The 144,179-nt window shown below is 35.9% G+C and overlaps 1 protein-coding gene across 2 annotated transcripts; it reads left to right on the top strand.

Moving 5' to 3' along the window:
* Positions 1-23,630: 23,630 nt before the first annotated feature.
* On the top strand, positions 23,631-92,092 carry prel (preli-like). 2 transcript variants are annotated; one of them, XM_089087398.1, is made up of 5 exons: positions 23,631-23,675; positions 50,918-51,023; positions 55,064-55,277; positions 66,462-66,673; positions 91,202-92,092. In XM_089087398.1, exons 2-5 carry the CDS (start codon positions 50,932-50,934, stop codon positions 91,359-91,361), a joined length of 678 nt encoding a protein of 225 aa, XP_088943524.1. In that variant the 5' UTR covers positions 23,631-23,675; positions 50,918-50,931; the 3' UTR covers positions 91,362-92,092. The 2 variants fall into 2 exon arrangements, with proteins under 2 accessions (XP_088943524.1, XP_088943517.1); XM_089087391.1 differs by lacking the exon at positions 91,202-92,092 and adding an exon at positions 81,502-82,389.
* The last annotated feature ends 52,087 nt before the right edge of the window (positions 92,093-144,179 follow it).

Consider the following 144,179-nt stretch of genomic DNA (forward strand, 5'->3'; position numbering starts at 1 on the left):
CAACTACGCTGAACAAAATAGCTATCTCAAAATGTTGATTGGATTTGTTTGGGGAAATGATGGGAGTGGGGGGGGCTAGTTGCCCTCCAATAATTTTCGACTATTAAAAAGGGCAGTAACCTTTTGAATTTTCAGTCGAATGAGCCTTTTTTGAAGTTTCTACGACAACGCCTTCTATAAAAACCTTATATGCCCCCAGGGCATAACTTAACACCCTTGCCTTGAGGGTTGTGGGGGAGTGTCCTCCTCGAAAACATATTTTCTATGTGGAAATCGACTACGCTGAACAAAATGGCTATCTCAAAATTTTGAGTGTAGGTGTTTGGGGGAATGATGGGCGTGGGGGGGCTAGTTGCCCTCAAGTCACTTTCGACAACTAAAAAGGATACTAGCCCTTCAAATTTCCAATCGAATGAGCCTGTTTTGAAGTTTCTACGACGTCTTCTATAAAAACTTTATATGGCCCCAGGGAATAACTTAAAACCCTTGCCCTGAGGGTTTTGGGAGAGTTTCCTCCTCAAAAACATATTTTCTATCTGGAAGTCAACTACGCTTAACAAAATGGCTATCTCAAAATTTTGATTGGATGTGATTCGGGGAATGATGGGCGGGGGGGCGGCGGGGGGGTAGTAGCCCTCTAATCACTTTTGACTGTTAAAAAGGGCACTAGAACTCTCAATTTCCAATCGAATGAGCCCCTTTTGAAGTTTCTTAGAAAACCCCTTCCCTATGAAGTGCCCTGCTCTAAAGGAAAAAAATAATTCATAGTACAGTGTGCCAACATCGTTCTTATATGTCCTCAGGGCATAACTTAAGACCCTTGCCCCGAGGGTAGTTGGGGAGTGTCCTCCTCAAAACAAATTTTCTATCTGGAAATAAACTACGCTGAACAAAATGGCTATCTCAAAATTTTGATTGGATGTGTTTGGGGGAATGATGGACCTGGGGGGGGGCTAGTTGCCCTCCAATCACTTTCGACTATCTTAAAAAGGGCACTAGCCACTCCAATTTCCAATCGAATGAGCTCTTTTCGAAGATTTTACGGCAACTCCTTCGATACGAAGTGCCTGACTGAAGAAGAAAAAAAACACATTGTGCCCACATCGTTGTTTACTTAGGCAGCGCTAGCGTGCTGCCTATAATATCAGATTGAAATTCTTTCTCATTAGGCAGCTGTTTTCAAAACACATTTTTTAAGTGTTGGTTACTGTGGGTAGCAGTTCACCTTTAAATAGGATGCAGCTACAGTTGCAACCATGATGAATTTGATGAGCTATATCTTCTTCCATTGTCACGCTCCTTTTTTCTTAGATGGACTTTTATGTTTATTAATTAAAAAAAAATTTCCACAAAATAAGTTTTTCAAAGAAAAGTAAAGAACTCCAATAAACAACAAATTAGCAAAAATAAAACCAAATAATCTACCAAACGTGAAACTACCACAAATCAGCATCGATTCATAGATAAAACCCAAAACGAGGAGAAATCAGAGGCAACGCTGTGGCGTTACCTATAATTTGATTTATTAAAGTTATAAAATTAAAAACATTTATATTTTTTTCACTAAAGTGCAAATTTTGTTCTGGCCTTGGGAAGGCATTTGGGTTTTGCGCCCAACTTATGTTAATTTCTGCTTGTTTTGAGTTTTATCGGTTATTTATTGTAATTTCAGTTCGTTTTGGGTTTCATTTATTTATCGATACTGATTTGTGGTAGTTTCGAGCTTGGTAGATTATTTGATTTTATTTTTGCTCATTTTTTATTTAATGGAGTTCTTTACTTTTCTTTGAAAAACTTATTTTGTGGAAAAAGTTTTTTTAATTAATTCCTGTTAGTTTTATATTGACATAGTCTTTTCAGGGAAAAAGAAAATAACACTTTAAATATTTTCCTTTTTAAGACTTTATAGTTTGGCCTGGTATTTGTATGCTGGAGAAAAATTTTCAACAATTTTTAAGAACATAAACCCTCTTAAATATCTGGACACAAATAGTACTGTTTGATTTAGTTTCATACCTCCTCTAGTTGACCTGAAATGGAAAACTTGATTCCATTTGCAAAAAAATCTGTTTACTTTCTTTGATAGCTTTGATGCACTTACACTATTTTGATTTGGTTAAATTTTAAGAGCAGAAGTAGCCTTGAAAGTTTGAACATAATACCCTCAATCGTTCTTGGGATACTGCTGAGATGCCTTATTCGGATTTAGCATTATCACAGTATATTTTGATTTAATCTTAAGGCAACATTCAGTTTTTAAACATAATGGGCAAATGGGAGGGTGGGAGTGGAAGGGTGATTATTTTCCCTCCAACCACTGTCGACTATTAAAAAGGGCATCAGCCCTTTCTGTTTTTAATCGAATGAGCCCCTTTCGAAGTTCCCATGACAACTTCTTTGATACGAAGTGCCTTGGTCTAAACAACAACAACAACAACAAATATTACTAATCACTTTCGACTATCAAAAAGGGCGCTAGCCCTTTGAATTTCAAATTAAATGAGCCCCTTTCTGAAGTTTCTGCGACAACGCCTTCTATAAAATCTTATATGCCCTGGGGCATAACTTAAAACCCTTGCCCTGAGGGCTGTGGCGGAGTATCCTCTTGAAAAACATATTTTCTATCCGTAAATCAACTACGCTTAACAAAATTGCTATCTCAAAATTTTGATTGGATTTGTTTTGGGGAATAATGGACGTGGGGGGGGGGGCTAGTTGCCCTCCAGTCACTTTCGACTATTAAAAAAGGCACTAGCCCTTTGAATTTCCAATCGAATTAGCCTTTTTTGAAGTTTATATGACAACACCTTCTATAAAAACCTTATATATCCCCAGGGCATAACTTAAAACCCTTATCCTGAGGGTTGTGGGGGAGTGTCCTTCTCAAAAACATGTTTTCTATCTGGAAGTTAACTAGCCTACGCTAAACAAAATGGCTATCTCAAAATTTTCATTGGATGCGTTTGGTTGAATGACGTACGTGGGGGGGGGGGCTGGTTGCCCTTTAATCACTTTCGACTATTAAAAAGGGCACTAGCCCTTTGAATTTCCAATCAAATGAACCCATTTTGAAGTTTCTTTGACAAAGCCTTCTATAAAACTTTATATACCCCAGGACATAACTTAAAACCCTTACCCTGAGGGTTGTTGGGGAGTGTCCTCCTCAAAAATACATTTTCTATCTGGAAATCAACTATGATGAACAAAATGGCTATCTAAAATTTTTTATTGGATGTGTTTGAGGAATGATGGGTGTGGGGGAGGGGCTAGTTCCCCTCCAATCACTTTCGACTATTAAGAAGGGAACTAGCCCTTTGGATTTCCAATTGAATGAGCCTGTTCTGAGGTTTCTACGACAACACCTTCTTATAAAAACCTAATATGCCCCCAGGGCATAACTTAAAACCCTTCCCTTGAGGGTTGTGGGGGAGTGTCATCCTAAAAAACATATTTTCTATCTGAAAATCAACAAGCCTACGCTGAACAAAATGGCTATCTCAAAATTCTTATTCGATGTGTTTGGGGGAATGATGAGAGTGGGGGGCTAGTTTCCCTCCAATCGCTTTAAACTATTAAAAAGGGCACTAACCCTTTGACTTCCAAATCGAATGAGCCTGTTTTGAAGTTTCTACAACAACTTCTTCTATAAAAACCTTATATGCCCCCAGAGCATAACTTAAAATTTTAGCCCTGAGGGTTGTGGAAGAGTGCCCTCCTCAAAAACATATTTTCTGTCTGAAAATCAACTATCCTTAACAAAATGGCTATCTCAAAATTTCGATTGGATGTGTTTGGGGGAATGATAGGCGTGGGAGGAGGGCTAGTTGCCCTACAATCACTTTCGACTATTAAAAGAGCACTAGCCCTTTGAATTTCCAATCGAATGAGCCTGTTTTGAAGTTTCTACGATAACGCCTTCTATAAAAACTTTATATGGCCCCAGGGCGTAACTTATAAACCCTTGCCCTGAGGGTTGTGGAGGAGTGTCCTCCTCAAAAAGATATATTCTATCTGGAAATCAGCTACGCTGACAAAATGCCTATCTCAAAATTTTGATAAGATTTGATTTGGGGGAATTATGGGCGTGGGGGGCTAGTTGCCCTCCAATCACTTTTGACTATTAAAAAAAGGGCACTAGCCCTTTGAAATTCCCTTTGAAATAACCTGTTTTGAAGTTTCTGCGACAACGCTTTCAATAAAAACCTTATAAGCCCCCAGGGTATAACTTAAAATCCTTACCCTGAGGCTTATGGGGGAGTGTCTTCCTCAAAAACATATTTTCTATCTGTAAATCAACTACGCTGAACAAAATGGCTATCTCACAATTTTGATTGGATGTATTTGGGGGAATGATGGGCGTGGGGGCCCTTCTATAAAAGCCTTATATGCCCCCAGGGCATAACTTAAAACCCTTGCCCTGAGGGTTGTGGAGGAGTGTCTTCCTTAAAAACCTATTTTCCATCTGGAAATCAAATACGTTGAACAAAATGGCTATCTCACAATTTTGATTGGATGTGTTTGGGGGAAAGATGCGCGTGGGTTGGGGGGATAGTTGCTCTCCAATCACTTTCAACTATTAAAAATGGCACTAGCCCTTTGAATTTCCAATCGAATGAGCCTGTTTTGAAGTTTCTGCGACAACGCTTTCAATAAAAACCTTATAAGCCCCCAGGGTATAACTTAAAATCCTTACCCTGAGGCTTATGGGGGAGTGTCTTCCTAAAAAAAATATTTTCTATTTGGAAATCAACTACGCTGAACAAAATGGCTATCTCAAAATTTTGATTGGATGTGTTTGGGGGAATGTTGGGCGTGGGGGCTAGCTGCCCTACAATAACTGTCGACTATTAAAACGGGCACTAGCCCTTTGAATTTCCAATTTAATGAGCCTGTTTTGAGTTTCTAAGACAACACTTTCTATAAAAACCTTATCTACCCCCAGGGCATAACTTAGAACCTTTGCCCTGAGGGTTGGGGGGGAGTATCCTCCTCAAAAACACATTTTCTATCTGGAAATCAACTACGCTGAACAAAATGGCTATCTCAAAATTTTGATTGGATTTGTTATTTGAAATGATGGGAGTGGGGGAGCTAGTTGCCCTCCAATAACTTCCGACTATTAAAAAGGGCACTAGTCTTTTGAATTTTCATTCGAATGAGCCTTTTTTGAAGTTTCTACGACAACACCTTCTATAAAAACCTCATATGCCCCCAGGGCATAACTTAAAACCCTTGCCCTGAGGGTTGTGGGGGACTGTCCTCCTCAAAAACATATTTTCTATCTGGAAATCAACTACGCTGAACAAAATGGCTATCTCAAAATTTTGACTGGATGTGTTTGGGGGAATAACGGGCGTGGGAGGGGGGCTAGTTGCCCTCCAATCACTTTCGACTATTAAAAAAAATACTAGCCCTTCGAATTTCCATTCGAATGAGCCTGTTTTGAAGTTTCTACGGCAACGCCTTCTTATAAAAATCTTATATGACCCCAGGGCATAACTTAAAACCCTTGCCCTGAGGGTTGTGGGGGAGTGTCCTCCTCAAACATATATTTTCTATCTGGAAATTGACTACGCTGAACAAAATGGCTATCTCAAAATGTTGATTGGATGAGTTTGGGGGAATGATGGGCGTGGGGGGAGGGGGGGTAGTAGCCCTCCAATCACTTTCGACTATTAAAAAGGGCACTAGAACTCTCAATTTCCAATCGAATGAGCCCCTTTTGAAGTTTCTACGACTACACCTTCCATATGAAGTGCCCTGCTCATTTGCCAAGTACATTTTGCCAACATCGTTCTTATATGCCCTCAGGGCATAAGTTAAAACCCTTGCCCCAAGGGTTGTGGGGGAGTGTCCTTCTTAAAAACATATTTTCTATCTGGAAATCAATTACGCTGAACAAAATGGCTATCTCAAAATTTTGATTGTATGTGTTTGGGGGAATGATGGACGTAGGGGAGGGCTAGTTGCCCTCCAATCACTGTCGGCTATCTTAAAAAGGGCACTAGCCACTCCAATTTCCAATCGAATTAGCTCTTTTCGAAGATTCTATGGCAACTCCTTCGATACGAAGTGCCTGACTGAAGAAGAAAAAAAACACATTGTGCCCACATCGTTCTTTACTTAGGCAGCGCTAGCGCGCTGCCTATGATGTCAGATTGAAATTTTTTTTCATTAGGCAGCTGTTTTCAAAACACATTATTTAAGTTTTGGTTACTGTGGGCAGCAGTTCACCTTTTAATAGGATGCAGCGACAGTTGCAACCATGATGAATTTGATGAACTATATCTTCTTCCATTGTCACGCTCCTTTTTCCTGAAATGGACTTTTATGTTTATTAATTAAAAATTTTTTTCACGAAACAAGTTTTTCAAAGAAAAGTAAAGAACTCCAATAAACAAAAAATTAGCAAAAATTAAATCAAATAATCTACCAAGCGTGAAACTACCACAAATCAGCATCGATACATAAATAAAACCCAAAACGAACAGAAATTACAATAAATACCCGAGTCAAACTCGAAACGAGCAGAAAACAACATAGGTTGGGCGCAAAATTCCTATGCCTTCCCAAGGCCAGAACAAAATTTACACTTTACTGAAAAAGATATAAATGTTTTAACTTTTATAATTTTAATAAATCAAATAATAACAACATTTCGATTACTAAATTTCAGTATATGTATGTTAAACTGACAATGCACATTCAATTGTTTTTTTTCAGTAAAGTGCAAATTTTGTTCTGGCCTTGGGAAGGCATAGGGGTTAATTTCTGCTCGTTTTGAGTTTGACTCGGTAATTTATTGTAATTTGTAGTAATCAAAATGTTAAAATTATTTGATATATTAAAGTTATAAAAGTAAAAACATTTATATTTTTTTCAGGAAAGTGCAAATTTTGTTCTGGCCTTGGGAAGGCATAGGGGTTTTGCGCCCAACCTGTGTTAATTTCTGTTCGTTTTGAGTTTGACTCGGTTATTTATTGTAATTTCTGTTCGTTTTGGGTTTCATTTATTTATCGATGCTGATTTGTGGTAGTTTTGAGGTGGGTGGATTGTTTGTTTATATTTTTGATTATTTTTTGTTTAATGGATTTGTTTACTTTTCTTTGAAAAACTTATTTTGTGGAAAAAGTTTTTTTAATTAATTTCTGTTCGTTTTATATTGACATAGTCTTTTATGGGAAAAAGAAAATAGTACTTTAAAACTTTTCGTTTTTAAGACTTTATAGTTTGGCCTGCTATTTGTGTGCTGGAGAAAAAATTTCAGCAATTTTTAACAACATACACCCTCTTAAAAATCTGGACACAAATAGTACTGTTTAACTTAGTTTCATGCCTCCTCTAGTTGACCTGAAATGGAAAACTTGATACCATTCGCGAAATCTGTTTACTTTCTTTGATAGCTTGGATGCACTTACACTATTTTGATTTGGTGAAATTTTAAGAGCAGATTTAGCCTCGAAAGTTTGAACATAATACCCTCAATCATTCTTGGGATACTGCTGAGATGCCTTATTCGGAATTAGCATTATCACAGTACATTTTGATTTGATCTTAAGTCAACATTTAGTTTTTAAACATAATGGGCAAATGAGAGGGGGGAGTGGAAGGGGGATTAGTTGCCCTCCAATCACTTTCTACTATTTAAAAGGGCATCAGCCCTTTCTGTTTTCAATCGAATGAACCCCTTTCGAAGTTCCAACGACAACTCCTTCGATACGAAGTGCCCTGGTCTAAACAACAACAACAACAAAAAATATCACTAATCACTTTCGACTATTAAAAAGGGCTCGAGCCCTTTGAATTTCAAATCGAATGAGCCCTTTTCTGAAGTTTTTACGCCAGCGCCTTGAATAAAATCTTATATACCCTGGGGTATAACTTAAAACCCTTGCCCTGAGGGCTGTGGCGGAGTATCCTCCTCAAAAACATATTTTCTATCTGTAGATCAACTACGCTGAACAAAATTGGTTTCTCAAAATTTTGATTGGATGTGCTTGGGGAAATGATGTGCGTGGGGGGGGGGGGGGCTAGTTGCCCTCCAGTCACTTTCGACTATTAAAAAGGGCACTAGCCCTTTTGTATTTCCAATCGAATTAGCCTTCTTTGAAGTTTCTACGACAACAACTTCTATAAAAACCTTATATGCCCCCAGGGCATAACTTAAAACCCTTACCCTGAGGATGTTTGGGGATTGTCCTTCTCAAAAATCTATTTTCTATTTGAAAATTAACTAGCCTACACTAAACAAAATGGTTATCCCAGAATTTAGATTGTATATGTTTGGGTCAATGATGGACGTGGGCGGGGGGGGCTGGTTGCCCTCCAATTACTTTCGACTATTAAAAAGGGCACTAGCCCTTTGAATTTCCAATTAAATGAGCCCCTTTTGAAGTTTCTATGACAATACCTTCTATAATAGCTTTATATACCCCAGGACATAATTTAAAACATTTGCCCTGAGGGTTGTTGGGGAGTGTCCTCCTAAAAAATTCATATTCTATCTGGAAATCAACTACGCTGAACAAAATGGGTATCTCAAAATTTTTATTGGATGTGTTTGGGGAATGATGGATGTGGGGGAGGGGCTAAATCCCCTCCAATCACTTTCGATTATTATAAAGGGAACTAGCCCTTTGGATTTCCAATCGAATGAGCCTGTTCTGAGGTTTTTACGACAACGCCTTCTTATAAAAACCTAATATGCCCCCAGGGCATAACTTAAAACCCTTGCCCTGAGGGTTGTGGGAAAGTATCCTCCTAAAAAACATATTTTCTATCAGAAAATCAACTAGCCTAAGCTGACCCAATAAATATCTCAAAATTCTGATTGGATGTGTTTGGGGAATGATGGGCGGGGGGCTAGTTACCCTCCAATCACTTTCGACTATTAAAAAGGGCACTAGCCCTTTAAATTTCAAATTGAATGTGCCTGTTTTGAAGTTTCTACGAAAACACCTTCTATAAAAACCTTATATGCCCCCAGGGCATAACTTAAAACCTTTGCCCTGAAGGTTCTGGGGGATTGTCGTCCTCAAAAACATAATTTCTATGTGAAAATCAACTACACTTAACAAAATGGCTATCTCAAAATTTCGATTGGATGTGTTTGGGGGAATGATGGGCGTGGGGGAGGGCTAGTTGCACTCCAATCACTTTTGACTATTTAGAAGGGCACAAGCCCTTTGAATTTCCAATCGAATAAGCCTGTTTTGAAGTTTCTACGACAACGCCTTCAATAAAAATTTACAAGCCCCCAAGGCATAACTTAAAATCCTTACCCTGAGGGTTGTGGGGGAGTGTCCTCCTCAAAAACATATTTTCTATCTGGAAATAAACTACGCTGAACAAATGGCTATCTAACAATTTTGATTGGATGTATTTGGGGGAATGATGGGCGTGGGTGAGCTAGTTGCCCTCCAATCACTGTCGACTATTAAAAAGGGCACTAGCCCTTTGAATTTCCAATCTATTGAGCCTGTTTTGAGTTTCTATGACAATACCTTCTATAAAAACCTTATCTGCCCCCAGGGCATAACTTAAAACCCTTGCCCTGAGGGTTGTAGGGGAGTGTCCTCCTCGAAAACACATTTTCTATCTGGAAATAACCTACGATGAACAAAATGTCTATCTCAAAATTTCGACTGAATGTGTTTGGGGGAATAATTGGCGTGAGTTGGGGCTAGTTGCCCTCAAATCACTTTCGACTATTATTAAGGGCACTAGAACTCTCGATTTCCAATCTTTCCCCTGAGGGTTGTGGGGGAGTGCCCTCCACCAAAAGACATTTTCCATCTGGAAATCAACTACGCTGAACCAAATGGCTATCTCAAAATTTCGATTGGATGTGTTTTGGGGAATGATGGGCGTGGGGGGGCTAGTTGTGCTCCAATCACTTTCCACTATTAAAAAGGGCACTAGCCGCTTCGACTTCCATTCGAATGAGCCCTTTTCGAAGTTTCTCCGACATCTTCTTCGATACGAAGCGCCCGGGTATGAAGAAAAAAAAAACACACTGTGCCCACATCGTTCTTTCCTTAGGCAGCGCTAGCGCGCTCCCTATGAAAATGTCAAGCCTTCCAATCACTTTCGATCATTTTTTACTATTAAAAAGTGCACTAGGCCTTTCGATATCCAATTGAATGAGCCGTTTTTGAAACGAAAACGCTTTCTATAAACACCTTATTTGCCCCCAGGGCATAAAATACAACTCTTGCCCTAAGGTCCTTTAGGGTGGTTGTCATCCTCTAAGACCAAATTTCCTGGACTTTCGGATACATTAAACAAAATGGCTATCTCAAAATTTTGATTGGGTGTGTTTGGGGAAATGGTGGGCATGAAAGGGGTGGTAGTAACTCTCCAATCACTTTCAACTATCAAAAATGGCCCTAACCCTTTCAATTACCAATCAAATGAGACCTTTTGAAGTTTCTACGACAGAACTTTCAATAAAAAGTATTATATACCCCAGACATAACTTACAACCCTTGCCCTGAGTGCTGGGAGGGGGGTGTCATTCTCAAAGACCTAATTTCCAGAACTTTCTACTACGTTGAACAAAATTACTATCTGAAAAATTTGGTTTGATGTGTTTGGAAGAATGGTGGGCGTGAGAGGGGAGTTATTTAACCTCCAATTACTCTTGACTATTAAAAAGGGCACTAGCCCTCTCAATTTCCAATTGAATGAGCCCCTTTTGAAGTTTTACGACAACTCTATCTATAAAAACCTTATATGGCGCCAGGGCACAACTTACAACCTTTGCCCTTGGGGCTCTGGGGGGTTTGTCATCCTTAAATACATAATTTCCAGAACTTTTAACTATGCAGAACGAAATGTCTATCTCTAAACTTTGATTGAATGTTTTTGAGGAAATGGTGGCCGCAAGAGGGGTGTTAATTACTCTCCTCTCCCTTTCGACTTATAAAAAAGGGTAATTTCAATTTCCAATTAAATGAGCCCTTTTTGAAATTTCTATAGCAACTTTCTATATAAACTTTATATGCCCCCAGGGCATAACTTACAACCCTTGCTCTGAGGACTCTGAGGGGGGTTATCATCCTAAAAGACCTAATTTCAAGAACTTTCAACTACGTTCAACAAAATGGATATCTCAAAATTTTGATTGGATGTGTTTGGGAAAATGGTGGACGTGAGAGGGGCGTTAGTCGCTATCCAATCACTTTCAACTATTAAAAAAGGCACTAGCCCTTTAAATTTCCAATTGAATGAGCCTTTTTGAAGTTTCAACAACACTTTCTATAAAAACTTTATATGCCCCCAGGGCAAAACTTACAACCCTTGCCTCGCAGGCTGTGGGGGAGGGTTTTTCATCCTTAAAGACCTAATTTAAAAAACTTTCAACTACGTTGAATATAATGGCTATCTAAAAATTTTGATTGGATGTGTTTGGGGGAATGATGGGCGGTTGGGGGGGGGCTAGTTGCCCTCCAATCACTTTTGACTATTAAAAAGGGCACTAGCCCTTTGAATTTCCAATCGAATAAGCCTGTTTTGAAGTTTTTACAACAACGCCTTCAATAAAAACCTTTCAAGCTCCCAAGGCATAACTTAAAATCCTTACCCTGAGGGTTGTGGGGGAGTGTCCTCCTCAAAAACATATTTTCTATCTGGAAATAAACTACGCTTAATAAATGGCAATCTCACAATTTTTATAGGATGTATTTGGGGGAATGATGGGCGTGGAGTGGGCTAGTTGCCCTCCAATCACTGTCGACTATTAAAAAGGGCACTAGCCCTTTGAATTTCCAATCGATCTAGCCTGTTTTGAGTTTCTATGACAATGCCTTCTATAAAAACCTTATCTACCCCCAGGGCATAACTTAGAACCTTTGCCCTGAGGGTTGTGGGGGAGTGTCCTCCTCAAAAACACATTTTCTATCTGGAAATAACCTACGCTGAACAAAATGTCTATCTCAAAATTTCGACTGAATGTGTTTGGGGGAATAATTGGCGTGAGGGGGGGGGGGTTAGTTGCCCTCAAATCACTTTCGACTATTAAAAAGGGCACTAGAACTCTCGATTTCCAATCTTTCCCCTGAGGGTTGTGGGGGAGTGTCCTCCTCCAAAAGACATTTTCTATCTGAAAATCAACTAAGCTGAACAAAATGGCTATCTCAAAATTTCAATTGGATGTGTTTTGGGGAATGATGGGCGTAGGGGGGGCTAGTCGTGCTCCAATCACTTTCCACTATTAAAAAGGGCACTAGCCGCTTCGACTTCCAATCGAATGAGCCCTTTTCGAAGTTTCTACGACATCCTCTTCGATACGAAGCGCCCGGGTATGGAGCCCATATCATTCTTTGCTTAGGCAGCGCTAGCGCGCTCCCTATGAAAATGTCAAGCCTTCCAATCACTTTTGATCACTTTTGACTATTAAAAAGTGCACTAGGCCTTTCGATTTCAAATTGAATGAGCCCTTTTTGAAACGAAAACGCTTTCTATAAACACCTTATATGCCCCCAGGGCATAAAATACAACTCTTACCCTAAGCTCTTTTAGGGTGGTTGTCATCCTCTAAGACCGAATTTCCTGGACTTTCAAATACATTAAACAAAATGGCTATCTCAAAATTTTGATTGGGTGTGTTTGGGGCAATGGTGGGCGTGAAAGGGGTGGTAGTAACTCTCCAATCACTTTCAACTATCAAAAATGGCCCTAACCCTTTCAATTACCAATCAAATGAGCCCTTTGAAGTTTCTGAAAATTTTGGTTTGATGTGTTTGGAGGAATGGTGGGCGTGAGAGTGGAGTTAGTTACCCTCCAATTACTCTTGACTATAACAAAGGGCACTAGCCGTCTCAATTTCCAATTGAATGAGCCCCTTTTGAAGTTTTACGACAACTCTATCTATAAAAACCTTATATGCCCCTGGGCAGAAATTACAACCTTTGCCCTTGGGGCTCTTGGGGGTTCGTCATCCTTAAATACATAATTTCTAGAACTTTTAACTACGTTGAACAAAATGGCTATCTCTAAACTTTGATTGAATGTTTTGCGGAAATGGTGGCCGTAAGAGGGGCGTTAATTACTCTCCTCTCACTTTCGACTTATAAAAAAGGGTAATTTCAATTTCCAATCAAATGAGCCCTTTTTGAAATTTTTATAGCAACTTTCTATAAAAACTTTATATGCCCCCAGGGCATAACTTGCAATCCTTACCCCGAGGGCTCTGAGGGGGGTTATCATCCTAAAAGACCCAGTTTCAAGAACTTTCAACTATGTTGAACAAAATGGATATCTCAAAATTTTGATTGCATTTGTTTGGGAAATGGTGGGCGTGAGAGGGGCGTTAGTCGCTCTTCAATCACTCTCAACTACTAAAAAAGGCACTAGCCCTTTCAATTTCCAATTGAATGAGCCTTTTTGAAGTTTCTACAACACTTTCTATAAAAACGTTATATGCCCCCAGGGCAAAACTTACAACCCTTGCCTTGCAGGCTGTGGGGGAGGGGTTGTCATCCTTAAAGACCTAATTTCCAAAACTTTCAACTACGTTGAATATAATGGATTTATAAAAATTTTGATTGGAAGTCTTTGGGGGACTGATGGGCGTGGGGGGGCTAGTTGCCCTCCAATCTTTTTCTACTATTAAAAAGGGCATTAGCCCTTTGAATTTCCCATCGAATGAGCCCCTTTTGAAGTTTCTACGACAACGCCTTCTATAAAAACCTTATATGTCCCCAGGGCATAAATTAAAATCCTTGCACTGAGGGCTCTGAGGGGGTTTATCATCCTAAAAGACCTAATTTCAAGAACTCAACTACGTTGAACAAAATGGATATCTCAAAAATTTTGATTGGATGTGTTTGGGAAAATGGTGGGCGTGAGAGGGGCGTTAGTCGCTCTCCAATCACTTTCGACTATTAAAAAGGGCACTAGCCCTATGAATTTCCAATCGAATGAGCCCATTTTGAAGTTTCTATGACAACGCCTTCTATGAAAACCTTATATGCCCCCAGGGTATAACTTGAAACCCTTGCCTTGAGGGTTTTGGGGGAGTGTCCTCCTCAAAAACATTTTTTTTCTATATGGAAATCAACTACACTGAACAAAATGGCTATATCAAAATTGCTATTGGATTGGTTTGGAGGAATGATGGGTGTCGGAGGGGGGGGGGGGGTAATTGCCCTTCAATCACTTTCAAATATTAAAAAGGGCACTAGCCCTTTGAATTTCCAATCGAATGAGCCTGTTTTGAAGTTTCTACGACAATGTATTCTATAAAAACCTTATATGCCCCCAGGGCATAACTTATAACCCTTGCCCTGAGGGCTCTGGGGGAGTGTCCTCCTCAAAAACACATTTTCTATCTGGAAATCAACTACGCTGAATAAAATGGCTATCTAAAACTTGGATTTGATGTGTCTGGGGAAAGGATGGGCGTTGAGGGGGGGGGTGTCAGTTGCCCTCCAATCACTTTCGAATATTAAAAAGGGCACTAGCCCTTTGAATTTCCATTCGAATGAGCCTTTTTTGAAGTTTGTACGACAACGCATTCTATAAAAACCTTATATGCCCCCAGGGTATAACATAAAAACCCTTGCCCTGAGGGGTGTGGGGGAGTTTCCTACTCAAAAACATATTTTCTATCTGGAAATCAACTACGCTGAACAAAATGGCTATCTCCTCTAAATCCTTAGAAGGCTTACGAAAAAGGGCACCAGCCCTTTGAATTTCCAATCGAAGGAGCTTTTTTTGAAGTTTCTACGAAAACGCCTTCTTTAAAAACCTTATATTTCCCCAGGGTATAACTTAAAACTCTTGCCCTGAGGAATGTGGGGGAGTGTCCTCCTCAAAAAAATATTTTCTTTTTTGAAAATTTTTGGGGGGGGGGGTCTAGTTGCCCTCCGATCACTTTCCACTATTAAAAAGGGCATAAGCCCTTTGAATTTTCAATCGATTGAGCCCTTTTTGGAGTTTCTAAGACAACTCCTTTTGTAAAAACTATATATGCCCCCAGGGCATAACATATCACACTTGCCCTGAGTGCTGTGGGGGAATGTCCATCTCAAAATCGTATTTTGTATCTGGAAATCAACTACGCTGAAAAAAATGGCTATCTCAAAATGTTGATTAGATGTATTTGGGGAAATGATGGGCGTGGGGGGGGGCTAGTTGCCCTCCAATCACTTTCGACTATTAAAAAGGGTACTAGCCCTTTGAATTTCCAATCGAATGAGCCTGTTTTGAAGTTTCTACGACAACGCCTTCTATAAAAACCTTATAGGGCCCCAGGGCATAACTTAAAACCTTTGTCTTGAGGGTTATGGGGGAGTGTCCTCCTCAAAAATATGTTTTCGATTTGGAAATCAACTACACTGAATAAAATGGCTATCTCAAAATTTTGATTGGATGCGTTTTTGAGAATGATGGGTGTAGGGGGAGGGGGAGTAATTGCCCTCCAATCACTTTCGACTGTTAAAAAGGGCACTAGAACTCTCAATTTCCAATCGAATGAGCCCCTTTTAAAGTTTTTACGACGATCCCTTCCATGTGAAGTGCCCTACTCTAAAGGAAAAAAATTCATAGTATATATTGCCAACATCGTTTTTATATGCCCTCAGGGCATAAGTTAAAACCCTTGCCCCGAGGGTTGTGGGGGAGTATCCTCCTCAAAAACATATTTTCTATATGAAAATCAACTACGCTGAGCAAAATGGCTATATCAAAATTTTGATTGGATGTGTTTGGAGGAATGATGGGTGCGGGGGGGGAGGAGGGCTAGTTGCCTTCCAATCACTTTTGACTATTAAAAAGGGCACTAGCCACTCCAATTTCCAATGGAATGAGCCCTTTTTGAAGTTTCAACGACAACTCCTTCGATACGAAGTGCCTGACTGAAGAAGAAAAAAAAACACATTGTGCCCACATCGTTCTTTACTTGATGATAGAATAATTTTCGTCATCAATTTATTCAGTCAGCTCAAAGTCATTAGTGTTTCAGCAGAGCCCATAGTTTCTTTTGAAGGGGGTTGTCTTACACTTGCAGAACATGCTTTACTCCTTTCTCCATCCTGATGTTCGGAAGTCCCTTTAAACGGAAGTATTAAAGAAGAAAAATGGGCTGCAAAACAACAATTCTTAATGCCAATTCAAAAATTATCGTCGCCTCGCGGCATAAAATAGTCTTTTAAGATGAGTTATTTCCCAGCAGATGCGTGTGAGAGAGAAACCAAAAGAAAAATTCATGGTTTGATGGTGCTTCACATATTTTTATAAGAATTCGCGTTAGATAATACTCTTCCACTGAATTTACTAGGCCTTCCACTGAATTCATTCTTAAGCTAAATGAAATTTCTCAAAATGTGAATTTCAAAGAAACTTTTACCGCATAATACTTTCATTAATTATTCTCTTCTCTTAAATAGGTTTTGAAAGGGATGCAAACATAAGGACAATTGGTCTTTCTGATAACTTATTTCAAAATTTATGTCGCTTTGCAGCAGAAAATACTTTCTCCCACCAACACGCTTGCTCTATTAGAGAAATTATTACCACTTCAAAGTTTAGTTTCAAGAATATGACAGAAATTTTTACAACTTCAAGGTTTTGTTTTAAGAATACGAGTGGGTATGCCACTGATTATGTAGGCACGTTTTCGTGGTCCATTTCCAAGGGAAAAGGGGTAATAATCAAACCAAGAACACTAATTTCATTTCTAAGCCAATCTCATTCCCTTTCAAAAACCCGGATGTGCAAATATTTCAAAAGTGTAAATATAACTAAAAATGCACTCCCCCCCCCCCCAGGGATGTTTATAAGTTTGTGCTACTGTATTTATGCCAATTAATGAAAAAGAAAAAACGCTTACGGAAAAAGCCTACTAAAAGTGCTACGTTGCTCTGAAAGACAGACAAAGAGTTTCTCCTCAAGCGATTTTAAGGCAGTCACGGCAGAGTTGCTGACTCTGAAGCAGTTTCTCATAGTTTTGATACCTAATGTGCCCAGAAAAGAGTGGAACAAGCTTTAATCATTGGACTCTCCCATAGACTCAAGGACTTCAGCTGTACTAGGGCGAGTTGGAAGCTCTTGCAGTTTCTGAAGCATTACTTAATGTGTCCAACAGTAATGACGTCAAAGATTGAGGGGCCAGAGCACGGTCCACAAGTAACAACCATTCAAATGTTGAAGGATCTACGGAAGCTGCCTTTAGGAAAAGATTAATTTCAATATGCTGGCTTGTAATAAGATGCTTTTTAGCCCCACAACTACTAGTTCTTTAAGAGGTGCAGTAATGGAATCATTACCGGCTCTAGAATTACAAGAGAACTCAAGCCCTTCTAAGACTATATTTGCTCGACTTCCATTTGGATATGAAGAAGCGCCTATCAGTGCTGTAACATTGCGCATAGGAGCAAGTAGGTAATAGCAGCTTCTAGTACAGTCCAACCATTATACATATACTAGAGACTTTTAATGGAATCGTTGATTTCGCCGAACTAAAAAAAAAGATTTCTATGCTTTCTACATTTTGTAGACTTAATCCTCTTCAATTTCCTATTCCAATGCACTTACATGTCAAGAGGGATATGTAAACGAAGGCCACTCTCTTTGCAATATCTTTTAAAGGTACCATGCTTGACAGTGGAAACCTATAGTTTTCTAAGTAATTTTGCAGTTTTTACAGTGTTTTAGCAAGTGTAACGTGTCTTCAGATAGTCTGTGCTACAACCTCGTTTGGTGTTTGACACCCAGCTCCCTCATCATTTTCATCAGTTGGTTCGACATCTTTGACTTCGTCAGAGAATTTCAAGCAGCCTTCTTCATGGATGTAATTGGCAAGGTTTTGAGGTGACCGAAATCTAAGAGTGCGTGTAACAGAAAATTGAAAACAATTTGCAAAACATAAAGTTGAGGAAAGTAATCACAGCCTACAGGCTTAGGTGACATTGTTCCTAAGATCATCCACGAAGGGGAAAATCTTATATGTCTGAGAAACCTTCCTGATTACAAATTTGATTGCTGAAAGGAAGTTAGTAGCTGTATGAGAATGCTTGAGCCTCTTGGAATGTGAAACGCGGTGGTGCAAATTCTACCGATTGTTCATCTTCCTGAGGTAGTATGCAGTAATACCTGTAAAGCCAGATTCTTTTATAGACCAGCAGTCAAAAGTTTAGTTAGCCTGAGGGGTAGACCATAAGGCAGTGTTCTGTTTAACTTATTTTTTCCTGGCAGCAACATTTACGTGACGATGTATGGCTCACAGGGATGGTATTTTCGAGCCCCTTGTAGTCTTTTTAAATAGGCTGTTTCATATCTCGCTTATCTTGTCAAATACAGAAAGCGGCGATTTATCCTTAAACGGTGTTATGCAGCAGAACTTCCGCAGAATAACTCATTTTGATCGACTGGAAATAAAGAATGATTTTTTGTCTGCTCTTTTTGTTTCAGATTTCATTAATCCATTCCCATTTGGAGCTTTCTTTAAAGAAGCAGGCTTGCTTGATATATTATTTTGGAGTTGCTTTGTGTTTATTACTTGTCGCCCTCGCACAGCGGTACATACTTTATCTTTATGCATATCAAACATTAACCTTTAGAGATGTTTTGCAGAAGTTGAACCTGATACTTTTTTTTGCTTCCTTTTTCCTATAGGGTACCTAGAGAAATAGCTTCGAAGATTTTCTTAGAACACCCAAGTCGTCATCAGAAGATGGCGTCATGATTTTCTTGAAATGAAAGTTTATTCTAAGATTTTTCACAGAATTAGAACCACCGTCCAGTAGCCTACCACTTTGAAAATTGTACCTCCACCCAAGTATCTGACGTCCTTCACTTCAGTTGTGTAACTAGGGAAATCTGTCGGCAAATAAAAGCAAAATGACAGTTCCCGAATACGATTTCTTAAGAACTTAGACCCTTTATAGCACAATATTATCTTTTATGGGAATCCGCTTGTCTATAATAAGCATTTAACAGACACATACAAGGAATAATATATAATAATAATCATAATATGAAGATGATTGGTTGTATTCCTTCATTTTATGAAGATTGGTATCCTGTGAATGAGAAAAGAGAATCAGTATTTATAGAACTTTTGCCGTGTTTGGCCACTGTTTCAGCTCTAGGATTTTCCCTTAAATGGTTACCATTTATTTTGTTCAGAGATGGTTTTATTAACATGACAAAACGTACTTAGCTATCTTGTAATTTTGATGCAGTAACGAATTGGCAGCAAAAACATACACTTACATATCTCTCTGACGAATGAATTCACAATTAACGAAAAGTATTATCATGTATTGGTTACTATGGTAATCATAGCCAATCACCGTTATTTAGTAACGGATATTCCATAGAAGTAGTTCGATTAAAGTTTTCCCGGTTGAAGGTGCATAATAATTCCCTGTGTCATGTAGGACGCAGGGACTAATGGGTATCTGTCAACTTTGCTGCCCAATTGACTAATTATACAGCAAGAAATAAGTTGTTTTAATGGAACTAATCTCCGCCTTTACTGTTCTCATGTGTACACCCACAACCACTTCCATCTGACTCCTAGGCTCTGATTTTGCCTAGCAGAAAAATCTATCAGCATTATTTGATATGTTAGACACACTGAGGGCTATTACATTAATTACTTTTACTTTATATTGGCATTCCAACCCAAAAGTTTTATAGAGCGTAACCACGTTTCTCTGCCGTTTCAAATTATAAATTAAATTACTATTTGTAAGTTTGAAATTCTCGAATATTTCATTCTCGTATCACTAAAATAAATCAGGAACAGTAGAAAAACAGGTAGAAAAAAAAATAGAAACAAGAGAAAAAAGCTAAAATAAAAACAGAAACAACACAGGTAAATAAAAACAGATCTTCTGTTTCAATTCTGTTTCTGTATCTTTTATGTATGACCAGAACATAAACAGGTATTTCGAAAACCGGACAAAATAGAAAACAGAAACAGTGCCCATGCTTAGCTATGGTGTCAGTTACCATCAGGTGCACAAACATATTGTTTCTCGTAAAAGGAAAACTTCCTTTTATCTTAAATATTCTTTTAAGGTAACTAAAAAAAAACGTGTCAATGCAGCAAATTCTTTTAAAATGAGCCATTAAACAGCTCTCTATGATATTCCAGTGTCCCATTAGCTGCCAAGAAAAAAGGAAAAAAAAATAGTTTCGATGCAGAATATCAAGTTTCCGGTTGATTTCCTTGCTTTCCAAGTGAATAGATTGTCCTCGTTGTTCAAGCCAATGGAATCTAAGTTTCCAGTATGCTATATCAGTGTATACCGTTGCTGAGCTGCAGGGGAAGCATATCCAAAGGCTTTTACTCCTCAAAATATAATCAGTGGATTCAAAGCAAGTGGGGTCTTCCCGTCTACCCCACCTACAGAGATGTCTTCAAGAAATATGAATTCCTCTCTTCATATGTCTCAGACAGAATGCCTACCACATCTAGTGAAGCCTTTACCAAGGATGTTTCTATGCTCAGCGCAAGTTCTGTGTGAAATAAAAAAATCTCTCTTTAACAGAGACTCCAAATCGGACAAAACACAGGTTCTGGATCTAAATCAGAGGCGAAGGTCAGCAGATGATTCGTCATAAGATATCGCCCCTGCAAGCCCCTTTGCAAAAGGCTGAACAAGAAAAATGAACAGTATTTTTTTTTTTAAAAAGTCAGAAGTGCTCACTGCCACCCTTGTGAAAGAACGTTTTACTGCTGGGATAAAATTTGTATCTGTCAATAAATCCCTAGTCCTGGAAAGGAAGAAATTCAGAGAAATGTAAAGGCTAAAAAGCAAAAGACAAGTTTCTCGTAGCAAGAGTTGTAGTTGGAGTGACGATTCTAACGTAGATGAGCCTGTATAGAACAATTCTTCAAACTCCAGTATGGACGTTGAAGACGAGCCCTTGTCATTTACTTCCAATTTGACACTGAGAAAGTCATGGCTGGTAATTATATTCTGGTTTATCTGAAAAGCAAGAAAAGAAGACCTGTTCACAATATTATCATTATCAAAAAAGTAACAACTGAAAAACTTAAGGTCAACTTTTTGAAGAGACTGAAGTAAGACACTTTGTGCCAACTGACGAGACGAATAGTTTCTTAAAGATAAAATTTAAAAGGAAACTGTAACTGCTGACAGTTGGAAAATCAAGATTAGTAGAATAACTTGCTTTTGGTGTTGATCAGTTAATTTATGATTTGAAATTAATGCTCTTTAGTTGTTTTTAAACCTTACTGAAATTAATTTGGTAGGTTTTTATACTGACCATATTCGTTCATAAGTTTATAGCAAAAAACAGTTTTAATGTTTCTCTGTCTACTTTTCTGTGTTCTATTGACAGGGGCCCTGAAGTAAGCCAGAGCCAAATCAATACCGGAGTGACCCAGGTTCGGCACTCTTAATCACTTGGATACAAAAGCATCAAGGTGAAAGAGCGATGGAGCATTTCTAATTGTTTATTTCAAGAATGGTATTGAATGACGTACCTTTGCTTTGGCTTACTCAGCAACTCCTTATCGCTTGAATCAATTCCTTAAGAATTAAAAGAGTCAAAACCTGCCGATTGTGGGCCAGTCTCTTATCTAGCTCATATGTCAGACCAAAAATCAATAGTCACTGTCGAAACATAAATATCGATATCAGAAACAACATTTGGAAATTTATGTTTATTTCTAACTTTTTCAACCATCTACGAGTGAATATCCAACAATAAAATTCCAACATGCGAAAAGTTATTTTTAATATCTAGTGTAAATTTGGAGTTCTAGGGGGGGGCAGCTTCCTCTCCTGTTTTGCGTCTGTGCTGTCCAAGGATCCAAGTACAATTTCATAACCTTATAAATTCGCACGTTTTATTACATTTTCCTAAAAATTACCTTTTCTTTACCAAAAAGAATTATTTTATGTTTTGCACCTGCACATACCAATGAGTATCAAACAGTTCGTGGTAACGAACTGTAAGTAAGGAGTGACCCGGCTCAATGGTAACCGAAACTCTAAAAAACGAAATTTTGACACCAATAGATACATCAAAAGAATCAGATTTCAATGCTGATTTCAAATATATAAGTTTCATCAAGTTTAATCTTACCAATCAAAAGTTACGCGCCTGAGAAAATTTGGCCGATTTTCGAAAAAAGGGGGAAAGACCCCTAAAAGCTATAGAACCATAATGGAAATCACACCATCATATTCAGCGTATCAGAGAACCCTACTGTAGAGGTTTCAAGCACCTATCTACAAAAATGTGGAATTTTGCATTTTTTGCCGGAAGAAAGATCACGGATGCGTGTTTATTTGTTTTTTTGTTTTTTTTTTTGTTTTTTTTTCCCAGGGATGATCGGATCGACCCAGTGGTCCTAGAATATCGTGGGAGGGCTCATTGGAACGGAAATTAAAAGTTCTAGTGCCATTTTTAAGTGTCCAAAAAATTGAGGCAACTAGGCCCCCTCTCACGCTCATTTTTTCCCAAAGTCACCCGATCAAAATTTTGAGATAGCCATTTTGTTCAGCATGGTCGAAAATATGATAACTATGTCTTTTAGAATGACTTAACCCGGTGAAGCCCCCGGGGGAGGGTTGAAAGTTATGAACTTTACCCAATGTTAACATATAGTATTGGTTATTGGGAAGCATATACACAGACGTGTTCAGGAGGGATTTTTTCTGGTAGGTGGTGGGGGTGGGTGGGTCGAGGGTTATATGGGAGGATCTTTCCATGTAGAAAGTTTTCATGGGATAAGGGACATTGCTATGAATGGGGCGCTAGATTTCATATCCCCAATCAAGATAAAGATTAGAAATTAAATTAAAAAAAATTTTTTCAACCGAAATGAAGGAGAGACATCAAAACTTAATACAAACAGAAAATATATTTTATATGATTTGGTTCACCCCCTATTCACAACCTAGCTTTTTAAGACAAATATGTTTTTTAGCACTTTCATAAGAGTTATTTCTTCTAATTAACGGCCTTTGTCCTTAGCTTAAAGAGCAAGGTATTAACTAGGGGGCGAACCCCCTTGTATACGTAATAAAAATCTATGAATATAGAAGTTCGTTACGTAAGTTAATTCGTAAGTTACGCATATCTATTACTACTAAAAACGTTCGTAAATAAATTAAAAAAGTTGCGAGAAAGCCATTTAAGCAAATAAAAGTAGAATTAATATACGAATTTGATTTTAATTATTCATGTACAGTGAGCCAAAATCAAAATCTGCAGTTATTCAAAAACATTCAAAAATTAAAATAAATAAAACAAGTTTTTTTAACTGAAAGTAAGGAACGACGTTAAAACTTAAAACGAACAGAAATTATTCGTATATGAAAGGGTCTGTCCCCTCTTCAACGCCTCGCTCTTTACGCTAAAGTTTGACTTTCTCACAACTCTATTTTTTTAAACAATAAGAAACTTTAGCGTAAAGAGCGAGGCGTTGAGGAGGGGACAGCCCCTTTCATATACGGAATAATTTCTGTTCGTTTTAAGTTTTAACGTCGTTCCTTACTTTCAGTTAAAAAAAATTGTTTTTTTGTTTTTTTTTTAATTGTGACAAGGAACAGAGTGCGGACAGGGTGATATTTGGCTACTGTTGCTGTAGATGGCATAACTATCATAAAGTCCTATTAAGAAAGAAGAGTTCTGAAAATACTGGCAAAGGTGCAAAGGAAAATTTTTAAAGACAGAATGGAATGGTAAATAGGCTTACAACTTAAAGAGATCTACCAAAATTGATTTGATCAGGGATTAACCAGTGTTTATTCTAGGGGTTAGTCAAAACTGTCTTTCATCAATTGATATAGAGTGGTAAAGCTTTGTGATGTTGGAGAGTTATCCTAGGCTACATTTGGGGACAAAATTTTAAATAGGCTAATGGGCATATTCCTGTCTAGGAAACTAGCTGAGGGTAAAGTTCTACGAAATCATATTATTGAGTTAGGAATAAAGTGGGTACACCATTTGATGCCTTTTTTTATGCTGATTACAAATATAATAATCATTTCTATTGGAAATGAATTTCACCCCCCCCCCAGCCTATATATGCCAATTCAGGGTTAGGTTAGGTTAGTTATATATAGGTTAGGTTGGGTTAGGTATATATAGGGGGGGCTGAAATTCATTTCCAATAGAAATGATTATTATATTTGTAATCAGCATAAAAAAAAGGCATTGAATGGTGTATTCACTTTATTCCTAACTCAATAATATGATTTTATAGAACTTTACCTAGCTGAGTTAGGGGAATGAAATGCTAATTTTGACCAAAGACCAGCTAGGTAATGTTTATTTTAACAGACTATTCAGGTAGGCTAGCTAAGAAACAAACTTACCTCTATTGTCAAAGATGCATCCTGAATCATTTAACATTAATTTGCATTGGAATTGAAATTTATCCCCAGTAAGTTTTTTGTATTCATTTTTTTGACTTACAAATAAAGTAATCGTACCACTTGAAGCCTTTTTTATGCTAAATTACTGTAATTATGTAAATTACTTCATCACCTGATGCTTTTTCTTATGCTCTTTCATATTCATTAATTACTTGTGGCAGAAATTCCATTTTGAGCCCTTATTAAGGCCCCAAAAGGTAAAATAGTCCATAGTAACTAATAGTTAAAAACATATTTCGGAAAAAAAAGGCTACTGAAAAAGGAATGTCATTTGTAGCTGATTCAGGAATGATGAGCACTATTTGTCTTACCCTTAATAGTACAATGTGATTTTGAAAACAAATTTATAGGAAGGTTTAAGAAGAGCCTAAAACCCCTTGAAAATGAGCCCCCTCTAAAGTTTGGGCAACCATCCCTTCCATTTGACTTGCTTCTGGAGAAACAATAATAAATAAATAACAATACTTTGAAGCCTTAAGGCTCTTTACTATAGGCAACACTGTAGCATAGCCTCTGATTATTATATATTCTTATTTGAAATGTTAGTGTTTCTCAATTCTGTAATACTAAACACTTGAAAGGTTCTCAAGTCTTTCAAATGCTTTGGCAGGGACATCCACCACATGGCTAATATGGGAGTAAATGTCATTTGTGATGCAAATGGATGTTAAATTTAGATTGAGCATGCAATTCTAGGTTTATATTTGCACATTAGAGGGTTGGGGGTATATATGTCTACTGTGAATATATAGGTTCTAGAAAATCCATGAATTTCTTAGAAAAACTGGAAAAACAAGGAAAGAAGTGAAGATACAGGCCCCCCCTCCCTGCAAAATGTGTCAGCTAGGATTATTCTGTATATCATGGAGTAGGAATTGTTTTCTTAATAGGTTTCCTTATGTCCAGCTTGACTCCTAGGCTTAAAATACTGGTTGGTTGGTTGGCTAATTCAAAGATTTGTATATATATATATATACATATATATATATATATACATATATATATATATATATACATATATATATATATACACTGTCAAATTAGCCATCTGGTGGTATCCCCTTTGGCAATCTGAAAAGAATCAGAAAGATGCAATCACTTCAAGTATAGAAATACACAGTGGGTACTGGACATATTTTATCTGGATACATCTAAAAAAAGTTGAAAAATATGAAATGAAAGGGAATGAACTCTATAAATATAGCAGCTAGTTTAAGAATAAAACTAGAGACTAAAGTTTTAGTAAGACTAAAATAGTCTTATAATTTTTGTCTTGCAATGTAATTTACCCAAATGAGGTCCAAAGAAAGTGTTTTGAGCCTCATAACTTTATTAAATCCTTTTCTTTAGGGTTTAATAAAATTTTGAAGAAATATGTTGTTAGTTAATATTAGAAATGGCTGAGAATTCTACCCAAATCATCAGAATTGTGTTTTCTAAACCCAGAGTCAGTGAAAAGTAGACTCTGACCAAAATAAAAGCTAAAGTTGTTTTTCCAAAGTAAAGACAGATCTTCCATGCAGTTTTTTTTAAACTGCATGGACTTTTAAAACTTAGGCTTAGAAAACTGTGTAGAAGACAGCTTAAGAAATAAATAATTTTCCCTAATTTTGGTATGAATTTACTTGTGTTGGACTCTCCTTCAAAACCTATTCCAAAAGATTTTTGTAGATTTAATACATCTTGCTTTTTATTTGAGGAGAAAATTATTTCAGTAGCCATTAAGTAAGTCAAACATTCAAAAATCAAATTGTTAGGCATGGACAAGCTAAAGCCTCTCTACCAATTCAACTTTTGCACATACCATGTAATCTACTAGCCCCCCCCCCTTGCTATTGTTTCCAAGTAGGCTACTATATGGCTTTGGTATCTAAGATATATTTTGTCAAGTGGTCCATCCCCTTTACCTTTTTTCAGGTAAAATGTCTGTATGAACCTATTGGTTTAAATTCAATTAAGGCTGACCTCTTAGCCCATTGTAGTTAAATACAATGTAGGAGCCTTAGCCAATTATCTTTGCTTACTATTATTGCAAGACAATTGTTTAATTTGCAAATTTATAGCAATTACTGTTTCTTTCAATTAGAATTTGATTCTGCAATATCAATGATCTTGATATTTAATCTTCAGTCTATAATAAATTATAATAAATTGATACATAAGAATATTAAATATAATAAATTATATTTATATATACATTATATATAATAAATTATATACAATACATATATACATTATATATAATGTATATATAATAAATTGATACATCTATAGGCAAGCACGCCTAAAAGATGATGCACCATCCAATAGCTCCTGAAAGCATATTTTAGCTTTGATTAAAGATAGTTTGATAGGTTTACTGCTAAAATTGATGGTGTAGTGTTAAGGGCCCACACTTAAGATGTTGACAATTTTTAACTTCTATATAAACTGTATTCTGTCTATTTTTCAAATCCCCAAAGTAGCTGTTATCAGTGAACTACCTGTCAGTGCTCCAAAAATCTAACTTAGCATCTTGGTGTGAAAACTTTATTCTTGGGATACAAGGTTTGGGAGGCCAACACAGTAGCATTTGTTAAAAGCTTGTGTGCATGTAACAAATACTTGGCCTTGAATATGTTTTTCTTAAACTAGTAAGAACTGAATATGTAGAAATTGAGATAATTTGAGGGTAGGCTATTATTCTGTAGAAACTACATTAAAGTACCTATTAATGGCATTCTCCCTTTTCTCTGGCATTGTCTTATTAGCATACTACCAGAAGGTTTTTTTTAATTCTAATTGGAATTTAAATTGTCATTTTTACTTTTTCTGCCTAGGAATGTTTCCATTGATTTGTGTTTTTGTAGCCTTTCTCTAAAGTGTTGTTGGGTTCTCCCTATATACAATACAAACATAGGACCCAATCATCCAGATTGCAATTCCTTAATATTTTTCAAAGTTTATTGTGAAGTATTGGAGCTTATGTGAGTGTAAATCTTCTGTTCTGTCTCATTATTCATTGGGACAAGCCTGATTTTTACTCTTTTTGCTTTTTTAGTCACTTTAATCTTGCTTTATTTTGAAAATGCATAACAACGCCCTATAAAAGGGAGTTGATGTTGATAAAAAGTCATGCAATCAGGTTCAGCATATCAGAGAACTCTGTTTTCGGTGTTTGAGTCTCTAGGGAAAGAAATGTGAATTTTTGGGCTTTTCCAAGAAGGGTGATTATGGATGAACTTTTGTTTATAATTTTTTTTTTAAATGGGGGATAGTATTGAATCAGTAGTCCTAGAGTATCAGGATTGTGCTCCAGCAAAGTGGCTTTTTCTGCCATTTTATGGAACACACCAACAGTTTTTGCCAAAAGGGGGCTTAAAAGGTTTTTAGTGAAAATTTCAAGATAGCCAATCATTTTCAAATTATTGAAAAACTCTACATTGAATCTCCCTGCTCATTTGTAGTCTATTTGTCCCTAAAGATGTAGGTAGTCCATACAAAATAGGCTAATCAGTTAAATTTTGAAATTTTTTCACCTTCATTTGTTTTTGTTGATTTATTTGAGGTTTGATTGAACTGTGCACTGTGCTGTACTATTGCAAATGAGCTATAATGAAAGGCTGGTTGATCTTTGATTATTTGAGGAGGGAGGAGGAGAGCCAGGTGCAAATCTCCAGCATTTTTAGTGGGGGGGGGGGCAAGAGGGGTCCATGTCCAGATAGTCAAGGGGCATGGGATATATAATAATTTTTTCTCTATATTATTTGGGGGGGGGCAGCCTCCCTCCCAAACAACACCCCTGGGGATAGCATGGCTGAACCCTCAAAAAGTGTGTTTTATACCCATTTTTCTAATCTCTGCAAGTCTTCAGATAAATTTAGAGGGAGGTTTGGGTGGTGTAATGTTCTCTCCTTTGTTTCTTTATTTTATGCATTTAATGACTCAAGTACCTGCAAAAATAAAATAAAACACAAGAATTTAGAATATTAGAATATCTGCATCTTCTCTCTTCCAAAACCAGATAGTGTTATATCTTCATATTGCCAACATAACTTTCCCAATTGAGGCTGAGGTTCATACATATCACAGGCTACGCTGTCCTTCTGGAACAGGTAGTTGTACATCATCCAGTATTTGATGTAACTGGGTTGGTCTGGTTGTTGGGGTTAAAGTCTCTGCAGTTGTTATCAGGTAAGGAACTGGTTGGTTCAGTGTCACTGATGTTGTCACCAGGTAAGTTTGGGCAAGAGAAAGCTCCAAATGGATATTTGTAGGTTGTTTCTTTATGGGTTTCATTGGCCTATATGTTTTTCTCAAGCAGATAAATTGGCAATTGCACCTAATCTTACCACCACTATCTTGAAGTACAGTATAAAATCTAGGAGGGTATAGGAGCTGTTCAGTTTCTTGCAGTTTCATCCAGACCTTTTCTCCTGCTCTAATAAGACTGAGATCTCTGGCTGATCGGTCGTAATACATTTACTGGATTTTCTGGGCATTTCTCCTTTTTTGGTCTATCTCTACCAGATTTGTGTATTTTGGCATTAACACTTGTGGTACAACTGGCAATATGGACTGAAGTTGTCGATTCATGCTCAACTGCACTGAAGACTGGAATCCATCAATGGGTGTGTTCCTATACTCCAATAATGCAAGAAATGGATTGCTTCTGCTGTCCAAAGCATTAGCCATAAGTCGCTTTACTGTTTGTACTGCTTTTTCACTTATTCCATTTGCTTGTAGATATTGTGGACTTGAGGTTATATGTTCAATGTCCAAGGTTTCAGTGAATTTCTAGAACTCTTCCAAGGAAAACCAGGGGCCATTGTCAGAAGCTGGTATAACTTGATGTGGGCTGGTATAACTCAACTTATCCACTTCAAACATATGGCTGTAGTAGTCAACAGTGATGAGATATTCCTACCTTGAAAAGTGAATAAATCAGCACTGACATGCTGGAATGGGTATTTGTGTAGTTATCATTGTTCCTTTTAGTTGTCCTGGTACATATTTATCACAGACTTCGCACCTGGTGACCATTTCTTCTATATCTCTTTTGATATTTGGCCAGAAAACTGTTATTCTTGCCCTTTCCTTTGTTTTGGCTGTTCTTAGATGTGAGGTATGTAGTTGCTCCAAAGTACGTTTTCTCAGCAAGCTTGGAATGATGATCCTTTCTCCTTTCAAAATTATGTCTTCATTGACAGTCAGTTGGTCATGTTAATTCCAAAATGGCATAGCAGCTGAAGGTGTCATCTTTTGGTGGTTGGGCCATCCCTTTTTTATAAAAAGTTTCAAAACTTTCAGTATGGAGGAGTTGTTTTGAGCCTCTATTCCGATTTGATTCATTATTTTACTCAATATTGGTAGATCTCTAAAGAATGTGTGTAGAGCATATCTATTTTATGATTCTGAGTCAGTATCTACATTGGGTAGATGCATTCTAGACAGGGTGTCAGCAAATGTAATCTCTTTTCCAGACCAGTAGTGAAATGTCAAGTTGTATGGCTGTATACTCAAAACTGTTCTTTGTAGTCATGGTGGCGCTCTGTTGATTGGTTTGCTCAGTATTAACTCCAACGGTTTGTGTTCAGTAGTCACACATGCTTTCCAGCCATACAAGTAATGATGAAAATGCTTACACACAAATGCTATTCCCAGCATTTCTTTTTCTATTTGTGAATAACGTTTCTTTGTCTCTGATAAGGAGTGTGAAGCAAATGCTACTGTGCCTCTATCTGCTATCAACTGTGATCCAAGGCCATGCTGTGATGCATCTGTAATAACCTATACGTTGGTAGCACTTTGATCAAAGCATGAGAGGCTGTTACTAATTGCTTTGTGGGTGACTTTCCTAGCAGGATGGTGTTCTTTTTTCCACTAGAACTCCTTGGCCTTGGCTAGTTCTCTCAGTGGCTGATTCAGAGTTGACAAATTCGGAATGTATCTAGATAGCTGTACATACCCATCAGTGGTTGGAGCTCTTCTTTGTTTGATTATAATGACATTTCAGTGATAGCATGTGTTTTGTCTGGATTGGGTTTGACTCCCATGGTTGTCAACAGGTGCCCAAAATAAGGTACACTTTCTTGATCAAAAGTACATTTGTCCTTATTAAATCTCACTGCTTGTTCTCTTGCTCTCTGTAGCACTGACCATAATACCCGATCATGCTTGATGTAATTTTTTGCAACTCCAGCAATATTGTCAACTATCAGTCCTATCGCTAAGCCTTCGAATGCTGAATCCATGCGTTTTTGCTATTTGTCTTGTGTGGATATGAGTCCAAACGGGTATCTTTTAAATCTATACCTTGCAAATGTGCTGTTAAAAGTGGTGAGATTTGCTGATTCTTCATCTAATATCATTGACCAATATCCACTCCTATTATCCAGCTTGAAAATTTTTTTTAGCTCCATGACACTTGGCAGCCACGTCTTCAAAGCAAGGTATTGGGTGATAAGGTCTTTTTATCCACTTGTTTAAATCAACAGGATCTAAACATATTCTCAAATCTCCCTTTGGTTGTGAACCAAGACAATGGAGTTAACCCATTCTGTGGGTTTTTCCATTTTTTCTATCACGCCAAGCAACTCTAATCTGTCTAGCTCTGCTTTCAGTTTTGGCTGGATAGCAAATGGTACGCGTTTAGGCGGCTGTACTGTTGGAATTATTCCATCTTTTAGATGTATGTGGCAGGTCCCTGGGAGCATGCCAATGCCTTCAAAGACGTCTTTGTATTCTGATAAGGTTTGTTGCACCTCTTTCCACATCTTAGTTGATGAAATTTGTGTATTCCTAATGCCAACATTTAGTATGAACTGGATCAAGTTCATCTTTTCACTGGTTTGTTGACTCAGATTTGGTCCCTTGTCTGTATCATTGGCAGCGCAATCGCGCTGCCTAGCGCAATTATGCTGCCTAAGTAAAGGACAATGCTGGCATAACGTATTATTTATTATTATTTTTCCTTTAGACCAGGGCACTTCCTGTCAGAGGAGTTATCGTAGAAACTTCGAAAAGGGCTCATTCAATTGGAAATGGGAGTGGCTAGTGCCCTTTTCAATTGTCAAAAGTGATTGAAAGGCAAATAAAACCCCTTCCACGCCCACCATTTCCCCAAACACATCCAATCAAAATTTTGAGATAGCCATTTTGTTCAGCGTAGTTGATTTCCAGATAGAAATTATGTTTTTGAGGAGGAACCACTCCCCCATAGACCTCAGGGCAAGGGTTGTAAGTTATGCCCGGGGGCCATATAAGATTTTTATAGAAAGTGTTGTTGTAGAAAAAAGGCTCATTTGATTGGAAATTCAAAGAGCTAGTGCCCTTTTTAATAGTCAAAAGTGATTGAAGGGCAACTAACACCCCTCTCACGCCCACCTTTTCCATAAACACATCCAATCAAAATTTTGAGATAGCCATTTTGTTTCACGTAGTTAAAAGTTCTGGAAATTCGGTCTTGGTGGATGATAACCCCCTCAGAGTCCTAAGGGCAAGGGTTATAAGTTATACCCTGGGCGCATAAAAGGTTTTTATTGAAAGCTTTGTAGTAGAAACTAACTTAAAAAGGGCGCATTCGATTGGAAAATCAAAGGGCTAGTGCCCTCTTTAATAGTCGAAAGTGATTGGAGGGAAACTAACCCCCCTCTCACGCCCACCTTTTTCCCAAACACATACAATCAAAATTTTTAGATAGCCGTTTTCTTCAACGTAGTTGAAAGTTCTGGAAATTATGTCTTTGAGGATGACAACCCCCACCGCCCTAAGGGCAAAGGTTTTAAGTTATGCCCTTGGGGCATATGGAGTTTTTATAGAAAACGTTGTCGTAGAACTTCAAACAGGGCTCATTCGATTGAAAATTCAAAGGGCTAGTGCCGTTTTTAATAGTTGAAAGTAATTTGAGAGCAACTAACCCCCCTCACACGCCCACCATTTCCCAAAACACATTCAATCAAAATTTTGAGATATTCATTTTGCTGAATGTAGTTAAAAGTTCTGGAAATTAGATCTTTCAGGATGACAATTCCCTCAGAGCCCTCAGGGCAAGGGTTGTAAGTTATACCCTGAGGGAATGTAAAGTTTTTTATAGAAAGTATTGTCGTAGAAACTTCAAAAAGGGCTCATTTGATTGGAAATTGAAAGGGCTAGTGCCCTTTTTAATAGTTGAAAGTGAATAGAGAGCAGCTAACCCCCCTCTCACGCCCACCATTTCCCCAAACACATACAATTAAAAATTTGAGATAGCCATTTTATTCAACGTAGTTGAAAGTTCTTGAAATAGTGATTTTGAGTATGACAAACCCCCCAGGGCAAGGGTTGTAATTTATGCCCTGGGGGCATATAAGGTTTTTATAGAAAGTGTTTTTGTAGAGACTTCAAAAAGGGATTATTCGGTTGGAAATTGAAAGGGCTTGTGCCCTTTTTAATAGTCGAAAGTAATTGGAGGGCAACTAGCCCCCCTCTCAAGCTCACCATTTCCCCAAACACATCCAATAAATTTTTTTAGATAGCCATTTGTTCAACGTAGATGAAGGTTTTGGAAATTAGGCCTTTGAGGATGACACTCCCCCCAAAGCCCTCGGGGCTAATGTTGTAAGTTATGCCCTGGGGTCATGTAAGGTTTTTTTTTTATAGAAAATGTTGTTGTAGAATTTTCAAAAAAGCCTCATTCGTTTGGAAATCGAAAGGGCTAGTGCCCTTTTTAATAGGCTAGTCGAAACTGATTGGAGGGCAACTAACCTCCCTCTCATGCCCACCATTTCCCCAAACACATCCACTCAAAGTTTTGAGATAGCCATTTTTTTCAGTGTAGTTGAAAGTTCTGGATATTATGTCTTTGAGGATGATCAATCCCACACCCCTCAGGGCAAGGGTTGTAAGTTATGCCCTGGGGGCATATAAGATTTTTATAGAAAGTGTTGTTGTAGAAATTTCAAAAAAGGCTCATTAGATTGGAAATTCAAACAGCTAGTGCCCGTATTATTAGTCAAAAGTGATTGAAGGGCAACTAACACCCCTCTCACGCCCACCTTTTCCACAAACACATCCAATCAAAATTTTGCGATAACCATTTTGCTTAACGTAGTTAAAAGTTCTGGAAATTAGGTCTTTGTGGATGATAACCCCCTCAGTGTCCTCAGGGCAAGGGTTATAAGTTATACCCTGGGCGCATAAAAGGGTTTTATTGAAAGCTTTGTAGTAGAAACTAACTTGAAAAAGGGCGCATTCGATTGGAAATTCAAAGGGCTAGTGCCCTCTTTAATAGTCGAAAGTGATCGGAGGGAAAATAACCCCTCTCTCACGCCCACCATTTACCCAAACACATACAATCAAAATTTTTAGATAGCCGTTTTCTTCAACGTTTTTGAAAGTTCTGGAAATTATGTCTTTGAGGATGATAACCCCCTCAGAGCCCTAAGGGCAAGGGCTGTAAGTTATGCCCTTAGGGCATTTGGAGTTTTTATAGAAAACATTCTCGTAAAACTTAAAAAATGGCTCATTTGATTGAAAATTGACAGAGCCAGCATCCTTCGGTACTTTTGAAAGTACCGGGTGGTCGACTAACCCCCCTCTCGCTCTATCCATTTCCCCATACACTCTCAAATAAAATTCTGACAAAGACATATTACTCAACTTATTTAAAAGCTCTGGAAATTAGATCTTTTAGGATGACAATTCCCTTAGAGCCCTCAGGGCAAGGGTTGTAAGTTATACCCTGGGGGAATGTAAAGTTTTTTATAGAGAGTATTGTTGTAGAAACTTCAAAAGGGACTCATTTAATTGGAAATTGAAAGGGCTAGTGCCCTTTTTAATAGTCGAAAGTGGATAGAGAGCAAATAACCCCCCTCTCACACCCACCCTTTCCCCACACACATCCAATTAAAATTTTGAGAAAGACATTTTTTTCAACGTAGTTGAATGTTCTTGAAATTATGATTTTGAGGATGACAAACCCCTCAGGGCAAGGGTTGTAAGTTATGCCCTGGGGGCATATAAGGTTTTTATAGAAAGCGTTTTTGTAGAGACTTTAAAAAGGGATCATTCGGTTGGAAATTGAAAGGGCTTGTGCCCTTTTTAATAGTCGAAAGTAATTGGAGGGCAACTAGCCCCCCTCTCAAGCTCACCATTTCCCCAAACACATCCAATCAATTTTTTTAGATAGCCATTTGTTCAACGTAGATGAAAGTTTTAGACATTAGGTGTTTGAGGATGACACTCCCCCCAAAGCCCTCGGGGCTAATGTTGTAAGTTATGCCCTGGGGGCATATAAGGTTTTTTTTTTATAGAAAATATTGTTGTATAAACTTAAATAAGGGCTCTTTAGATTGTAAATCAAAAGGGCTAGTATACTTTTTAATTGGCTAGTAGAAACTGATTGGAGGGCAACTAACCTCCCTTTCAAGCCCACCATTTCCCCCCACACATCCCATCCAAATTTTGAGATAGCCATTTTTTCAGTGTAGTTGAAAGTTCTGGATATTATGTCTTTGAGGATGATCAATCCCACACCCCTCAGGGTCAAGGTTGTTAGTTATGTCGTGGGGACATATAAGGTTTTTAGAGAAAGTGTTGTCATAAAAATTTCAAAAAAGGCTCATTCGATTAGAAACTGAAAGGGCTATTGCCCTTTTTGATAGTCGAAAGTTATCGGTGGGCAACTAAACCCCCTCTCACGCCCACCTTTTCCCCAAACACATCCAATCAAAATTTTGCGATAACCATTTTGCTTAACGTAGTTAAAAGTTCTGGAAATTAGGTCTTTGTGGATGATAACCCCCTCAGTGTCCTCAGGGCAAGGGTTATAAGTTATACCCTGGGGGCATAAAAGGGTTTTATTGAAAGCTTTGTAGTAGAAACTAACTTGAAAAAGGGCGCATTCGATTGGAAATTCAAAGGGCTAGTGCCCTCTTTAATAGTCGAAAGTGATCGGAGGGAAAATAACCCCTCTCTCACGCCCACCTTTTCCCCAACCACATACAATCAAAATTTTGAGATTGCTATTCTTTCAACCTATTTGAAAGTTCTGGAAATTATGTCTTTGAGGATGACAACCCCCTCAGGGCCCTAAGGGCAAGGGTTATAAGTTATGCCCTGGGGGCACATGTAGTTTTTATAGAAAGCGTTGTCGTAAAACTTCAAAAAGGGCTCATTCGATTGAAAATTGAAATGGCTAGTGCCGGTTTTAATAGTTGAAAGTGATTTGAGGGCAACTAACCCCCGTCTCACGCCCACCATTTCCCCAAACACATCCAATCAAAATTTTTAGATATTCATTTTGCTGAATGTAGTTAAAAGTTCTGGAAATTAGGTGTTTCAGGATGACAATTCCCTCAGAGCCCTCAGGGCAAGGGTTGTAAGTTATACCCTGGGGGAATGTAAAGTTTTTTATAGAGAGTATTGTTGTAGAAACTTCAAAAGGGACTCATTTAATTGGAAATTGAAAGGGCTAGTTCTCTTTTTAATAGTTGAAAGTGAATGGAGAACAATTAACCCCCCTCTCACGCCCGCCATTTCCCCAAATACATTTAATTAAAGTTTTGATATAACCATTTTGTTCAACGTAGTTGAAAGTTCTGGAATTTATGATATTGAGGATGACACACCCCTCAGGGCAAGGGTTGTAAGTTATGCCCTGGAGGCATATAAGGTTTTTAGAAAGCGTTTTTGTAGAGACTTTAAAAAGGGATCATTCGGTTGGAAATTGAAAGGGCTTGTGCCCTTTTTAATAGTCGAAAGTAATTGGAGGGCAACTAGCCCCCCTCTCAAGCTCACCATTTCCCCAAACACATCCAATCAATTTTTTTAGATAGCCATTTGTTCAACGTAGATGAAGGTTTTGGAAATTAGGTTTTTGAGGATGACACTCCCCCCAAAGCCCTCGGGGCTAATGTTGTAAGTTATGCCCTGGGGGCATATAAGGTTTTTTTTTTATAGAAAATATTTTTGTAGAAATTTCAAAAAAGTCGCAGTCGTTTGGAAATCGAAAGGGCTAGTGCCCTTTTTAATAGGCTAGTCGACACTGATTGGAGGGCAACTAACCTCCCTATAATGCCCACCATTTCCCCAAACCCATCCAATCAAAATTTTGAGATATCCATTTTTTCAATGTAGTTGACAGGTCTGGATATTATGAATTTGTGGCTGATAAATCCCTCCTATACCCCTCATGGCAAGGATTGTAAGTTGTGCCCTGGGGGCATATAAGATTTTTATAGAGCGTTGTAATAGAGCGAGAAAACTACCCTTCTCACACCCACCATTTCCCCAAAAACATCCAATAAAAATTTTTAGCTAGCCATTTTGTTCAACTTAGTTGAAAAGTCCGGAAATTATGTCTTTGAGGATGACATTCCCCCACAGCTGTCAGCGCAACTGTTGGAAGTTATGCCCTGGGGGCATAGCCTATAAGGTTTTATAGAAAGTGGTGTCGTAGAAACTTCAAAAAGGGCTCATTCGATTGGAAATTGAAAGTGCTAGTGCCCTATTTAATAGTCGAAAGATGATTGGAGGGGAACTAACGCTCCTCTCAAGCCTACCATTTCCCCAAACACATCGAATCAAAATTTTTAGATAGACATTTTGTTCAACATATTTGAAAGTTCATGAAAAAAGCCTGACTAAAAAGCTCATGTGAACTAGGTTGGCTTTAAAAAGTCTGGATGGTCCTGATGGTTCGGGAGGTGTGCCCCCCCCCCACCAGGTTAGTCTAGTCTTCCGTCCCTTGTAAAATATAGGAGAAATCCTACTGCGGTTTCCTCATCGTGGTAGTTAGGTGGAAACGGCCGGAATTGCCTATCCCAATTCTTGCTAGGCCAATTCTTGCTGGGCCAAACCGCAGAGGGTGCCATCAGGGAATGGAGACCTGCTTGGTTAAATATATTTCCACGAAATCTCCAAATGCAAGTCAATATAAAGAGTCCAGCCCATACTACGGCATCCCCAGCAAGCATTGCGTTGAAGGTTTCATTGGTGCCTTCTCCAAAAAATTGGCAAGCCCATACTACGGCATCCCTGGCAAGCGATGCGTTGAAGGTTTCATCAGCACCTTCTCCAAAAAATTGGCAAGCTGAGGTACTACTTCGGAAACATAGACAACTCCTCACTGTAGGGTGCTGGGACGTTTGCTTGATGAAATGCATAACGACCCAGTCGCTTGTCGCTGGGGAATTGTTGCGTTACAAAGCTACGACTTGCAGCATGCCCCAAGAGGAAACCTTCACAAAGATTTGATACTAATCGCTTCGATGATCCTAATATACAACAGGCATTCTGCTTAGAGTTGTCTAACCGCTTTGAAGCTCTCCAAGTGCAAGCGAACGACGAGCAAACTCGAAGTTTGGATTAAGAGTGGCTGACCATACGCAATGCAATCCACGAGGCTGCAAAAGCTACGATAGGATACCGCAAAAGACTATCCAAAAAGAGGATGTCAACATGCACAATTCAGTTGGCTGAACACAAGCAAGAGAAATCAGACAGAAAATCGGAGTTGTCCAAACGCCTGAGAAGAGAATGCCACCAGTCTGCTAAGAATCATAAAAACCAGTACTGGCAGAAAATCACTGAAGACATGGAAGCCGCTGCTTCTAGATTGGATACCAGGAAGATGTATCAGATCCCAAAATCAATCAGGAATAAATCCCATAAGTCTACCAGTGCGTCCGTCGAAGATGAAAACAGCAAGTTACTCTCGAATAATTCAGAAATAGTAAATCTCTGGAAGGAGGACTTTGAGAAAGTACTTAACCATCACCAGCTCTCCACGGCAATGGATGATAATCAGCATTGCCTTAATCCAAGTCGTAGCCTTGGTGACCTGCAGGAACCAAGCTCTCCCAGCAGTATTTACAATGACATGAATGTAGCTCCCCCCACGTTAAAAGAAGTCCAACAAGCAATCCATTACCATAAAAGCAATAAAGCCCCTGGTCCTGATGCCATTCCGGCTGAACTTTACAAGTATGAAGGGACAGCACTTGTCAGCAGGATCCATAAACTAACTTGTCGTATATGGGAAGAAGAGATGGATCCTCAGAATTGGGGAGATTCTATCATCCTTCTAGTCTTCAAAATAGGACTGAAGACAAAATGCAGCAATTAATTTTGGGATTTCTCTCATCTGCATTGCTGCAAAAATATTTGCCATAGTGCTACACAATCGTTTTTGGATCCAGCGCAACGCAAAGACAAGGCCCAATCAAGCGGGATTCCGCCCAGGCATGGGAACAATTGACCAACTATTTGTCTTAAGACAAACCCTTGAAGACAGGGCAAAACACCAGAAACCAACAGTGTCTTTATTCATAGATTTTATTACAGTCAGAGGATGGAGTACCAGGCAAGATAGTCACACTCATCCAAGCATACTACCAGAACACGCAAGCCCAAATTCAGATCGGTGGGGAGATCTCCTCGACGTTCCAAATTGATTTAGGTGTTTTCTGACAGAGATATATAATCTCTCCCGTCTTATTTAATTTCGTGATCGACTGGATTATGACCAGAGCAATGACGAATTTTTCAGGCGTTGAAGTAAGTCCCAATTTTGTGATCACCCATCTGGACTACGCCGACGATATTTGCTTGTTAGCTGAATTTCGTTCAGAAGCCCAATTTATGCTATCGAAGGTAGCGGAAGAATTCTCTCTGGTCGGCCTGAAAATAAGCTCCCCGAAGACAAAAGTCATAGTACTACTACTACTACTAACAACTCATCGCATGGCGTCCGGTATATCATCTCAAGACCCCCCAATTTTACTAGAACAGTCGCCCATAGACGAGATACATGAATTTAAGTACCTAGGTTCTCTGGTAGACCCAATAGGAGGATGCACATCAGAAATACAGTCAAGAATTGCTTCAGCAACTGGAGTCTTTACCCAGCTAAATCACTCTATGGAACCAGAAAAATGTTCGTCTGAAGACAAGAAAAAGGATTTACCAGGCCCTTGTTTGGTTGTCCAAACCAAAAAAGGACAACTTTTTGAAAATGTGTTCAAAAAGGACAACCAAATATGGCTTTGACTTATATGGCTGTGAGACATGGACTATGAAAGCATCCGACATTCAAGCCTTCAACATATTTCACCATTCATGTTTAAGGAGAATCATTGGCACTAAACTCCGTGATCGTGTCAGCAATGTCGAACTCCGCAAAATCTGCTATCAGCGTTCTGATTTGGCCACTATAATTAAACAAAGAAGACTCCGATGGTTTGACCATACACATCGCCGCCCACACCACATCTTTGTCAGTAAAGCCCTCAGATGCACACCTCTTTCGGGACGGAAAAAGTGACATGGGGGACAAAAGAAATCGTGGCTCGCCTGTATCAAGGCTGACCTAGACCCAATCAGTGGATTCAAGAAGTATGGACGAAGACGGGAAAAGTCCTGGTTCGATTTGATTGAGCCACTCGCAAACGACCGAGACTCTTGGTTTACTACAATGACAAAGCTACTGGACGCCAGGGAGAGTGGAGATGCTCGAGTCCTGCTACAAGTACAAGTAAGTAAAGTTCTGGAAATTAGGTCTTTGTATGCGTTGTCGCAAACGCTTCAAACAGGACTCATTCAATAGGGAAACGCAATAGCTAACTCCTTTGTTAACAGTCAAAAGCGATTAGAGGGTGAATGCCCCCTCCCCATACCCATCATTTCCCCAAAAACTCCTTTAAATGTTTTCACTTATAACTTTAAGAAAACAAAAATTAATTAAGATTTAAGGAATAAATATCAGCATATGTATATTAAACTGACAATGCACATTTTTGTTGGTAAATTAATTTTAATTGTTTTTAGTAAAGTACTAACTATATTGTGAATTTTAGAGATCATAGGGTTTAAAACCCTACTCAGATTAATTTCTGCTCACTTTAAGTTTGAATTATTTAATTATCTGTTTGTGTGTTTCATTAATTTATTTATACTGATTTGTCGTATTTCCATGCTTACTTAATTATTTGATTCTATTTTTGTTCATTTTTGGTTTAATGGAGTTCATTACTTTTTTTTTGAAAACTTGTTTGGTGCAAAACGTTTTTTTGATTAAATAACAATATTGAACAAGTGTTGTTGTTTGGTTTGCGTGCACTGTATTCTATTTTTCGTTGTTCCTAGCACCGGCAAGCTATATCCCGAGTAACTGGTAAGTATATCTCTGGTTGCCAGCATCACTGGTTTTGGGATTAACTTTTCATATTCACTTGCAGGTATAACATTGACTTCTGCGCCTCTGTCAATTTTGAATATGATCTTCGTGTTCTAGTCAGGTAAGTCTAGTTGAACAAACGATTTCTTTTGTTCCGCATACGTTTGACCTTTATAAATTGCTTTAATGCGGAATTCTTCTGGGTTTTCAGTTTCTTCATTGGGTTCCTGCTCCAGTTGGTGAACAGATTTGCTGCAACAGACTTTGGCAAAATGATTCATCTTGTGGCATTTTGAGCAGCTCTTTCCTTTAGCTGGGCATTTATGTCCTTTTAAGTATGGGTTTCCACAATTGTAAAAGTTATTTGTTCTCAAGTTTGAATTCTGCTGTTTCTTCACGGCTTGAATTTCTTGTTTTATGTGTCCTTTATCTGCTCTTCTGTTCATTTGTGCTTGGGTCTCCTGTATTGTCTCAATGGCTCTACTGATCTGGATGGCTCTATTCAAGGTAAGTTCGCCTCCTTCACTTAGTAGTTTTTCATGTATACGGTCACTTTATACACCAAAAACAAGCTTATCTTTGATCATTGTGTTTTTGCTGTCACCAAAGTCCCAATCTATTGTAAGGACTTTTAACTCAGTGACGTAAGCTTGTATAGTCTCACCATCTCTTTGATTCCTCTTGTGAAAAATGAATCTTCCGACTATAGGATTAGCTGTAGGCTCAACATGTTCATTGAACTTATGAAGATACACTTTTATCTTGCTTGTTTGTACATCTGTAATGGCCGATGTACTGTAAATGTCCCGGCCTTTTTCACCAACCCAAATCAGAAGGTATGAACACTTTGCAGCTTCACTTTTCTCCGCCAGCTGTCTGGAAAACATAAGTTCGCAGTGTTGCCTGAACCTTTTCCAGGCTTATTTCAGATTGTGTGATGACCAGTCCATTGTTGGAACTGGTGTGCCTTCCATCTCACTTCTGACACCATGTAAAGTTCTCTCCTTTTGTTTCTTATTTTATACGTTTAATGACCCAAGCACCTGCAAAAATAAAATAAAACACAAGAATTTAGAATATTAGAATATATGCAGGTGGGGGTAGAATTAATATCTAATCTAATTTAACTCCTTGGACCATTTTGGGACTAAGCTTCTAATATAAATGTTGTGGTGTGATAGTCCCTGCTTATTGGAAATACAATTTATAATATAAAAAACTTACATACATTCATATACTTACCAGCACAAAAGGTGCGGAGGTTTAAATAAAATAGAAACATCAGTCTTTTTCTTATTTATATGCATTTTCAGTGTCTTCTTGTTTATCATTGGACATTGTTTATTAGGGTGTTGGTAAACAAATTCTGTTGGGGTGAGGATGGGTGTGGGGTACATAAGCCCAAAAAAAGTTTGTCTGGTCCTTTTTAATAAACTTCATGTTTGAGGTGCTTCAAATGAATTGAATTATCATTATTCTGATTATAGAGAAAATCTCACGTTAATTCTGTTCATCAGAGTGGGAGGGGATCAATGATTTATGATGCTTACAGGGACTCTGCTTTGTCCTACTCACACGTTTCAAGGTGGTTAAAGGTCTTTAAGGAGTACTGGGAAGATGTTTATGACAAACAACGCTCTAGGTGGCCGTCAACCAGCAAAAGTGAAAACAATGTGGGTTGTGTTTGATATTTGTTTGACTCTGGCCATTCATTGAACATCAGGATGTACTAATGAACTAAACTTGCCATCTATGGTCGTGTTTTTGATTGCTACTAAAGATTTAGTAATTAGGAAATTGTGTGCCAAGCTTATGTGCAAGTTGTTGGCAGATGGCCAAAAGACCAACCAAACAGAAATTTCCTCTGAATTTTGCAACGTTTTGAAAATGAATCTGAGTCTTTGAAGTGCGTCTACACTGATTTTGAATTCTAGATTTTTGAATACGAACCAGAAAAGAACCGTCAAAGCTCTGAGTGGCACGCCGACCAGGCCCCCAAGGCCAAAAAGACAAGAATGAGCAAATCAAAACTGAAAAAAATCTTTATTGGGGGAATTATTTCATCAGGGACCGATAGTTACCACTGTCTACTATGTAGATGCGCTGGAAACACTTTGAAAAAGGGTCGTAAGGACAAGGGAAGAAACTCCACTACCTGGTAACTCCATAACGACAATCTGCCATGAGTATGTGGTTTCCTGGCCAAGCACCTAGGGCCAACACGATCCCAATAGTCCTGACTTCTCCCCTTAAGACTTCTTTTGTTTTCTGGGATCAAGGGAGCCCTTAAAGGAGCCAAGTTTTTGTCTATAGAAGAGATCCAATCAGCCATGACAAAGACCTTGTGATATGCCCCCAAAGGTGCCTCCAGGGACGTGTACAGTTCATGGCAGAGTTGGTGAAAAAATTTGTAGAGGTCTATAAACAGTACTTTGAAGAATGTCAAATGTTTCTGCAATTCTGTTGAATAAATTAATGTCAAAGCTAATACTGGCATTAATTTCTGAATGCAGCTATGTTGAATGTACAAAGATGGATTTAATATGATTTTTGAGGGGGGGGAAGCCAACCTCTCCTTATTCGGATGATATTTTATTTTGGGTAATTGCTCTTTATTTTGAAAAACAAATACATCAAATGGGAACTTTTATTCAAAACATTATTCCATCAAAGTTAGAATTTTAGTTAAAGAGTTTAGATCAAGGGGATGGCAGTCTTTACATTTAGTTTAACTGGGTATAGTGTTGAGAAAAATCAAATAAAAAAGGTTTTCAAATGAAAGTAAAGAGCAATATTAAAACTTAAAACGAACAGAAATTACTCTGTAATTCGGGGAGCCCTCCTTTAGCCCCATGCTTTTTTATTCTAGAGTTTACCTTTTTGTCTCCAGTGCTATAAAAATAAATAATCAAGCACTCGGGCAATTAGAACGGGATGAACACATACATTTCAAGAATGAAAGAGCATATTGATGTTTTATCAGGCAATCAGTAAGTTAACATTTGTAATCACCCACTAATTATATTTGTTTCACTCATAAATGCTTTCAGCATATCACTGTGACACAAAATGTTTTCAGAATATCAATATAAAAGGGGTTAATAAGGAGTCAGCATCCTCCCCCCTATTCTATGGGATGATTTCTGCTCTTTATTAAGTTTTAGTGTAACTCTTAAATTTCATCGAAAGATAAAACTTTTTTTGCTTTTTAGTTTAGTCTCTTAGTATCCCCTTTCGGAGTTCAATAGGATAACCATTACAAAATCATTTCTTTTTAATATTGCAATTATTGGCCTATGTGATTTTGTAAACAAATTCTCCAAACTATGTCAACCAAAGAAATAAAAACATAATGTTTTACAGAAAGTAGTTGGCTTGAATTAAAAATGTAAATAGGGATCATTGTAGGTTTTTGTCCTACCGATAAATAAAAAAGGTTAAGGTTGAAAAACTTTGCCAGAATGAGAAAAACCAAAAACAGTTCGCTTTTTATCTTTTACCTTAGACTTGAGCTAAATTTTCTTCAAAGGTATTCAGATGTAACCAACAGTCTCCCAATGCTTCCAAATGGACAGAATGTTATCATCAAACACCTTCAAAAATTTATTATCTTTAGCATTAAAGAAAAAAGAAAGGAAAACTGATCAAAGAAGAATTTTGAAACAACCCATAGAAAAATTTTCCACCTAGAACATTATTCGTTTGGTCAAAGACACTATCATAGGCAACGCTATTGCGTATAAACTTCAGGTGGTCGTATAAACTTCAGAGTGGGCTCATTTGATTGGAAAATGAAAGTTCTTGTTACTTTTTTAAGAGTCATCAAGAGTGATCCGACTACCCCCACCTCCCACGCCTTTTTTGCACAAATACATCCGATAGAAATTTTGAGATAGCCATTTTGTTCAAATAAGTCCAAAATTCAAATTACTATAAATTAGGGCTTGAGAAATCCTCCGTAGCACCCGGGACAAGAATTGTAAGTTTTGTCAGTTATAAGCTCTTAAGAATCGAAAGTGATCAGAAAGTAACACCCCCCCCCCTGTGCCTTTTTTCCCAAATACATCTTAACAAAATTTTGAAATAGAAATTTTTGTTCAAAATAGTCCAAAGTTCAAATTACTATAACTTAGGGGTTAAGAAATCCTCCCTAGCCCCCAGGGCAAGAAATCCTCCCATCCCTTCATATGGAAGGGATGGTCGTATAAACTTCAGAGTGGGCTCATTCGATTAGGAATCGAAAGTTCTAATGCCCTTTTTAAGAGTCAAAAGTGATGAGAGGGCAACTAGCCCGGGGGCAGAAGTTACAAGTTTTGCCCTGGGGGCATAGATGGTTGTTATGGAAGGAATACTCGTATAAACTTCAGAGGAGGCTCATTTGATTGGAAATTGAAAGTTCTAGATCACTTTTTCAGAGTCAAAAGAGAACCAAAGGCAACTAGCCCCCCCCCCCTCATGTCCTTTTTTCCCCAAACTCATCTGATAAAATTTTTAGATAGCCATTTTGATAAAAATAGTTCCAAGATCAGATAACAATAGCTCCGGTGTCGACACAATCACCCAGAGCCTGGGGGCAGACGTTGTAAGTTATGCCCTGGGGGCATACCCCCCCCCCCTCACCCACTCACAGCCTCGTTTCCCCAAAGTTATCAGATGAAAATTTTGAGATGGTCGGTTTGTTTGGAATAGTCCAACAATCAGATAACAAAAAAAGTTGTAAACATACCCCCCCCCCCTAGAGCCTGGGGCAGGGCTGTAACATACTGCGGAGGCATATAAGGTTTTTATGTAAGAGATAATCATATAAACTTTTGGAGGGGACTCAAATGATTAGAAATTGAAAGTTCTAATTCCCCTTTTAAGAGTAAAAACTGATCTGATGGCAATAAGCCCTACCCTCCTTCCAACCTTGTTTTCCCCAAATGTGTCCAATCGAATTTTTATATAGCTATTTTGTTCAAAATAGACCAAAGATAATATAACAGAAACTCCAGATATAAAACAGGTCCCCAGAATCCGTGAACAAGAAGTGTTGTAAAATATGCTCTGGGGACATATAAAGCTTTTATGGAAGGGATGGTCGTATAAACTTTGGAGTGCGCTCATTTGATTGTAAATCACAATTTCTAGTGCCCTTTCTAAAAACCAAAAGTGATCGGAGGGCACCTACCCCCCCCCCCCCCCCCCCAAAAAAAAAAAAAACTTTGTTTCTCAAAGGCACCCAATCAAAATTTTGAGAGAGCTATTTTGTTCAAAATAGTTTAAAGATAAAAAAACAAATCTCCGGGGTCAACACAACCCCCCAGTGCCTGGGGCAAGTGTTGTAAGCTATGCTCCAGCGGCATATAAGGTTTTGTGTAAGGGTTGTTCGTATAAACTTCAGACATGGATCATTTGATTGGAAATTGAAAGTTCTAGTTACCTTTTTAAGAGTCATCAAGAGTGATCTGACTGTCCTCACCTCCCACGCCTTTTTCCACAAATGTATCCGATAAAAATTTTGAGATAGCCATTTTGTTCAAATAAGTCCAAAATTCAAATTACTACCACCCGGGACAAGAATTGTAACTTATGTAAGTTGTAAGTTTTTAAGAATCGAAAGTGATCAGAAAGTAACAAGCCCCCCCCCCCCACCCTTGTGCCTTTTTCCAACTGCATCTTAACAAAACTTTTAAATAACAATTTTGTTAAAAGTAGTTCATATTACTATATTTTAGGGGTTGAGAAATCCTTCCTAGCCCCCAGGGCAAGGATTGGAACTTATATAAGTTGCCCATTAGTAGAATATAATGTTTTTGTGGAAGGGGTGGTCGTATTAACTTAGGAGGGGGCTTATTCGATCGGAAATTGAAACTTCTAGCGATTTAAGAGTCAAAAGTGATCAATAGGCAACTAACCCATGCCCCATTTTCCCTAAGGGCATCCGGTCAAAATTTGAGATATCCATTTTGTTAAAAATAGTTCAAAGGCCAAATAACTATGCTTCCGGGGTTGACACTTATATTTGTTTGTCACTACTAAAACAAATATGATAGTGAAAGGGGTGTGAAAGAATTGATGCATATGCCACAGGCTAAAATTTAGATAAACCATTTAAGGCAAAAGATGGATTACTGTAGATCTAAGGATTACATTAACTAAATTATGTTCATAACTAAGGTAAAAAGAAAAAATAGAAACTATTTAATATATTAGTGATTGGCAATAAGTGGTTCAACCACTCTGAAGTTGAGAGGGGCTATTTCTTCATTTACTGAAAAGCATATCAGGGACGCTGGCATAGCTGTATTGCCTACATCGTTTGAAGTCAAAACGATATGGATGTTTCATAGATCATAGATTATCATTCTCTTACTTAAATGGCTAGAAAGTTCTGCAAAATTAGTTTACTTTTTTTATTATTATATTTGGAAGAACAGAATTCAAAGACAATTGTTCTCCCCTCCCTACACAAAGATCTACCACCTCAATTATAGACCACAACATTATGAAGCAAATTACTTCAGTTAAATAAAAATTAAACTAAACACTAGAAACATTTTTTTGCAATAAGAAGGGAAGTGTCACCTTGCAACACACTTGTGGACATTATCCACATTATTCCACAGAAAGTACTTGCCAGACAATTTGATCCCCGCTGAAAGGAAATTATTCAAAATAATTTTCTCCCCTCGGAAAATTTCCCCAGAATATCCCCCCTTGCAGAAAACTTCCCCTCGGAAAATTTCAGTAGATTTTCGAATAACCAATACTGTCTGTATAGGTAATGGACAAATTACAAAACTTAAAAAGACACTTGAACTTCTACAATGGGGTTCTCTGATTGTTTTGTAGTTAGGGAGGGAGGGAGTTACCTCGAAGGGTGCATTTAATGCCAAAACATCCCACCTCTCATTGAGCAATCAGATAAACACAGAATTAGTTCTATGGGAGGGTAATGGGGAGGGTGGGGTAGAATTTAGTGTATAATCCCTAGGCCCGTAACCAGTATTTTCATTTGGGGGAGGGGGTATTTTTCAGGGGGGGGGGGGTACAAAAAAAACTTTAAAACACATCAAAAATTTGAAGTTGAATCTACTCCCTAATGATTTGTGGAAGTATTTCTGGTCTATATATTCCTAATATTTCTGGTATTTCTGGTCTTGTCTATTAAAGTAAAGAGTAACATTAAACACCAAAATGAGCAGAATGTATTCCGTATAGGAGGGGGACTTCCCTTTCCTCATCCACACCTCCACCTCATCGTCGGAGAAACTTTGGAATGTGCTCCTTAGATCAGAAATTGAGAGTTCTAGTCATTATTTTTTTTTTAAGTCCAAAGTGATTAGAGACCAACCAGCCGCGTTTCTGAAGGGGTATTTTCCGCATGGGCTATTTTCCGGGGGGGGGGGGTAAACGCCAGCCATCATATTCAACAGTTCGTGATATGAAGTAACGAGCGACTCGGCTCTATAGTAACTGAGACTCTAATTAAAGAGAATTTTGATATCAGTGACAAATCAAAAGAATTGGCTTATTATGCTAAATTCAAATATATAACGCTCATTAAGTTTAGTGTTACATATCAAAGTTTAGGGCCTGAGAAATGTTGACTGATTTCTGAAAGGGGGGAGCGGGTGCGCCACCGATAAGCCACAAAATCCTAATGAACACCACATAATCAAATTCAGCATATCAAAAAACTCTATCGTAGAGGTTTCACGATCCCATCTGTAAAAATGTGGAGTTTAGGATTTTTTACCAGAAGAAGGATCATGGATTCGTGTTTATTTGTTGCTTTTTCCCCCCTAGGGTTGATCGTAGAGCCATATCGTTTGGATACCCATTTTGTTTAGTATAGTTGAGAGGTCCAATAACTATGCCTCTGGGGATAACGTGACCCACCTTACAGCCCTTAGGTAAATCTTTGTAACCTATATACTTTTATTTTCAACCGGAAGAAGTTTCCAGACGGTGAACTTTCCTGGGAAACTTTTACAGTAGGGGAATTTGTCAGAATTTCTCTACGAAATTTCTTTTATTTGTTTCACTTTCTCTTTGTCGACTCAATTTTACCTTTGAATATGTTGGAAAATTGTTCGCAGGAAGCTTTCACCGGGGTGGAGTTGTCTAGAGAATCTTACTTGGGACAGGGGGGAATTTTCCATCGGAGAAATTATCCTGCAGAATTTTCTGCGGGAGTAACTTCACTGTGGGTGGAGGAGGGTTCGGGGGAAGATTTCCCATTGGGGGGGGGCTGGTTTGATTTGAAAAATCATGAGAAAATAGTCTTTTCGAAGTGAAAGTGTGCTAAGAAGAACTTTTCAGGCGGAATAGCAAGCAAGAAATTTTCTGGGGAATTTTTAGCGAGAGTCGAATTGTCTGGGGAATTTTCCTGGTGGGGGTGGGGTAGTACAACTGGGAGAAACTTTCCATGTAGGCATATTCGTTGAGGGGAGGGAATAGAGGAGGAGCCAGATCCCCCGTTATTATTAAAAAAGATCGGAAAATAAATTTTTAAGAACAAGTTTTTTCAACTGGATATAAGAAGCAACGTAAAAACTTTAAACGAAAAGAAAGTTATTGTGTATATGATGGTGGTTGTTCCCTCCTCAATACTCACTTTTAATGTTAAAGTTTGACCTTTTTTTCCAATTCTTTAAGAGTGGCTCCTGAAACACAAGGGTCGTTTAATCACAGATTATTGATGCTTACACAGATTTTTCACTTCAATATTTTAAAAACCTCTAAAGCCATCTGATCAAATAACTAGGTTTCCTAAAGGTTGACGGGTACTCTTCTATTAACCGGACTCTTTTATATAATGCTAGTTTGGTTAATGCTAATGAAATAAAATAGGATGACTATATAATAGTTTAGAAACAAATTTTGGCTATATATTCGCACATTAGGAGGGAGGGGTGGGGGGCAAAGCACAGCATATATTAAATACGTAACCTAACCTAGGTACCTCCCGCCCCCCCAAAAAAAAAAATAACCAAAAAAACACTTTAAATGTCGTATACGCAATTAAAACCACGCTATACATTGTATTTCTCTACAGCGGTGTCTTGTATCATCCCATATAAACGGGTTTGTTCAACACGTCTCGAGTTTGAGATATAAAAAGAGTCCGGTTAATAGAACAGTACCGGTTGACAATATCCCACGTCAATGAGCAGGTGGCGGAGACTTATCCAAGCAAGGAGGGAGCGTTGTCCAATCCAACGACATTGCGCAAGTGAGCTAGTTTGGTTAGGTAGCCAATGTTATTGAGGAACACGTTGGCACATGTATTTTATAAGAATGAGATTTCTGGTGAAACCTAATAGATAATCTGTGGTTTAATTAGAACAATCTGAATTTTATTAAGTACTTAAAAAAAATTAGCGCAAAGATTGAGGCATTGAGGAGGGGACAACCCCCACATATAATTAATGGTTTCTGTCCGTTTTAAGTTTTAATGTAGCTCCTTACTTTCAGGTGAAAAATTCGTTTTTTTATGTTTAATTAAGTAAAATACAAGTTGAAACTCTACCCAAATAAAAATTGCGAATTGCCTCCATCAGCCGAAAAAATTGTATCATTGCACTTATGATTTTATTGTTGTTCTAAAAATGTACGTAAATGTTAGAAATGTGTCTTCAACAATTGACACAGAAATGGTTCAGGCCATGGATTGAAAAATAGGGAAGGCCTTAGAATCCGACCCTGACCTCCCCCCCTGGCCCATCTGAAATAACCTAATTTTTTTTAGCTCTTTCTTGTTTTCATTGTTTTTTGTGTAATTAGTCGGGTTTTGTTTTCGTTTTACCTACCGTTTTCCAAATATGAGCTGTTTAAATTAGACTCCTTCAGACATGCCTGACATGAAAAACAGTTTAGCCCACATATTTATTCACAGTAGCACAAAAAAGAACTTGCTGTAACATTTTTTGAAGGTATTCTATCTTCGTGGGGTCCATGACTTGAGGCTAAAGAGTCATTAGGTTTAGATATTTTGTACTCACTAATATTATTTTTTATTTATTTATTTATTTTTTTTTTTGTTAAATAGAATTATCCCTACAAAAACCGCTTAAAATTTATAAGTGAAAGCAGGAGCGAATCTACAGCATTTTCATTGGGGGGGGGGGGGCAAGAGGGGTCAAGATCTGGATATTCAAGTAGCATGGTCTATATAATAGATTTTTCTCCACATTATTGGAGGGGGAAATGCCCCCCCCCCTTGCCCCTCCCAAAGGACGCCCGTGAGTGAAAGGAAAGTGATAAATCTCTCTCATTTTGGAGATGGCTTCTGCTCATTTCAATTTATAATTTAGCTTTTTGCTAATTGGTTGCTAATATGTATGAATATAGCCTTCTTCTTTTATTTAATGCATTCTTATCTTTTTTTTGTTGATAAGAAGGCTAAGTTGTTATTTATTTTCAGTTATTATTGATACTATGGTGAAGTATTATGAGTCAAGTTCAGTCTTTCACTATCCATGGGAAAACGTAGCAACAGCATTCTGGTGGCGATACCCAAATCCATACAGGTTTATCCTTTTTTAGATAATTTTTATTTACGTTATTTAAATTAGCTTAATTTGTGCGAGACTAAAATTGTAATTTTAAGATTTTCAGTGTGATGTGGTGGGATTGGGGGCGTGATTTCATTCAAGGGCTTGTCTACATTAACAGTAAAATGGCAGAAACTAAAACAAAGTTCACAAATTATACGAAGTTAAAGAAAATAGCTCTTGCAAAAACTCGAAATTAAATATTAAATAGTTCTCACTGCACATACGAGATGCTACCCAAAAATCTGGGGAATTTCTTTCATTTTGAGAGATTTGTACTGAAACCTGCTGCTGCTAGAAATGATAATTCTTTTTTATCAATTACTCTGCCATCAGCTATTGCAGATGAAGGGTTTGTTCATGATTTTTGTCTGTTACATGTGTCGTTTCGTTTCAGTCTATTGGTGATTCTCTAACCTGTGTCAACGGTTGATTTTGAAGAATAAGAACCTTAGATTTTTCTTTGCATACAGAGGTGCCTAGGGCATCAAAAAGAAGTCTCTATTCTTCGTAATATATTGATGCCACTTGCACATCTTCCCACTTGGACTGCGGAAACGTGCTACAAGAAAGGAGATGTGATTGATATGTCTTTTGCAGGTTGTTATTAGACCATCTGTTCCTCTTGATCCTAAGGACTGCCACTGGAAGGTAGCCTTAGGAGTTCTAAAGTCTTCCTTTCTGAAGACCTGGCTTAGAAATTGCCATTGACGCTGGCGAGCGAAATTTGTTTGACTGGATGATTTGGGTTGTCATTTTTGGATTTCAACATTTTTGACCCGATCTGGTCAGTGTACTTTCAGGATTCTTTCGAGAATCCTGAAATTTCCAGGCATGTTTAAAGCTCAGGATGTAACACTCTTGTTCTCCATTAATATTCTATGAATCAAATTCGTACTTCAGAAGTGGCAGAACAGCGGTAATTGAGTCTAAGTTTGGCACGGAGTAAAAAGAAGTTCGATGCCAAGATTCTCTTCATTCTGTTGAAAGCTCCACTTCCTTGATACATACAGGACGCTACTTCTTTCTGTAATGAGCTTCCAATTGTTCCTTCTAGGCACTTAACCTACAGTTTTCTTTGTATTGATTTTAAGCTCAACGCGTTTCGCTTTCGTTATGATTTGGTCAAGGAGCTGTTGCAGGTGTTTCTTGCAGTTCTCGAGGATAGTTATGTCTTTGGCAAAGCATAAATCACATTGATTTTTTTTCTGCATTCAGGCTGATACCTTATGTGGTTGCGTTTCTCAATATACAGTTTATTACTATGTTGATAAGCAACGATGATAAGGCGAAGCCATGCTTTACTCTAAGAAGATCTTGAAGTATCATATTAGGCCTTAAGATGTATAAACAAAGAATATGATAGAATTCTGCTTCAAGCTTCAAAACCTCCTGAAATAATTCATTGCATCCCTGTGGAAGCATTCGATGGCAATGTTGGAAGTCAAAGGGAGACTTTTTGTTTTAGAAATGCATAAAGGATAGGCCAACGACTGTTGAAGACTGTGAGATTTCAGGATGATGATTAACAAGCACAGCACTGGAAAACGTCACAAAGGTGCGAGAAAGTATTACGGAGTATTATATCACATAATGTGTTGTTAATTACAACGTATTAATACAAAACTAGTCTGCAAATGTGATGTTCAATTTCTTCCCTTAAAACTGGTTCCTTCATTTCCATTAGAAGGATTGCAAAGTATTCACATATCTCATTCATTGCTTCAATCCCTTGTGTACAGACCGTCCGCATTGGCGTATTCCAAAGTAATGGAAGCCTTTTCCTCGACTTTTCTCAAGAGATGGAAATTTTTCAACGATTCAATTATCCTAGAAACCTGCTTTAGAAAGCTATTGAGGAGAAATATGAGCGTCATTAATAAGAATCACCCAATCCAAATCTTAAATAAATCAGATGAGTATCCTAAAATGACCGCCCTTTTTGCTTTATCCCATCCCTTGTAGTGTTTATGATGTCTTCTTGAAACTGATGGTGTCACGATTTCCTCCTAATTTAACTCGGGACAACCATTAAAAACAGTCCTCCTCAAAACAAATGCTTTGGTGTCATTCTTAAAGCTCCTTCACAAGCTTCGTTTATTCTTCCTCTACTTGAATATGTTTGTCCCATTTGGCATCTTGGCATCTCAAGTGAGGATTCAGAGAAAGTGAAACCATCCAAAATAGAATTTTATTCAAATCGTGCCGCAGCCATTTCAGCCTTTCTTTCATTAAAAGCTGGATGGGCCCAGAGATCTGTAAAACTGGAACGTAAAACTATCCTTTCAAAAATTTTCCTCTGCCTTTCTAAGCGCTCATGTTTCAGAACTTTGCTGGTCAACAGTCATTACTGTAGCTTCCAATATTCTAATATTGATTCGTAAACTTATCTTGAAAACTTTTTTCAACTGGGGAAAAAAGACTGTGGACCTTGGCTATCCTACTTTTTAGATCTTCACTGTATCCAACATCTCTACTATTATTACTACCCAAGTAAGTGAAGCTATCGCCTTGATTGATGTTCTCATTATCCTACTTTACATCTTCACAAACATTTATTCGTATTCTAAGCGACTTAGTCTTCTTAACATTAATTTATGAACGTATTTTTGTTCCCTTAACTCTCAAAACTTCCAAAAATTCCTTCAATTGATTAATATATGTTATCTAGGACCCTCAAATTATCTGCAAAGTCAAAATCTTCGAGATTCTTCCTGTTTGATCCCATGTTGACCCATTGCCTTTCATATGCTTCTTAGGAGAAAGTACATAAAAATCTATTTAAATGGCCAGAGGACACAACCTTTCTTAACTCCTGATTCAACGCCATACCAGCCACTTACTTCACTTTCTACCAATATTGCCGCAATGTTACTCTTGTACATTCCACTCATCGCTAAAATTGTACTCACCTGTATGCAACAATGAGACCTTCGCGAAAGCTCTTCAGTTGGCTTAATCGAATGTCTGTTCATAATCTATGAAACTGGAGACTCAAGGGATCTGATCGATCAGATGTTTCTCAAGTATCCTTCTTAAACACACACTGTTCTTCTCTTTGCTTCCTGCAGAAATTAAGCTGATGCCTCTATTTATGACACTCGGTATTATCGTCTGTCTCATAAAGGGGTTTAATTAAAGTTTGTCTAAAATCACTTGATTTTCCCCTCTGTTTCATATAACCTTTAGTAATTCGCCTGAAACTTTGTCGCCGTCGTATTGCGAATAATCATTTCCCTCGCCATCAGTATCTGAGGACATTTCATTTAAATCCTTTTAGTACTCTCTCTAATTCCTCGCAAAATGCTTCTTCCTTCACTTCGAAATCGTAAAAAAAAACGTATTTCTTTTCCTTGTCATTTGCTACAGCTTCAATCTTCTACTCCGTCAATTCGTCTTTACACATTCCATGTGACTAATTAGGATCTTTCAATGAGACAAGCCCAGACTGACTACTTTCTCTCAGCTTCTCAACAACCCTTCTTCCCATACTGACTTCTCATCTTACTATTACGCTGTCTGGCTGCATTATCCAGATTCTCGTCAATTTCATCTATGGCATACAATATCACAAATTTTGGATTTTTTTAGTATTGAATGGCAAAAATATTCAAATACTTCTTTGCTAAAGTGGAAAAAAGTGCAGAGTTGATTTATTTAGCCTTTTACGAGCTCAATTATTACTTTCAATATCTATATTTATAGTAACCTTTGTTCTTTGTGAAGATGGTTTATTCCGAGGTTAGGGTCAATCTAATAAGTATTATAAATAAGAGGCTGTCACTGTAAAATATCTCTAAAGGGACAAGCTATTAATGTTGATTGCATGTACATTAGTCCGTGATTTCGTTTCATTTATAGTTACTGCTATTTGTACATTTTCATCGGGCCTTTTTTTTACACTATTTTGGTCTTGAGATAGTTCATCTTGGTTGACTTTTTTCATTCACAATTTGGTGTTAAATTTTGCTTTTGATTTGGATTTTATCCTAACCTATTAATATTTACATTTATAGTAAGCATGTTCTATCCGAGGATGTTATGTGGCGAGAACAGAGCGGGAATATTCTTTTGACTAAGAGGATTTTCACCAAGACAAATTCATTACCCAAATGGGGTGAAAGATTTATTCCAGCCAAGCTGGTTCATATCCTAGAAGAATCTCTTGTTGATAGAGAGAAAAAAGTACTGACGACATTAACGAAAAATATTGGATTCAGTAAAGTGATGGTATGTAGAATTAAGCCCTAAGTAAAATACTATAGGGTAAACAATCGCTTTTCTACAAAAATTCTCTTTTATGTTTATATGATAAGTAATTGAGCTAGGTGAATGCGGAATTCAGGGTTTGCACCTGCCTATGTAATTCCCTATGCCGCTAACTCCCAGGCAATCATTAAGCATTTGCTCTAAAAGCTATTTTGTGATGTTACATAATGAGTACCTTATTTGTCTCACCGATGGGAATATATTTGGAATTTTTGGGAATTCGATTTTTTTGTGGAGGTAAGGGCGTAAAATAGTTTTTTTGTGTTTTCAAAAAAGAGTATGTGCTGTGTTTTTCTTTTTTTTGTAGTTTTCATCTGAAAAGGTCTGCTGCTGATTGTGATTGGATGTTTAATCTTATTTCTAAAAATTTCATTAAACTAGCTATACTTTCTAAGAAGCGTCAAGGACAGTTTGTTCGGAAAGCGATTGTTCTTTTTGTTGTTGTTTTTTCTCTCTTTTTTATGTTCTGAGTGGTGTACTGATTTTTCTGAACAGAAAATAATAAGTTAAAGCATATAGGTTATGCTTAAAAAGACTCTGAAGCAAAGCTTGACTGTGGAAAGTCTAGATTAATCAATAAACAAAAATTTTTAAAATAGAAAAGTAGACCAAAAAATACAACGAAGGACCAAAAAATAGAAAAACTAAATTGGTGGGGTAGAATATTACAATATGAGAATCTTGTTCCAATTTTCGCCATCTTAAGGCAGAAAATGTAATATGATAGTAAAATTATAAAGCCTAAAATTTAAAGCCCCTAATTTCTTATTCTAAACTTTGTAATGCATCACCTCCAAAAAGTCTTCAACGTGTATTTGATTTCTTGCTTCGTTTTGTTTAAAACCAATCTAGGCAGTGCATTCCGTATACAGTAGGGTAAATTATTGTTGTCTTTTTTTACTTTTGATTGTTGTGCAGAATAGGTGCTTTCTGAGGATACATATAAAAGCCCTTCAACTAAAATCAGATATTATTCTGTATAATTAATGTGACAGACCCACAGAAGATTAAAGGCAAATATTGCAACTTGGTTTCAGTTATAGCTTAATAAATAAGTCAAATTACTAATTTGAAATCTGTATGAAGTATTGAAATACTTCTGTGACGAAGAAACATATAAAACTATGAAAGCCAAGTAAGAAAAGTGGTAACTATTCTGTTGCGTAGCTATTTTTTTTTTTGTATTTAAGACTGGCAGTATGCGGTTAAGTTGAAGCTTCCTTCTAATTCAAGCAAAATTGCTGACAGCTTGATTCCTTCGTATATCTGTCTTGGTCCACGAATACAAAAATTCCTTGTCTTTATTATAAACTACATTTCAAATACAGATCTTCCCCTCGTTTCTTGTTCCAGACTGTACTCACAATTTTTCTGCTTCGAATCCCTGAACAGACATTTTAGTTGTTCTGCTTAGAATCCCTGAATAGACACTGGTGGTTCTGCTTCGAATCCCTGAATAGACATTTTGGTTGTTCTGCTTCGAATCCTTGAACAGACGTTTTGGTTGTTTTGCTTCGAATACCTGAATAGACATTTTGGTTGTTCTGCTTTGAATCCCCGAATAGAATCCCTGCTTCGAATCCCTGAATAGACATTTTGGTCGTTTTGCTTCGAATCCCTGAACAGATACAATTTTTTCATCAATTCTTGCGCATACCTAACAAGCGTAACTGCTGTGTATCGAATGAATATAAGTTTTCAGCGAGTATGGCTAGATACGATGGTGAAAAATACCACTATGGAACAATACTGGCAGTTTTCTTGATATTTTACTTACAGGCCACCGAAGCTCTTAGGACTAGGTGTCGCTTTATCAAGGTGCTGAAAAAGTTATCAAGGTGCTGCTGAAAGGCGAGAATTGTTATTTTCTTTGTCATTCCATCCCTTTGCTCGGGTCTCTGGCAAGTCTTATTTCATACTTAGTGCAATTACGTTTGATGAGGTTGAAAGCTGTATAAATTTCGCTGCTATTATTTGACTCGACGTGACTCAGTGATATTTAAAAATAAAAGCACTATATACATATACATATATATATATATATATATATATATATATATATATATATATATATATATATATATATATATATAAAAATATATATATATATATATATATATATATATATATATATATATATATATATATATATATATATATATATATATATATATATATATATATAAATATATATATATATAGTACCGGCACGCGGCAGGCTTTATATGTATATAGATTCTCACTGTCGCTTGTCTTTTAAACGCAGACAATTTGAGCCTTTTCTTTATGTCATGACGCCCAAATGGACCTTAAATTAGAAGCCGTGCCTTTGTATAATTACATTTTTTTATTGGACTTTTAACTTTTTCCTCGGCTTGTGTTTTGTCATTATGAAACACATATCGCTGAACCTTTGTTTCTTTCAATTGTTCAGGTGGTGGGACAAAAACTTCTTTTTCTCCCGACGATTTATGTAGTCCAGGTTTTTGATTTTACAATGTATGGAAGGCAATGACGACCACCTTTGTTTTTTTTAATTGTTCAGGTGGTGGGACAAAATCTTCTTCTTTTGTCTTAGCTTGTCTTTTGTCATTATGTCTTTATACCTTTGTTCCTTTGAATTGTTCAGGTGGTGGGACAAAGACTTCATCATTTGCCTTGGCTTATCTTTTGTCATTATGAAAGACATATCGCCGAACCTTTGTTTGTTTTAATTGTTCAGGTGGTGGGACAAAAACATTTTTTTTCTTCCAACGATTTATCCAGTACATATTTTTAGGTTTTCAAAGGTATGGTAGGCATTGATGACGTTTTCCATGTCAAAATCCAAAACCCAATCATCATCGCTATCATTATCAATTTTTTTGCTTCGTTACACCTCGGCTCATCTATCGTCATTATGAAATACATATAGCCGAACCTTTGTTTTTTGTTTTTTTTTACAAAGGTATGTTAGGCATTGATGACCTTATCTATGTCAAAATCCCAAACCCAATCATCGTCGCTATCATTTTCAATTTGGCACGTTTTGATTCTAGCTGTCCAGGATGATTTTCATCAACTCGCTGCTCTTCATTTTCATTTTTGACTCCCTCACTTGTTCATTGTCGTTGGTCTTCTAACTGCGTGTGTATTTGCTCTTCATTTTCATTAACATGCTCTAATTGTCGTTTTTGCATATATTCTAACTGCCAGTGTCTTCTCTTTATTTTCATTTTTGACACGTTAGTCAAGGTGTTGGTTTCAAAGAATCATCATTTATATTGTAACTGCAACTACAAATTTTCGTTTGTTGGGCCTTCCAACAGACACTATATATATATATATATATATATATATATATATATATATATATATATATATATATATATATATATATATATATATATATATATATATATATATACACGTATATATATATATATGTGTGTGTGTGTGTGTGTATATATATATATATATATATATATATATATATATATATATATATATATATATATATATATATATATATATATATATATATATATATATATATATATATATATATATATATATATATATACCGTATATATAGACAGGCTTCTTAATGGCGAAACGAAACTGTCTACAATCTGTATAATATTTTTCTAAAACATTGCTTATAGTTGACGAAGATGATGCTTTGACTCCTAATGTTCTAGTTGTTGAGTTAAGGATAGACGGTGATCTTGGCTAATCTCATTCCTGGCAAAACGATCCCAGTCAAAGGGATTATTAATGAATGACCTTTTTATCGCTGCTTTATACGCCTTTTTTTCTCGCTTTTAAATGTCCGAGAAACAGTAAACATTAAGAATGAAACAGATTAGCCCTATAACAGTATTACATTAACACTAATCGTCCAGATCAGTTTTCTATAGGGCGTAGATCCACAATTATTGTCAACTATAGTGGCCAGAATGAAAACCTAAAAGAAGTATTTACAGTGCTTATGTTGTTTTGTATCTGATTCGTGGATTAGCAAGATTAGAGCTCTTCAATCTGGTTAATTTAACTCAATATTTTATCTTTTATTAGTTGCAAAGTAACAAATAAGCTCAAAATTGGACTATATTAGCAATACACTTAATTGCTGGTAAGTTTCTAGACTTCCGGTAGCTTTTAGACGTGAATTCATATGAAGAAGGGAAGATTAAAAAAAACTAGATTGTTTGGAAAATACTGGCAAAGTTGATTTGCAGGCTTTGAGTATTCGTAAAACCGGAAAAAAAAATTCCACTTTTCACAATATTAGTAGAATCCAAGGAATGGCTTATAATGATGCAGCATAAGGACAGCAGTGTCTTCACAATAATATATGAAATACCGATACCCCTCTTCCAACAGTCCAATTTGTGCTACACGACTCTACTATCCATCTTTTCCTGGGTACAACACAGATGCTGTTCAAAGTCTGTATCAATACTTCTACTCCTGTTGAGCATCCCTATTGTCGTTCGGCCTTGAAAGCATCTAGAGAGGTTGACAGTTAGACCTGCTTGAAGCACTTGGACTAAGTTTTGAAATTTGTCAGATAAAAGTTCTATCAGTTTTGCCTTTGACTTGGAAATTGATAATTCCAATCATCTAGCTTTCAGTGTTTACCTATAGTTGCTTTGAATTTGTACGAGCATCCTTGCTGATTGTGGCAACTACTACAGTCCCCTGGCAGATCATATTGCATCCATTGTCACCGTACCGAAATATTCCATCATATCTATCTCCAAGGGTACATAGTTTTGAATGTCACCATTAAAAGATACAAGATTACAAGATATCTGTTTTCAATAGCTTTCAATCATTTCTGCTTCAGTTGACGGGGGGCTTCTGAGGTACGAAATCTCAACCCCCCCCCATGTATGAACCATCTCATTCCTAATGTTGGTGTTACAGGCCAGTCATTCAAACTTCTTTTTGTTTCCAAATACTCCAGAACAACTGACTTGGTTCCTGGCCAAAATACAACCTTCCCATTAATGACACTTGTCTCGAATATAGAAGGTGTATGTAGAAGAAATTCACGAGAAAGCCAATTCTTCAGATGGGGGAGTCCTGTGTCGCCGGGAATGTCAACACTTACCAATAATCATTCGAATCTTCGAAGTTCAACCTTGATGAGACTATTTACTGTACTAAAAAGTCTGGGTTTTCTTTTTCTGTTTTGCCTGCTCATTATTCATGACTTACATTTTGCTAAAAGCAGCTTCATTGAAAAGGATTGAGCATGGATTCCAGAAAAGAGTTTATTTTATCAACAGCTGTGTACTGCTGCAGGATAAAGGAATGCTGATTTTTGAGCGGTGTTAAACTCACTTTGAAGTGCAATGCATAGCGTGTCACTGATGTAGCTGAAACTAAGGCGCTAAACAGGAGAATTAAAATCCACTTCAGAAGTGCCAACTCATAAATTGTAATCTCTGTCATTCCACCTTCTTTTTATTTGACCCCAAATCAATAGTGGATTCCATCGCGGTATCAGGGGATTTACAATTGAATTATGCATTTTGCTTTTTCACATTGAACAGCCCATTGTAGAATGCCTGATATACCCTTGGGGGTAAGTCCTGTATCTCTGCCAGGTACTCAATCACGCAAGTCAGACTCCATTCAAGTAGCAGCAGCATGCTCCTCCATAGATTATATTCCTTTGATGAAGTTTTTCGGTTTTACTAAGTCACAAAGATGTGCCAGAACAGGCCTAACTAAAAATTAGATCCCTCCGTTTCTTTGCTAATAATTCAATAACAAAAAGGGTTGGTGCATTCTAGACTACTCACTTCTAAAATGATAGATTTCCTACGAAATCCATTGAAAAAATACACCTTATATAGGCAAATTGACAAGGTGGATCATTACTATTCCCTGATTGTTATAAATTATCTTATCTTTTGTCAATTTTTAAGTATTACAGTTGAATGGCAAAGGATAAAAAAAAATTGAAAAAAGAATTAAGGTTTATTCAATTCTCATTTGGTTTGAGCATTAATCGGTCAATTTTGGAGTATTGTCAAATTTTATTGATTTTAAGGAAACTTTTTTCAGTCAAGATTGATTTTCAGTGAATTTAGAAACGTGGATACTTTTCGACTATATAACTAGACCCCGGCGCCGCGCCGGCGGATCGACCAAACGCCGCCGACGAGAGGCCCGGTCGAACGCCGCCGTAGTGTCGTAACGCCGCAGACGTGCCGCCGCCGACAGAGGCGAATTTTTGGGTATCCCCGAATTTTCGGGTATTTCCACGAAAAAAAAATTGGTTCCCCAAATCCCCGAAAATCACGCAATCACGGTGCCACCCCTAGCGATTTATCACCAGCGACTTTCCCTGCCTAATATTACCTTGCATACCATAATTCTTCACAACTCTCTTGTTCTTTGATTTTCGTCTCTTTTGTTACTTGGCATAAAAACCAGAGAAATGCAATATGCAATTGCAAATATTGCAATATACACAGTTCTTCATATGTTGACAAAAAAAAGTATCTTCTTTATGAAATGAATTTAAATCATTTCGAATGCAGTTTCCCAATCGCTATTTGTTACATCATTCGTAGTCAAGAATTTTATTTTCAAGTTGAATAGAATTATAGAACGCATTCACTACTATACAGATTCAGCCTTCAGTTGGATTTTGAAATTGACAGCTGACAGATTGTTTCTACAACTGTATTATAAGTTTGCAGATTATTTTTTTTTCCTGTTTTTATATAATATTTTCTTAATGTTTAATAATTAATTGTTGAACGCCTGACAGAAAATACAATCTTCTTTCTGAAACATTTTTACCCCCCCCCCCCCCCAAAAAAACCTTCTTTTGAGACATAATTTAGCTATAGACTAAGCTATGTACAAGATTGGGGAATTTAAGATCGAAACGGAAGATACATCAAAAATACGATTCATAAAAAAATTGTAAATTATGGCCTATTGGGGGGTGATATGGGGTTATCATTTTCAAATGATAATACCTCATTTTTTTCATTGAAAGCAGGGATGCCAAAAAGATAATTATTTTTTTCATTTGAAGTGGAGACAGAAGAAAATGATATCAAAGACCCTGGGAAACCATTCAAATATTTTGATAGACCCAGGGCCCCCTATTAGGACTTGTTCATTGTCTTGGGCATTTTGCGAAGTCTCATAGGCTACTGGCCTAATTTGGCTTTTGTTTGTGCTCCCATTTAATTAGATTGTTTGGATCTTATTGAATGCCAAGGCAAATCTATAACCCAGTTTTCCAATAGTTTGAGGTATATCTGAATAATTTCAACATTTTTGTTGTTGTCTTTGTACTCCTTTACTCATACCCTCAATTTTTTTTTCAAGGAACACTAAGCTGTTTAACGTTATTTTGCGTGTTGGTTTGAACCATATAGTGACCTAGTTAATTATTAAGTAAATTATTTTTCTAATGAAGGCTGAGACGGTATCCTATCAAGGTGGTATCCAGAGGGGGGGGGGGTATTACATTTAAATTATAATAGCTTGAAATTTTTTTTTATTGAAAGCAGGGATCCCAAAAAGTTGATTTTTTTAATTTAAAGCAGAGACGGCATCCTATCAAGGTGGTATCCAGAGGGGGAGGGGGTAGTGAGCTATCATATTTAAATGATAATACCTCGATTTTTGTTTTGAAAGCAGTGGTGCCAATAAGTTAATTATTTTTTTTATTTAAAGCAGAGACGGTATCCTATCAAGATGGTATCCAGAGGGGGGAGGGGTATAGGGAGTTATTATATTTAAGTGATAGTACCTTGATTTTTTTCATTGAAAGCAGGGATTCCAAAAAGTTGAAAAGTTGAAAAAAATTAACAAGATTTTCGTGAGTTATACTTGATACTGAACTTGCATGGTTTTATTGTCCAAAGGGAAAGGTACATATGCGTCCAACCCGTTTTTTTTTATTATTGATGAAACGGGTTTACTTTTAAAACATTCATTCATAAGTACCAGACAGATTCACACTAAAACGAATTGGTGTGACGAAAGCGATATCGGCATACCCACCTAACGTTGTGCTCGAGTGACAATGGTGCCCTTGGTCCAGTGCCCAAGTTACATTAAAAGACCAGGTCATTATAAAAGCTTTCAATTTGGGAGGTTCAAGGAGGAGTCTTTGGCAGTCTTATGACCTCAGGGTACTAGATGTTGTAACGTTCTTACGTATCTACAGTGGTTTAAAAAATTCTATCACCCCACAAATGATTACCAAAAATATGAACAAATGTAACATTTGGAATATTATAACACTTTTTTCAAAGCTTTGAAGAAAAGTAAAAAAGGCTAACTACCCCTAACTACGCTTGGAAGCTATTTTAAAAAGAAACTCTTTGGAGATTTCCATGGAAATGACCGTAGCAGAAGCTTTGAGCCTGCATGGGTGGGGATCAAAGAGGAGTCTCTTGAGTATTTTGCCCACAGTTGACTCATTGTTGCGAATTTCTTAAATTTGGTAATTTTTGTGAGCATTTGGAAATTAAAGCCTAAACTCAATAACTGATACTAAGTGTCCTAACATTTTGCTTGAATTAAAAGTGACGAATTAGGATGAAAATCTCAACATCTTTCTGGAGCTACTTCAGTCTGCATATTATTTCATTTAATTACATTTAAAACGGAGGAGCTTATCATTACCGAGGAAAATAGCTGGCACTTCATTTTTCTTCATACCGAATAAACCATTAAGTGTTTTTTGTTTCATTGTAATTGAAGTGTTTTCATGTGAAGTGTTCATCATCTGTTTTTCAATTTGATAATTTTACTCCTTTTAGATGCAGTTTATAATTTGACTGATATTAGGTATTTATCAGTTTATAATTTGGAATGAATCCCCAAAAGGAAAAACGAATAAAATACAAAAGAGCAGCCAAAAGCGATAAAAAACCAGCAGTTCAGCCTTAACCCACATGACATATATTCTATAAAGAAGCCAAAAAAAAAAAAAAAACTTTAAAATGTATTTTTTTTAAATTGTTATTAAAAACCAGTTTTTAGCACAAGAAGGCTTTTTAGGAATCCAAAAGAGCAAAAAAAAAAAAACAATCAATATCAAAGTCGCCCGTTTCAAGTCTTTTAAAGGTGACAAAACAGATATAGGCAAAGGGCATTATAAAAAAATTAAGCTTCTAAGTTCAAAATTATATTCTAAGTTTTTACCCAGATAACTGACGAATTTTGTGATACGGTATTTGAAGTTTTGTATGCAGTAATGCTCGATGAAAAAAACTATTAATTTTGATAATTATTTATGTTAAGAATACATAGCTAATAGATACTTCAACTACTTGTATTATGCAATGGTTCTGAAACGCCACAGCCATTTCGTTTCTACTAGATTTCTACTTCTCTTGATGAATAACGAAGAAGAGCAGTTTCCAGCCAGCGATTTGTGAATTTTTAAACTCATGAATTGGCTCGAATGTGTTGTAGATATAAGCTGTGATGAGAGAAAGACTGATGAAAACATTAATGTTTGCGGTCAACATTGATCGCACCGGTGGCGCGCCGCCGACATCTTACCTGCGGCGCAGCGTGCTGTTTTTGACCCCGCCGCCGCCGGTCTTCCCTCATCGGCGCGGTTGATTTATATAACGTTGATTTTTGTGCTCAGCATGATTCATCGGATTGTATTTTCAACCTTCTCGTGTATAGAGAAGGTTGACTATACATCTTCTCAAGTCTATACAAAACACTTAAGCCGTCTTAGAACCGGACATAAAGAAGTCCCCGTAGACCTCCAATTTAATGAATGGGGGCTTTGTACAATCCTAGTCCCGTCCTGGTCACTACATGGTTGTAAAAACCCTGTTCTAAACTCTGTATGAAAATTCTTTATTCTGTTCAAAATCAACTTGTTACGAACTTATTCTTAATTATGGACTTACTACTTATATTGTGGTAAACTGCAAGGACCAACAAGCTTTTAGGAAATAGGGCATCCTTAGTTTTTGACAATAATAATAATATTGACAATACGACAATAATTTTTGACAAGAATAGTAATAACAGTTTATTTAGAACCCTCTATAAAACAAAAAAAAACTGTAGAGTAACATAGAAAACAAAGATATGTCAGAAAGAAAAATAAACTCACAAATTATGAACAATTTTGAACCAACTTTTCTGATGTTTAAACGGGGAACTTTTATCAACGACTGAATATAGTATACCATGTTCAATAATAATAGTCATTTGTTTGTGACACTGTATGCCCAAAGAAAACACTATAGAGGGGTTCAGGAAAGAAAGAAAAACAGAATAAGAAACACGCCAAAAAAAAAGAAGAAACTCACACCCTATATAGAATTACGAACTTGCTTTTATAAAAGAGAATTACGAGCAGCGCTGAATACCAACCTTTCAGAATCTAGTAAAGTCCTCTTTTAAAGTCAGAGAGTTTGGTCGACCCTGAAATTTTACACACTCGCAGTAATTTCCACTAAAAATAGAGCACCAAAAAAAGGACAAAAAACCTCTTTGTTACCTAAAATAATATAATTTCTTTTAGAAGCGGATTTGACCAAAAAAGAGAAGAGATTCAAATAAACCAAGCTCGATGGAACGCTGTTTTCTTTTTTAGCCATTAAAATTTTCACCCCAGTGGTTTTTTAGTTGAGATTTTGTATTCTTTTTTCCTGTTAGTTTGTTGAAATGAATTGTAATTTCTAATCTAGCTCATTAACTGTATCAGGTACGACACAAACGACATTGTCTTTTGATTTCGTATTATAAACCTAAAAAAACTTTTTCCAATAAAGCGAAATTCTTGTCAGAAGACAATTTATTTTTCGCTTTACTTAATGCAGGTTATTTGCATTGTATAGTTTGTTTGCAGGGAAATTTTTCATTTGTTTCTTTAGCCCTTGTTGCTACCGAAATTTGTATAACTCTAATTTTTTTTCTTACTTATTTTTGTTTTGTACTGTGTTGTTAAACTAGAGTCTTTTTCCCCTCACATTTTGTTACTCTGTTAAAATTGATTTTTGGACTCGAAATAGCTTTATTTGGGTTACGTTTGTATTTGGTTTTACTGTTCGATTTATATAATATTTTACCTTTTTTTGTCGCGTCAATGTAACAAAATTCGGCACTTGTCGATCGACTCGTGTAATTTTGTTTCTTTTCTAGTCTGTTGTGGAAAAGGTGACATACCGACCTTGCGCAGAAGACCCTGGCTGTACTAATGTTTCGAGAGAAGCGTGGATTGAATCGGAAATGTTTGGGTTCAGGAAGGCGATTGAGGCATTTGGATATGAAAGATTTAAGCTAAACTCTAAAAAAGCCAGTGCTGGTTTTAAAATTGTACTCGCTGCTGCGTTCCCACAACTTGCTAGCCAACAGTTAGTATCTATCTAATATTTTAAAGTTTGTACTAAGATTTTCAGTATATTAAGCAGAACCTAAGGACCGTAATAAACTAAACTTCAAGAGCGGAAACCCAAATTTGTTCACTAGTGCAAGATCTTTACTACCTTTTCGGGTATGAACTTTTTGAGGTTTTGCGGATTCAGGGTGCAAGAATAGGTTTAAAAATTAATGTTAAGAAGACCAAGTCGCTAAGGCTAGGAATTAGTGAGGATGAAAAGGTAAAATTTGGTAACGAAAATATCAATAAAGTGTACAGCTTCACTTAACTGGGTAGTACTATTAGTAAAGATGGTTGGTGCAGTGAGCATGTTAAAGGTAGAATAGCCAAGGCCCGCAGTTGAAATTTTTTTGGAAAAATAGGAAGATGCGTCGGTGAACCAAGATCAGAATATTGGAAGCTACAGTGATGACAGAGGTCAAGAATGGTTCTGAAGCATGGGCGCTCCGAAAAGCGGATGAAGATTTGCTAAATGTTTTCGATAGCAACTGCCTATGGATTATTTTCGGTACCCGACTGACTGACCGTATCTCTAACAGTAGGTTTTATGAAAAGTGTGGTTCAATCCCGCTTTCTAGGGTTATACTGAGAGAAAGGTTGAGACGGCTAGGGCACGTTCTGCGGATGAAGGATGACAGATTGCCAAAGATTGTGTATTTTGGCCAACCGTCTAGGGCTCAACGAAAAGTGAGTCGTCCTTGGTTGGGGTGGGAGGATGTAATGAAAGATTTAATAGAAATAGGAACTTAATGGGAAGGTCTAAAGAGGGAGGCTTTGAATAGATTGGGACGGAGGAGTGTGCTTAGCTCTGATGCCTCGGGCGGCTTGGTGCTGCGGTGTGTTGACTGTAGTAGTAGTAGTATCTAGCATATGAAGTAGAATTGTAACGACTTTTTAATTCAGCTCTGCAGTGGTATTCGGAAGATTCAAGCTAAAGTCTAACAAAGTCAATATTGTATTTCGACAACTTGCTAGCAGAGAGTGATAATAAGTTTGCTGTTTTTTACTCTAAAATTTCTTTCTATAAAGAGTCATTTTAAGACTATAGGAAACTAAATCATAAAACTACCAAACCACGTTCCTCTAGCTAGAGAATAATACTAATGCCTTCTGGTGTTTTCAAGTTTGGTTGTCATGATTTTTAATCCAGCTCTGCATCGGTATTCGGAAGCTCAAGGCTAAACTAGAAAAGTAAGTGCTGTATTTTTACAACTTGCCATTTACCAGTGAATGTCAATTTAATATTTTGTCCTAGGAGATATTTTTAAACCAAGAATAATCCAACTTTAGGAATTTTGAGTGTAAGAATGGAAACCCAAATTGTCCTCCAAAAAAGAAAGTTCTATATGTCATTGCTTTGGGCTGTAAATCTGCATTTTTAATTCAACTCTGCAGTGGTACTCTGGTTTTGGTTTTATAAGCTCCACTATCCCCATTTATCAATTCAGTTTTATGTCTACTGGCCGCTTTTAATATTACATAAGAGCTATGTAATTTGCAATATGATTTTAAAAATTGCAATACTGTATAGTTTACAGAGCCACATGAAAGCTCTAAACATGCTTTTATTCTCAATTTTGTATGTTCTTTGGGACCCTGCAAAATTCTTATTTGGTCTTAGCGCAGTTGGCTGAAGTTGCTTTACAGCTACTGCCGTTCTCATAAAAAGATTAAGTGGAATCAGATGGCATACCTGCATACAGGTGGATTGGGAGATTCATCTCAAATTAAGACGTGGCGCCAAGGGTCCGCGACAAAAAATTGGAAAATATACCTAGAATTTCTTCAAATGCATAAAAAAAAATTTTTTGTCCCAATTTAGACAGGGTTTCGGATGCTACTGGCTGGCAGATCGTTCTTAAAAGGCAGTATTTCTTCAGTAAATTTGCGTTAAAATTATACAGTAGTTATATCTTATTTGTCTTCTGTGTTCTCCAGATATGAGCTGGATGATAAGTAGAATTTTTATTAATTTCTTACAAATTCGCGATAGGTGAGTGACAGCAATACTACATTTATTATAGGTAAAAATCTGTTGACAAAAAATTTTCCTAACAATTATTTAGGCTTGTTACCTTGGACAAATAACTATTCGTCTGAAAAACTTAAGAACCTTAATATCACTCCTGTGAAATCACGAAAATATATATCACATTTTCAATATTTTATAAAAATCGTTATTGCAACTTATAAATTGAGCCATTGAACCATGAAGAATGAAAAGTTCCTTATTTTTTCTGTCGAAAGAAAGCTACTACATGAGAAAATCAATTTTTCAGGGTTTTTTTTAGAGTCCAGCAGGGTAAAATACTTGGTTTAAAAACACTAGAAGGTACGATATTGACTGTAGTCATATATGACTCTTGTTTGGATGCTTTGGAAGGATGCGGAATATAAGGTGGATAATTTCCAGAGATGTCCTTACGACACACCACTTGGCCCCCCCCCCCATTTTGTAGAGTTTCTGGACGTGGGTTTATTCACTTTCTTAGAACACAAATAACCTATAATCAGCCTTAAGATTTAGGATAATGTTGTTTGATCTCACTTTCTTGGGCCAAAATAATGATTTTGCCTGTTTTTTCTTTGTTTTAAGTTTATTTCTTTTAAAAGTTTAAAAAAATAAAAAAATTGAATAACACTCTCAATCAAACACTTTGGGAGGTCTGGCAGATAGCGACACTGCCCTTGCAGTTTATGATTGTTTTGAGTTTGGCTCCATTGTCGGATCTTCAGGTCTTCCAGCGGGTCTTTATTCACTTATATCGTTTACGTTGCGTATGTATTTTACGAGATATGCGGAAGAACAACCGTGATTAAAAAAACAAATCCTACAGATTTCATTTTTTTAACAATTCTTTACCCCCTCGCAAAAAATTGTTCTAGAAGCTGCTCGTCTGTGAAACTGCAGAATATTGGGTAAACTTTCTCTGTTTGCCTTTGTTTTTACCACTTGTTCATTTTCTTTGAAAAATGGGTTTTATGAATTTGTCAAACCCCAAAACATTATTATGTTTTTGCCAAATATAGTCTAAATAGGCTGGATCGAGGGTACCTTAACAAAAAGGATAAATTTCAGGAAAAAATTGTGGTTACATCGACAGTTAACGAGAATTTATTTATTGATTTTTCTTTTTTTTACGCTGATCTGTTTTAAAACTTCTGGATACATAGACACCTCAAGAAAAAAAATCAGAACCAAGGGAAACTCAGTCAAGGTGTTTTTTTTTCTTTTATAGCCAAACAGAATTCTTGAATTGATGGTCATAATGTGTATTTTCTAATTGCACTGAACTACTGCTTATCAAAAAATTTTAAAGTAAAATTTTAAATAATTTCAATTTTTAAGTAGAAGAACTGAGAAAACTTCCCAAAGTTCATAATATTAACCAATCATAAAATTATGCCAATTTAAAAAGAACAGAAATTTATTTTTTAAATGTTTTCTAAACGAGGAAATTTTAATGGAAAAATAAAGAGCCATATTAAAGCTTAAGACGAGCACAAAAAAGTCGTATAATAAATCAAACTTAAGACAAACATGAATTACTATCATTGTATGAGTAAGACCCAGAACGGGTACACTTCAAAATGAATAGTTAATTCAAACGCAAAATTAGATTAAACAAGGCTAGGACTGCGGTTCCCTGAACCAAAAACTATCCAGAACGACATTTGTGCTTTTTCGAAAACGAAATGGATTTTAGACATTTTTGTTTTTTATAGATTAATACATTGAAGGATCAAAAATCTCCGAAACTTGGAATCCAAGATTAAATATCCTAGCGTGGCTTAATGCACAAATCATATATATAAAGTAATCATTCCACTTTCATTGGTTCTTTCAAGTAATCTTGATTACTATGGTGATCTTCTTTCCTTTTTTGTCGGAATATTGACATATAAAAGCTACTATGCTAAAAAAATGCACTTTGTTTTCAGTAAAAGGCAAATGATACTCAAGTCCTTTAGAGGTACAGAGGGGAAGCAGCCCCACTCTTGTTTGTAAACATTGGTTAACCTTGTGATATAACTCTTGTTTTGCTGTTATGAAGATAAGAAACACATCGTTTAAAATACGAATCGTTGTCAGTAAAATGCAAATGAGGTTTTGACCATTAGATGGTGTTGGGGGCAATAGCCTAACTACTGTTTGTGGTAATTTCTGTTTGTTCTCGTTTGAATTATTATCAATTTTCGTTTCTTTTATAAGTCCTAATTCATCTATAGGAATATATATCATCTTTATATTTGATGTGATTATATATTCTAATTTCTGCCTTTTTTCAAATTTGAAATATTAAATGACTCTAATTCTGATGGTCTTGAATGTTAATATGATTCTTTAATTTTCTTTGACAAACTTCTTTTTTTATATTTTTTGTTCAATTAATGACTTTACATGCTTCGTGCTGCGGACCAGAGATGGACAGGGAAACCTTCGATTGATCACCTATCGCAAAATATCTATCCATGCTGCAAACATAAATAGATGAAAATACAGTATTCTGGGATCTTTTTGAAATGCTTTATGAAAAGGTGCAAAGGGCCTGTTTGAAGAATTTCACAGAAAATTTTTACAAAAATTAACTGAGATGCTGTTATTTTTCAAGGTGGAACTAATGTTAAATTTCAGGTTTGCCAAGTTAGTGGAGCAAGACAATCGTAAAACTAGCAAAAATCTGTTATTCAGTTGCGTAAAAAAAAGGCTGTCATGTGCAGATATGTAGTGTTTGGTATTATTGGGCGTTAAGTTTGAAAAATTGAAGCATGGGTGAAAAACAGCAAACATAAGTTTAAAACACATGGCATCAAACAACTGAAGAAGGGGAAGCAACCTTTTGAAGCTGTCTTTGAAGCTGGACAAAATTTTTTATGAAATTAACTAATTCGTTTTCGCAATTCGACCTGGTAATCTTGACGAAAAATGGGTACAGCCCTAAAACCTCCATAATTTTAAAACAAAAAAAAATGAAAATTATAGTTTTCAAGTATGAACAGACCTAAGATGGGGTGGGGGACTAAAAGGTTTATTATTTAAATAACCTTGGTACTTTCAATATTGGCGACATATCCACTGCAAGGGAGGCGGGGCTGATGATGCTAAATTCATACGTAATAATATACAAATACTAAACGCATAGTTGAGAATAACATTGTTGATTTACTAAATCATATGAAATACATCAAATCATTTTGATGTATTTTCCAATACATCAAGTCATTAAGGCAGGAGTCTTGACATCAGTTTTATGAATTATTCCATGATTTTGAAGATGTAGATCATCATTTTCGGTGATGTAGATCATCATTGACAGTCAAATTGTCATAGTCTATAGTGCCAGTGTCATGGAATAATGGGCATTAAGAATAATGCTGGGTCATGCTGGGTATTTTTGTATCTTGTTTGGTTATTTTGTGTGATGACAAAATAATCACTTGGTTCGGAATTTCTACACAAAAAAGCTACTTCTCAATTGTGGCTGAACAATTAGTGAAAATTCAATTTATTGCACTTACAGTGGTTTCATATTGGCTAAGCAGGCCTATCATCTGGTTTACTGAAAGTCCGTAAGAATGTAACTATAAACTTTCATCTGATCGGTGAACTTTTTATAGCTGACCAGAAATAGACTATTTTAGATCCTCACGAATAGTGATCGTCACGACACGTTAAGAAATGGCAATGTGAAACGATTATTGTGATTCCAGTTTCTTGACACCGCAATCGGAAAGGATAAGTTTTCAGCAATACTGTTGACTATTGATAAAGGACAGTTTGTGCTTTCAAAACATAAGCGTTAGGCTTAAGTGCCGTTTGAGTGAAAGTAACGCTAACGCTTTGTTTTTGTCCAAATATTCCATTATAATCAGCAACCATTCATCCACGTATTGGCCTACTTGTTTTGTTAGTTTGACTAGTTGTTCCCTTATTCTAGATTTTTCACTCATTGATGAAATTTTGTATTTTTTGCCGAGAATTATTTGATTATATTTTAAGTCAGCTGTCTTTTGTATTTTTATTCTGTGTATTTGACGACTTTAGAGACGGGAAAAGTATTTATGTCGAAGCAAAAATAACTCGTTAAAGGAATTTTATTGATAGAATCTGAGGATAAAAGTGAATTTAGAAAGCGGCATGGTTTAGTCTTTGCTTTGTTACTATGCATAGTCATTGTCATTAAGGATCAATCATGGCGGAAAGATAAATGACTTACGTGTACAACAATTTCAACCTCAAATATGCCCACCGATCTCTAATTTTAGGTTATATTTTGCAGAGAACTATTTGACAATATTTTAAGTCAGTTATCTTTTCTTTTTTTTTTTTTTTTTTTGATAGAAAATTTTACAACTGCAAGATCTTTAATATTTTTATGGGCTCACTTCGATTGAATCCATGTATTTTGACATTCTTATTAAAGTAATAGCTCTAAATTCCCAATGCTTTGTTTTACTTTATGGGCTTTTGCAAGAAAATCTTATAATATAATGCGTTGTCTTCTAAGCCGAAAAATTTGTTTAAAAAAATTATTATTTTGAAATTACGAAAATAGAAATCCAACTTTATTGCTAAAAAAAATCATTTTAACTTTTTTTATTTGTAAACATAACAAAAAAATATTTGCCTGGAAGAAGCTTCCTTTCGGAAGATCAATTTTACTAGGGAATTCAGGAAAAAAGAATTGGAGAATGGAAAGGTCCTTAATTTAATAATAATAAAAATAACTTCATGTATAATATCAAATTTTGTTATATCGACGGAAGATTTCAAGGACATGGAGCTGTACCCCTCTAAGAACAATATTTATCCCAAGTTAGCATTAGACATTAAATTCTATTCTTGGCTTTAAAGACCAAAATAAAATCTGGAAAGGCCAAAGGAAACGTTTACCAGCCAATTATGCCCCTGTCAAATTCTTTTAAATCCATTGGTCATTTGCCTGTATAAAACATGAATCTGATAGCAGCCCATGTCTAAGCGAAAGAGGATGTGAAAGTTCAGCCTTAGAGTGTTCAAGGAAAGATTTTGTGCAAGTTTTTACTCCTCCGTTGATGCCAAATGCAAAATGTTTTAAGAAAAGCTCATCACAGGGCAACCACAAACACAATACCTTTTGATTTAGTTTAAATCAACATTTATTTTTAAAGAATAATGAGCAAATTTTATAATTGTTGGGGGTTGCCATGCCTAATATCCTCAAGGATATAGTTTCAATACTGTTCAATTCAATTATACTGAATAAAATGGCTGTCTTTAAATTTTGACTGGATGCGTTTGGAAAATGAATGTGCTTGAGAGAAACGCTGCTTACCCTCCAATCTCTTTTTACTCTTAAAAATAGCACCAGAACTTTTAATTATAGATTGAATTAGCTCCTATAAAAATTTCGATGATATTCTTAGCTATTATGGAGGGATATTGCTATATGCCCTTTTGAAAACCTGCATGCATACAGTTTTCTTCGTTTTATTAAAACTCGTCCTAAACGTTCCCTAAAAGTTTCACCTTAATACGCTTTGTTATACTGGTAGGCCACCGCTGGCACCAGTGTTACACTGGTTGGTTACAATGCCACCAGTATTGGCGTGGTAATGTACGGGTGTCACCACTTATTGGAGGGAAAAGCCCCGGCGGCACCAAATTATAATGGGATGTCCACGTCTACCACACCGGTTCTGCAAATATTGGGTTTGGTACTACGCTATTTACAGTACACCCTGCCCCAGGGTATGATAACGTGATCGAGTGGTCAAATGGCCAAATTCTAAGGCCAAGGGTACCCGCCCTGGGTTACCACTATAAATCTCTAACTCTCTCCTTGGAGGTAACGAACCCCCCTGTGAATATAATAATGACAGTATCTCGTAGCTCTGTTCCTACCCTGCCTGGGCTCTACGAAAACTAGTACACAGCTTGTAGAAAATATCTTACTTGTATTCTTCCAAACGATCACAAAAACACATCTATAAATTCCCATTACAGACTCCCTATAGGGGGTCTCAAAGTAGACTACTCAAAAATGATATTCTGTACAACAGCTTTTCATAGGGGTGGAACTTCGCTTGGCCCAGCCAATCCTCTCAATCTCCATTCAAAACCCATTCTACTTGTTTTTACCTTTACCTTTCAATGATTCAAACCAGGAAGTCCAAAATAGAATTTAGTTCAAAGCTTAGTTATTGCAAAAGGATCCAGCTTAGCAACCAGAATTCAACTTAGGATTGAAATTATCTTATAGGCAAATGTAATTACAGAAAAGAAAATGGGTCATTTATCTGAAAAGAAAAGAAACAGTTCCCCCCGTAAGATAAATGACCACCCACGTGCCACGCTGGTCCACCCTTACAAATATAACACTTAACTTCAACTTTACAAAATCCCTTTGTATTCTTTCTTTCACCAGTGCCTGTACTTCCACCGCTTGCCTCAGGATCTGCCGTTATCCAAACGTCTCTACCGTAGAACCACCATGGTCCTTATCGTATAGCATCCGCATTAGGTTTTGAAAGTTGAAGTCCCCAAGATTCGTAGAAAGATTCATAATCAAAACACAAATTTTCTTGTTTTCACGAATTTACATTTGAGAGGAGCAGAGAAACAGTTTTAGCACATTTGATGAAGCCAGCCATCATGAAAAATTGGCTGCCCTAGCCTCTTAATTTCCATATGTGGAAACAACCCCACATCTCAATAAAAAAGTAAATTGCCCTTGGCATAATTTCAAATAATCTAAGGCCGAACATGCAAAGGCCTGTGAAAACGATAAGGGTACTGGGAATGAAGTAAAATTTTGAGCGAACCATGAATCGCCTTTTTTCTGGGTTCCCTCCCCCGGGATAATCAGATGCAAAATATGCGTTGATGCTAATTGAAAATGAAACTTAGATACTGAATATGGTTTGACGGAAATAATTGTCGATTCCCATGAAGAATAAGGCCTATGAATAGGGTTACTGGACAAAGATTTGGGTGAAATGTGGTGACTGGGAGAGAGTATCCCCCAAGGACTCCAGATCAGAGAGGCAAAACCTCGGTAAAGGAACCACAACTTGTCCGCCAGTTGTGCATTGAGGAAAAGGGCTATCTTTCGTGACTTCCCGCACGGGATCGTCCCCGAGGGATTCATCCGTCTCGTAAAGGATCGACATATCTTTCGAGTTGATAATGCTAATCTCAGATTCCTTCCCAAGTTTTTCCAATCCGACTCGACATTCAATATTCCCCAACTTTCCCCCAACCCATTGTAGGTCATTCATCTCTATTTTGTAATCATCTTGTTTTATTCCCCATGGTTCTTTGACCTCTTTTCCGCCATATTATTTATGTTATTAAGGCACAGCCCATCCAATATTTTATTTTTCTCCCTATTATTTATGTTATCAAGGCACAGCCCATCCAACATTTTCTATTTTTTTGCCACTTCAGGCTGAATCTCCAAATTTTGTCTCTTTTTTGCATTTATTTGTTCTTTTTCACTTTTCTCAATTTTGTCATTCGCGCAAAATAATAAATCTTCATTAAATCTGATTTGGACTCCAGTGTTTACCATCTTTGATTGCATTACTTCATTGTAGCTCCGTTTAATATCTCTTTTCTCTCTTTTAGTTCTCTTTACTTTTACCGCAGAAACAAGTATTTCGTTATCAAATGGGAACTCAATTCCGACATTTGGGTTTTTCATATTCTACTAAAATTTCTCGAACTTTGCGAGGAAAAGCGTGTTCAATAAATTTCGTCTCCTTTTTCTCTGGTACAATCAGTGTTTCATTTTGGCAAATTTGTTTCGGCGTCTCGCACTCGTTAAAGGTGTTCCTAGTTCGATCTACAATTAAAAGTTCTGGTGCTCTTTTTAAGAGTAAAAAGAGATTGGAGGGTAAGCAGCCTTTCTGTCAAGCACATTCATTTTCCAAACGCATCCAATCAAAATTTAAAGACAGCCATTTTGTTCAGTATAATTGAATTGAACAGTATTGAAACTATGTCCTTGAGGATATTAGGCATGTCAACCCCCACAATTATAAAATTTGCTCATTAATCTTTAAAACTAAATGTTGCTTTAAACTAAATCAAAAGGTATTGTGTTTGTGGTTGCCAATAAGAAACTTCAGCAATATATCGACAACAATTGAGGGTATTAAGTTGAAACCTTATAATCAGGAAATGGGAGGCGTTGATCTAGTCGATAATTCTTTGTCGGCATACAGACTAATTTTTCGAGGAAAAAAGTGGTATTGGATCAAAGACCGAAATCTTCTTTGCACGCTCATGGTCGCAGCTTGGCGGTTCTACCGTCGCTTGCATGATGGTGACGTGGCTGGAAAGACCCCACAGCTTGAATTCCTCCATAAAAAAAGTTCAGGGTCCTTTCAACAACAAAACCTACCATCCAGGTCATGGTGGGAGCAAGATCTCTACGGATCTACCCTAAAAAATCAACCGCTCATGTGCTGGTGACAGCAGAGAATCAGGGTTCATACCAAGTATGCAAAGAAAATGTGCACGGCTAGAGTGCAAAGAGAGCTGCGTCAAACTTCACTTGCAACGTTGCCACGAGTAAGTCCATGCCTAACTTGTTCAATACCCTTCATGGCTATGAATGGTTTCATCTCTTCCGTGAGTATTCCCCCCCCCCCCGGGGAGGTGGACCGGCCCACAAAACAAATTGGGAGGCTGTGCCGCCCTGTCGGAAAAAAGAAATACTTGGTACTCGTGTTCAAAATGTTGATAATCCACAAAAATGGGATGCAGAAGTAAAAAGACAACATAATAGGGAAAATAAGACGCGCGAGAATTATTTTTCCGGAAAATTTCCAGAAAGGGCCTGTATGAAGAATTTCACAGAAAATTTTTACAAAAATTAACTGAGATGCTGTTATTTTTCAAGGCGGAACTAATGTTAAATTTCAGGTTTGCCAAGTTAGTGGAGCAAGACAATTGTAAAACTAGCAAAAATCTGTTATTCAGTTGCGTAAAAAAAGGCTGTCATGTGCAGATATGTAGTGTTTGGTATTATTGGGCGTTAAGTTTGAAAAATGGAAGCATGGGTGAAAAACAGCAAACATAAGTTTAAAACACATGGCATCAACCAACTGAAGAAGGGGAAGCAACCTTTTGAAGCTGTCTTTGAAGCTGGACAAAATTTTTTATGAAATTAACTAATTCGTTTTCGCAATTCGACCTGGTAACCTTATAATCAGGAAATGGGAGGCGTTGATCTAGTCAATAATTCTTTATCGGCATACAGACCAATTTTGCGAGGAAAAAAGTGGTATTGGATCATAGGCCAAAATCTTCTTTGCACGCTCATGGTCGCAGCATGGCGGTTCTACCGTCACTTGCATAATGGTGACGTGGCTGGAAAGATCCCACAGCTTGAATTCCTCCATAAAAAAGTTCAGGGTCCTTTCAACAACAAAACCTACCATCCAGGTCATGGTGGGAGCAAGATCTCTGCAGATCTACCCTAAAAAATCAACCGCTCATGTGCTGGTGACAGCAGAGAATCAGGGTTCATACCAAGTATGCAAAGAAAATTTGCACGGCTAGAGTGCAAAGAGAGCTGCGTCAAACTTCACTTGCAACGTTGCCACGAGTAATTCCATGCCTAACTTGTTCAATACCCTTCATGGCTATGAATGGTTTCATCTCTTCCGGGAGTTTTTGCCCCCCCCCCCCCCTGGGAGGTGGCCCGGCCCACAAAACAAATTGGGAGGCTGTGCCGCCCTGTCGGAAAAAAGAAATACTTGGTACTCGTGTTCAAAATGTTGATAATCCACAAAAATGGGATGCAGAAGTAAAAAGACAACATAATAGGGAAAATAAGACGCGCGAGAATTATTTTTCCGGAAAATTTCCAGAAAATTGAAAACTTCAGCCCTTTGAATTTCCAATCGAATGAGCCTTTTTTGAAGTTTCTACGACAATGCCTTCTATAAAAACTTTATATGCCCCCAGGGCATAACTTAAAACCCTTGCCCTAAGGGTTGTGGGGGAGTGTCCTCCTCAAAAACATATTTTCTATTTGAAAATCAACTACGCTGAACAAAATGGCTGTCTCAAAAATTTGATTGGATGTGTTTGAGGGAATGATGGGCGTCGGGGGGGGGGGGGGGGGGGCTATTTGCCCTTCAATCATATTCGAATATAAAAAAGGGCACTAGTCCTTTGAATTATCAATCAAATGAGGCTTTTTTGAAGTTTCTACGACAACACCTTCTACAAAAACCTTATATGCCCCCAGGGCATAACTTAAAACCCTTGCCCTGAGGGATGTGGGGGATTGTCCTTCTCAGAAACATATTTTCTATCAGGAAATCAACTACGCTGAACAAAATGGCTATCTCAAAATTTTGATTGGATCTGTTTGGGGGAATGATGGGCGTGGGGGGGCTAGTTGCCCTCCAATCTTTTTCGACTATTAAAAAGGGCACTATCCCTTTGAGTTTCCAATCGAATGAGCCTTTTTTGAAGTTTCTACGACAACGCCTTCTATAAAAACCTTATATGCCCCCAGGGCATAACTTAAAACCCTAGCTGCGAGGATTGTGGGGGAGTTTCCTCCTCAAAATTATACTTTCAATCTGGAAATAAACTACGCTGAACAAAATGGGCTATCTCAAAATTTTGATTGGATGTGTTTGGGGGAATGATGGGCGTATGGGGGGCCTAGTTGCCCTCCAATCACTTTCGACTATTAAAAAGGGCACTAGCCCTATGCATTTCCAATCGAGTCAGCTTTTTTGAAGTTTCTACGACAACGCCTTATATAAAAACCTTATATGCCCTCAGGGCATAACTTAAAACCCTTGCCCTGAGGGTTTTGGGGGATGGTCCTCCTCAAAAACATATTTTCTATCTGAAAATCGACTACGCTGAACAAAGTGGATATCTCAAAATTTTGATTGGATGTGTTTGGGGGAAGGATCGGCGTGGGGGGGGGGGCTAGTTGCCCTCCAATCACTTTCGACTATTAAAAAGGGCACTATCACTTTGAACTTCCAATCGAATGAGCCTTTTTTGACGTTTCTACTACAACGCCTTCTATTAAAACCTTATATGCCCCCAGGGCAGTACTTAAAACCCTCTCCCTGAGGGTTGTGGGGGAGTGTCCTCCTCAAATATATATTTTCTATCTGGAAATCAACTACGCTGAACAAAATGGCTATCTCAAAATTTTGATTGGATGTGTTTGGGGAAATGATGGGGGGGGGGGGCTAGTTGCACTCCAATCACTTTTGACTATTAAAGAGGGCACTAGCCCTTTAATTTCCAATTGAATGGGCCTGTTTTGAAGTTTCTACGAGAACGCCTTCTATAAAAACCTTATATGCCCCCAGGACCTAACTTAATACCCTTGCCCCGAGGGTTGTGGGGGAGTATCCTCCTCCAAAACATATTTTATGTTATGAAACCAATTAAGCTTAACAAAATTGCTGTATCAAAATTTTTATTGGGTGTGTTTGAGGGACTGATGGGCGTGGGGGGGGGGCGATTTGCCCTACAGTCATTTTGACTATTAAAAAGTGCACTAGAATTCTCTATGTACAATCGAATTAGCCCCCTTTGAAGTTTCTACGACGCCCCCTTCCATATGAAGTGCCTCTGGAAAAAAAATAATATTAATAAAACATTGAAGCCGCGTGGCCTTTACTATAGGCAACGCTATAGCGTTGTTTCTTATGTGATTATATATTCTAATTTCTGCTTTTTTTCAAATTTGAAATATTAAATAACTCTAATTCTGATGGTCTTGTGTGTTTATATGATTCATTACTTTTCTTTGACAAACTTCTTTTTTTAGATTTTTGTTCAATTAATGACATTACATGCTTCGTGTTGCGGACCAGAGATGGGCAGGGAAACCTTTGATTGATCACCTAGCGCAAAATATCTATCCATGCTGCAGATATAGATAGATGAAAATACAGTATTCTGGGCTCTTTTAGAAATGCTTTATGAAAATGTGCAAAAGGCCTGTATGAAGAATTTCACAGAAAAAATTTTACAAAAATTAACTGAAATGCTGTTATTTTTCAAGGCGGAAGGAATGTTAAATTTCAGGTTTGCCAAACTAGTGGAGCAAAACAATCGTAAACCTAACACAAATTTGTTATTCAGTTACGTAAAAAAGGCTTTCAGATGCAGGTAGGTAGTGTCTGGTATTAGTGGGCGTTAAGTTTAAAAATGGAAACATGGGTAAAAAACAGCAAACATAAGTTATGGCATCAAACAACTAAAGAAGGTGAAGCAACCTTTTGAAGCTGTCTTTGAAGCTGGACAAAAAGTCTTATGAAATTAACTAATTAGTTTTGGTTATTAGTTTTTGCAATTTGACCTGGTATTCTTGACGAAAAATGGTTACAGCCCTAAAAACTCGATAATTTTGAAACCAAAAAAAATGAAAATTGTGGTTTCAAGTATGAACAGACCTAAGATGGGGTCGGGGGCTAAAAGGGTTATTACTTAAATAGCCTTGGCACTTTCAATATTGTCCACTGCAAGGGATGTGGGGCTGATGGTGTTTAATTCATGCGTAATAAGATACAAATACTAAACGCATAGTTAAGAATAACATTGTTTATTTACTAAATCATATGAAATACATCAAATCATTTTGATGTATTTCAAATACATGAAGTCATTAATGCAATATTTTTGACATAGTTTTAAAGAATTATTCCTTGATTTTGAAGATGTAGATCATCATTTTCGGAATCCCAAAGGTTTGATAGAACCCATATTGGGCCATATTAGGGTCATGGTTTATTGGAATCAATAATGGTCCTTTTTTATTCCAGAGATGGGATTCCCAAACCACCATCGTCAGAACGTCTGAAAGAAGCAGCCAGAGAAACAGCCAAACGGGCATCGGATATTGCCAAGGAAACTGCATCCCCTCTTTTTGCTGCCTGCAACTTTGAAAAAATGGAGAAACTTGTAATGGACGATGATGCATAGGAAGGTGTTCATGTTTAAAGTGACAGTCAAAATGATTAGTTTTGTCATAGTCTATAGTGCCAGTGTTATGGAATAATGGGCATTAAGAATAATGCTGGGTCATGCTGGGTATTTTTGTATCTTGTTTGGGCATTTTGTGTGATGACAAAATAATCACTTGGTTCGGAATTTCGACACAAAAAAGCTACTTCTCAATTGTGGCTGAACAATTAGTGAAAATTCAATTTATTGCACTTACAGTGGTTTCATATTGGCTAAGCAAGCCTATCATCTGGTTTACTGAAAGTCCGTAAGAATGTAACTATAAACTTTCATCTGATCGGTGAACTTTTTATAGCTGACCAGAAATAGACTATTTTAGATCCTCACGAATAGTGATCGTCACGACACGTTAAGAAATGGCAATGTGAAACGATTATTGTGATTCCAGTTTCTTGACACCGCAATCGGAAAGGATGAGTTTTCAGCAATACTGTTGACTATTGATAAAGGACAGTTTGTGCTTTCAAAAAATAAGCGTTAGGCTTAAGTGCCTTTTGAGTGAAAGTAACGCTAACGTTTTGTTTTTGTCCAAATATTCCATTAGAATCAGCAACCATTCATCCACGTATTGGCCTACTTGTTTTGTTAGTTTGACTAGTTGTTCCCTTATTCTAGATTTTTCACTCATTGATGAAATTTTGTATTTTTTGCCGAGAATTATTTGATTATATTTTAAGTCAGCTGTCTTTTGTATTTTTATTCTGTGTATTTGACGACTTTAGAGACGGGAAAAGTATTTATGTCGAAGCAAAAATAACTCGTTAAAGGAATTTTATTGATAGGATCTGAGGATAAAAGTGAATTTAGAAAGCTGCATGGTTTAGTCTTTGCTTTGTTACTATGCATAGTCATTGTCATTAAGGATCAATCATGGCGGAAAGATAAATGACTTACGTGTACAACAATTTCAACCTCAAATATGCCCACCGATCTCTAATTTTAGGTTATATTTTGCAGAGAACTATTTGACAATATTTTAAGTCAGTTATCTTTTTTTTTTTTTTTTTTATAGAAAAGTTTACAACTGCAAGATCTTTAATATTTTTATGGGCTCACTTCGATTGAATCCATGTATTTTGACATTCTTAGTAAAGTAATAGCTCTAAATTCCCAATGTTTTTGTTTTACTTTATGGGCTTTTGCAAGAAAATCTTATAATATAATGCGTTGTCTTCTGAGCCGAAAAATTTGTTTAAAAAAATTATTATTTTGAAATTACGAAAATAGAAATCCAACTTTATTGCTAAAAAAAATCCTTTTAACTTTTTTTATTTGTAAACATAACAAAAAAATATTTGCCTGGAAGAAGCTTCCTTTCGAAAAATGAATTTTACTAGGGAATTCAAGAAAAAAGAATTGGAGAAGGGAAAGGTCCTTAATATAATAATAATAAAAATAACTTCATGTATAATATCAAATTTTGTTATATCGAGGGAAGATTTCAAGGACATGGAGCTGTACCCCTCTAAGAACAATATTTATCCCAAGTTAGCATTAGACATTGAATTCTATTCTTGGCTTTAGAGACCAAAATAAAATCTGGAAAGGCCGAAGGGAACGTTTACCAGCCAATTATGCCCCTGTCAAATTCTTTTAAATCCATTGGTCATTTGCCTGTATAAAACATGAATCTGATAGCAGCCCATGTCTAAGCGAAAGAGGATGTGAAAGTTCAGCCTTAGAGTGTTCAAGGAAAGATTTTGTGCAAGTTTTTACTCCTCCGTTGATGCCAAATGCAAAATGTTTTAAGAAAAGCTCATCACAGGGCAACCACAAACACAATAGCTTTTGATTTAGTTTAAAGCAACATTTAGTTTTAAAGAATAATGAGCAAATTTTATAATTGTGGGGGGTTGACATGCCTAATATCCTCAAGGACATAGTTTCAATACTGTTCAATTCAATTATACTGAACAAAATGGCTGTCTTTAAATTTTGATTGGACGCGTTTGGAAAATGAATGTGCTTGACAGAAAGGCTGCTTACCCTCCAATCTCTTTTTACTCTTAAAAAGAGCACCAGAACTTTTAATTGTAGATTGAATTAGCTCCTATAAAAGTTTCGATGATATTCTTAGCTATTATGGAGGGGTGCTGCCTATGGTATTGCTATATGCCCTTTTGAAAACCTGCATGCATACAGTTTTCTTCGTTTTATTAAAACTCGTCCTAAACGTTCCCTAAAAGTTTCACCTTAATACGCTTTGTTATACTGGTAGGCCACCGCTGGCACCAGTGTTACACTGGTTGGTTACAATGCCAGCAGTATTGGCGTGGTAATGTACGGGTGTCACCACTTATTGGAGGGAAAAGCCCCGGCGGCACCAAATTATAATGGGATGTCCACGTCTACCACACCGGTTCTGCAAATATCGGGTTTGGTACTACGCTATTTACAGTACACCCTGCCCCAGGGTATGATAACGTGATCGAGTGGTCAAATGGCCAAATTCTAAGGCCAAGGGTACCCGCCCTGGGTTACCACTATAAATCTCTAACTCTCTCCTTGGAGGTAACGAACCCCCCTGTGAATATAATAATGACAGTATCTCGTAGCTCTGTTCCTACCCTGCCTGGGCTCCACGAAAACTAGTACACAGCTTGTAGGAAATATCTTACTTGTATTCTTCCAAACGATCACAAAAACACATCTATAAATTCCCATTACAGACTCCCTATAGGGGGTCTCAAAGTAGACTACTCAAAAATGATATTCTGTACAACAGCTTTTCATAGGGGTAGAACTTCGCTTGGCCCAGCCAATCCTCTCAATCTCCATAAAAAACCCATTCTACTTGTTCTTACCTTTACCTTTCAATGATTCAAACCAGGAAGTCCAAAATAGAATTTAGTTCAAAGCTTAGTTATTGCAAAAGGATCCAGCTTAGCAACCAGAATTCAACTTAGGATTGAAATTATCTTATAGGCAAATGTAATTAAAGCAAGGAAAACGGGTCATTTATCTGAAAAGAAAAGAAACAAGGGGTGGAACACCAACACCTACCCTCGTAAGATAAATGACCACCCATGTGCCACGCTCGTCCAGCCTTGCAAATATAAACACTGAACTTCAACTTTACAAAATCCCTTTGTCTTCTTTCTTCCACCAGTGCCTGTACTTCCACCGCTTGGCTCAGGATCTGTCGTTATCCACACGTCTCTATCGTAGAACCACCATGGTCTCTATCGTATAGCATCCGCATTTGGTTTTGAAAGTTGAAGTCCCCAAGATTTGTAGAAAGATTCATAATCAAAACACAAATTTTCTTGTTTTCACGAATTTACATTTGAGAGGAGCAGAGAAACAGTTTTGGCACATTTGATTATGCCAGCCATCATGAAAAATTGGCTGCCCTAGCCTCTTAATTTCCATATGTGGAAACAACCCCACATCTCAATAAAAAAGTAAATTACCCTTAGCATAATTTCAAATAATCTAAGGCCGAACATGCAAAGGCCTGTGAAAACGATAAGGGTATTGGGAATGAAGTAAAATTTTGATCGAACCATGAATCGCCTTTTTTCTGGGTTCCCTCCCCCGGGATAATCAAATGCAAAATATGCGTTGATGCTAATTGAAAATGAAACTTAGATACTGAATATGGTTTGCCGGAAATAATTGTCGATTCCCATGAAGAATAAGGCCTATGAATAGGGTTACTGGACAAAGATTTGGGTGAAATGTGGTGACTGGGAGAGAGTATCCCCCAAGGACTCCAGATCAGAGAGGCAAAACCTCGGTAAAGGAACCACAACTTGTCCGCCAGTTGTGCATTGAGGAAAAGGGCTATCTTTCGTGACTTCCCTCACGGGATTGTCCCCGAGGGATTCATCCCTCTCGTAAAGGATCGACATATCTTTCGAGTTGATAATACTAATCTCAGATTCCTTTCCAAGTTTTTCCAATCCAACTCAACAATGAATATCCCCCAACTTTCCCCCAACCCATTGTAGGTCATTCGTCTCTATTTTGTAATCATCTTCTTTTATTCCTCATGGGTCTTTGACCACTGTTTCCCCCCTCTTATTTATGTTATCAAGGCACATCCCATCCAATATTTTATTTTTCTCCCTATTATTTATGTTATCAAGGCACAGCCCATCCAACATTTTTTATTTTTTTGCCACTTCAGGATGAATCTCCAAATTTTGTCTCCTTTTTGCATTTATTTGTTCTTTTTCACTTTTCTCAATTTTGTCATTCGCGCAAAATAATAAATCATCGTTAAATCTGATTTGGACTCCAGTGTTTACCATCTTTGATTGCATTACTTCATTGTAGCTCCATTTAATATCTCTTTTCTCTCTTTTAGTTCACTTTACTTTTACCGCAGAAACAAATATTTCGTTATCAAATGGGAACTGAATTCTGACATTTGGTTTTTCATATTGTACTAAAATTTCCCAAACTTTACAAGGAAAAGTGTTTACAATAAACTTCGTCTCCTTTTTCTCTAGTACAATCAGTGTTTAATTTTGGCAAATTTTTTTCGGCGTCTCGCACTCGTCAAAGGTGTTCCTAATTCGATCTACAATTAAAAGTTCTGGTGCTCTTTTTAAGAGTAAAAAGAGATTGGAGGGTAAGCAGCCTTTCTGTCAAGCACATTCATTTTCCAAACGCATCCAATCAAAATTTAAAGACAGCCATTTTGTTCAGTATAATTGAATTGAACAGTATTGAAACTATGTCCTTGAGGGTATTAGGCATGTCAACCCCCACAATTATAAAATTTGCTCATTATTCTTTAAAAATAAATGTTGATTTAAACTAAATCAAAAGGTATTGTGTTTGTGGTTGACAATAAGAAACTTCAGCAATATATCGACAACAATTGAGGGTATTAAGTTGAAACCTTATAATCAGGAAATGGGAGGCGTTGATCTAGTCGATAATTCTTTATCGGCATACAGACCAATTTTGCGAGGAAAAAAGTGGTATTGGATCATAGGCCAAAATCTTCTTTGCACGCTCATGGTCTTAGCATGGCGGTTCTACCGTCACTTGCATGATGGTGACGTGGCTGGAAAGATACCACAGCTTGAATTCCTCCATAAAAAAAGTTCAGGGTCCTTTCAACAACAAAACCTACCATCCAGGTCATGGTGCGAGCAAGATCTCTACGGATCTACCGAAAAAAATCAACCGCTCATGTGCTGGTGACAGCAGAGAATCAGGGTTCATACCAAGTATGCAAAGAAAATTTGCACGGCTAGAGTGCAAAGAGAGCTGCGTCAAACTTCACTTGCAACGTTGCCACGAGTAATTCCATGCCTAACTTGTTCAATACCCTTCATGGCTATGAATGGTTTCATCTCTTCCGTGTGTATTTGCCCCCCCCTCCCCTGGGAGGTGGACCGGCCCACAAAACAAATTGGGAGGCTGTGCCGCCCTGTCGGAAAAAAGAAATACTTGGACTCGTGTTCAAAATGTTGATAATCCACAAAAATGGGATGCAGAAGTAAAAAGACAACATAATAGGGAAAATAAGACGCGCGAGAATTATTTTTCCGGAAAATTTCCAGAAAGGGCCTGTATGAAGAATTTCACAGAAAATTTTTACAAAAATTAACTGAGATGCTGTTATTTTTCAAGGCGGAACTAATGTTAAATTTCAGGTTTGCCAAGTTAGTGGAGCAAGACAATCGTAAAACTAGCAAAAATCTGTTATTCAGTTGCGTAAAAAAAGGCTGTCATGTGCAGATATGTTGTGTTTGGTATTATTGGGCGTTAAGTTTGAAAAATTGAAGCATGGGTGAAAAACAGCAAACATAAGTTTAAAACACATGGCATCAAACAACTGAAGAAGGGGAAGCAACCTTTTGAAGCTGTCTTTGAAGCTGGACAAAATTTTTTATGAAATTAACTAATTCGTTTTCGCAATTCGACCTGGTAACCTTATAATCAGGAAATGGGAGGCGTTGATCTAGTCGATATTTCCTTATCGGCATACAGACCAATTTTGCGAGGAAAAAAGTGGTATTGGATCATAGGCCAAAATCTTCTTTGCACACTCATGGTCGCAGCTTGGCGGTTCTACCGTCACTTGCATAATGGTGACGTGGCTGGAAAGATCCCACAGCTTGAATTCCTCCATAAAAAAGTTCAGGGTCCTTTCAACAACAAAACCTACCATCCAGGTCATGGTGGGAGCAAGATCCCTACAGATCTACCCTAAAAAATCAACCGCTCATGTGCTGGTGACAGCAGAGAATCAGGGTTCATACCAAGTATGCAAAGAAAATTTGCACGGCTAGAGTGCAAAGAGAGCTGCGTCAAACTTCACTTGTAACGTTGCCACGAGTAATTCCATGCCTATCTTGTTCAATAACCTTCATGGCTATGAATGGTTTCATCTCTTCCGTGAGTATTCCCCCCCCCCCCGGGGAGGTGGGCCGGCCCACCAAACAAATTGGGGGGCTGTGGCGCCCGGGCGGGAAAAAGAAATACTTGGTACTCGTGTTCAAAATGTTGATAATCCACAAAAATGGGATGCAGAAGTAAAAAGACAACATAATAGGGAAAATAAGACGCGCGAGAATTATTTTTCCGGAAAATTTCCAGAAAATTGAAAACTTCAGCCCTTTGAATTTCCAATCGAATGAGCCTTTTTTTGAAGTTTCTAAGACAACGCCTTCTATAAAAACTTTATATGCACCCAGGGCATAACTTAAAACCCTTGCCCTAAGGGTTGTGGGGGAGTGTTCTCCTCAAAAACATATTTTCTATGTGAAAATCAACTACGCTGAACAAAATGGCTGTCTCAAAACTTTGATTGGATGTGTTTGAGGGAATGATGGGCGTCGGAGGGGGGCTAGTTGCCCTCCAATCACTTTCGACTATTAAAAAGAGCACTAGCCCTTTGAATTTCCAATCGAATGAGCCTTTTTTGAAGTTTCTAAGACAACGCCTTTTACAAAAACCTTATATGCCCCCAGGGCATAACTTACAACGCTTGCCCTGAAGGATGTGGGGGAGTGTCCTTCTCAAAAACATATTTTCTATATGGAAATCAATTAAGCTGAACAAAATGACTATCTTAAAATTTTGATGGGATCTCTTTGGGGGAGTGATCCGTGTAGGGGGGGGAATAGTTGCCCTCCAATCACTTTCGACTATTAAAAAGAGCTCTAGCTCTTTGAATTTCCAATCGAATGAGCCTTTTTTGAAGTTTCTACGACAACGCCTTCTATAAAAACCTTAGATGCCCCCAGGGAATAACTTAAAACCCTAGCTCCGAGGGTTGTCGGGGAGTGGCCTCCTCAAAAAGATATTTTCTATCTGGAAATCGACTACGCTGAACAAAATTGGCTATCTCAAAATTTTGATTGGATGTGTTTGGGGGAATGATGGGCGTATGGGGGGCTAGTTGCCCTCCAATGACTTTCGACTATTAAAAAGGGCACTAGCCCTATGAATTTCTAATCGAATGAGCTTTTTTGAAGTTTCTACGACAACGCCTTCTATAAAAACCTTATTTGCCCCCAGGGCATTACTTAAAACCCTAGCCCAGAGGGTTTTGTGGGATGGTCCTCCTCAAAAACATATTTTCTATCTGAAAATCGACTACGCTGAACAAAGTGGATATCTCAAAATTTTGATTGGATGTGTTTGGGGGAATGATCGGCGTTGGGGGGGGGGGGGGCTAGTTGCCCTCCAATCACTTTCGACTATTAAAAAGGGCACTATCACTTTGAACTTCCAATCGAATGAGCCTTTTTTGAAGTTTCTACTACAACGCCTTCTATTAAAACCTTATATGCCCCCAGGGCAGTACTTAAAACCCTCTCCCTGAGGGTTGTGGGGGAGTGTCCTCCTCAAATATATATTTTCTATCTGGAAATAAACTACGCTGAACAAAATGGCTAATCTCAAAATTTTGATTGGATGTGTTTGGGGAAATGATGGGTGGGGGGGCTAGTTGCACTCCAATCACTTTCGACTATTAAAAAGGGCACTAGACCTTTAATTTCCAATCGAATGGGCCTGTTTTGAAGTTTCTACGAGAACGCCTTCTATAAAAACCTTATATGCCCCAAGGTCAAAAGTTAAAACCCTTGCCCAGAGGGTTGCGTGGGATTGTCCTCCTCAAAAAGATATTTTCTATCTGGAAATTAACTACGGTGAACAGAATTGTTGTTTCAAAATTTTGATTGGATGTGTTTGGGGGAATGATGGGCGTGGGGGGGGGGCTAGTTGCCCTCCAATCATTTTGACTATTAAAAAGGGCACTAGAACTCACTATTTCCAGTCGAATTAGCCCCCTTTGAGGTTTCTACGACGCCCCCTTCCATATGAAGTGCCTCTGGAAAAAAAATAATATTAATAAAACATTGAAGCCGCGTGGCCTTTACTATAGGCAACGCTATAGCGTTGTTTCTTATGTGATTATATATTCTAATTTCTGCTTTTTTTCAAATTTGAAATATTAAATAACTCTAATTCTGATGGTCTTGTGTGTTTATATGATTCATTACTTTTCTTTGATAAACTTCTTTTTTTAGATTTTTGTTCAATTAATGACATTACATGCTTCGTGTTGCGGACCAGAGATGGGCAGGGAAACCTTTGATTGATCACCTAGTGCAAAATATCTATCCATGCTGCAGATATAGATAGATGAAAATACAGTATTCTGGGCTCTTTTAGAAATGCTTTATGAAAATGTGCAAAAGGCCTGTATGAAGAATTTCACAGAAAAAATTTTACAAAAATTAACTGAAATGCTGTTATTTTTCAAGGCGGAAGGAATGTTAAATTTCAGGTTTGCCAAGTTAGTGGAGCAAAACAATCGTAAACCTAACAAAAATTTGTTATTCAGTTACGTAAAAAAGGCTTTCAGATGCAGGTAGGTAGTGTCTGGTATTAGTGGGCGTTAAGTTTAAAAATGGAAACATGGGTAAAAAACAGCAAACATAAGTTATGGCATCAAACAACTAAAGAAGGTGAAGCAACCTTTTGAAGCTGTCTTTGAAGCTGGACAAAAAGTCTTATGAAATTAACTAATTAGTTTTGGTTATTAGTTTTTGCAATTTGACCTGGTATTCTTGACGAAAAATGGTTACAGCCCTAAAAACTTGATAATTTTGAAACCAAAAAAAATGAAAATTGTGGTTTCAAGTATGAACAGACCTAAGATGGGGTCGGGGGCTAAAAGGGTTATTACTTAAATAGCCTTGGCACTTTCAATATTGTCCACTGCAAGGGATGTGGGGCAGATGGTGTTTAATTCATGCGTAATAAGATACAAATACTAAACGAATAGTTAAGAATAACATTGTTTATTTACTAAATCATATGAAATACATCAAATCATTTTGATGTATTTCAAATACATGAAGTCATTAATGCAATATTTTTGACATAGTTTTAAAGAATTATTCCTTGATTTTGAAGATGTAGATCATCATTTTCGGAATCCCAAAGGTTTGATAGAACCCATATTGGGCCATATTAGGGTCATGGTTTATTGGAATCAATAATGGTCCTTTTTTATTCCAGAGATGGGATTCCCAAACCACCATCGTCAGAACGTCTGAAAGAAGCAGCCAGAGAAACAGCCAAACGGGCGTCAGATATTGCCAAGGAAACTGCATCCCCTCTTTTTGCTGCCTGCAACTTTGAAAAAATAGAGAAACTTGTAATGGACGATGATGCATAGGAAGGTGTTCTTGTTTGAAGTGACAGTCAAAATGATTGGTTTTGTCATAGTCTATAGTGCCAGTGTTATGGAATAATGGGCATTAAGAATAATGCTGGGTCATGCTGGGTATTTTTGTATCTTGTTTGGGCATTTTGTGTGATGACAAAATAATCACTTGGTTCGGAATTTCTACACAAAAAAGCTACTTCTCAATTGTGGCTGAACAATTAGTGAAAATTCAATTTATTACACTTACAGTGGTTTCATATTGGCTAAGCAGGCCTATCATCTGGTTTACTGAAAGTCCGTAAGAATGTAACTATAAACTTTCATCTGATCGGTGAACTTTTTATAGCTGACCAGAAATAGACTATTTTAGATCCTCACGAATAGTGATCGTCACGACACGTTAAGAAATGGCAATGTGAAACGATTATTGTGATTCCAGTTTCTTGACACCGCAATCGGAAAGGATGAGTTTTCAGCAATACTGTTGACTATTGATAAAGGACAGTTTGTGCTTTCAAAACATAAGCGTTAGCCTTAAGTGCCTTTTGAGTGAAAGTAACGCTAACGCTTTGTTTTTGTCCAAATATTCCATTATAATCAGCAACCATTCATCCACGTATTGGCCTACTTGTTTTGTTAGTTTGACTAGTTGTTCCCTTATTCTAGATTTTTCACTCATTGATGAAATTTTGTATTTTTTGCCGAGAATTATTTGATTATATTTTAAGTCAGCTGTCTTTTGTATTTTTATTCTGTGTATTTGACGACTTTAGAGACGGGAAAAGTATTTATGTCAAAGCAAAAATAGCTCGTTAAAGGAATTTTATTGATAGAATCTGAGGATAAAAGTGAATTTAGAAAGCGGCATGGTTTAGTCTTTGCTTTGTTACTATGCATAGTCATTGTCATTAAGGATCAATCATGGCGGAAAGATAAATGACTTACGTGTACAACAATTTCAACCTCAAATATGCCCACCGATCTCTAATTTTAGGTTATATTTTGCAGAGAACTATTTGACAATATTTTAAGTCAGTTATCTTTTTCTTTTTTTTTTGATAGAAAAGTTTACAACTGCAAGATCTTTAATATTTTTATGGGCTCACTTCGATTGAATCCATGTATTTTGACATTCTTAGTAAAGTAATAGCTCTAAATTCCCAATGTTTTTGTTTTACTTTATGGGCTTTTGCAAGAAAATCTTATAATATAATGCGTTGTCTTCTAAGCCGAAAAATTTGTTTAAAAAAATTATTATTTTGAAATTACGAAAATAGAAATCCAACTTTATTGCTAAAAAATCATTTTAACTTTTTATATTTGTAAACATAACAAAAAAATATTTGCCTGGAAGAGGCTTCCTTTCGAAAAATGAATTTTACTAGGGAATTCAAGAAAAAAGAATTGGAGAAGGGAAAGGTCCTTAATATAATAATAATAAAAATAACTTCATGTATAATATCAAATTTTGTTATATCGAGGGAAGATTTCAAGGACATGGAGCTGTACCCCTCTAAGAACAATATTTATCCCAAGTTAGCATTAGACATTGAATTCTATTCTTGGCTTTAGAGACCAAAATAAAATCTGGAAAGGCCGAAGGGAACGTTTACCAGCCAATTATGCCCCTGTCAAATTCTTTTAAATCCATTAGTCATTTGCCTGTATAAAACATGAATCTGATAGCAGCCCATGTCTAAGCGAAAGAGGATGTGAAAGTTCAGCCTTAGAGTGTTCAAGGAAAGATTTTGTGCAAGTTTTTACTCCTCCGTTGATGCCAAATGCAAAATGTTTTAAGAAAAGCTCATCACAGGGCAACCACAAACACAATACCTTTTGATTTAGTTTAAAGCAACATTTAGTTTTAAAGAATAATGAGCAAATTTTATAATTGTGGGGGGTTGACATGCCTAATATCCTCAAGGACATAGTTTCAATACTGTTCAATTCAATTATACTGAACAAAATGGCTGTCTTTAAATTTTGATTGGACGCGTTTGGAAAATGAATGTGCTTGACAGAAAGGCTGCTTGCACTCCAATCTCTTTTTACTCTTAAAAAGAGCACCAGAACTTTTATGTAGATTGAATTAGCTCCTATAAAAGTTTCGATGATATTCTTAGCTATTATGGAGGGGTGCTGCCTCTGGTATTGCTATATGCCCTTTTGAAAACTTGCATGCATACAGTTTTCTTCGTTTCATTAAAACTCGTCCTAAACGTTCCCTAAAAGTTTCACGTTAATACGCTTTGTTATACTGGTAGGCCACCGCTGGCACCAGTGTTACACTGGTTGGTTACAATGCCACCGGTATTGGCGTGGTAATGTACGGGTGTCACCACTTATTGGAGGGAAAAGCCCCGGTGGCACCAAATTATATTGGGATGTCCACGTCTACCACACCGATTCTGCAAATATCGGGTTTGGTACTACGCTATTTACAGTACACCCTGCCCCAGGGTATGATAACGTGATCGAGTGGTCAAATGGCCAAGTTCTAAGGCCAAGGGTACCCGCCCTGGGTTACCACTATAAATCTCTAACTCTCTCCTTGGAGGTAACGAACCCCCCTGTGAATATAATAATGACAGTATCTCGTAGCTCTGTTCCTACCCTGCCTGGGCTCCACGAAAACTAGTACACAGTTTGTAGAAAATATCTTACTTGTATTCTTCCAAACGATCACAAAAACACATCTATAAATTCCCATTACAGACTCCCTATAGGGGGTCTCAAAGTAGACTACTCAAAAATGATATTCTGTACAACAGCTTTTCATAGGGGTGGAACTTCGCTTGGCCCAGCCAATTCTCTCAATCTCCATACAAAACCCATTCTACTTGTTTTTACCTTTACCTTTCAATGACTCAAACCAGGAAGTCCAAAATAGAATTTAGTTCAAAGCTTAGTTATTGCAAAAGGATCCAGCTTAGCAACCAGAATTCAACTTAGGATTGAAATTATCTTATGGGCAAATGTAATTACAGCAAGTAAAATGGGTCATTTATCTGAAAAGAAACAGTGGTGGAACCCCAACACCTAGCCCCATAAGATAAATGACCACCCACACACCATGCTGGTCCACCCTTACAAATATAAAACTTAACTTCAACTATACAAAATCCCTTTGTCTTCTTTCTTCCACCCGTGCCTGTACTTCCACCGCTTGGCTCAGGATCTGTCGTTATCCAAACGTCTCTATCGTAGAACCACCATGGTCTCTATCGTATAGCATCCGCATTTGGTTTTGAAAGTTGAAGTCCCCAAGATTCATAGAAAGATTCATAATCAAAACACAAATTTTCTTGTTTTCACGAATTTACATTTGAGAGGAGCAGAGAAACAGTTTTGGCACATTTGATTATGCCAGCCATCATGAAAAATTGGCTGCCCTAGCCTCTTAATTTCTATCTGTGGAAACAACCCCACATCTCAATAAAAAAGTAAATTGCCCCTTGGCTTAATTTCAGATAATCTAAGGCCGAACATGCAAAGGCCTGTGAAAACGATAAGGGTACTGGGAATGAAGTAAAATTTTGATCGAACCTTGAATCACCTTTTTTCTGGGTTCCCTCCCCCGGGATAATCAAATGCAAAATATGCGTTGATACTAATTGAAAATGAAACTTAGATACTGAATATGGTTTGCCGGAAATAATTGTCGATTCCTATGAAGAATAAGGCCTATGAATAGGGTTACTGGACAAAGAGTTGGGTGAAATGTGGTGACTGGGAGAGAGTAGCCGCCAAGGACTCCAGATCAGAGAGGCAAAACCTCGGTAAAGGAACCACAACTTGTCCGCCAGTTGTGCATTGAGGAAAAGGGCTATCTTTCGTGACTTCCCGCACGGGATCGTCCCCGAGGGATTCATCCGTCTCGTAAAGGATCGACATATCTTTCGAGTTGATAATACTAATCTCAGATTCCTTTCCAAGTTTTTCCAATCCGACTCGACATTCAATATCTCCCAACTTTCCCCCAACCCATTGTAGGTCATTCATCTCTATTTTGTAATCATCTTCTTTTATTCCCCATGGGTCTTTGACCTCTTTTTCGCCCTATTATTTATGTTATCAAGGCACATCCCATCCAATATTTTATTTTTCTCCCTATTATTTATGTTATCGAGGCACAGCCCATCCAACATTTTTTTATTTTTTTGCCACTTCAGGATGAATCTCCAAATTTTATCTCCTTTTTGCATTTATTTGTTCTTTTTCACTTTTCTCAATTTTGTCATTCGCGCAAAATAATAAATCTTCGTTAAATCTAATTTGGACTCCAGTGTTTACCATCTTTGATTGCATTACTTCATTGTAGCTCCGTTTAATATCTCTTTTCTCTCTTTTAGTTCTCTTTACTTTTACCGCAGAAACAAGTATTTCGTTATCAAATGGGAACTCAATTCCGACATTTGGTTTTTTCATATTGTACTAAAATTTCTCGAACTTTGTGAGGAAAGGCGCGTACAATAAATTTCGTCTCCTTTTTCTCTGGTACAATCAGTGTTTCATTTTGGCAATTTTTTTTCGGCGTCTCGCACTCGTTAAAGGTGTTCCTAATTCGATCTACAATTAAAAGTTCTGGTGCTCTTTTTAAGAGTAAAAAGAGATCGGAGGGTAAGCAGCCTTTATGTCAAGCACATTCATTTTCCAAACGCATCCAATCAAAATTTAAAGACAGCCATTTTGTTCAGTATAATTGAATTGAACAGTATTAAAACTATGTCCTTGAGGGTATTAGGCATGTCAACCCCCACAATTATAAAATTTGCTCTTTAATCTTTAAAACTAAATGTTGCTTTAAACTAAATCAAAAGGTATTGTGTTTGTGGTTGCCAATAAGAAACTTCAGCAATATATCGACAACAATTGAGGGTATTAAATCGAAACCTTATAATCAGGGAATGGAAGGCGTTGACCTAGTCGATAATGCTTTGTCGGCATACAGACCAATTTCCCGAGGAAAAAAGTGGCATTGGATCATAGGCCAAAACCTTCTTTGCACGCTCATGGTCGGAGATCTGCGGTCCTACCATTACTTGCATGATAGTGACGTGGCTGGAAAGATCCCACAGCTTGAATTCCTCCATAAAAAAGTTCAGGGTCCTTTCAACAACAAAACCTACCATCCAGGTCATGGTGGGAGCAAGATCCCTGCGGATCTACCCTAAAAAATCAACCGCTCATGTGCTGGTGACAGCAGAGAATCAAGGTTCATACCAAGTATGCAAAGAAAATGTGCACGGCTAGAGTGCAAAGAGAGCTGCGTCAAACTTCACTTGCAACGTTGCCACGAGTAATTCCATGCCTAACTTGTTCAATACCCTTCATGGCTATGAATGGTTTCATCTCTTCCGTGAGTATTTGCCCCCCCCCCCCCGGGGGGTGGACCGGCCCACAAAACAAATTGAGAGGCTGTGCCGCCCTGTCGTAAAAAAAAAAATAATTGGTACTCGTGTTCAAAATGTTGATAATCCACAAAAATGGGATGCAGAAGTAAAAAGACAACATAATAGGGAAAATAAGACGCGCGAGAATTATTTTTCCGGAAAATTTCCAGAAAGGGCCTGTATGAAGAATTTCACAGAAAATTTTTACAAAAATTAACTGAGATGCTGTTATTTTTCAAAGCGGAACTAATGTTAAATTTCAGGTTTGCCAAGTTAGTGGAGCAAGACAATCGTAAAACTAGCAAAAATCTGTTATTCAGTTGCGTAAAAAAAAGGCTGTCATGTGCAGATATGTAGTGTTTGGTATTATTGGGCGTTAAGTTTGAAAAATGGAAGCATGGGTGAAAAACAGCAAACATAAGTTTAAAACACATGGCATCAAACAACTGAAGAAGGGGAAGCAACCTTTTGAAGCTGTCTTTGAAGCTGGACAAAATTTTTTATGAAATTAACTAATTCGATTTCGCAATTCGACCTGGTAATCTTGACGAAAAATGGGTACAGCCCTAAAACCTCCATAATTTTAAAACAAAAAAAAATGAAAATTATAGTTTTCAAGTATGAACAGACCTAAGATGGGTTCGGGGACTAAAAGGTTTATTATTTAAATAACCTTGGTACTTTCAATATTGGCGACATATCCACTGCAAGGGAGGCGGGGCTGATGATGCTAAATTCATACGTAATAATATACAAATAATAAACGCATAGTCAAGAATAACATTGTTGATTTACTAAATCATATGAAATACATCAAATCATTTTGATGTATATTCCAATACATCAAGTCATTAAGGCAGGAGTCTTGACATCAGTTTTATGAATTATTCCATGATTTTGAAGATGTAGATCATCATTTTCGGAATGCCAAAGGTTTGATAGAACCCATATTGGGCCATATTAAGGTCATGGTTTATTGGATTCAATAATGGTCCTTTTTATTCCAGAGATGAGATTCCCGAACCACCATCGTCAGAACGTCTGAAAGAAGCAGCCAGAGAAACAGCCAAACGTGCGTCAGATATTGCCAAGGAAACTGCATCCCCTCTTTTTGCTGCCTGCAACTTTGAAAAAATGGAGAAACTTGTAATGGACGATGATGCATAGGAAGGAGTTCTTGTTTGAAGTGACAGTCAAAATGATTGGTTTTGTCATAGTCTATAGTGCCAGTGTCATGGAATAATGGGCATTAAGAATAATGCTGGGTCATGCTGGGTATTTTTGTATCTTGTTTGGGCATTTTGTGTGATGACAAAATAATCACTTGGTTCGGAATTTCTACACAAAAAAGCTACTTCTCAATTGTGGCTGAACAATTAGTGAAAATTCAATTTATTGCACTCACAGTGGTTTCATATTGGCTAAGCAGGCCTATCATCTGGTTTACTGAAAGTCCGTAAGAATGTAACTATAAACTTTCATCTGATCGGTGAACTTTTTATAGCTGACCAGAAATAGACTATTTTAGATCCTCACGAATAGTGATCGTCACGACACGTTAAGAAATGGCAATGTGAAACGATTATTGTGATTCCAGTTTCTTGACACCGCAATCGGAAAGGATAAGTTTTCAGCAATACTGTTGACTATTGATAAAGGACAGTTTGTGCTTTCAAAACATAAGCGTTAGGCTTAAGTGCCTTTTGAGTGAAAGTAACGCTAACGCTTTGTTTTTGTCCAAATATTCCATTATAATCAGCAACCATTCATCCACGTATTGGCCTACTTGTTTTGTTAGTTTGACTAGTTGTTCCCTTATTCTAGATTTTTCACTCATTGATGAAATTTTGTATTTTTTGCCGAGAATTATTTGATTATATTTTAAGTCAGCTGTCTTTTGTATTTTTATTCTGTGTATTTGACGACTGTAGAGACGGGAAAAGTATTTTATGTCGAAGCAAAAATAACTCGTTAAAGGAATTTTATTGATAGAATCTGAGGATAAAAGTGAATTTAGAAAGCGGCATGGTTTAGTCTTTGCTTTGTTACTATGCATAGTCATTGTCAGTAAGGATCAATCATGGCGGAAAGATAAATGACTTACGTGTACAACAGTTTCAACTTCAAATATGCCCACCGATCTCTAATTTTAGGTTATATTTTGCAGAGAACTATTTGACAATATTTTAAGTCAGTTATCTTTTTTTTTTTTTTTTTTGTTAGAAAAGTTTACAACTGCAAGATCTTTAAGATTTTTATGGGCTCACTTCGATTGAATCCGTGTATTTTTACATTCTTATTAAAGTAATAGCTCTAAATTCCCAATGTTTTTGTTTTACTTTATGGGCTTTTGCAAGAAAATCTTATAATATAATGTGTTGTCTTCTGAGCCTAACAATTTGTTTCAAAAATTATTATTTTGAAATTACGAAAATAGAAATCCAACTTTATTGCTAAAAAATCCTTTTAACTTTTTATATTTGTAAACATAAGAAAAAAATACTTGCCTGGAAGAGGCTTCCTTTCGAAAAATGAATTTTACTAGGGAATTCAGGAAAAAAGAATTGGAGAATGGAAAGGTCCTTAATATAATAATAATAAAAAATAACTTCATGTATAATATAGGAAAATCACAAAATTTTGTTATATCGACGGAAGATTTCAAGGACATGGAGCTGTACCCCTCTAAGAACAATATTTATCCCAAGTTAGCATTAGACATTAAATTCTATTCTTGGCTTTAAAGACCAAAACAAATCTGAAAAGGCCGAAGGGAACGTTTACCAGCCAATTATGCCCCTGTCAAATTCTTTTAAATCCATTAGTCATTTGCCTGTATAAAACATGAATCTGATAGCAGCCCATGTCTAAGCGAAAGAGGATGTGAAAGTTCAGCCTTAGTGTTCAAGGAAAGATTTTGTGTTAGTTTTTACTCCTCCGTTGATGCCAAATGCAAAATGTTTTAAGAAAAGCTCATCACAGGGTCAACAGAAATGCAAGTTGACTCAAAGACGGGATCTCATATTACCGGATCCCATAATTCCCACGCTATTAAAAAAAAAATATCATTTTAAAGTGTTTATTTCAGATTACGGAAGACAAGCAACAAAGGTGAAGGATATTACTGAGTATTTCAATTTTTGGGGGAAATGAAATGAACGTATTTGTTACTTTAAATGTGTATATAAAAGTGTCATATTATCCTAGTGTGGGATATACTTGAGAATGCTAAATAATTTTCGGAACTGAAATCAAAATTTTTGTTATATTAATTGTGTAAATAAAATTGTTGACATATTATATTTGTTTTGCCTACTTTTATAAAAAAAAAAAAAAAAAAACACGTACCTATAGGAGTGTCAACAATTTCTCTCCCAGCCAAAATGAATGAAATTGTGTAAGGTCAAAGAGTTGTTCAACGGATACAATTTGTCATAAGACTGTAATCTAAACAAAAAGTTTGCCATTGCTCTGATTATCCAGATTTTCAAAATTCTTTTCATATGACAATAGGGGTCAAGGGTTCATAATGCGGATTGTAAATTTGGCAAAAGTTTCTCGCAAAAGTCAGGACCAATACTCTTAAGAAAATTCGAAAGCTTTCAGAAACACGAACTGGCCACAGTTGAGAAAATGGGAAAGGAGAAGAGCAAAGAATAAAAATTTAAAACAAAAATTATAGTTTACAAATAGCGTCCATTCTGTCCTTTTTACAGAATTGGCAAGCAAATCGTCTTTGCATCTTTTCATTTGTTTTTAGCTATTATGGAGGGGTTGCATCATTTTGCAGTAGGTTGCATCAAGACACGGCTAATTGTAGAAAGAGAAAAGCCAAGACAGATAGTCCAAGTAATTGAGAGGCAAATGTTTAAATGGCTGGGGCACGGGTAACCCCCTTTAAAGGTACAGAGAGATCACGGTTGCGTGTTAAATTTAACCCCCCCCCCTAAAAATGTATGCGTTCAATTACAAATACTATACGTAAACAATTTTTTAATTTTATAACTTAAATACCTTTCCCCAGGGGCTGTTTAAGATTATGATTTATTTCCATCAACCCGTGTACCTAATAAAATGTTTTCCCGAGTGCATTAAGAAGGGGTTCCTACCCCCTCTATGCGTGACGCCCCTGCTTCTCCGAACTTTAGATTGATTTTGACGATATTCAAGCCGACATTTTTGCTTTGAGGCATAAAATGGCGCTTAAATATTAGTTTGGTGTTGTTTGATTTCCTCTTCTGCTTCAACATGGAACTAGAACTCAAAATGTTTGCACTAATGAAGGAACAACAAAAGAACAACAAAAAACGATGAACCCTTCAAGCTACAAAATCAAATGTCTGAATTATGTCTGGGACCTCTGAGTATTTCAGCAAGAAAGGTGACAAATATTTAACTTCACTGGAAAAGGAAATTCTAGAAAAAAATATTTCCAATGACCGTAGTGAGCAAAGCAAGAGTCATTGCCGATGGTTCAAAAATGATCCTATTATGAATGAACCCATGTGTATGGACCAAAGGACTTGGCTTGAAATTAATTTTAAAAACTTTTTCCACGAAGAAGTTTTTTCAAAAAAAGTACCGAGCTACAATAAACCAAAATGATCAGACATAAAGTCAAGTAGTTGTCTAAACCTAATCAAAGCCGGCCTTAAGTCTTTTGCACCCCTAACCCCAAGCGTTGTAGGCATTCATAGACCAAAGCGATTTACGGGGAAATACCCCAAAATTCGGGGATAGTTGATGGCCTGAATAGAAGGCAACTGCTAAGTGATGAGCCAAAAGTGATTTAATATATGCAAGAGACGCAAAAGTAATGCAACTAAAAAGAGTAGGGCTGACACCCTCCATGCATTCTAGAGACCACACATAATTTACATTTTACTGAAAACCAAATGCACTTTACTGAAAACCAAATGCATTTTAAATGTTTTCTCGAACCCCAAATATGTACCTTAAAATCCTGGAAATTAAGAGGAATTAAATATCAATTTTTACCTACCACTCCTCCAACCCTTCTTTATAACTAATTCTGTATTTACCCGAAGGCTCAATGATGGTTCTAAATGTGTGTTTGACATTGAAAAACGCAATACAAATGTATAAAAACACAGTTTTGATGCGATTTTTAATGTATTCTGTTCCCCCCCCCCAAAAAAAAGGAATAACCTCCAAACAAAAGTCCTGAATACGGTCCTCGGGTTTATATATCAAATTCTACTTCCACCCTCCCCTTGTCTCTCTCTCAGAATTAATTAAGACCCAATTTTTCACAGTGTTTGAAATTAAATTGCTTCTAATATTTTTGTTTAACTTAAACTTGGTGGAGTTTACAATGGAAGAGTTTCATTGCAATCAATAGAAGGAGAATAGCAATTGTTGCAATCATTTTAGGTTAGGTTAGCTTAGTGAGAAATCCCTGTTGGGATTTTCTCAAAAAGCTAATTGTACATTCAACCATTTAGACGTTGAATACCCCCCAGGAAAATACCCCACCCCCCAGCCATTTAAACATTTGCCTCTCAATTTCTTGGACTATCTGTTTTTGCTTTTCTCTTTCTACAATTAGTCCTCTCTTGATGCAACCTACTGCAAAGTACTTGATAACTTCAATCCCCCCCCCCCTACGGCTTTAGCTTTCGATAACGTCAATTTTGTAAAAAACAATTTTAATTATAAGTTGATGTCATCACGAACAGATGATGGCATTAAGTTGAAACTTTCAGGGCTTGCTGAGTCAGATATTGGTCCCCCCTTGCAAATATAAAGCCCAAATTATATATTTCCCAAATATGATGTAACTTGTCTTTGTCTTGTCTATCACTAAGCTGAAGAAAACTAACGTGGGGAATCGGTTTACAGTTCTTTAGTTAAAAAATCATTTGAGTGTCGAACTTTTTTGAACTCTAATTGAATAAAGAAAATACTCTGAACATCAACTTTTAAGTAATGGTGAACAGAGAGGCGGGTCTCTATGTTTTCTTCTCATACCCTGATTATAAACCTATTATGCCGTATTATAGCGCTGTTATGGGTAAACCGAGGAAGAAATACTATTGGCATATCAGATAACCTACACATAAGCATAGGTAAAAGGCAAAATAGAGCTCTGTGAATGAACAAATATTTTGACTGTATATACAAGCACCTTCTTTACAGTTACAGATAAAAACACTTACGATCAATCTTCTTCATGTTTGATAAATATCTTTTACGTTTGCCCCCTTGGACAAGAAACCATAAAATCATTCATTTGTATAAGCTAGTTGTCGCTAACATTTGAATTAATAAATCTATCCCGTTTCCAAAGTAAGTTTAATCATCCATGGTCACCAATTAGTTCACAATAGTTTTTTCGTATTAATGTAATGTATGTAATGGATTTTTTTTTTTTTTTTTTGTGATATATTTGGATTTCGATGTGTGTTTGTGTTTCCTTTTGTTTTTTATCTCTCTATCTTTTTGTTACTTTAGTGATTACTCCGTTGATGTACCTTATCTTTGACGGGCAGTAAATAAATAATAATAATAATAATAATACTCGTTCTTCATTTTCATTTATCATTACTTTAGACATTTTGTTAATACCTTTTACCATAGCTGCTCAGATTGTTCTTGTTACCTTTGATGGTCTAGGTTGTTCAATTGCCCTCTAGGGTTCTAGATGTTTATCCCTTTGGGGCCGTCCAGAAAATATCCCCCTCCCATGGAAAATACCTCCAGGAAAATACTTTCTCTCAGAAAATACTTCCCATGGATAATACCCTGCCGTGGAAAATAACTCCCGCGGAATCACAACGATCTTCATCGTTGTAACTAACTGTAAGTATGGAGCGACCCGGCTCAATAGTAACCGAAACTCTAAAAACCAAATTTTGATACCCATGTAAACAATGGGCAAAGTTCATAACTTCCAGCCCTTCTTCCGGAAACTTTGGGGGATTAAGTCATCCTGAAAGACATATTTATTACATTTTCGACTATGCTGAACAAAATGGCTATTACGAAATTTTTATTGGGTGACTGGGAAAAAAACGAGCGTGGGAGGGGGCCAAGTTGCCCTCCAATTTTTTTGGTCACTTAAAAAGGGCACTAGAACTATTAATTTTCGTTCAAATGACCCCTATCACGATATTCTAGGACTACTGGATCAATACTATCACCCATGGGAAAAAAAACAAAATACATAAAAAAAAAAAAAAACACGCATCCGTGAGATTTCTTATGGCAAAAAATACAAAATTCCAAATTTTTGCAGATAGGAGCTTGAAAATTCTGCAGTAGGGTTATCTGATACGCTGAATCCGATGGTGTGATTTTTATTAAAGTTCTATAACTTTTTTTGGGGGGGGGGGGGGTTTTCCCAAGGGTGGATCCAGGATATTACTTGTAGATAGAAAGTTTATCATCCTATGGTAGAATTAAATGAAAAAAACACGTTTTTTTAACTGAAAGTAAGGAGTGACATTAAAACTTAAGACGAACAAAAGTTATTCCGTATATGAAAGGGGCTGTCCCCTCCTCAACGCCTCGGTCTTTACGCAAAAGTTTGACTTTCTCACGACTCTATTTTATTAAAAAATAAAAAACTTTAGCGTAAAGAGCGAGGTGTTGAGGACGGGACAGCCCCTTTCACATACTGAATAATTTTTGTTCGTTTTAAGTTTTAATGTCGCTCCTTACTTTCAGTTAAAAAAACTTGTTTTTTTTCGTTTAATTTCTGAACGTCTTTAAATTAATGCAGCTTTGATTTTGGCTCACTGTACATGAATGAGTAAAACGAAATTTGCGTATTAATTTTACTTTTTTGGCTAAATGGCTTTCTCGAAATTTTGTTCTGACGTAACTTACGAATTAACTTACGTAACGAACTTCTATATTCGTATGTTTTATTACGTATGTTAGGGAGTTTGACCCCTAGTCAATACCTTGCTCTTTACGCTAAAGTTCGAGTTTCGTTCGAATCACAAGCCCCTTAATCACAAATGCCGGTTAATTAGAATAGGAAGTTCTAATTAGAATAGAAAGTACTCTTTTGAAAGTACAAAAAAAAACTTTAGCGAAAAGGGCGAGATATTGACAAGGGGGAGAACCCCTCATATACGTAATAATTTCTGTTTGTTGTAAGTTTTGATGCTGCTCCTTACTTTCAGTTGAAAAAACTAGTTTTTTTTTGTTTGATTTTTGATCGTTTTTTAAAATAATGCTGGGAAATACGGCGCCCCGTTCATAAAAGTGTTCCTTCCCCCAAAGAAACATCCTCCATGGAAAGATTCTCCCCCGTAACCCACACCTCCGACACCCCCGCATGAAAAAAAAATCCCACCTGAAACTTCTTTATACATCCCATTAACTAACACTATATGTAAACAATGGGCAAAGTTCATAACTTCCAGCCCTTCTTCCGGGAACTGTGGGGGATTAAGTCATCCTGAAAGACTCCATACTTACAGTTAGTTACATTATGAAGATCTATAATGGGCTGTGCCTTGTTAGATAATAAAAAAAATTACGAATCAATATATCGCGCAACTAATTAGTATGCAAAAATATAAGGCTAATTGACACGCAGGAATTTTTTGCGAGAAACCGAAAGTTACATGGATAAAAGAATTTTCATTTAGACTGAAGAAGTATTTTGAAGTTAGCGGAATTTTGAAATAATATCGGACAGAGATAAGATTTTCCCAAGACCGAGAAGGTCGAGTGAAGCCCATAGAAAACGCCATACAATTCAACCAATGACTCCAGGTTTAATGCCTTCAGATCGACAGAAACAATTTTGGCAGGAGAAAGGACGCTGAGATTTGACAGCAGTTTCTGGTGAAGCACAAATCGTTGTTTGTCAGAAACATCCCTGGTCCGCTTGGGCGCGAAAAACGACGTAATGTCACACTTCCTCTTCATGCTGAAAATCACTCTTCTCTTAGCCAAGTCCAAAATTGAACTGAACTGACAATCTTGCACTCTCTTATACCATACCTCGAGCGCCCATTAATCCTAATTTACTATGCAAGGTCAGGTGAACATGGGGTTACCTAATTGCGTAAGCTGATCGCTTACGCAATTATTGCGTAAGATTATTATTAATCTTAGATTAATCTAAGATTAATCTAAGAGCGCATATTATTAACCGTAATTTACTATGCAAGGTCAGGTGAACATGTCCATTTTTACTATAAGAGGATAATCAATATGATTTACAAAATCTTTTTACCTTTTTTCTTGTTCTTTTTTCTCTTTTTCTTTTATCTTTCGTTTTCATTGTATGATTGAAAATTCTGGAAACCAATAAGTTCAAAAATCCTTTTTTTGGATTATTTTGATGTACTACTGAATAGGCTTCATAATTCAGATGCGAAGTATCCAAGAGGTCAAAGAATAGACTGGATTCTTAAATTCTGCAAATTCTGCTGGTAAAGCCCGGCTTTGAATTGACCAAGGATTGCAGGTTATAGACTTCCGATATATTAAAAAAGTAAAAAGTAATAAACAAAGAAAAACAGCTACAGCTAATATTCGTTAAGAAATTCAGGCAATGAAGTGCTTAGAATTTGAGACGGGTTCGGCTTTTGAAATTTGTCCCCCCGTTTCTATTTTTAGGTTTGAAATCTAAACCCTTCAGTTCTACATTTTAAGACGAAATTTGCCCGTTTTTAAACACCAATTGGGGTGGTCTTTAAATAAGGGATAAGCTACTTACAAAGAAATCTGGAAAATTTTAAAGCAATTAATTTAGGATTTTTTTTAACTGATTTTTTCTTAATTCTCTCTCGTTTGTATTCAAGGGAATCAAAAACCAATACAATCTATGCCACTTCAAAAAGGAAATGACGTAATCGGCTACCGGTTTAGTTGTAGTATTATGTAAATTAAAAAGTGCACCTCAAATTGGACTAGGGCTGCCAAGAAAAAGAAAACATATATAAATTACGATAATTAATTTTAAAAAATAACATTGTGTCAATATTCTTCAGGTCAGGCAAATCATACAAATTGAAAAGTAAGAAGAAAAATATGTAGTCACAATTAAAAAAAGTTGCACTTAAAAGGCTATAATTGTCCTCGGCCCCATCCAAATTTAAAGTATCCACTAGTGTCAAATTCTGCCTGAAGGGATCTACTTGTTTCCATTTCTTGATAGCCCAAATCAAATTGCTGGGGATCACCCAGTCATGTACTCTGCTTGAAAACCTGATAGCAAGTTGCTTCGTTTTCATTAACGACGAAATACTTGTGACATTTAACCTATTCTAATTTTTGGCTTTGGTGACCGACAAAATAAAGAACTGTCGCTCTATTCCGCCACTTGAATCGGGCAACCTGCAGAGAGTCGGAAAGAACTTGGGCAATTACGTAAAAAGTTCTTTTCCAGCAGCGTCTTTAAAAGGGGACAAAGCTAACTAAAAAACATAGGATTGGTTATGAGAGTTTGGGAAAATTTTCGGAAAACAAATTAAGCCGGCATACCAGTCCTTATTTTAAATAGTCTGCCTTTCAAAGCGAGTATCAAGAAGAAGCCGAGAGAAAGGTAGATATTTTTAAGCACTAGGGTTGATGCGAAATCGCAAAACTGAGGGCAATAGTAGCTATAATATCTAACATAATCGAAACCAGATTTTGTAATGAATGGACCCTAATTATTTCCCCTGAATTGATGGAAAATAACAAAATTTTTGATTACTACAAATCATGACTTTTTACTAGATTTCGAAAATTTTACTAGATCCTCTATACAGTGTTACCAACACCTCAAAACAAAATGTACCACAAATTGCATGAAAAATGTAACAAAGAAAAAAAATGTACCATATCCAAAATTTGTTTCCACTTGTTACGCTTCGCATAACACGCGGATCGTCGGTGACGTAAAGTACTATCTATGAAAATTTGCATAAGACATTTTCATTCACATTCTCTCTCCATTTCTTTGTTTTTCTTTCTCTTCTAATACAGTATGAAATTGTTCGGAGTAACATATATTATTACAGAAACATTTTCTACAGGCCAATTTACGGCCTGTAGGATAGCCTACGTACGCGCGCGTACGTAGGCTAACCTAGCCTAACCTAACTTAACCTAACCTAACTTAATCTAGTCTATCCTAACCTAACCATTCACCTAACTTTTTGCCTGTCTTTCACCTAACCTAACCTAAGTGAAGCGTGCGTAGGATAACCTAACTTAACCTAACCTAATCTAACCTAATTTAATCTAGTCTAACCTAAGTATTTCTTGGTGTTGAGGTATCCAAAAAGCTGTAAAGTATATTTTGGGTGAAAAAGATAAGTACTTCAAGTTGGAAAATGGGTTTAGGAGGGACATTAAGAAATTAACTTGCTCTGAAATGGTCTTTGAAAAGTATTTCTTGGTGTTGAGGTATCCAAAAAGCTGTAAAGTATAGTTGAGGGTGAAAAAGATAAGTACTTCAAGTTGGAAAAAGGGTTAAGGAGGGACATAAAGAAACAAACATGCACTAAAATGGTCTTTGAAAAGTATTTCTTGGTGTTGAGGTGTCCAAAACGCTGTAAAGTATAGTTGTGGGTGAAAAAGATAAGTACGCTACTTCAAGTTGGAAAATGAGTTTAGGAGAGACATTATGAAAACAACTTGCTCTGAAATGGTCTTTGAAAAGTATGTCCTGGTGTTGAGATATCGAAATAGCTGCATAGTATAGGGTTGTGTGATATTGACTCTTCCGACTCGTTCTATAACCGCTGTAGGAGGGAAAATTAAGAATGTTATGTTCTATGAAATTTTCAATTAAAAGTTTTTCATTTTGTTTAAGTATACTAAAATCTGCAAAATGTAGTTTTTGTTGTAAAAGATGAATATTTAAATCGTAAAATGGGTTTAGAAGGGAAAATAAGAATGTAACTTGCTCTGAAATGGTCTTTTAAAAGTATTTCTTGGTGTCGAGGTATCCAAAAAGCTGTAAAGTATAGTTGTAGTTGAAAAAGATAAGTTCTTAAAGTTGGAAAATGGGTTTAGGATGGACATTAATAAATTAACTTGCTCTGAAATGGTCTTTGAAAAGTATTTCTTGGTGTTGAGGTATCCAAAAAGCTGTAAAGTATAGTTGTTGGTGAAAAAGATAAGTACTTCAAGTTGGAAAATGGGTTTAGGAGGGATATTAAGACAGTAACTTGCTCTGAAATGGTCTAGCTGTAAATTATCGTTGTGGGTGAAAAAGATAACTACTTCAAGTTGGAAAATGGGTTTAGGAGGGATATTAAGAAAGTAACTTGCTCTGAAATGGTCTTTGAAAAGTATTTTTTGGTGTTGAGGTATCCGAAAAGCTGTAAAGTATAGTTGTGGGTGAAAAAGATAAGTACTTCAAGTTGGAAAATGGGTTTAGGAGGGACATTAAGAAAGTAACTTGCTCTGAAATGGTGTTTGAAAAGTATTTCTTGGTGTTGAGGTATCCTAAAAGCTGTAAAGTATAGTTGAGGGTGAAAAAGATAAGTACTTCAAGCTGAAAATTGAGTTTTGGAGGGACATTAAGAAAGTAAATTGCTCTGAAATGGTATTTGAAAATTATTTCTTGGTGTTGAGGTATCCAAAAAAGATGTAAAGTATTTTTGTGGGTGAAAAAGATAAGTACTTCAAATTGTAAAATGGGTTTAGGAGGGACATTAAGAAAGTAAATTGCTCTGAAATTGTCTTTGAAAAGTATTTTTTGGTGTTGAGGTATACAAAAATCTGTAAAGTATAGTTGTGGGTGAAAAAGATAAGTACTTCAAGTTGAAAAATGGGTTTAGGATGGACATTAAGAAAGTAATTTGTTCTGAAATTTTCTTTGAAAAATATTTCTTGGTGTTGATGTGTCCAAAAAGCTGTAAAGTATAATTGTGGGTGAAAAAGATAAGTACTTAAAATTGGAAAATGGGTTTATGGGGGATCTTTATAGACTATATTTCTCTGCAATGTCATTTGAAAAGTATTTCTTGGTGGTGAGGTATCCAAAAAGCTGTAAAGTATAGTTGTGGGTTGAAAAAGATAATTACTTCAAATTGGAAAATGGTTGTAGAAGCGACATTAATGAAGTTACTAGCTCTGAGAAGTTAATTTAAAATTATTTGTTTTTGTTTAGATAAACAAAAAGATGAATAGAATAGTTGTGTTGGAGTTAGATAATTAATAGAAGTTGAAAAATTTGTTTATTAGGGACATTAAGAAAGTAACTAGCTCTGAAATGGTCTTTAAAAAGTATTTCTTGGTGTTGAGGTATCCAAAAAGCTGTAAAGAATAGTTGTGGGTGAAAAAGATAAGTACTTCAAGTTGGAAAATGGGTTTAGGAGGGTTTTAAGAAAGTAACTTGCTCTGAAATGGTCTTTGAAAAGTATTTCTTGGTGTTGAGGAATCCAAAAAGCTGTAAAGTATAGTTGTGGGTGAAAAAGATAAGCACTTCAAGTTGGAAAATGGGTTTAGGAGGGACATTAAGAAAGTAACTTGCTCTGAAATTGTCTTTGAAAAGTATTTCTTGGTGTTGATGTATACAAAAATGCTGTAAAGTATAGTTGTGGGTGAAAAAGATAAGTACTTCAAGTTGGTAAATGGCTTTAGGAGGGACATTAAGAAAGTAACTTGCTCTGAAATGGTCTTTGAAAAGTATTTCTTGGTGTTGAGGTATCCAAAAAGCTGTAAAGTATAGTTGTGGGTGAAAAAGATAAGTACTTCATTTTGGAAAATGGGTTTAGGAGGGAAATTAAGAAAGTAACTTGCTCTGAAATGGTCTTTGAAAAGTACTTCTTGGTCTTGAAGTATCCAAAAAGCTTTAAAGTATAGTTGTGGGTGAAAAAGATAAGTTCTTCAAGTTGGTAAAGAGGTTTAGGATGGTGATTAAGATAGTAACTTGCTCTGAAGTAGTCTATGAAAAGTATTTATTGGTGTTGAGGTATCCAAAAAGCTGTAAAGTATAGTTGTGGGTGATTAAGATAAGTACTTCAAGTCGGAAAATGGGTTTAGGAGGGACATTAAGAAAGTAACTTGCTCTGAAATTGTCTTTGAAAAGTATTTCTTTGTGTTTATGTATCCAAAAATCTGTTAAGTATAGTTGTGGGTTAATAAGATAAGTACTTAAAGATGGAAAATGGGTTTAAGATGGACATTAAGAAAGTATCGTGATCTGAAATCGTCATAGAAAAGTATTTCTTGGCGTTGATGTACCCAAAAAGCTGTAAACTATAGTTGAGTGAGATTAAGATAAGCACTTCAAGTTGGCTAATGGGTTTAGGAGGGACATTAAGAAAGTAACTTGCTCTGAAATGGTCTTTGAAAAGTACGTCTTGATGTTTAGGTATCCAAAAAGCTGTAATTTATAGTTGTGGGTGAAAAAGATAAGTACTTCAAGTTGGAAAATGGGTTTAGGAGGGAGATTAAGAAAGTAACTTGCTCTGAAATGGTCTTTGAAAAGTATTTCTTGGTGTTGAGGTATCCTAAAAGCTATAAATTATAGTTTTTGGTGAAAAAGATAAGTAATTCAAGTTGGAAAATAGGGTGAGGAAGGAAATTAGGAAAATAAAGTGCTCTAAATTGGTCATTGAAAATTATTTAATGATTCGGAGGCATCCAAAATCCTTTAAAGTATGGTTGTGGGTGAAAAAGATATGTACTTCAAGGTGGCCAATGGGCTTAGGAGTGATATTAAGAAAGTAACTTGCTCTTAAATGGTCTTTGAAAAGAATTTCTTGGTGTTGAGGTATCCAAAAAGCTGTAAAGTATAGTTGTGGGTGAAAAAGATAAGTACTTCAAGTTGTAAAATGGGTTTAGGAGGGACATTCAGAATGGAACTTGCTCTGAAATGGTCTTTGAAAAGTATTTCTTGGTGTTGAGGTATCCAAAAAGCTGTAAAGTATTGTTGTTTGTGAAAAAGATAAGTACTTCAAGTCGGATAATGGGTTTAGGAGGGACATTAAGAAAGTAACTTGCTCTGAAATTGTCTTTGAAAAGTATTTCTTTGTGTTTTGGTATCCAAAAAGCTGTAATGTATTGCTTTGGGTTAAGTAGATAAGTAATTCAAGTTGGAAAATGGGTTTAGGAGGGACATTTAGAATGTAACTTGATCTGAAATGGTCTTTGAAAAGTATTTCTTGGTGTTGATGTATTCCAAAAGCTATCAAGTCTAGTTGTGGGTGAATAAGAAAAGTACTTCAAGTTGGCTAATGGGTTTAGGAGGGACATTAAGAAAGTAACTTGCTCTGAAATGGTCTTTGAAAAGTACGTCTTGGTGTTTAGGTATCCAAAAAGCTGTAATGTATAGTTATGGGTGAAAAAGATAAGTACTTCAAGTTGGATATTTGTTTTTTTTTTGAAATTAAGAAAGTATCTTGCTCTGAAATGGTCTTTGAAAATTATTTGTTTGTGTTGATTTATCCAAAAATCTTTGCAGTATATTTTTGGGTAAAAAATATAAGTACTTCAAATTGCAAATTGAATTTAGGGAGGACATTTGGAATGTAAATTTTACTGAAACGTTATATGAAAAGTATTTCAATGTGTAGAAGTATCCAAGATTCTCTAAAGTATGGTTCTTGTAGAAAAAAATATCTACTTAAAGCTTGAAAATGGGTTTAGGAGGTACATAAAGAAAATAACGTGCACTGACATCGTCGATGAAAGTATTTATTTGTGTTGAAGTATCCAAAAACCTGCAAAGTCTAGATTTGGGTGAAAGAGATAAGTATGTCAAGTAGGAAAATGGTTTTAGGAGGGATATAAAGAAAATAACTTGATCTGAACTGTTCTTTGAAAATTATTTCTTGGTTTTTATTTATAAAATATCATTAACATTTGAGTTGTGTGTGAAAAAAATAACTACTTCAAGTATTAATATGGGTTTAGGAGGGATATTAAGAAAGTAAAGTGCTCTAAGATGGTCTTTGAAGAATATTTCTTGGTGTTGAGGTATCCAAAAAGATGTAAAGTATAGATGTGTTTGAAAAATATAAGTACTTCAAGTTGGAAAATGGGTTTAGGAGGGACATTAAGAACGTAACTTGCTCTGAAATGGTCTTTGAAAAGTATTTGTTGGTGTTGAGGTATCCAAAAAGCTGTTAAGTATAGTTGTGGGTGAAAAAGATAAGTACTTCAAGTTGGAAAATGGGTTTAGGAGGAACATTAAGAAAGTAACTTGCTCTGAAATGGTCTTTGAAAAATATTTCTTGGTGTTGAGGTATCCAAAAAGCTGTAAAGTATATTTGTGGGTAAAAAGATAAGTACTTCAAGTTGGAAAATGAGTTTAGGAGGGATATAAAGAAAGCAACTTGCTCTGAAATGGTCTTTGAAAAGTATTTCTTAGTGTTGAGGTATCCAAAAGCTGTAAAGTATAGTTGTGGTTTAAAAAGATAAGTGCTTAAAGTTGAAAAATGGGTTTTGGAGTGAAATTAAGAATTTAACTTTCACTGACATGGCGTACGAAAATTATTTCTTGGTGTTTTGGTATCCAAAAAAGGAGAAAACTCTAACTGTGGGTTAAAAAGATAGTTACTTCAAGTTGGAAATGGGTTTAGAAGGGACATAAAGAAAGTAAAGTGTCCTGACATGGTATTTGTTAATTTGTTGTTGGTGCTGTGGGATCCAAAAAGCTGTAAAGTTTATTTTTGGGTGAAATTTTGAAGAATGTCAAGTTGTTTCTTGGGTGTATGAGGAACGTTAAGGACGTAACTGGATCTAAACGGTTATTTGAAAAGTAATTAGTTGTGGTGTGCTCAACAAATCGCTGTACTTGCGGGTTTTGTGTGCACAAGAACTGAAAATAATGATGTACACAAAGGGTAGGACGGACATTTTGAAAGTAATGTGCTCTGAAATGGTCATTGAATAGTATTTCTTGGTGCTGAGGTATCCAAAAAGCTGTAAAGTATAGTTGAAGGTGAAAAAGATAAGTACTTCAAGTTGGAAAATGGGTTTAGGATGGACATTAAGAGAGTAACTCGCTCTGAAATGGTCTTTGAAAAGTATTTCTTGGTGTTGAGGTATCCAAAAAGCAGTAAAGTATAGTTGTGGTTGAAAAAGATAAGTACTTCAATTAGAAAAATTGGTTTATGAGGGACATTAAGAAAGGAACTTGCTCTGAAATGGTCTTTGAAAAGTACTTCTTTGTGTTGAGGTATCCAAATAGATGTGAAGTATAGTTGTGGGTGAAAAAGATAAGTACTTCAAGTTGGAAAATGGTTTTAGGAGGGATATTAAGAAAGAAACTTTCTATGAAATTGTCTTTGATAATTAGTTATTGGTTTTGATGTCGAATCATAGCTTGATAGTATAGGTGTGTGTGAAAAATATAACTCCTTCAAGGTGGACAATGGTTTTAGGAGGGACATTAAGAAAGTAATTTGCTCTGAAATGGTCTTTGAAAACTATTTCTTGGTGTTGAGGTATCCAAAAAGCTGTAAAGTATATTTGTGTGTGAAAAAGATACGTAATTAAAGTTGTAAAATGGGTTTTGGAGTAACATTAAGAAAGTAACTTGCTCTTAAATTGTCTTTTAAAAGTATTTGTTTTTGTTTAGGTATAAAAAAAGCTTTAAAATATTGTTGTGTGATAACTTTATTCTGACTTCATTTTGGAAATAGGGTTTTGGAGTTAATAATATTTATATAATTTAAAATTTTATGTCTTTGATAAGAATTTCTTTTATTTTTGGTTTCATTTAATATCTAAAGGCTAATTTTGGGTTAAAAAGATAAGTATTTCAAGTTGGAAAATGATTTTAGGAGGGACATTAAGAACGTAACTTGCTCTGAAATGGTCTTTGAAAAGTATTTGTTTGTGTTGAGGTATCCAAAAAATTGTTAAGTATAGTTGTGGGTGAAATAGATAAGTACTTCAAGTTGGAAAATGGTTTTAGGACGAACATTAAGAAAGTAACTTGCTCTGAAATGGTCTTTGAAAAATATTTCTTGGTGTTGAGGTATCAAAAAAGCTGTAATGTATAGTTGAGGGTGAAAAAGATAACTACTTCAAGCGGGAAAATTGGTTTAGGAGGGACATAAGTAAAGTAACTTGCTCAGACATGGTCTTTCAAAAATATTTCATATTGTTGAGACATTCAAAAGCTTTAAATTATAATTGTGTGTGAAAAAGAGAAGTTCTTTAGGTTGGAAAATGGGTTTAGGAGGGACATTAAGAAAGTAACTTGCTCTGAAATGGTCTTTGAAAAGTATTTCTTTGTGTTGAGGTATACAAAAAAGCTGTAAAGTATAGTTGTGGGTGAAAATGATAAGTACTTCAAGTTGGGAAATGGGTTTAGGAGGGACATTAAGAAAGTAACTTGCTCTGAAATGGCCTTTGAAAAGTATGTGTTTGTATTGAAGTATCCAAAAAGCTGTAAAGTATATTTGTGGTTGAAAAAGATAAGTATTTCAAGTTGTAACATGGGTTTAGGAGGGATATTAAGAAAGTAACTAGCTCTGAAACGGTCTTTGAAAAGTATTTCTTGGTTTTGAGGTATCCAAATAGCTGTAAAGTATAGTTGTTGGTGAAAAAGATAAGTACTTCAACTTGTAAAATGAATTTAGAAGGGAAATTAAGAAAGTAACTTGCTCTGAAAGGGTCTATGTAATGCATTTTTTGGTGTTTATTTATCCAAAAATGATGTAAAGTATAGTTGTGGGTGAAAAAGATAAGTAATTCAAGTTGGGAAATGGGTTTAGGAGGGACATTAAGAAAGTAACTTGCTCTGAAATGGTATTTTATAAGTATTTCTTGTTGTTGAGGTAAACATAATTATGTCTAGTATAGTTGTGTTGGAAAAAGATTAGTACTTGAAGCTGTAAAACGTGTTTATGAGGGAAATTAAGAAATGAACTCGCTCTTTAACGTTCTTTGAAATGTATTTATTGGTGTTGAGGTATCCAAAAATCTTTATAGTTTAGCTGTGGGTGCAGAAGATAAGTACTGCAAGTTTGAAATAGGGTTTTGGTGGGACGGTAAGATTTTTACTTACTCTTAAAGGGTCTTACAAAAGTATTTCTTGGGGTTGAGGTATCCAAAAAGCTGTAAAGTATAATTTTGTGTGAAAAAAAAAGGTATTTCAAGTAGAAAAATGGGTTTACGAGGAACATTAAGAAAGTAACTTTCTCTGAAATTCTCTTTGAAAACTATTTCTTGGTGTTGAGGTAACAAAAAAGAAGTAAAGTATAGTTTTGGGTGAACAAGATAAGTACTTCAATTTGGAAAATTGGTTTAGAAGGGACATTAAGAAAGTAACTTGGTTTGAAATGGTCTTTGAAAATTAATTCATGGTGCTGATGTATCCAAAAAGCTTTTAAGTGTAGTTGTTGTCGAAATATATTAGTAATTTTAGTTGGAAATTTTGTTTAGATTGGACATTCAGAACTATACTTGGTCTAAAATTGGCTTTGAAAAATATTTATTGGTGTTGATGTATCCAAAAAACTGTAAAGTTTAGTTTTGGGTGAAAAAGTTAAGTACTTCAATTTTAAAAATTGTTTTAGGAGGGACATTAAGAAAGTAACTTGCTCTGAAAGGGTCTTTGAAAAGTATTTATTGGTGTTGAGGTATCGAAAAAGCTGTAAAGTATAGTTTTGGGTGAAAAAGATAAGTACTTCAAGTTGGAAAATGGGTTTAGGAGGGACATTAAGAAAGTAACTTGCTCTGAAATGGTCTTTGAAAAATATTTCTTGGTGTTGAGGTATCAAAAAAGCTGTAAAGTATAGTTGTGGGTGAAAAAGATAAGTACTTCATGTTGGAAAATGGGTTTATGAGGGACATTAAGAAAGTAACTTGTTCTGAAACGGTCTTTTAAAATTATTTCTTATTATTGATGTATCCAATAGCTGTAAAGTTTAGTTGTGGGTGAAAGGTATCATCACTTCAAGTTTTAAAATGATTTTGGGATTAATATAAATAACATAATTTGCTCTTAAATTGTCTTTTTAAAGAAGTTCTTGGTGTTGAGGTATCCAAAAAGATGTTAAGTATAGTTGTGGGTGAAAAAGATAAGTACTTCAAGTTGGAAAATGGTTTTAGGACGAACATTAAGAAAGTAACTTGATCTGAAATGGTCTTTGAAAAGTATTTCTTGGTGTTGAGGTATCCAAAAAGCTGTAAAGTATAGTTGTGGGTGAAAAAGATAAGTACTTCAAGTTGGAAAATGGGTTTAGGAGGGACATAAAGAAATAAGATTGATATGAAATTTTCTTTTAAAAGTATTTATTTTTGTTGATGTATCAAAAAGCTGTAAAGTATAGTTGTGGGTGAAAAAGATAAGTACTTCAAGTTGTAAAATGTGTTTAGGATGGACATTAAGAAAGTAAATTGCACTGAAATGGTCTATGTAAATTATTTCTTTGTTTTTAGTTATCCAAAAAAGCTGTAAAGTATAGTTGTGGGTTAAAAGGATAAGTACTTCAAGTTGGAAAATGGGTTTAGGAGGGACATTAAGAAAATAACTTGCTCTGAAATTTTCTTTGAATAGTATTTGGTTGTGTTGAGGTATACAAAAAGATTTAATGTATATTTGTGGTTGAAAAAAATAAGTATTTGAAGTTGTAAAATCGGTTTATGATTGACATTATGCCATTAACTAGCTCGGAACCGTTAATCGCAAAGTATTTCCTTGTTTTGAGATATCCAAATAGCTGTAAAGTTTAGTTGTGGGTGAAAAATATATGTATTTTAAGTTGGAAAATGTGTTTATGTGTAACATTAAGAAATTAACTTCCTCTGTAATGGTCTTAAAAAAGTATTTCATGGTGTTGAGGTATACAAAAATCTGTCAAGTATAGTTGTGGGTGAAAAGGATAAGTATTTCAAGTTGGGAAATGGGGTTAGGAGTGACATTAAGAACGTAACTTGCTCTGAATTTCTCTTTGAAAATTATTTCTTGGTGTTAAGGTATCCAAAAAGCTGTAAAGTATAGTTGTGGGTGAAAAAGATAAGTACTTCAAGTTGGAAAATGGGTTTAGGAGGGACATTAAGAAAGTAACTTGCTTTGAAATGGTCTTTGAAAAGTAATTCATGGTGCTGATTTATCCAAACAGCTGTTAACTATATTTGTGGTAGAAAAACATTAGTACTATAAGTTGGAAAATGGGTTTTGATTGGAAAATAAGAACTGAACTTAGTCTAAAATGGTCTTTGAAAAATATTTATGGGTGTTGAGGTATAGGAAAAGCTGTACAGTATAGTTGCGGGTGAAAAATATAAGTACTTCAATTTGGAAAATGGGTTTGGGAGGGACATTAAGAAAGTAACTTGCTCTGAAAGGGTCTTTGAAAAGTATTTCTTGGTGTTGAGGTATCCAAAAAGCTGTAAAGTATAGTTTTGGGTGAAAAAGATAAGTACTTCAAGTTGGAAAATGGGTTCAGGAGGGACATTAAGAAAGTAACTTGCTCTGAAATGGTCTTTGAAAATTATTTCTTGGTGTTGAGGTATCCAAAAAGCTGTAAAGTATAGTTGTGGGTAAAAAGATAAGTACTTCAAGTTGGAAAATGGGTTTAGGAGGGACATAAAGAAAGCAACTTGCTCTGAAATGGTCTTTTAAAAGTATTTCTTAGTGTTGAGGTATCCAAAAGCTGTAAAGTATAGTTGTGGTTGAAAAATATAAGTATTTAAAGTTAGAAAATTGGGTTTGGAGTGAAATTTAGAAATTAACTTGCTCTGAAATGGCGTACGAATATTATGTCTTGGTTTTTATGTATCCAAAAAAGATTTAAACTATAATTGTGGGTTAAAAGGATAAGTAATTCAAGTTGGAAATGGGTTTAGAAGGGACATTAAGAAATTGAATTGCTCTAAAAGGGTCTTTTATAAGTTTTTCCTTGAGGTGTTATATACATATTTGTTTAAAGTTTAGCTTTGTGTGCAGTATATATGAACTTCTATTTTTTAAAATGGTGTAGGAGGGAGTATAAGACATGAACATCGTCTGACAGGTTGAATGAAAGTATAGCTTGGGGTAGAAGGTAAAACAAAGCTGTACTGTCTAGTTGTGTTTGACCATGATCTGGTCTCAACGTTGGACAAAGGGGGTTGTATGGACATTAAGACATCTACTTGCGCACATATGGTCTTTAAAAAGAATTTCTTGGTGCTGAGGTATCGAAAAAGCTGTTAACTATAGTTTAATGTGAAAAAGATAAGTACTTCAAGTTTGAAAATTGGTTGAGGATGGACAATAAGAAAATAATTTGATCTGAAATGATCTTTGAACAGTATTTATTGGTGTTGAGGTATCCAAAAAGCTGTAAAGTATAGTTGTGTGTGAAAAAGATATGTACTTAACTTTTTAAAATGATGGTATGAGGGACATTAAGAAAGGAACTTGCTCTGAAATGGTCTTTGAAAAGTACTTCTTTGTGTTGAGGTATCCAAAAAGCTGTGATGTATAGTTGTGGGTGAAAAAGATAAGTACTTCAAGCTGGAAAATGGATTTAGAAGGGACATTAAGAAAGTAACTTGCTCTGAAATTGTCTTTGAAAAGTATTTCTTGTTGGTGAGGGCTAAAAACATCTTTACACGAGAGTTGTGGGTTAATAATATCCGGACTTCAAGTTGGAACTTGGGTGTAGGAGGGACATTAAGAAAGTAATGGGCTCTGAAATGGACTTTGAAAAGTATTTCTGAGTGTTGAGGTATCCAAAAAGCTGTAAAGTATAGTTGTGGGTGAAAAAGATAAGTACTTCAAGTTGGAAAATGGGTTTAGGAGGGTCATTAAGAAAGTAATTTGCTCTGAAATGGTCTTTGAACAGTATTTCTTGGTGTTGAGGTATCCAAAAAGCTGTAAAGTATAGATGTTGGTGAAAATTATAAGTACTTCAATTAGTAAAAGGGTTGAAGTATGTAGAATAAGAAAGGAACTTGCTCTGAAATGGTCTTTGAAAAGTACTTATTGGTGTTGAGGTATCCAAAAAGCTGTAAAGTATAGTTGTGGGTGAAAAAGATAAGTACTTCAAGTTGGAAAATGGGTTTAGGAGGGACATTAAGAAAGTAACTTGCTCTGAAATGGTCTTTGAAAAGTATTTCTTGGTGTTGAGGTATCCAAAAAGCTGTATAGTATAGTTGTTGGTTAACAATATAAGTACTGAAATTTTTATATGTGGTTGTTTAGTTTCATTTATAATTGTAAGTTATCATTATTTGTAGTTGTCTATTTTTTATTTGTTTTGATGTTTACAAAAAGATCTATAGGATCGTTGTGAGTGATAAGGATTATTTTTTCAAGATGGAAAATGGGTTTATGAGGGACATTGAGAAAGTAAGTTGCTCTTAAATGGTCTTTGAAAAGTATTTGTTTGTGTTGAGGTATCCAAAAAGCTGTTAAGTATAGTTGTGGGTGAAAAAGATAAGTACTTCAAGTTGGAAAATGGTTTTAGGACGAACATTAAGAAAGTAACTTGCTCTGAAATGGTCTTTGAAAAATATTTCTTGGTGTTGAGGTATCCAAAAATCTGTAATTTATAGTTGTGGGTGAAAAAGATAAGTCCTTGTAGCTGGAGAATTGGTTTAGGAGGTACATAAGGAAAGTAAATTGCTCTGAAATGGTCTATCAAAAGCATTTCTAGGTGGGGGGGCCTTAAAAAACTTTAAAGTATAATAGTGTGTAAAAAAGTGAATTACTTTTGGTAGTAATATGGGTGTAGAAGGGTTATTAAGATAGTAACTTGATCTGAAATTTTGTTTGAAAAGTATTTATTTCTGATGTGGTAACAACAAATATTAGCTTTATAGATTTTGTTGACCAAGATAAGTACTTCAAGTTGGGAAATGGGTTTAGGAGGGAAATTAAGAAATTAAATTGCTCTGAAATGGCCTTTGAAAATTTTTTCTTGGTAGTTAGGTAACAAAAAATCTGTAAAGTATAATTGTGGTTGAAAAAGATAAGTACTTGAAGCTGTAAAATGGGATGATAAGGTACATTAAGAAAGTATCGTGCTCAGAAACTGTATTCGATAAGTTTTTATTGGTGTTGAGGTATCCATAAAGCTTTTTTGTTTGGTTGTGGGTGAAAAAGATAAGTACTTTAAGTTTGTAAATGTTTTTTAAAGGGCCATTTAGAAATTAACTTGCTCTGAAATGGTATTAAAAAAGTATTTCTTGGGGTGGAGGTATCAAAAAAGATGTAAACTATAATTTTGGGAGAAAAAGAAAGATAATCCAATTTGAAAAATGGGTTTAGGAGGGACATTAAGAAAGTAACTTTCTCTGAAATTGTCTTTGAAAAATATTTCTTGTTGTTGAGGTATCCAAGAAGCTGTAAAGTATAGTTTTGGGTGAAAAAGATAAGTACTTCAAGTTCGAAAATGGGTTTAGGAGGGACATTAACAAAGTAACTTGCTCTGAAAGGTTCTTTAAATAGTATGTCTTGGTACTGAGGTACCGAAAAAGCTGTTAAGTATAGTTTTAGGTGAAAAAGATAAGTTCTTCAAGTTGGAAAATGGGTTTTGGAGGGACATTAAGATATTAAATTGCTCTGAAATGGTCTTTGAAAAGTATTTCTTGGTGTTGAGGTATCCAAAAAGCTGTAAAGTATAGTTGTGGGTGAAAAAGATAAGTACTTCAATTTGGAAAATGATTTTGGGAGGGACATTAAGAAAGTAACTTGCTCTGAAAGGGTCTTTGAAAAGTATTTCTTGGTGTTGAGGTATCCAAAAAGCTGTATAGTATAGTTTTGGGTGAAAAAGATAAGTACTTCATGTCGTAACTTGGGTTTAGGAGCGAATTTAAGAACGCAACGAGCACTGATATAGTATTTTATATTTATTTCTATGTGCTTTTGTATCCAGATAGATCTCAAGAATATTTGTCTTTTACTTAGATAATTACTTATAATTGGAAAATTGGCTTAATAGTGACATTAAGAAAGTAACTTGCTCTGAAATGTTCTTTTTAAAGTATTTCTTGTTGTTGACGTATCCCAAAAAGCTGTAAAGTATAGTTGTGGGTGAAAAAGATAAGTACTTCAAGTTGGAAAATGGGTTTAGGAGGGACATTAAGAAAGTAACTTGCTCTGAAATTGTCTTCGAAAAGTATTTCTTGGTGTTGAGGTATCCAAAAAACTATAAAGTATGGTTGTGGGTGAAAAAGTTAAGTACTTCAAGTTGGAAAATGGGTTTAGGAGGGATATTAAGAAAGTAACTTGCTCTGAAATGGTCTTTGAAAAGTATTTCTTGGTGCTGAGGTATCCAAAAAGCTGTAAAGTATAGCTCTAGGTAAAAGAGTAAAGTAAGTGAAGTTGGAAAATGAATTGAGGAATCGCATAAAGAGAGTAACTTTCTCTGAAATTATATTTTAAATTTATTTCTAGTGTTTTAGTTATAAAAGAATAGTATATTTAATGTTGTGTTGGTAAAAGTTATTTTATTAATTGTTGATATGGGGTATTTTAGGTAAAAAAATATTGTAGATTGCTCATAAATTGTCATTGAAAATTAATTAAGGGTTTTGAGAATTCATAAATGATTTAAATTTTAGTTTGTTTTTAAAAGGATACTTACTTAAAGTTGTAAAATAGGTTAAGGAGGGACATTAAGAAATTAACTTGCTCTGAAATGGTCTTTGAAAAGTATTTCTTGGTGTTGAGGTATCCAAAAAGCTGTAAAGTATAGTTTTGGGTAAAAAGATAAGCACTTCAAGTTGGAAAATGGGTTTAGGAGGGACATTAAGAAATTAAATTGCTATGAAATGGTCTTTGAAAAGTATTTCTTGGTGTTGAAGTATCCAAAAACCTGTAAAGTATAGTTCTGGGTGAAAAAGATAAGTACTTCAAGTTGGAAAATGGGTTTAGGAGGGACATTAAGAAAGTAAATTGCTCGGAAATGGTCATTGAAAAGTATTTCTTGGTGTTGAGGTATCGAAAAGGCTATAAAATATAGTTGTGGGTTAAAAAGATAAGTACTTCAAGCTGGAAAATGGGTTTAGGAGGGAAATTAAGAATGTAACTTGATCTATAATGGTCTTTGAAAAGTGTCTCTTGGTTTTGAGGTATCCAAAAAGCTGTAAAGTATAGTTGTGGGTGAAAAAGATAAGTACCTCAAGTTGGAAAATGGGTTTAGGAGGGACATAATAAATTAACTAGCTCTTTAATGGTCTTTTATATTTGTTTATTTGTGATTATTTATAAAAAAATCTTCAAACTATAGTTTTGGGTGAAAAACATAAGTACTTCAAGTTGGATAATGGGTTTAGGGGGCACAGTTAGACAGTAACGTGTTCTGAAATGGTCTTTGAAAAAAATATCTAGGGTTTGACGAATACAAAAAGCTTTAACCTATAGTTCTGGATGAAAAAGAAAAGTACTTAACTTTGGAAATGGTTTTAGGAGGGACAGTAAGAAAGTAACTTGCTCTGAAATGGTCTTTGAAAAGTATTTCTTGGTGTTGAGGTATTCAAAAAGCTGTAAAGTATAGTTGTGGGTGAAAAAGATAAGTACTTCAGGTTGATAAATGGGGTTTAGGAGGGACATTAAGAAAATAACTTTTTATGAAAAGATATAATAAAGCCTTAAAAAAATTATTAAAAAAATGGAGAGGGGACTCTTTGGGGGCCCAGGGGGAGGCATTATGGGGTCCGGGGGCCCTTGGGGGCCGGATGGTCCTTTTGGGGACCCGGGAGGGTCTTTGGGGACCGGGGGCTTCCTTCGGGGTTGGGGTTTGGGGATCGATGCCCTTTGGGGTTGGGGTAGGGGGATCTGCGCCCTTTGGGGTTGGGGTAGGGACTTCACGATACTGTTCAAATGGAACTTGTGTATTATAACGACCACACTCAAAACCTCTTCTAAAACATCTTCTAAATCATCTTTTAAAATGTCTCTACCTGTTTCGCCGAAATAATTCCCTAAAATGTCTAAAACGGTTTCGCTCAAATAACCCCTAAACGTAATTTCAGCGTGTTCCTTTTGTTTTTGGCATCCCTGCGCTGTCACATTTCAAATTACTAAGAAACCCTTTTCCCGCGTTAATCTTTTCATCTCATAAATATTCCTAGCTACACTATTAAGGTTTCGTTAGAATATCAATTTATCTCTCCGACTTAAAGCTCAGTGAAGCCGTATTTAAAAATAGAATTTCTATCTCTTTAGACCCCGCATAATTCCAAGATAACAATTGATGTCATTTCTAATTCCTGACACTAAAGATCAACGAAACCTTATTTAAAAATAGAATATTAATTTTTCTCTCTGACCTAAAGAGCGTTTATCCCTCAAACCTAAGATCAATGAAGCCATACTTGTTTCTTAATTCCCCTTTCCTAAATCAATACATTCTCCCCATCGATTATGTAAATCAAGATCTCAGAAATTCTCTCCCCTTTCGTGAATGAATAATTCCCCTTAGAAACAACAAATTAATTCCCCTTTCTTGAATCTATAATTGCCCTTAGAAACAACAAATTAATTCCACTTTCGTGAATGAATAATTCCCCTTAGAAACAACAAATTAATTCTCACTGACACAAACCATAAAACAGACATAAAATAATGTTGACATCCATGAATGTGAGACAATTCCTGTTTTTTCATTCTCACTGACAAAAACCATAAAATAAACATAAATTGATGTTGACATCCATGAAAACATCAAATAAATTGGCCAACACAAATAACCGTCCAAGAAACAACCATAAATGTGAGAAAATTCATGTTTTTTCAAGTTAGAAAAATTCTGTTTTTTCTCTCTCAGTAAGAAAACCATAAACCACGTGGTAATGTCGTCCAAAAAAAACATCCATAAAAGTGAGAAAATTCATGTTTTTTCATTCTCACTGACACAAACCATAAAACAGACATAAATTGATGTTGACATCCATTAATGTGAGAAAATTCCTGTTTTTTAATTCTCACTGACAAAAAACATAAAACAGACATAAATTGATGTTGACATCCATGAAAAACATCAAATAAATTGACCAACACACATAACCGTCCAAAAAACATCCATTAAAGTTAGAAAAATCATGTTTTTTCATTCTCATTGACAACGAACAGACATAAAAACATGCATAAATTATGTAAAAAAGTTGTAGGTGGCAGCACGGTGTTCTCGTGGGAGTAGCACCCCCCCTTTCTACTCTCCCCCCCCCCTGGATACGGCCTTGCTCTCCTGTCCAAAAAGAATAAAATTGTGTTAGGTCAAAGAGTTGTTCAAGGGGTACAATTTGTCATAAGACCGTAATCTAAACAAAAAGTTTGCCATTCCTCTGATTATCCAGATCATCAAAATTTTTTTCCACTGAAAATAGGGGTCAAGGGCTCATAATGCGAATTGTGAATTTGGCAAAATTTTCGCGCAAAAGTCAGGACCAATGCTCTTAAGAAAATTCGAAAGCTTTTTAAAGCTTTCAGAAACACGAACTGGCCACAGTTGAGAAATTGGGAGAGGAGAAGAGCAAAGAATAAAAACTTAAAACAAAAATTATAGTTTACAAATAGCGTCCATTCTGTCCTTTTTACGGAATTGGCAAGTAAATCGTCTTTGCATCTTTTCATTTGTTTTTAGCTATTATGGAGGGATTGCATCATTTTGTAGTGGGTTGCATCAAGACATGGCTAATTGTAGAAAGAGAAAAGCCAAGACAGATAGTCCAAGTAATTGAGAGGCAAATGTTTAAATGGCTGGGGCACGGGTAACCCCCTTTAAAGGTACAGAGAGATCACGGTTGCGTGCTAAATTTAACCGCCCCCCCCCCTAAAAATGTATGCGTCCAATAACAAATAATATACGTAAACAGTTTTTAAATTGTGTAACTTAAATACCTTTCCCCAGGGGCTGTTTAAGATTATGATTTATTTTCATCAACCCATGTACCTAAAAAATAGATTTCCCGAGTGCATTAAGAAGGGGTTCCTACCCCCTCTATGCGTGACGCCCCTGCTTCTCCAAACTTTAGGTTGATTTTGACGATGTTCAAGCCGACATTGTTGCTTTGAGGCATAAAATGGCGCTTAAATATTAGTTTGGTGTTGTTTGATTTCCTCTTTTGCTTCAACATGGAACTAGAACTCAAAATGTTTGCACTAATGAACGAAAAACAAAAGAACAACAAAAAACGATGAACCCTTCAAGCTACAAAATCAAATGTCTGAATAATGTCTGGGACCTCTGAGTATTTCAGCAAGAAAGGTGACAAATATTTAACTTCACTGGAAAAGAAAATTCTAGAAAAAAATATTTCCAATGACCGTAGTGAGCAAAGCAAGAGTCATTGCCGATGGTTCAAAAATGACCCAATTATGAATGAACCCATGTGTATGGACCGAAGGACTTGGCTTAAAATTAATTTTAAAAACTTTTTCCACGAATTTGGTTTATGAAACTTTTTCCATAAACCAAAAAGATCAGAAATAAAGTCAAGTAGTCGTCCAAGCCTAATCAAAGCCGGCTTTAAGTGTTTTGCACCCCTAAGCCCCTGTGTTCTAGGCATCCACAGACCAAAGCGATTTACGGGGAAATTCCCAAAAATTCGGGGATAGTTGATGGCCTGAATAGAAGGCAACGGATAAGTGATGAGCCAAATGTCATTTAATAGATGCAAGAGACGCAAAAGTAATGCAACTAAAAAGAGCAGGGCTGACACCCTCCATGCATCCTAGAGACCCCACATAATTTGCATTTTACTGAAAACCAAATGCACTTTACTGAAAACCAAATGCATTTTAAATGTTTTCTCGTTTTCTCGAACGAAATGTTTACTCGAGGCCCAAATATGTACCTTAAAATCCTGGAAATTAAGAGCAATTAAATATCAATATCTACCAACCACTCCCCCGACCCTTCTTTATAACTTATTATATATTTACCCGAAGGCTCACTGAGGGTTGTATATGTTTGTCTGACTTTGAAAAACGCAATACAAATGTACAGAAACACAGTTTTGATGCGATTTTAAGTGTCTTCTGTCCCCCCCCCCCCCCAAAAAAAAGGAATAACCTCCAAACAAAAGTCCTGAATACGGTCCTCGGGATTATATATCAAATTCTACTTCCACCCTCCCCTTGTCTCTCTCAGAATTAATTAAGACCCAATTTTTCACAGTGTTTGAAATTAAATTGCTTCTATTATTTTTATTTAACTTAGACATGGTGGAGTTTACAATGGAAGAGTTTCATTGCAATCAATGGAAGGAGAATAGCAATTGTTGCTATCATTTTAGGTTAGATTAGCTTAGTGAGAAACCCTTGTTTGGATTTTCTCCAAAAGCTAACTGTACATTCAAACCATTTAGACATTGAAATTGGAAATGATGTATGACAATGCTTTTTTGAAAAATAATTTGTAGACTTTATTCTTTGAAATAAAAAAAGAAAAGTATGCTTATCTCTGTTCTGCCGATATAAACTAACGAGTCGTATTTCATATAGCCTGATTTATGCTGAAAGATATTAATGATGCATTATTATAAGAGTAAAACATAAAAAATAATAATATTATGATGATTATTATTGCGAAATAGAAAAAGTACATAAAGGTCCAGAAAGATCACGGTTGCGTTTCATACGAAGATTTACATGAAGGTGAGAAACCCCCCTGAAATATTCACACCCTGGAAACTATTTTTTATTTAACAAAATTTCCAGATACCTCTCTATTCTTCGGTAATGTTTTAGTGGTCATATACCTAGAAAGAATTGTTTTCATGGCATTAAGTTGAAACTTTCAGGGCTTGATGAGTGGGATATTGGTCATATACTTTGGAAGAATTGTTTTCTGACTTCAAATTGTTCAGAATTTTCACCCCCCCCCATTTAGGCGTCCATACGTCAAATCAATTTACGGGGAAATATCCGAAAATTCAGGAATAGTTAAAGGCCTGAACAAAAGGCAACTGATGAGTGATGATCCAAAAATAATGCAAGAGACACAACAGTAATTTAACTAAGATGAGTAGGGCTGACACCCTCCATGAATTCTAGAGACCAAAAATAAATTTGCACTTTACAGAAAACCAAATGCATTTTAAACATTTTCTCGTTTTCTAACTTCAAGAAATCCAAAGTTATAGAGAATTGTCAGCAATTAATATCACCATATATATTTATGGTGGCTGGCGCTTTCCCCACCCCCCTCGGTGATTACCCCACCAGAACATAGCCCCCCATAAAACACCATCCCCGTGAAAAATACCCCACCCCCAGCCATTTAAAAGTTTGCCTCTTAATTACTTGGACTATCTGTTTTGGCTTTTATCTTTCTACAATTATCCCTGTCTTAATGCAACCTACTGCAAAATACTTGATAACTTCAATCCCCCTCCCTCCCCTCCCCTACGGCTGTAGCTTTTGATAACGTATAAGTTGATGTCATCACGAACAGATGATGGCATTAAGTTGAAACCTTCAGGGCTTGCTGAGTCAGATATTGGTCCCCCCCCCTATTTGCAAAAATAAAGTCCAAATTATATATTTTCCATATATGATGTTACTTTTCTTTGTCTTGTCTCTCACTAAGCTGAAAAAAACTAACGTGGGGAATCGGTTTACAGTTCTTTAGTTAAAATCATTTGAGTGTCGAACTTTTTTGAACTGTAATTGAATAAAGAAAGTACTCTGGACATAAACTTTCAAGTAATGGTGAACAGAGAGGCGGGTCTCTATGTTTTCTTCACATGCCCTGACTATAAACCTATTTTACCCTATTATAGTGCTTTTATGGGTAAACCGAGGAAGAAATACTTTTAGCATATCAGATAACCTTCACATAAGCCTAGGTCAAAGGCAAAATAGAGCTCTGTGAATGAAAAAATATTTTCACTGTATATACAAGCACCTTCTTTACAGTTACAGATAAAAAGCACCTACGATCAATCTTCTTCAGATTTGATAAATATCTTTTACGTTTGCCCCCTTGGACAAGAACCCGTAAAATCATTCATTTGTATAAGCTAGTTGTCCCCAACATTAGAATTAATAAATCTCTATCCCGTTTCCAAAGTAAGTTTAACCATCCATGGTCACCAATTAGTTCACAATAGTTTGTTCGTAATAATGTAATTTACGTAATGGATTTTTTTTTATATATATATTTGGATTTCGATGTGTGTTTGTGTTTCCTTTTTTTTTCTTTCTATCTTTTTGTTACTTTAGTGATTACTCCGTCGATGTACCTTATTTTTGACGGGCAATAAATAAATAATAATAATAATAATAATACTTGTTCTTCATTTTCATTTATCATTTACTTTAGACATTTTTTAATACCTTTTACCTTGGCTGCTCGGATTGTTCTTGTTACGTTTGATAGTCTAAGCTGCTCAATTGCCCTCTAGGGTTCTAGGTTTTTATCCCCCTGGTGATTTCCCCCCCCCCCAGAAAATATACCCCTCCCGTGGAAAATACCTCCGGGAAAATACTTTCTCTCAGAAAATACCCCCCATGGCAAATAAACTCCCCCTGCGATAAATACCCTCCCCCCTCGAGGAAAATACTTCCCAGGGATGATACCCTGCCGTGGAAATCAACTCCCACAGAAAATACCCCCTGGAAAGTACCCCTCCGTTGAAAATAAGGCTTTCCAAATTTGATCATTTTGTTTGAGTTTTGTATTTTTTTTATTTCCGTAGGGGGTCAGGAATTTTGGTGCTTGTGTTTTATGCGCTACTCACTCAAGTCTACGCTGTGTAAAACTCGAGAACAAACCGTTTTTTTCGTTAGTTTTGTCGTTACTTTAGAACTATTACTTTAGAAATAGAATAGCGGGTCTGCATGCAAAATGTGTTTGGTACAATTATTTTGCATATTAGATAGATAGATACATAGATAGATGGAAAGATAAGTGTATTTTAAAGCCAAATATACGGCCATAAACACAGTCAAATAACAATAATGAAAGGTGCAAATAACATAAACGAACATCATAAAGAACTTAAAGCACTGAGTGAGTGGCGCATAATCCTTCCTAAATGTACAGAAAGATCACGGTTGCGTGTTTACGGTTGCGTTTATGACGAAGATTTACACTAATGTGAGCAACCCCGCTGAAAAATTCTCTGCCTGGAAACTATTTTGTTTTAATTAATAACATTTCCAGATACATCGCTATTCTTCTGTAATTTTTTTCGTGGTCATATACCTATAAAGCACTGTTTTCTTTAATGACATTAAGTTGAAACTTTCAGGGTAGGATAATTACCCCCCCCCCCCCTCCTTAAGTTCAAACATAAAGCCCAAATTATATATTTCCCATATATGATGTCACTTGTCTTTGTCTTGTCTCTCACTAAGCTGAAAAAACTAACGAAGTAACAAGTTTGTTCTCGAGTTGTACACAGCGTAAACTTGAGTGAGTGGTGCATAATCCTTCCCCCTACGGAAATTAAAAACATAAAACTCAAATAAAATCAAAATCAAATAAAATCATAAGACTCAAAACTCAAAATCAATGGAAAGGCTTATTTTTCACGGGGGGGGGGGGGTATTTTCCGCGGGGGGTGGGGTATTTTCCACGGGGGGACATATTTTGGGAGTTATTTTCCGGTGGGTAATCGCCACTGGGGGGGGGGGAGGGTAAACGCCAGCCACAATCCTCTAGGTATGATAGAGCCACTTCAAACGCTATTTGCAAATAGACCAATTAGACTTGGTATTTTATACTTAGCTATGTTCCTTTTGTAATGTTGCATGCGTCATAGGTATAAAAACAATAAGTTCACTCTTGGAGAGGCGGAAGAATAAAATCACTACTGAGGCCAATATGACGTTTGTATGCTTCTTGAATGAACTCATAAATATGACATCACCGACATGAATATTTTTCAAAAATTAAGGATCTTAACGAATTTTCTTAAACTTTTAAATTTTCTTTAAACTTTTTCTTAAACTTTTAAATTTTCTTAAACTTTATAGATCGTTTTTTTAGGCCAGAAAATATCCGGATCCCAATTTTCCCCCAAAAATATGGAGTCATCTTCGAGAAAAAATACATGCATAAATAATTGGCTGGTATTTTTAGAATTTTTTTTTTCCAAAGACTAAAAGATAGGTTAGTTTAAGATCCTTCAACTATGAAAAACCAAATGGCTATCATATAATTTTTATCGGATGTCTTTGGAGAAAATATAGGACGTAGCAGGGGCGTTAGTTGTAACTATTTTTGGTCCCTTAAATAGGAAACTAGAACTTCTAATTTCCGTTTGAATGAACCCTCTCTTGATTTATAGGACCAATGGTTCGATACGATCACTCCTAGGGAAAAAACAAACAACAAATGAACAATCATCCTTGATGTTTCTGATCCGCATCCTTGATGGGCTTGAAACCTCGAAAGTATTGTTATCTGATTGGTCGTGTCTGAGGGTTCGATTCATAATGATACAATAACTTTTTGGGTGCGTCTAACCCCCTTTTTTTAAATCAGGGAAATTTCTCAGGCTCGTAGCTTCTTATTGGTAACATTAAACTTTGTGAATTTCATACATTTGAGATCAGCATAAAGCCAAATCTTTTGATGCGCTAGTTTCTATCATTTTTTTTTTTAGAATTTTGGTAGCTGATGGGCCGAGTCGCTCCTTACTTATAGTTCATTACGACGAACTATTTGATTTTAACAGTAGGTTTTAAGACAGTGAAATCAGTGAAATCAGTGAAGAAATCAGTGAAAATCAGTGAAGAAATCTTTCATTTTAGCTCAACCGGTTTCTTTAGAATACAAAGGAATAAAAATACCAAAGGTGATTTCCTTACCCTAGGAGCCTACGAATGAATTTATTTAGAATATATAATGATTTTTTATATGAGAATGAGGATTTATATTATGGATTAATCTTAGAAATTTTTCTTCTGAATTATCTGCTGATTTTTGCGACGAAATTGATTATTATATCTAAACAGAGTCCCAAACGGCATATTAAACGGATTGTTAGTAGTAAGCGCCCAATTACCACGAGTCGTGATTGTGTAATATGCCTTACCACGGGCCAGTGACCTATTACTACGAACGATACTTGTCCTACCAGACGGGTTTTCTATTGTGACATTCATTTTTTGTGTGTCAAACGGTTAGAGAAAGCTGGTGGTTACTCCATATGATAACTTGATTAGTCGGTTTTTTAAAAAACTTGGCAAGCTATAATGTACATTCTTAGCAGTTTGTAGGCATTACGAGATAGTCAGATACCTAAATTAAGGACCTATAAATCTTTTTGTACCTACAATTTGTTTAGAATGAAGTGTTTTTTATAGCAGATATCAAGATTCTTAGCAGTTCGTAGCCATTGCGAGATAGTCAGATACCTAAATTAAGGGCCTATAAATCCTTTTGTACCTACAAATTGTTTAGAATGAATTGTTTTTTATAGCAGATATCAAGATTCTTAGCAGTTGGTAGGCATTACGAGATAGCCAGACCCCTAAATTAAGGGCCTATTAATCTTTTTGTATTTACAATTTGTTTAGAATTAAGTGTTTTTTATAGCAGATATCAAGATTCTTAGTAGTTCGTAGCCATTACGAGATAGTCAGATACCTAAATTAAGGGCCTATAAATATTTTTTTTCCTACAATTTTTTTAGAATGAAGTGTTTTTTATAGCAGATATCAAGATTCTTAGCAGTTCGTAGCCATTACGAGATAGTCAGATACCTAAATTAAGGGCCTATAAATCCTTTTCTACCTACAATTTGTTTAGAATGAACTGTTTTCTATAGCAGATATCAAGATTCTTAGCAGTTCTTAGCTATTATGAGATAGTCAGACCCCTAAATTAAGGGCCTATAAATCTTTTTGTATTTACAATTTGTTTAGAATTAAGTGTTTTTTTATAGCAGATATCAAGATTCTTAGCAGTTCGTAGCCATTTCGAGATAGTTAGATACCTAAATTAAGGGCCTTTAAATATTTTTGTATCTAAAATATTTTTAGAATGAAGTGTTTTTTATAGCAGATATCAAGATTCTTAGCAGTTCGTAGCCATTACGAGATAGTCAGATACCTAAATTAAGGGCCTATAAATATTTTGTACCTACAATTTGTTTAGAATGAAGTGTTTCTTATAGCAGATATCAAGATTCTTAGCAGTTCGTAGCCATTACGAGATAGTCAGATACCTAAATTAAGGGCCTATAAATATTTTTGTTCGTACAATTAAATTAGAATGAAGTGTTTTTTAAAGCAGATATAAATATTCTTAGCAGTTCTTAGCTATTATGAGATAGCCAGACCCCTAAATTAAGGGCCTATTAATGTTTTTGTATTTACAATTTGTTTAGAATGAAGTGTTTTTATAGCAGTTATCAAGATTCTTAGCAGTTCGTAGCCATTACGAGATAGTCAGATACCTAAATTACGGGCCTATAAATATTTTTGTACCTACAATTTGTTTAGAATGAAGTGTTTTTTATAGCAGATATCAATATTCTTAGCAGTTCGTAACCATTACGAGATACTCAGATACCTAAATTAAGGGCCTATAAATCCTTTTGTACCTACAATTTGTTTACAATGAAGTGTTTTTTATAGCACATATCAAGATTCTTAGCAGTTCGTAGTCATTACGAGATAGTCAGATACCTAAATTAAGGGCCTATTAATCTTTTTGTATTTACAATTTGTTTAGAATGAAGTGTTTTTTTAGCATATATCAAGATTCTTTTCAGTTTGTAGCCATTGGGGATGGGGAGATGACAGAGTGGATGTCTTAGATGTGGATGTCTTAGACTAGTGATAGTGCTGTACTGTGGTACGAATTTCTTGTGAAAAACCCAAATGAATTAGTTGAAAATAAAGCTTTAACAAGAAATGTCTGAAAAGTTTTTTTATTTGGGGGTGGGGGGGGGTGGGGGCGATGACAGAGTGGATGTCTTAGACTAGTTATAGTGCTGTACTCTGGCATGAACTGCTTTCGAAAACGCGGATGAATTAGTTGAAAATAAAGTTTTAACAAGAAATGTCTGAAAAGTATTTTTTGGGGGGGAATCTGCGCTAATTAGGGTTTTTGACCGTAAACTCTAGTTTTTTTGCAAGAAAATTATGGAAAATACAATTCTCTGGTTCAAATGTGAAACTTAAGTCAATTTTTGGATCGAAAAAATAAACGATTTCCGTAAATTCTGAGCTAATATGGGTTTTTGACTGTAAACTATAGTTTTTTGCAAGAAAATTATGGGAAATATAATTCTCTGGTTCATAGGTGAAACTTAAGTCCAATTTTGGTTCGAAAAATAAATCTATTTTTGTAAAATCTGAGCTAATAAGGGTTTTTGACTGTAAACTCTAGTTTGTTGAAAGAAAATTATGGAAAAAACAATTCTCTGGTTCAAATGTGAAACTTAAGTCCTTTTTTGGATTGAAAAATAAAAGTATATCCGTAAAATCTGAACTAATAATTCAATATTTTTTCATAAAAAAAAACTTTTTTTTTTAAACTTCAAAATTTTTCAACTTTATTTATTTTTTTCTTTTTGCATCGATTTTGAAATGTCAGAGTATAGTTATGGTTCTAACAATTAAACTCTACGATTGTTCAAAAACACGATGTGACTTTTCCATTGGGATTCTATGACTGCTTATCGTCACTACCTTGGCCACTACATTTTTTAAATCAGTATTTTTTGCACCGTAGAACGATAAAAACATAAGTCATATCTTTTTAAAAAGAAAGTGAAGATGGAACATTTTAATAGAGTGTGTTCACATAACAAGGTTATTGTAGCATTGAATGCCGACAAGGAGAAGTATTTAAACTATGAAACAAGTACAAGTGGTAGCACTATTGGAAATGTATGCATGCATTGTCATGACAGTAAGGGATTAAATTTCTTTGGGATACCGAAAAAATTCAACTCTTATGATGGTGGTTATGCGAGATTGAGATCTCCAGAGATGATTGCACTCAAAGAGAATGCTAACATAAAAATAATTGTTGATGATAGAGGACAACTCCTTGCTACTGCTGCAGGTAACACATTACCTACGGATACATCCAATCATTAGCTTTCGGGTATTAGCATTCAACGGAAGGCCTCATAAAAGAAAGGCCTACTCTGCTACTAATATCGTAAACCATATCTTGTTTACGTGCCGAAACTGCTACCTGTGTAAAAATAATGTGTTAATAGACAGTGAAATTGCAAGAAAAATAAAAATGGCATTGTTAAAAAATATCACTACGGAATATAAAGATGAAACGATGAAGAACAAAGCAACAGCAAACATTACTGGCATTGATCAAACAGTCAATGAATCAAATAATAGCAAAGACGAAAAGCATATTGAGCCTGTTCATGAGACACCAGTAAAAATTGTGTATGATTCAAAATGGAATAATGATTGTTCTACTGATTACGAACTAAGAGAAGACAATAACTACAATATCAAGAGAGAACATGGTGAACTATTTTATGGAACAGATTCAAAATGTCCAAAGTTGATCATTGATATTAATAATGTATCATAATATATTTCTGTATTAATATTCTACATAGCATTATTTCATTAAAAGTATTACATTGTTACGTGTTCATTATTTTTGAGAGTAAGCTAGCATATCAAGCGTTTAGAATGTATATTAAAACATCGGAGATGTAGGAAAAGGAATTTACGTACATCTATTGTCTGACACACTATTTCCGCAAAATCTGAGCTATTAAGTATTTTTGACCGTAAACTATAGTTTTTTGTAAGAAAATTATGGAAATACAATTCTCTGATTCAAATGTGGAACTTAAGTCTATTTTTGGATCGAAAAATAAAACTATTTCCATAAAATCTGAGCTAATAAGACTTTTTCGACCGTAAACTCTAGTTTCTTGTAAGAAAATTATGTAAAATACATTTTTGTACGTATCTTAAAATGACAAAATATCATTCTTGAATTCACCTCTTGGATACACAATACAGAAATTATAAAAAAAAATTTTAATTTCCAGACTTCATTTGCAAGCAATAGATACCGAGAGTTCTATGACTCCTCCCCGCAATGACTTCTAAGGGTTTTATGACTCCTCCCCACGCTTATTTCAGCTTTATTTCATTTTTTAAGGTTCATTTAGACAAGGTTACGTGCGCGCACGTAACCTCGTCTAAATGAACCTTAAAAAATGAAATAAAGTTATGTCGATTTTGCATGTTGATTTCATGACATTATTTTAGGGTTTTTTTTATTTACTGACCTTCAGATGTTGTGATTTTAAAAGTTCCTCTTTTATTTCAATCAATCGTGTTTAACAAAAAAAAACAATGGAATTATTTACTGACCTTCAGTTGTTGTGATTTTAAAATTTCTACTTTTGTTTCAACCAATTTTGTTTAACAAAAAAAAAAAAACAAAGTAATAATTTAATGATATTTAGTTGTTGTGATTTTAAAAGTTCTGCTTTTATTTAAGCAAATAGTGTTCAAAAAAAAACAACAACGGAATTATCTACTGATCTTCAGTTGTTGTGATTTTAAAATTTCTGCTTTTGTTTCACTAAATCGTGTATCTCCCCCCCAAAAAAATACTTTTCAGAAAATCAACTTCATAATAACCAGAATTTTTTTTTCTACTCTAAAAATATACGCTAGTCTCTAATATAGAAAGAAAACCTGGTAGAATCCAAATTCAACGTAGCAACACATGAAGCCAAAATTAAAGAAAAATCGGCCTAATCTGTTGTTGTTATTTTAAAAGTTCCTCTTTTATTTCAATCAATCGTGTTTAACAAAACAAACAATGGAATTATTTACTGGCCTTCAGTTGTTGTGATTTTAAAAGTTCTGCTTTTGTTTCAACCAATTGTGTTCAACAAAAAAAACAAAGGAATCATTTACTGATCTTTAGTTGTTGTGATTTTAAAAGTTCCGCTTTTATTTCAGCCAATCGTGTTTAAAAAAAAAAAAAAAAAAAAAAAAAAAAAAAAAACAACGGAATTATCCACTGATCTTCAGTTGTTGTGATTTTAAAAGTTCTGCTTTTGTTTCAGCCAATCGTGTATCTCCCCCCCAAAAAAAATACTTTTCAGACAATCAACTTCAGACTAACCAGAGTTTTTTTTTCTACTCTAAAAATATACGCTGGTCTCTGCTATAGAAAGAAAAACCGGTCTAATCTAAATTCAACGTAGCAACACATGAAGTCAAAATTAAAAGAAAAACTGGTCTAATCCAAATTCAACGTAACAACAAATGAAGACAAAATGAATAGAACTTGGATTTTATGACTGTTATCTGATGTATCCGATAAAAACTTTGAAAATGAATTTATTCTTTCCGGTACTTAGATTGTGTCAACTTTTTCCGATGTATCCGAGAAATGGATGTTGATATTGAATTTAATCACTCTTACACTTAGATTTTGTGAAATTGCTGTATTGTCTGTCTAGGAAGCGACTTCAATCGATAACGAATGAAAATAGAGAGTTTCTTCAATTTTGTTTTTATCATTTCCTATCATAAAATTTCTGTATTGTGTAACCAAGATATGAATTCAAGAAAGAGTTTGTTACTTAGTTACTTACTTACCTACTTCCTACTTACTTACAATTTTTTCATAATGACATAATGACATATCCAACAACGGATGTTGATAAGGCATTTATTCATTCTGATACCTAGATTTTGTCGATATTGCCCCATGTGTCTGACAATAGATGTATGCAAATTCCTTTTCTCACATCTCTGATGTTATAATAGACATTCTAAACTTTTGATATGCTTGCTTACTCTAAAAATAATGAACACATAACAATGTAATGCATAATATATTTTTAGTGAAATAATACTATGTAGAATATTAATACAAAATTATATTATGACACATAGTCATACACACGTTCACTCTTAGGCATCCAGAAACGATGGTCCCATGATGTAGAATAGTTTTTACCATGTCTTATGCATTTATCACGATCAGGCATGTCCTTAGGTATCCAGTGCGTGAAGAACCTGACCTCGTCTTCAGGACGATGATAAACCCCTTCAAATTTAGGACACTTAAATTCTTCTAGATTGAAAAGTGCAATCCTAGGGTCATACTTTTGAATTAAGACTTTATCTGTAGGTACATTACCCTTTACATAGAGTGCGTCAACCCCGAAAAAGCTGCAAATTTCACTGACTTCCTCCTGGACATTTCTCAGTACCTGACCCCTATTATTAAGTGGTGTAATCACTCTATCATAAAATCCCAGTCTGTTCATATGATGTATTGTAGTACTCCACAAGCTTTTATCATACTCAAACATGTTATAGTTCACCATCCAATGACAACAGTCAATTTCTTCGAGTTCCATTGACAATAATAAAAATGTAGATTCAAATAAAACACCACAAAATGATTTTTTCAAACCAAAAAATTCTTTGTCATACAGTCCTATCATCTTGGAAGCTATTAATGTAGTTGTTAAGAAGAGAAATATATCATCAAACTTTTATACCTTCGCTCAAGGTTGAATGGAGTTATGGCTAGGGGGGTGACTCCTAAAACCATCTGAATTCATCGTGGGGAGGAGTCATAAAACCCTTAGAAGTCATTGTGGGGAGGGGTCATATAACTCTCGGTATCTATTGTTTGCAAATGAAGTCTGGAAATTACAATTTTTTTTTATAATTTCTTTATTGTTTATTCAAGACGTGAATTCAAGAATGATATTTTGTCATTTTAAGATACGTACAAAAATGTATTTTACATAATTTTCTTACAAGAAACTAGAGGTTACGGTCGAAAAAGCCTTATTAGCTCACATTTTACGGAAATAGTTTTATTTTTCGATCCAAAAATAGACTTAAGTTCCACATTTGAACCAGAGAATTGTATTTCCATAATTTTCTTACAAAAAACTAGAGTTTACGGTCAAAAACCCTTAATAGCTCAGATTTTACGGAAATAGTGTGTCTGACAATAGATGTATGCAAATTCCTTTTCCTATATCTCCGATGTTTTAATATACATTCTAAACGCTTGATATGCTAGCTTACTCTAAAAAATAATGAACACGTAACAATGTAATATTTTTAATGAAATAATGCTATGTAGAATATTAATACAAAAATATATTATGATACATCATTAATATCAATGATTAACTTTGGACATTTTGAATCTGTTCCATAAAATAGTTCACCATTTTCTCTCTTGATATTGTAGTTATTGTCTTCTCTTAGTTCGTAATCAGTAGAATAATCATTATTCCATTTTGAATCATACACAATTTTTTCTGGTGTCTCCTGAACACGCTCAATATGCTTTTCGTCTTTGCTATTATTTGATTCATTGACTGTTTGATCAATGCCAGTAATGATTGCTGGTGCTTTTTTCTTCATCGTTTCATCTTTATATTCCGTAGTGATATTTTTTGACAATACCATTTTTATTTTTCTTGCAATTTCACTGTCTATTAACACATTGATTTTACACAGGTAGCAGTTTCGGCACGTAAACAAGATATGGTTTACGATATTAGTAGCAGAGTAGGCCTTTCTTTTATTAGTATTCCGTTGAATGTTAATACCCAAAAGCTGATGATTGGGTGTATCCGTAGGTAATGTGTTACCTGCAGCAGTAGCAAGGAGTTGTCCTCTACCATCAACAATTATTTTTATGTTAGCATTCTCTTTGAGCGCAATCATCTCTGGAGATCTCAATCTCGCATAACCACCATCATAAGAGTTGAACTTTTTCGGTATCCCAAAGAAATTTAATTCCTTACTGTCATGACAATGCATGCATACATTTCCAATAGTGCTACCACTTGTACTTGTTTCATAGTTTAAATACTTCTCCTTGTCGGCATTCAATGCTACAATAACCTTGTTATGTGAACACCCTCTATTAAAATGTTCCATCTTCACTTTCTTTTTAAAAGATATGACTTATGTGTTTATCGTTCCACTGTGTAAAAAATACTAATTTAATACATGCAGTAGACTAGGTAGTGACGATAAGCGGTCATAGAATACCAGTGGGAAAGCCACATCGTGTCTCTGACCAATCATAGAGCACAATTGTTAGTACCGTAAGCATATTTTGACATTTTAAGATAGATACAAAAAGAAAAAAATAAATAAAGTTGAAAAATTTTCGAAGTTTAAAAAAAAAAGTTTGTTTTTATGAAAAAAATATTGAATTATTAGTTCAGATTTTACGGATATAGTTTTATTTTTCAATCCAAAAAAGGACTTAAGCTTCACATTTGAACCAGAAAATTGTATTTTCCATAATTTTCTTTCAACAAACTAGAGTTTACAGTCAAAAACCCTCATTAGCTCAGATTTTACAAAAATAGTTTTATTTTTCTATCCAAAAATGGACTTAAGTTTCACCTATGACCCAGAGAATTATATTTCCCATAATTTTCTTGCAAAAAAATAGAGTTTATGGTCAAAACCCATATTAGCTCAGAATTTACGGAAATAGTTTATTTTTTCCATCCAAAAATGGACTTAAGTTTCACATTTGAAACAGAGAATTGTATTTTCCATAATTTTCTTGCAAAAAAACTAGAGTTTACGGTCAAAAACCCTAATTAGCTCAGATTCCCCCCAAAAAAAATACTTTTCAGACATTTCTTGTTAAAACTTTATTTTCAACTAATTCATCCGGGTTTTCGAAAGCAGTTCATGCCAGAGTACAGCACTATAACTAGTCTAAGACATCCACTCTGTCATCCCCCCCACCCCCCAAAAAAAAAAAATACTTTTCAGACATTTCTTGTTAAAACTTTATTTTCAAATAATTAATTTGGGTTTTTCACAAGAAATTCGTACCACAGTACAGCTACTATCACTAGTCTAAGACATCCACATCTAAGACATCCACTCTGTCATCGCCCCATCCCCAATGGCTACAAACTGATAAGAATCTTGATATCTACTATAAAAAACACTTCATTCTAAACAAATTGTAGGTACAAAAGGATTTATAGGCCCTTAATTTAGGTATCTGAGTATCTCGTAATGGCTACGAACTGCTAAGAATCTTGATATCTGCTATAAAAAACACTTAATTCTAAACAAGTTGTACGAACAAAAAGATTTATAGGCCCTTAATTTAGGTATCTGACTATCTCGTAATGGCTACGAACTGCTAAGAATCTTGATAACTGCTATAAAAAACACTTCATTCTAAACAAATTGTAAATACAAAAACATTAATAGGCCCTTAATTTAGGGGTCTGGCTATCTCATAATAGCTAAGAACTGCTAAGAATCTTGATATCTGCTTTAAAAAACACTTCATTCTAAACAAATGTAGGTAGAAAAGGATTTATAGGCCCTTAATTTAGGTATCTGACTATCTCGTAATGCCTTCTGACTATCTCTTAATGCCTACAAACTGCTAAGAATCTTGATATCTGCTATAAAAAACACTTCATTCTAAACAAATTGTACGAACAAAAAGATTTATAGGCCCTTAATTTAGGTATCTGACTATCTCGCAATGGCTACGAACTGCTAAGAATCTTGATATCTGCTATAAAAAACACTTCATTCTAAACAAATTGTAGGTACAAAAATATTTATAGGCCCTCAATTTAGGTATCTGACTATCTCGTAAAGGCTACGAACTGCTAAGAATCTTGATATCTGCTATAAAAACACTTCATTCTAAATTAATTGTACGAACAAAAAGATTTATAGGCCCTTAATTTAGGTATCTGACTATCTCGCAATGGCTACGAACTGCTAAGAATCTTGATATCTGCTATAAAAAACACTTCATTATAAACAAATTGTAGGTACAAAAATATTTATAGGCCCTCAATTTAGGTATCTGAATATCTCGTAATGGCTACGAACTGCTAAGAATCTTCATATCTGCTATAAAAAACACTTCATTCTAAACAAATTGTACGAACAAAAAGATTTATAGGCCCTTAATTTAGGTATCTGACTATCTCGCAATGGCTACGAACTGCTAAGAATCTTGATATCTGCTATAAAAAACACTTCATTCTAAACAAATTGTAGGTACAAAAATATTTATAGGCCCTTAATTTAGGTATCTGACTATCTCGTAATGGCTACGAACTGCTAAGAATCTTGATATCTGCTATAAAAAACACTTCATTCTAAATAAATTGTACGAACAAAAAGATTTATAGGCCCTTAATTTAGGTATCTGACTATCTCGCAATGGCTACGAACTGCTAAGAATCTTGATATCTGCTATAAAAAACATTTCATTCTAAACAAATTGTAGGTAGAAAAATATTTATAAGCCCTTAATTTAGGTATCTGACTATCTCGTAATGGCTACGAACTGATAAGAATCTTGATATCTTCTATAAAAAACACTTCATTCTAAACAAATTGTAGATACAAAAATATTTATAGCCCTTAATTTAGGTATCTGACTATCTCGTAATGGCTACGAACTGCTAAGAATCTTGATATCTGCTATAAAAAAAACACTTCATTCTAAACAAATTGTAAATACAAAAAGATTAATAGACCCTTAATTTGGGGGTCTGGCTATCTCATAATAGCTAAGAACTGCTAAGAATCTTGATATCTGCTATAGAAAACACTTCATTCTAAACAAATTGTAGGTAGAAAAGGATTTATAGGCCCTTAATTTAGGTATCTGACTATCTCGTAATGGCTACGAACTACTAAGAATCTTGATATCTGCTATAAAAAACACTTCATTCTAAACAAATTGTAGGTACAAAAATATTTATAGGCCCTTAATTTAGGTATCTGACTATATCTTAATGGCTACGAACTGCTAAGAATCTTGATATCTGCTATAAAAAAAAACACTTGATTCTAAACAAATTGTAAATACAAAAAGATTAATAGGCACTTAATTTAGGTGTCTGTCTATCTCTTATTGCCTACTAACTTCTAAGAATCTTGATATCTGCTATAAAAAACAATTCATTCTAAACAAATTTTAGGTACAACAGGATTTATAGGCCCTTAATTTAGGTATCTGACTATCTCGCAATGGCTACAAACTGCTAAGAATCTTGATATCTGCTATAAAAAACACTTCATTCTAAACAAATTGTATGTACAAAAAGATTTATAGGTCCTTAATTTAGGTATCTGACTATCTCGTAATGCCTACAAACTGCTAAGAATGTACATTATAGCTTGCCAAGTTTTTTAAAAAATCGACTAATCAAGTTATCATATGGAGTAACCACCAGCTTTCTCTAACCGTTTGACACACAAAAAATGAATGTCACAATAGAAAACCCGTCTGGTAGGACAAGTATCGTTCGTAGTAATAGGTCACTGGCCCGTGGTAAGGCATATTACACAATCACGACTCGTGGTAATTGGGCGCTTACTACTATTGTTTATATTTTGACTTATCTTTATGGAGTTTTACCATATTAACCCCAACCTCCCCCACCCCCTCAGAAGAGCTGCTTTTATGCATATGTAACTGAAGCCTAACAGTGCATTGCCCGCAGCGCGCATAGGAGATGCATTAAAGGAAAACCCATAGAAAAAGCATAATATTTCGTGGAGAAGGGGGTTTCTGGAAGGAGGAGTCTATTTTATACGCAGTCTTTAAATAGTTTTCAATCGATCGGCTATCTCATAATTTTGACTCGCGGGCACTGTTACCCAATTTGGCCAAAATTAAGGTTCTATGGCAGATAATGGCTCTTTGTTGCGGCATGATTTCTTTTGTGACTTCAAAGTGGTGCTAAAATATTAATTAACATTTAAGTGAGCCACTCGTGGCTATCTACGGACTTTGATTCAGCAGGATCACCTGTAAAAGAAAAGAAAAACTAGGAGAAATAACAGTTATACTACATGGTAGATGGTGTATTTTCTCGGTTTTTCAAGATGGTAAATTGTATATTTTCAGATGCAAATCAAGTTTGAATCGAATAAAAATAACTACAAACAAGAGTTTTGGTATCGACTCACTGCAGAAGCCTAAAAACTACTGCGTCATTGGCGCTTTAGTGAAAACGAATTATATTACAAATGTTTTCTTTTGTACTTAATATTGAAAATAAATACTAAAATTACAGTAAAATTTTTAACTGATGAGCTTTCAGCAATTAATATCATTATACATCAAATATTCAGTTTAATTTATTAGTTCTTTCCAAGATTGGTCAAGGTAAATATGGTTTCACTACAAACAAAATTTGGATACTGCCCCCTTCTTTAACTGCAAAACCTAAAGCCCTCTGCGTCATTGGTGCTTCACTGAAAATGAATTACTCTTATATTACAAATTTATTTTTTTCCAGTTCTTACAGCATTGAAAATGAAAATAAAAATTACAGTGAAAAAAAAATCTTGAACTGATGGATTTTTCAAAAATTAATATCATTATATAATTAATATTCAATTTGATTTTTTTTATACTTTCCAAGACTGTTCAAGACTCATATAGTTTTCTCAAGACTCAAGACTATGAAAAACCTATTGTCTATCTTAGAATTTGCATTCCTTGGGTCCTTTTTGAGCAACAATTCATGTTTTGAAACAAAATATGGTTTGCTGTGGTAAGATCTCTTTTTTTACTTAACGATCTTAACAATCCGATTTATTTTTTAGATAAGTACAAAACAAAATTGAAAA

This window comes from Artemia sp. Qi Xiang Cuo, chromosome 1 (assembly GCF_049724085.1).
Source record: "Artemia sp. Qi Xiang Cuo chromosome 1, ASM4972408v1, whole genome shotgun sequence".
NCBI lineage: Eukaryota > Metazoa > Arthropoda > Branchiopoda > Anostraca > Artemiidae > Artemia > Artemia sp. Qi Xiang Cuo.

Excerpts from the sequence above, each read along its gene's own strand:
- prel (XM_089087398.1), top strand. The coding sequence starts at position 50,932 with ATGGTGAAGTATTATGAGTCAAGTTCAGTCTTTCACTATCCATGGGAA. Across the intron at positions 51,024-55,063 it reads CGATACCCAAATCCATACAG|TAAGCATGTTCTATCCGAGG; the intron begins GTTTATCCTTTT and ends TTACATTTATAG. Across the intron at positions 55,278-66,461 it reads TTGGATTCAGTAAAGTGATG|TCTGTTGTGGAAAAGGTGAC; the intron begins GTATGTAGAATT and ends TTTCTTTTCTAG.